General features: G+C 48.3%; 1 protein-coding gene across 1 annotated transcript; it reads right to left on the reverse strand.

The window, feature by feature from the left end:
- Nucleotides 1–29,373: 29,373 nt before the first annotated feature.
- LOC119432360 (kelch-like protein 17) lies at nucleotides 29,374–120,594 on the reverse strand. Its single transcript, XM_037699528.2, has 13 exons — nucleotides 120,310–120,594; nucleotides 110,982–111,170; nucleotides 102,764–102,916; nucleotides 98,762–98,967; nucleotides 85,121–85,321; nucleotides 82,776–82,872; nucleotides 71,879–72,106; nucleotides 52,503–52,725; nucleotides 40,216–40,332; nucleotides 34,454–34,637; nucleotides 31,769–31,969; nucleotides 30,984–31,300; nucleotides 29,374–29,978 (listed from the first exon to the last, which is right to left on the reverse strand). Exons 1-13 carry the CDS (start codon nucleotides 120,352–120,354, stop codon nucleotides 29,773–29,775), a joined length of 2,367 nt encoding a protein of 788 aa, XP_037555456.2. The 5' UTR covers nucleotides 120,355–120,594; the 3' UTR covers nucleotides 29,374–29,772.
- Between the last annotated feature and the right edge of the window lie 4,523 nt (nucleotides 120,595–125,117).

A 125,117-nucleotide genomic window follows, 5' to 3' on the forward strand; every position in this document is an offset into this window, starting at 1 on the left:
GGCTGACGAATCCTCGAGCTAGAGAATGGGCGGCCTCGTTTCCGGGGTGACCCGCGTGAGCAGGGACCCATAAATTTGGATCGGCCTCATAAGGGGGGGGGGGGATCCGAGCTAGAAGTCGTGAAGCCGCGCCCGATATGCGTCCGCGGGTGAAGTTGCGGACCGCGGTCTTGGAATCACTAAAGATGTGAGTGGCAGAGGTGGAGGAGATAGCCAGGGCAATGGCTGCCTCCTCGGCCTCCATAGAGGAGGTGGCGAAGACCGAGCCAATGACCTGCGGGATCAGGGAGTTGGAGACGACGCTTATGGCGAAGGCTGGGGATGAGGAGTAAGAGGCGGCGTCGACATAGACGGTATCTGTTCGCGTGCCGTAATGCTTGTGAAGAGCCTCCGCACGGGCCGCTCTGCGAGCCGTGTGGTGCTCCGGGTGCATGTTTTTGGGGAGGGGATGTACCGTGAGTAGACGGTGGATGTGGGGTGGAAGAGTGTTCTGCGAGAGGCAGTATCCAGGGGCGTTGAGGCCAATGCGGGTCAAAATGCGTCGGCCAGCAGCGGTGGAAGAGAGCCGCTCGAGTTGGGCCGAGCGGTGAGCTTCATTAAGTTCTGCGAGGGTGTTGTGGACCCCCATGTGGAGGAGCCTTTCGTTTGATGTGTATCGGGGCAGGTTGAGGGCCGCTTTGTAAGCCTGTCGAATAAGGGCGTTGACTTTATCTTCTTCTACCCGGGAGAGGAAAAGGTAGGGCAACGAGTACACTACCCTACTGAGAACGAAGGCTTGTACTAGCCGTCTGAGATCATGTTCGCGCATGCCTCGGTGTCGGTTAGCTATGCGGCGGATGAGTCGTACCGTCTGGTGAATGGTGGCCGTGAGTTTGGAAATAGTGGCAGTGTTCTTGCCATTGTTTTGAAGGAGGATACCAAGGATGCGAACCTTATCAACCTCGGGAATGGGATTGCCGTCAATGGTCACTGTCAATGTGGGTGGAGGTCCGATATCCAGTCGTCCCTTGGGGGGGCGGAGGACGAGGAGTTCAGATTTGGTGGGGGAACAGGCTAAACCGACTTGGGCTGCACAGGCTGCCACTATGTCAGCTCCTGCCTGCAGTGTCTCTTCCATAGCGCCAACACTGCCTGTGGTGGTCCACAGTGTGATGTCGTCCGCGTAGAAAGAGTGCGAGAGAGTGGGAATGGAGGCCAGGGCGCGTGCTATGGGGATTAGGGTGATGTTGAAAAGGAGAGGAGAAAGGACTGATCTGTGGGGGGTGCCTCGGCTGCCTAGGGGGAATGTAGGTGAGGAAAGAGATCCGAAGGTTATCTCAGCTGTGCGGTGGCGAAGAAAGGCCGCAATGTACTGATGAGTGCGTTTGCCGACCTGGAGTGAGGATAGCGCTTCCAGGATGGCCGCATGGTGTACATTGTCAAAGGCTTTGGTTAGGTCAAGAGCTAGGATGGCACGAGTGCGTTTAGCGTGTCGGGGGTGTAGGACATCTTCTGAAAGTTGTAGCATTACGTCTTGGGTGGAGAGGTGCGGGCGAAAGCCGATCATGGTGTCGGGGAAAAGGTTGTTGTCGTCCATATGGTTCTGGAGTCTACCAAGGACGACGTGTTCGAAGAGCTTGCCTAAGCATGAGGTGAGGGAGATAGGTCTGAGGTTCTTGATTTCGAGAAGTTTGCCTGGTTTGGGAATGAAAGTGATGCGGGCGTGTGTCCACTGCGCTGGGAGTGTGCCATTACGCCAGCATTGGTTGAAAAGGTCCTTAATTGCTTTGATTGATAGGTCATCTAGGTTACGGAGCATTTTGTTTGTAATTCGGTCAGCTCCCGGAGCCGATGTTGTTCGAAGACGGTGCATTGCCGCTCGGACCTCGGATGTGGAGATTTCCTCATCCAAGGCCGGGTTAGGAGCACCGGTGTAGGAGGGTAGGGGGATGGGCGTGCTGGTGGTAAGGTATTGGTCTTTGAGAGCCTGAAGGAGGGCGTCGTCCTCCAAAGGTAGCTGGTGTAGTATGCGGGTAACGTTCTTGCGTTGAGTGGCCTTTGTGTGACCTGGATCTAAGAGAAAACGCAGGAAGGACCAGGTGTCTTTGAGACCAAGATTGCCGCTCATGCGGTCACACACCTGCCCCCATTGCTGGTGAGCAAGATTGCTGGCATGGGCCTCAATCTCAGCAACGAGGCGGGCTATGCGCCGTTTCAGGGATCGGTTGTGTTTTTGAGCTAGCCAGCGCTTTTGAAGGCTGGCATGGGCTTCCCACATGTGAAGGAGTCGGCTATCCGCTGCCGCTACTTCTTCCGGCTCGGGAATGGTGGATGTTGCTTGTTCTACATGTTGCGTTAGCGAGGTTGCCCAAGCGTCGAGATCCGCGATTGTGTCCGGGGCCGTCTGCCGGAGTCGGCGAAACTTATCCCAGTCGACCACGCGGACTGCACGTCGCTTGGGCGGTGCGAGAGAGGAGATACTGAACTCGGTGCAGAGGATGTAGTGATCGCTTCCGAGGGAATGCATGGTGTTGGTCCAGCGACCATCTCTGATGTGTTTCGAGAGTGTGAGGTCGGGGCTGGTGTTGTGTTGTACGCTAGATCCAATGCGGGTGGGGAAGGAAATGTCATTGAGGAGTGAAAAGCCTTCATTTTGGACAAAAGTGCAAACGGCTGTGCCTTTACGACAGTTTTTGCGGTAGCCCCAACTGATGTGGTTTGCGTTGAAGTCACCCACAACCAGAAGGGGACTGCCTGAACTGAGGGCAAGGGCTTTGCGCATAGCCTCAATGAGGGGGGCTGGAGGGCTTTTAGGTGGGCTGTAGAGGTTGAGAATGTAGAGGCTGGTGGTCTTGCGTGTGCGGGGGAGGAGTTCGAGTAGGATACCGTCAATGTCGGCTACCTCTAGGGGGTGCTCAACGGCGGTAAATTACGGTGGATTAAGGTTGCTATTCTAGTTTGGGGTTCGTTGGTGGGTTCGTATACGGTGTAATTCCTGAGTTTGACAGAGACCAGAGTTTCCTGTAAGGCGATGATCGTTGGGATTTCTCCGGGGGGAAGGTTTTGAAGGTGGAGTTGCAGGTTGTCCCGTTTAGCACGGAAACCCCTGCAATTCCACTGCCACACTCTAATGCTGTGATGTTTCGCAGCCATGTTGAGCGATTACGGAGGGATCGGAGGGCGTGGGGCGCTGAATGCGACCTCTGGAGAAAAGCTCGTTTACCTGGGTTTGTACTTGAGAGTATGAAGCTTCTTGTGCGCATTGGCGCTTTTCAATGGCTTCGAAGCGGGTGGATATATTAGTCATCCAGCTAGCTGTGTCTGAGCGGAGAGAGTGTAGAGCACGTTCGAGCGTCTGTAGTGACGTCGTTATGAGTGCGAGCTGCTCGGCAACCGGCTGAGGCGCCAGTTCATTCTCAGTATTGGATTTCCTTTTGGCAGGAGGACTGCGTGTGGGTGACGTGGCGCGCGAGGGTGAGGCGGATGAGGATCCAGGAACGTCGGGACGTGTCCGGGGCTGCACCACTGGCGGCAACATTACCCGGGAGTGATCTCGCCTTAAAAGGGCCTGTAATTGCTGTTTTAGTTCGGAAATTTCGCGGCTTTGGTGAGTTAGCTGTGCTCTGAGCTCCGCGTTTTCTTTCTCGAGCGAAGAAAGTTGCGGACGCCAGCTCACCTGTTTCTCGATGTTCTGGTCTTTTTGCCCTGGGAGTGGCGGGAACGACACCGAACGGCTTCGATGGCGGCCTTGTCGGGAGCTTGTTCTCGAACGGCTTCTGGACCTTGAAGGGGATCGGTGGTGACTTCTTGAGTTTCTGGAACTCTCGGGTGGAGACACAGGGGGTGGACTCGCTGGTGGTGTTGTCCGGGTGGTGGATTTGGCAGTGTTGTTGCTTGAGTTGCCGGAGCGGTCGAAGCGGACCTTGCAGCGCCTGGTCCCCGTGAAGTGCGCTCCACCGCAAAGTATGCACTTGGGTGTGCAGTCCGGCGTTGGCTTTACTGGATGGGCTATGCCGCAGCGTGGACAAAGACCGGTGCGCTCTTTTGGGCAGACGTCGGCACGATGTCCTGGCTTGCGACAGTTGAAGCAAGCCGCAACTTTAGCCTTGAATGGGTGGCAGGAGTAGACGGCGCCGTAGAAGTTCAGCTGCCGTGGGACTTCAGTGGTGTTGATGAAAGTCACCAAGATGGACTTGGTGCGACCAAGCTGGCGTGCGTCGGCGATGGTGAAGGTGCGGCTTGGGTTAAGAGCCACTAGGTCTTCGAATATCTCCTCTTTAGACTGGTTGTACACGGCGTTGTACAGGATTCCCTTGATTGCGTTGTCGGGGGCAGCGACATATGCCTTCATCGGGTACTGTTGGTCGTTGAGCTGTAGGCCTTGGAGCTGAACGTATCGCTTCATTCGGGGTTCGGAGGGCGTACTCACAGTGAGAGAGTTGTTGTGTGGGTTAATCCGGAGCTTGTCTTGGCTCCTCGCTTGATTGTAGTCAATCTCTGCTCCAGCGCAGAGGATCGGGAGGAGAGCACCTCCGTTGATGGGTCGAAGATCGAGGCCCCCGCGCGGTCGGAAAACAATCTTGAAGTCCGTGGCCGGTAGCCGGGGTAGAGGAGGGTGTTTCTTCAACTTCGGCGAAGCAGACTTGCCTTGCGGCGGGGCGGCAGGCTTGCCTGGACCTGCCGGGGATCCGGATAGCGCTGACGTGTCACTCGCCGGCGCTTGCTTCAGCGCGGGGTAGATCTTGTTGCGGGCCCGAATAGCTCGGGACCAGCGTGGGTCATCCTCAAATTCTTGGGGCGAAAGCTCTTCTCCCTCGACGTGGTACGGCATCTTGCGACGCGTACCCGGAGGTGAGACGGGGCGATGAGCAGCCGGCGGCGTTCGTTAGGCCCGGCGGCCCGGGCCAGCCCGGCGTCGGAGGAAAATCGAGGAAAAATAGGTAAATCTGGACGGAAATGATCCAAACACGGAGCAGACCGGTGCCGGGCACCTTCACAGACCGATTCTGGTAGAATTCAGGCCATTCGCAGTCGATTATCCGCCACGAAGAGTGAAAAATAACGGAGCCTATGTGGAGCGCGTCCGTACCCTCCGGAGGCAAGCGGCGTCTCCCCTCCGCCTTGCGTTAACTCCCCGTGAAAGCGCGCGTCCCTCGCGCCCTTTCACTCGCACATACAGCGTTCGGCGGCGCGCGGCGACGATTTCATCTCCATTGACGTCATACGGAACCTCACGGCGACGGCGACGGCGACGCCGACGGCAGAAATCTGCTTTGGAGTGTCCATATAATTGCTATCGCAATAAAACGTTGTGAAGCGAGAAGGTGGTAAAGACTTCCAACGCTGCTAGACGACTGTCCCGTTCTGATCTCGTCGAAAACCTCCGAGCCGCCCCCAGAGGCACCGGCAACAGTCACAACGCCGCGCGCGTCGGTGCGAACGCGGGCAAAACGCCGATGGCGTATACGGAGTAAGGATAGTAGTTTTATCAGCTGTACAAACTTGGACATGCAGCAGCACCGGCAACACACGGAACTGTTGTCGACGCCGTCGGCGTGTTGCCCGCGTTCGCACGAAAGGCGCGCGGCGTTGGTGACTGTTGCCGGAGCCTCTGGGGGCGGCTCGAAGCTTTTCGACGAGATCAGAACGGGACACTCGTCGAGCAGCGTAGGAAGTCTTTCCCACCTTCTCGCCTCACAACGTTTTTATATAAATAGGCATTTTATGCCGCAGCTAAACGTCGCCTCCCTTCCCTCCCCCCCCCCCCCCCCACGGCCTTTCGCGTGTCTGAAGAAGACGCGCTTGCTCTACATATATGGTGATTGTAAAGGAGAAAAGAGACGCTTAATTCTGCAGCCCTTAAGGAAGCACGGCGCAGAACGCGCGTTTGTTCTCCGCCGTGCGTTCACTCCCCGTGAGAGCGCGCGTCCCTCGCGCCCTTTCACTCGCACATACAGCGTTCGGCGCGCGGCGACAATTTCATCGCCTTTGACGTCACACGGAACCTCACGGCGACGGCGACGGCAGAAATCTGCTTTGGAGTGTCCATATAATTGCTATCGCAATAAAACTGGCTCGTAACGTACGCTGGAAAGAATGGCTATGTGTTAACGTACGAACAATTTTCTCCCATAATTGTGGTTACTCAGTGCCATGATCCTCACTTCTGAGTTTTCTACTAAGCCCAACGCTTAATTGTTGCTGGGGCTTGGGAAAGGCGCTCCCAAATGGTCTGGTGAAACACCGAAAAATCGTATACATGTTAATGGTTTTCTAGCATCAACGTCCGAAGTGACCCTTGCTGTCAAGCCATGGAAGCACCGTCTCTATGTGTCGGCGAACGTCTGGTGGACCTCCTCTCAGTGCCATTCACTTCTTAGTCATTTAGACTTAAACGACTAACTATTGGTGGCCAAAAAAAGGTGGCCAAATTTCTAACGTAATTATTATAAAGCTGCATTTATTATAAAGCAGCCCTTAAAAGTACTGTTCATCTGTTATAATCACAAAAGAGTCACTGTTTAGTTCGAAAGGCGAAGCATCGATTGCGGTAGCAAATTAGTGGACAGCTATACGGAATAAGCGTGGTAGTTTTATCGGCCGTATAAAGTTGTAAACATTGGCTTACTATCTAAATTAACAAGCATGGTGCCACGCGCGCACAAGCAAACATGAACATAATTCACTCGATGTCCGCGGAAGCTCACTGACAAAACGCTGTAGTGAGGAAGCGTGGCTGCAACAGCGAGCAAATTGACCTGCGGGTTTTGTCTCGCATAAAGGCGAACTAAACCGAGGAAACAAAGCGCACTGCGGACTGTGTCCCAGTCGCAGATGGCTTTCAAGGTAGAGCGCGCAGCCGCCCGGGCTGCCCGGAGTAGAACGCGTGGAATGTTTTCATTCCTTTGAACTCTGTAGTACCCCTGAAATTTTAGTGCTTGAAACTGCGTTGCCTGTCAGAGCGTGTTTCGTCAGAAATGTATCTTGTTACTGAAAAAAAAAATATATTGTAAATCGTTACGTAGAAGGCTGCCCTGAGGTTACGTGGAACTGGAGCAAGGGTATGTGTGAACTATGGTGATGTTAATAATTCGGATGATGATCACGGCCATGATGATGACTGGGATAACTGATTACAAAGATGTGGAAGGAGATTCAACCTCAAGTTTACGTCGACCAAACGGTGGCGCTCCAGCGTGGCTCTCCTAATAAATCGTAGTGGTCATTAATTTCCTTCAAACCCGAACTCACCCTTGAAGTACTCATGAAAGTCATTGAAAGACATTGTCTTGCATCGACTTCAAATAGACATTGAATCGCCTTCCAACGTTTTTTCCTTGTTTGTGTGTTAGGTTAGGTCCGTGGGTGCATGGGCGTTTGCGAAAGAGAGATAAATCTGTAGCCGGAAGCAAATTCACAATACTGGCAGTGACTGACCAGTCGCACTATGTGTCGCTCTTCTGATGTTCCGGAATTTTAGAAGCTGACCGTACGTACAGGTTCTTTTCAGAGATGTGCACGCAGTTAGGTGAGCTATATAGGCTTAATTGCTGCTCAAACTGCAACATTTCTAGGTGCGTTCTCTGCCACAATAGCAGTGTCATCATACCGAAGAGTAAGGCGCTCTCAGTATTCCGTCAATCTTGAAAAAGTTCCAGACGACATTTTTAAATGCGTAAGCATTTCTATGCTTACCCAACTAGAAAAATCGTCCGTCCGCCTATCCGCCCCGTAAGACGTTCGCTTTCAAGAAACACCCCGCAGCAGCGACCGACCTTCGTGCTGCCTGTCGCCTCTACGCGAGCAAAGCAGTGAGAACACAGCGCTCACGAAGCTCACAGCTGCACCCTGGCCCTTTCACAGATTTCTTTCAAGATATTGGCCCACGCGTCACTCTTCAGCGCGAAGCGGGCAAGAACACAGCACGTGAAGCTATCATCAGTTGGCACTCTCTGTCCGCATCGCAGATCGCTTTCAAATTATGGTCGCGCAGCCGTGTCATACGCATCCTGCCAGCGGAGTATGGTTGATCACGGTTCATTATGCTTTGACGCGGATGGATAGGCGCTAAAGAGGGACGCCGACTTATAATCATCAGAATCTCGTTACTACACCTGGCGCCGCCTACTGCAGTAGTTTGCTTGCCTCATCAATTCACCTTGCGCTGCCGTCTGCAGCAGATCGTGTCGCCACAGCGCTGTTGGTTACCCTTGTCGGATCAAGTTTCATAACATTGATAACGAGACTAGGCCGCATGGAGATGAGCAAGTGTCACAATGTTTACACATACTTAGACAACTCCCACAGGGAGTTTCTGCGTGAATGTTTTTTGACTTTATCCTATTTTTTTCTGAAAAAGACAAAGGAATACTTCTGGAAATAAACGAACATTTTGACATATCCAAGGGGGCTGTGGCAAAAACAACGAAAATGTCGCTCGCTTCACTACCGAGCAAATTACTCTAAGGATCGTAGACTTGGGAAATGAGTTTGCTTGAGCGTGGCGCAGAATAACTGCGGCAAATGCTTTGTTACCTCTTAACGTACCGTTGCATTAAGAGGTAATACGTGTACAGAACAAACAAAATAGAGTAAACATATTGCCAGAGTAAACACGTTTCTTTTGGAGTGGGTGCTGCACGTGCACTTTTCCTACCATAAGTCATTCATTCTTTTTCGTTTGTGTTTAATAGAGCGCACGCCTTGCAATCGTCCTAAACATTATTTTGGGTGGTTCTATTGGATCACTCTCCTCCCGCGTCTAGTGCTCTAACGCGCTTCGAGCCCTGTCCCAAAACCACGTAGAGGTGGCTTTTCCTGCCATCGCAGCAGGCGTCGAGAGTGATAGCACGGCCGCTGTATAAAAAAAAAGAAAGTCGCAGTTTCACCTGAAAGGCGAAGCATCAATTGCGATAGCAAATTTGCACAGAGCTGTACGGAGTAATCATAGTAGCTTTATCAGCTGTATAAACTTGGACATGCAGCAGCACCGGCAACACGCAGAACTGCTGTCGACGCCGTCGGCGTTTTGCCCGCGTTCGCTCAAAATGCGTGCGGCGTTGGTGACTGTTGCCGGAGCCTCTGATATAAATAGGCACTTGGTGCCGCAGCTAAACGTCGCCTCCCGTCCCTCCCCCTCCCCCCCCTCCCCCACGGCCTCTCGCGCGTCGGAAGAAGGCGCGTTTGCTCTACATATATGGCGATTGTAAAGGAGGAAAGAGACGCCTACTTCTGCAGCCCTTAAGCGAGCACGGCGCAGAACGCGCTTTTGTTCTCCGCCGTGCGTTCACTCCCCGTGAAAGCGCGCGCCCCTCGCGCCCTTTCACTCGCACATACAGCGTTCGGCGCGCGGCGACGATTTCATCTCCATTGACGTCATACGGAACCTCACGGCGACGGTGACGGCGACGGCAGAAATCTGCTTTTGAGTGTCCATATAATTGCTATCGCAATAAAAAAAAAGTGCGGCCTGCCACGTGCATCGAAAACGGTGTGATCTGCCGCGGCGCCACAGGCCGGGGGCTGTTGTCTGGCATCGCGTAGCAAATGCGTCAGGAACGCGCTTGGAACGCTGTCACGCGTGCAAGCCGATGCATTCCATCCCCCTCAGCTAGCGCCGTTCGGCACAGCCAAGCGGCCGACAATGCAACTACGGCCGTCACGTTCGCTCCCATAGCAGCGCGCCCGACGCGGCAGGCCGCACCTTTTTTTTTATCCAGCGGCCGTGGTGCTATATAGGGTTTCTGGTGGTTTGGTCACTGCCCTTTTACGCGGCGTGCATGCTGTGGCGCTGGTGTACCGAAATATTACGCAGGCGACTATGTTCTGGCGTCCCACTAAAAGCTCCTAGTACTTGTGCGCCCACCGTTGGCCTGCAAACGTCGTGCTCTGTGATTAAGTTTCAGCACAGCTTCGACGAAGAATGAAATTTTTGCTGTGACCATGTGGATGTAAGTCTGCCATTTACTCTTCCTGGATCAAGTGACACGTTCGGCTGGTGTGGTTGTGCACTCTGCCACCGTGTTTCATTAACGCCTAATCGACATGACTCTGGGTCAGAGAATGGTGGTGACAGTTCGAAGATGCCACAGAGCTTGCGGCAACGCGCAATTGGTTCCATCCACATCGGGAAGCTACCTCAACATTTCAGATTGCGTAAAAACTACGTTGCGATAAGATGTACGCCACAGCTGTTGTATCCTGTCTGCAAGCACAGCGCTTACCCATTATGGACGAGGGCCATGAATGATCCACCGAGTCCTGACCATTGCGGAGAGGTGACACCCATGCACAGCAGCGTGGCCACAGCGACGTCGCCAATAGCGCCGCCTTTAAGGTAGATTTCCCTGAAAACGCATCAGTGTAGCTCAGTCCTGGATTGAGCTAACCGCAGGCCTCAACTGCCTATAATCCATTTCACACACCAACAAGGTGTCCCTATGTACTTCGTAGTTTCGGTTGTAATAATTTATTATTGATATAATTATTCCACATCCAGCAGATAGGCGAACTCTGTTTTACAACATATTTAAAGACATCAATTTCATTTGTTTGCGATGCACGAAAATACTTTTTACTCTTAATCTTTACTCTCTTTACTCTCTTTTCTACCCAGCGTGGCCGACTAGTGACTATAGCATCACTCCGCTGAGCAGAGGTTGCGGGTTGGATTCCGGCGACGGGAGTCGTATTTTGATGCAGGGGGGATGCAAAAAGACGCGTGTACCTAAATTTAGCTGCACGCTTACAAAATCTAAGGTCATCAAAAATAAGCCGAAGTTCCCCACTGCATGTTGCGTCCATATGTTGCAATCTACTGTCTGCTGAGTCCATCGGCGCGTCGGATCGGCGTGAAAAGCGGGTAGAGCAGTGTGGTTCGCGTGAGACCCAGAGAGAAGAAAAAAACAGGAAGGCCTGGTTTTTATGCAGCCAAACGCATGCAGGAGACTTATGCAGGAGACTTATGCGGGAGACTTAACGCTAATTAATTATTAATTATGGGGTTTTACGTGCCGAAACCACTTTCTGATTATGAGGCACGCCGCCGTAGTGGGAGGACTCCTGGAAATTTCGGACCACCTGGGGTTCTTTAACGTGCACCTAAATCTAAGTACACGGGTGTTTTCGCATTTCGCCCCCATCGAGAACACCCGTGTACTTAGATTTAAGTGCACGTTAAAGAACCCCATGCTATATAGGCGGTCGTTGATAATGTGAAACCAGGATGGCGCGAACGGGTTTAGAGTTCGCAAAAAGAATTCTTACTCGCTTTTCGGATAGTCTTGGCCCGCAGTGATAATCAACGATGGTGCCCCAAACCCTCACCGACAACCCTCCCTGCTCGAGACTACCGAACACATAATGTCATTAAAGATCTTTCTCACTGGGTCGTCGTTTCTGCAGTGGAGCGTAATCGCATTCTGCCGGAACGTCGGCTCGTTCACATTGCTCATCCTATTCACCGCCAATACTGCTGCCAGCTAGCTCTCAAAATACCGTTGTATTTTACTCCTAGCGCTATCTGCCGAGTGTGCACTAACTTACACACCTACACTTTCCTTCATTTTTGCTTTTCTTCGGTCCTGTCTACGGTGCACGCGCTTATTACGTGCAAGCGTAAGTAGCCCGACGGCTTATTCTGGCGGCTACGGCGTCTAGCATGACCGCGGATCCCTATCTTGAAAGCGAGCTGCGACGCGGACAGTCTAGGCATCTATACTCCGTTTCATACATCAGGTGCAATGCTGTGGAGGCTAGAGATACTTTTTGCAGTGGCTGCGTTCGCACTTGGAAATAGTTCGGTGTTTTCTGACTGATGCTCTTTATATAAGCTCAGTTCTGAATGAAATGAAAACGAATTTACCCTTAGAAAGAAAGAAACCATGTACTAATATGCCTGCCCACACGTTGTTTTAGTTCTATTTGCTTTTCATGTTTTAAAAAAAATTATTTGGAGCCCGTCGCGGCTGCCTCAAATACATGCTCGCGTGAGCAAATGCCACTGGCGTGCAGCGTAGCATAGAGTGAACGCGCGGAGTGATACATTTTGGTGACCGTACTTCTTGCGTAGGTTCCACATCGTTGCAACTAATGTATGAAATAGAGTATAGGCGCACTGAAGGCCGATAACTTCCTGCTCCCTAAAGCACCGATACTCTTGCGCGTCGCCCGCGCACACGAAGTGAAACGTGACAAACTTTTTTTTTTTCGCTTTAGTTCGTACTTGACGACATTTTCCTTGTGCTTGACATGGTGCCTGTGCTACAGAACCTCGTAACTTCTCGTCACAGCCACAACATGGTCGGCGGCATTTACGCAGTGCCGTTAGGGATGAGTCCTGGATGACTCACTTGCTGGCTCGTGTTCTTTGTGATTAGTCCACGGAAAGGAATTCCGGTGGCAGAAATTGGCCTGAAAGCAATCGGCGCGAAGAGGGCCTGGTTTTGCATGCCACTCTGCACGCCGAATGTTTTAGTGTGATTGAGCTTTCCTTAAAAGAATGCACTGGTGACTGATGACAATTCTCTTTGCGCGACAAGAAGCTGTAGAAATCGCAACTTTTCTTTAATTGTACGCTTGTTCACGGACTTGCCAACATCACGGACTTACTTGCCAACATCAGCGCAGAAGGGGGCTTCGGACATTATGACCCAGCCACTGAACTCAAACGACTCAGTGGGCCAGTTGTAGCTCGGTAAGAAGACCAAATAAGCGTAGGCAGACGCAACGACGCCGACTACAATTACGACAGTGCTGACGATCCCACAGATGATGTACCACTTGTTCATTCTCGAGGGACTTGTCTGGGCTCACTGCGAAATAGAAGAGAAAAAAAAAAAACAGGTAATCTTTACCAGAAAGCTTGAGGAAATAATTGTTTATCATGTGCACGTTTACTTTACGATAGCTTAAGCCTCCGCATGATGTGACTAGACCTCACGAATGCCTTCTTGAGCATTTCCTGTGCCCGCTTGCCAACATTCGTCCGCAAATTGCAGGCGGATGTCCTTTAGGTAGCTCGAGCCAAAGCGGCTGCAGCTTAGATACCAAAAATATTGCGCAATGAAAACTTGCGCGGCCCCATATCATCCTGCGAAAAAGTTATCTGGTGTCGAAATCCACGCCCCAGCGACGGTTCCGCCATCGGAGTAACAAGTTTATCTTTAAAACTATGCATATGCCGGAAATTGTTGACTACCAGAAAATGCGCCATGGCCGCTAGGGCTTTGGACACCACCTATGGCGCGGAGAAAGGAAATTGAAGAGAGACTTTAAAATTCCCTATGCCTTGCGTAAAGTATGGCGGAAGTTATGAACATTTTAAACTTAGCTGTTCATATTGAATGCATCAATGTTTGCTAAGGGTGCTGGTTGATAGACTTGCGTCTGTCCGTTGCTTGCGACGTGGTTGCCCGCCGGGTAACGGGAAGCATACGGCATGTGTATAAAATTTTACACGTTTCTTGTGAAACAAGAACATTCGTAACTGAAAGTACACTACGAGGGGGAGGAGGAGAGGGTATACCTGCCACTTAAGGGAGTAACATTGGCCATACCCTCGAGCTATGCAAGCAAACGCTTGGCATCGCGCTTCGTATGTCATGAATGAAAATGAATTCAATCGACACAATGCCATGACGGTGAATAATTAATTACGACCGCGGCACCACAGTGAGTCACAAAACTCTTTATTGGGCGAGCATCTGCGCACGAAAATTAAGTTGCACTAGAGCAGAACGATAGCAACGACCACTTGCGTCAATCCCTGAAAGATAATCAGCGTGTCAAACACGTCGTCAACAGTCGAACAACTACATAACTAAGCGCTTAAACCACCAATATCATTCGTTATACAGGTCACTTCGTTGTAAAGGTCACGCACCGAAAAGCTCACAGTAGAACCGGGACAAAACAATTCCTTCGTTATACAGGTCTTTTTGTTGTAGAGGTGTTCGCTGCAGAGGCACTGAACTGTATTTAAGCATGACTGTTCGTAGTTTCGAGCGTCATCGCTCATGCTCACGTGCATTCCACAATTAAGATACTATACGCGTCACGCATGCAATATGATTACGAAAGATATGGCGACAACCCGGAAAACAGATGGAATCGGCTACAACAATCGAGAATGTTCTGGAACAGGCGGGCGTGTTTTGCGCCAGGCAATAATTTAACATTTGTTAGCCGCTGAGATGAGAAAAGACGCGTGTCAATGCCTCCTCTTAAAAATCTCCATCCCTTCCCATGTCGAAAAAATGGGGGTAAGCAGATGACCACGCAGTTACAGTAAATGCGAGGGCGAGCATGCAACATTAGAGGCGGAGCTCTGTGAACAATACAACCCCTCTTATTGGCCGCACCAAGGCCATGAGATTGCCTAGTCGGGTGAACTAGGGAAGACGACTGCTTTATAAGCGCACACATTTGGTTCAGTGAGGAGCGCGACGTGTCCTGAGGCGAACTCAGACGTTTAATATGCTCCGGATGAAGTGGGCTTCCCTACCAGGGGCCAGTGTACATAATGTAAATAAACCATTTTCCTGATTCGTACCACTTCACGTACTCATCAATGGGCTTGGTGGATTTCTTGGCCCAAAGGCCACATCGAGCCGCAACAAACGGCGACCATTGTATGTTCCCGGCACGCAGAGAAGCAGTGTTTAGTTGGACGCCTGGAAACGGAACGCCCAGTGCGCGCTCATGAGAGGCACCTCTCCGTGCTCTTGCGACTAGGGGTGTCGCAAAAGAACACACAAAAACCACCCTAACGCTACTAAACGCAGAATTTGTCGCATTTGCGCGGCAATATTCTATGGAATATAGCATTCGGTAAGATATGCCCGCTCACGCATTTCCACTGATGGGTGACCATCATGTAAGTGTCTCGAATTTATTACCTCTCCTACGACAGTGGCGTCGATTATAATGTCAAACTTTGTGGGTTGCTGTCGCAACGTTCTTTTTTTCGTGATTTTTGAAGAGCGAAGCTGTTTAAGCCAGCCGTGATTTGTGGTGCGTAGCAACAAACTACCAAGAAAGAAAAGAAACTTTCTTGCCGAGGCGGGATTCGAGCCCGCGGACCCTAGTTCCCAAGGCGAGCGTCGTAACCACTAGGCTACACAGCCACACCTGCAGGGTATGCATTTATGCGAACCATATGATTGCGTTCGAGCGTCGTCGTCTTCGTGCACAGCTGGCGCGTTTGTACGCTCGTGCTCTGCGAGTTGAGATTTTGCGCGCTATGAGAGCGAAAAAAGAGAGACGCATTCACGGAGCGGGTCTCCTGGAACGCGGTGTCGGCATTGGAACGCGGTGTCGGTGTTGCAAGCTGCACTATGCAACGCGCAGTGACGACCGTCAGTCAGAGATGCGCGAAAAGAAATTATCATCATCATGAATAATAAGATGAAAAGTTCGCGCGCACTTCCAGAAAATGCTGGGCTACGATCGCCCAGCTTGTCTGTTTCAAGCGTTGCGCGGCCGAGTGCAAGGTTATTTTGTGACCGCATCTACACATTTGTGAAATTACCCGGCACCTGTCATTTAGTGCGTCACGGGGCATGTGGCTGACAATGGGAACGAGGTGATGCTTACAAACAAAAGACACTAACTCTCTCTGCGTGTGGGTCATTGACCCTTACCCCTGCTTAGGCCATTGAGCCATTCTTTTCATTAAAGTTCTCTCTCTCTCTCTCTCTCTCTGCGTGTGGGGCTGACAGCAGTTAGAACCCGCTGTTTCACCATTATCTCGTCATGCTGCGGGCAAACGAAAACATTTATCGTAGCATAGGAAACATAATCCTACAAGCGAATCCCTTATTTTCTGAAAGTTGTCCTAACTATGGTTTCCAAACATAATAATTCTTAATGGAGCACCGAATGTTTAACGACTAATCATCCTGCATTACCAAAGATGCTAATTGTAGAGTTTCGATTTCTAAACATGTGGGAGAGATAAAAGGCAGTATTTTTATTTTCAGGAGTTACAAACTCCTGAAAACTAAAATACTGCCTTTTATCTCTCCCACATATGTTTAGAAATCGAAACTCTTTTCATCTTATTATTCATGATGATGATAATTTCTTTTCGCGCGTCTCGGACTGACGGTCGTCCCTGCACGTTGCATAGCGCAGCTTGCAACACCGACACCGCGTTCCAATGCCGACAACGCGTTCCAGGAGACCCGCTCCGTGAATGCGTCTCTCTTTCGCTCTCATAGCGCGCAAAATCTCCTCTGTGCGAATCAGCTAGCACACAAAGTTGACATAGTGCCAGTAACAAAAGGAAAATCTGCTCAAAAATGCTACTGACACTTTCTATTCCCTTAAAGCCGCCAAGAGCCGGCAGCAGCTGCCGTTTTAATGGTTACGGCAAGTACGCGCGGCTTGTAGAACATACGCAATGAGCAAAACGCCCCTGGCAGGTGGTGCGAGACGACAAGGAACGCTAATTCCCCCATACCGGCGCATCGGCCCATAGCGTTTCGAACCCACGTGAGGCTATGGTACAAGAAGCGGTAGAAGCATACCAGATTCCGATATCTTAAAGGTTTTACGGATTGCAGACGGACAAAACGGACGACTTACCAAGCGGCCAAGGCGGTATTCAAATACTCCTGTGGTGATATTCGGCGTGTGGGCCACCAGAGTCGCGACAGAAGATCCGTAAATACCGTCTTCAATAACAGAGCAAGGACATAGAATGAAGCAGCTGCCCAAGGAAACGGCCGCCCGGTTGGAACGTCGACTTCTTCTCACGCGCCTCTTACGTCGCGAGCAGCAGCGCACGTGGTCACGCATCGCCTTTCATTTCGTTTCATTTTTTTTTATTTTTTTGACAGATGGCGCTTACTCATTCCGGTTGATTGGCCAAAGTGGACCACGCAAATACGGAAACTCCATTCCCTTTTTCAAGCGAAGCTTGTATTGCCTCACAAGTGTCACGCTAAAAATCCGGGCTGCTCCCAGAGTAGGTGTGTCGTTTGGTGTTTCGAGTATCTATCTATGGACCAACTTGGGTCACTGGTCATGAGCCGCCACTGGGTATATGGGCCGACATTCAACCATCACCTCTCACTAGGTATGTACCACTGCGTATGTGCCGCACTTTGATGACAATAAAAACAAAAAATACCATCAAAATTTATCCGGCGCCGGGCAGAAAGGAAGTGACATATATTCTGACAATCCTGTCTCTATATATATTGACCCACGCGCCACGCGTGCACATTGCGGTGGTGACGTTACGTGGCGCGACCTGTCGAGAGAGAAGAGTGATAGAGGAGCCTTGCTGTGTACACGCCTTATACATGACTCGTTTTGGCGGTGGAGGTACGGTGTGTCGCTACACTGTTTCATTGTTAATAGCATTAAAGCTCACGCTCACCATATGATGGGTGAGGATGACAAGAACTTTACTTGTTCCTGAGAAACTGTGGCCAGGGGGAGCCGTAGGCTCCCTCAGGTAATGTCGGTGGCTCCGCCTAGAGCACTGCACGGGCTCGGGCTTACCCGAAAGCCCGGGCCGGGCCGGGTAGGGCAGTTTTTTCACGGGCTCGGGTCGGGCTCGGGCACGGCATGTGTTTTTGACCCGGGCCCGGGCCGGCCGCGGGTATTTCGACGCGGGCCCGGGCCGGGCTCGGGCTTTCTGGTGGTGTACATGTAACGTGCAGCAGGTTATCTTCGCGCGTCTACTCTGAAAAACTTGTTGCCCCGGCGCAGCTGGAAGCTAGAAGTGCTACTCCTGTGTACTTCCCTTTAGTTCTTCCGTCGTATTTTGCGCTGTTTGAACAGAATGTAAAAGTCCAGAAAGACCAAAGTCGCCTAAAACCAAAGGATGCCATTGTATTCCTTACCTAAATCATTGTAATTAATGCTTTCAGCGCGGTGCAAGCGCGTTCGCGACTTCCTGATTCTTCAAAGGCGAATTGGTAAAACGATGACTGGTAAGATAAGATAATTCGTCACGCGGCCGAAATATGGCAGGCGTCCATCCATGATTGCGCGAATGTTCTCAACCGGCCGCCTAGCCGCAGCGCATTACGCTGCACCATGGATGAACGAGAAGCTTTCTTTCTCCATTTACTCCATCCATGCGCTGCGCTCACGACCGGTCGTGGCTGCGCTTCGACTAGAAATACGGTTGAGTGGGACGAGCGGCTAGGGCGGCGCATGCTTTGCAGTGAGGCGCCCGAAGTGGAAAAATACTGTGGTGGCGCGGCGATAGAAGTGGATTGGGCCGTATCAAGGTCGCGCCGTTCGAAACTGCTGGCGATACTGCTCGGCAGGGTCATTCGTACTACTTCGCGCGCTGGTATTTGCGTTGAGACCGCTGAAATGGTGTTCATAATTGCACATGACATGTATTTATGCCTTACGAATAAATTCATTTCATTCTCTTCTTTATTTCATTTTTTAATGCCGCTCGGTGATGCTGGGCGCCCAGCATCGGTCAACCCAACCGACCAGCGACGCCGAAGCCCCCCACCCCACCCCACCACCTATTTTGTCTGTCTAGAACAGGTGCCCTGCCAAGTGTCTCCGCACCTTACGCTCTCTCCCCCTTCCTCTCCTTTGTTACGACCCCGCAGGGGCGCCTGCGTAAGCAGGCGTTTGGTGGGTTGCGACACCACGGACCCGAGCACATGGGGGTCGGACCCTCCCACGCTTAACCGTGCGTGGCTTAGCCGTGTCCGGGGAAAAGGGGATCCTGGGGGTTGAGCCGAAGCCGGGTGTTTGGACCTTCATGGCCCCTCGGCGGAGGCAACACACCTCTTTGGCCTCCGCTTCACGTAGACGGCACCCCCGGACTGACCCACCCGGGGGAAATCGGCTGGTCGCCTTTTCCTATCCCCCTCTCTGCCCTTTTTTCTTTCCTATCTCTTTTCTTTACTGTCCTGTCTCCTCTTCTCTTCTGTTACTTCTACGTTTTCATAGGCGGCTCGGGTTAACCTTGTGTAGGTGCCCTCTCTTGGGTTTATATATAAGGTTATAGCGGCAATGTACGGCTGGCGCCTGTAGCCTTACACGTTAAGTGCTGCAGCGTCCCCTTGTTGGACTCCGTGGTGGGTGGCTGCCATTGCTGCCGAAGTACAAAATACTCCTATGGGAACACCCGCTTTTCCACGACTTCTTGATCGTCTCCCTCAGAAGAGGGGACGCACCGATGACTTTTTGAACTTGTTCACCCGACCAAAAGACATTTTCCCACGCTTTCAAGTAGTGCATAGCGAAAGAACAGAAAAACTGGCAAGAACAATATCCCCATTTGTAGTTGCGAAAAGCTTAACCAACACACTAGGTCCTGGCTACAAGGTCACCAAAATGCCAAGCGGAGACCTTCTGCTTGAGCTACGTGATAAAGACCAATACAACAGACTCGGCAAGCTTGTTACTTTTGGTGATGTCCCAGTTACTGTTTCACCGCATCGTTCCATGAACACAGTACGGGGGGTAGTATCCGAAGCAGACCTCATCGAACTATCTGAAACCGAATTGTTAGAAGGATGGAAGGAGCAGAACGTCACGAATGTGCAGCGCATTGTTATGAGGCGGGACAACAAAGACATTCCCACGAAACACCTCATACTCACCTTCGAATTGAGCACTTTACCACAAAGCATAGAAACAGGCTACACAAAGATAGCAGTAAGACCATATATACCCAATCCTAGGCGATGCTACCAATGTCAAAGATTCGGCCATGGCTCGCAGAGCTGCCGTGGTCGACTCACCTGTGCTAAGTGTGGAATACAAGGTCATGCCTCAGACAATTGTGAGGCCACACCTCACTGCGTTAATTGCGATGGTGACCATCCAGCATACTCCCGGTCCTGTCCAAGCTGGAAAAAAGAAAAAGAAATTCTAACACTGAAAGTCCGCGAAAACATATCGTTCAGGGAAGCACGCAAAAGGTGCTCACCATTCCACACTACCACTTATGCTGATGCGGCGCGTCAAGGGGCAGCGTCGCAGCGGCTACTGCCACCTGCCCAGCCCGCGCGCAGCGAGCCGTCGCTTGTGGCTCCTGCCCCCAGGGTGGAAGTAGCGAAGTCTACTCCACCCAACCAGCGAACAGGCCCGGTTACCCTAGGGTTGCCGGCACCACAACAGTCCTCGGTGGGAGCCTGCGCTTCGCGTAGCGAACCCGCAGGCCCGCCAGCAGCTCCCACGGTGGGTGCAGTCAAGGCTGCCTCACCCTCACCGGCCCCTGCTGGTGCTGGCAACAGCCGGCGCAGCTCAGGCCCAAAGGCAGCCCCATCGACATCCGGGCTGGTGGGCGCAAATGTCTCGTCCTTCGAGGCGAGACTTTCTCGTGAAACGTCTCGCTCGCAAGAGCGCGTGTCCGGCGCTTCACAAGAGGCAATGGACACCACACCCACCCCGACGGCGCACCAAGCGCCTAAGGAGCGGCGAGGTTCCCTCGACCGCTTCAGAAAAGACAAATCCCGCGTTACAGGGCCTGGAAAGGGCTCTGTAATCTAATGCAACACTTCCTTTTTGTTTTTAGTACACACAGCACCCATTTACTTTCAGTATGGCCACACAAATTATACAATGGAACATCAGAGGCCTTCTTAGGAACCTCGATGATGTGCAAGAACTTCTCCACAAACACAATCCAAAAGTACTGTGTGTACAGGAAACTCATTTAAAATCGACACATACAAACTTTCTTCGACAGTATGTTACGTTTCGTAAAGATCGCGATGATGGTCTCGCATCATCAGGCGGTGTTGCCATTGTGATTCACGAAAGCATAGCATGTCAACGTTTGCAGCTGCAAACGCCCCTTGAAGCAGTGGCAGTTCGACTGGTTCTCCTTAACAAACTCATCACCATTTGATCGGTATACATACCCCCACATTACCGCTTACACAAACACGAATTTCAGTCCTTGATAGACGAATTGCCAGAGCCCTATCTTCTTCTTGGCGATCTCAATGCACACAACAATCTGTGGGGCGACGCTCGCATCGATGCGCGAGGCCGTCTAATTCAAGATTTTCTTTTCTCATCCGGTGCTTGTCTGCTTAACAAAAAAGAACCTACATATTATTGTCTTTCAAACAAAACATTTTCCTCTATAGACCTCAGCATAGCTTCTCCATCCATATTGCCTGAACTTGAATGGGAAGTTATAAAAAACCCTTACGGGAGCGACCATTTCCCAATACTGCACCAAGACAATACGAATCACCACCACATGCTCCTCGGTGGAAGGTCAATGCAGCGGACTGGGATAAATTCCAAACACTTACCAGTAAGCTCTCGTGGGCTGACATTTCATCGCACGGAATTGACGGTGCCATCGAGTATTTGACTAATTTCATAATTGACGCAGCTTCTAAGTGTATTCCCCAAACAAGTGGACTTTCTAGCAAACGCCGTGTTCCTTGGTGGAATGAACAATGCCGGAACGCACGTAGGCAGCAGAACAAAGCATGGAGGCAGCTTCGCGAATATCCTACTGCTGAAAACCTTGCCAGTTTCAAGAAAATCAAGTCCCAAGGTAGGAGAACACGCAGACAAGCCAGGAGAGACAGCTGGCAAACATTTTTATCAAGTATCAACTCGTACACTGATGAGGCCAAGGTTTGGAACAGGGTGAATAGAGTAAGAGGACGACAAACACATCCGCCTCCCCTGGTACACACGCAGGGAGACAGCCTGGAGGACCAAGCGAACCATCTGGGTGCACATTTTGAACATGTGTCCAGTTCATCACACTATTCTCCAGCGTTTAAACAATACAAATCAGTAACAGAAAAACAAAAACTGGACCGAAAGAGCACCGGAAACGAGCCATATAACCTACCTTTCTCCCTAGCAGAGCTGCACTGCATCACTCACCTGTTGCAACCAATCTGCCCCAGGCCCTGACCGTATACTATATGACATGTTGAAAAACCTACCCTCTGAAACGAAGAAAACCCTTCTCTGTCTCTATAACTCTATATGGACCTCCGGCGAGATCCCCTCTGCCTGGAAAGAGGCCATAGTGATCCCTATCCTGAAGCAGGGCAAGGATCCATCGTCCGTATCGAGTTACCGGCCCATAGCTCTAACAAGCTGCCTCTGCAAAGCTTTCGAGAAAATGATAAACCGTCGTCTGATACATTTCCTAGAATCAAACAAGCTGCTTGACCCATACCAGTGCGGTTTTCGCGAAGGTCGATCCACCATTGACCATCTGATACGTATTGAGGCACAGATACGTGAAGCTTTTGTTCACAAACAATTCTTCCTTTCTGTTTTCCTCGATATGGAAAAAGCATACGACACCACGTGGCGGTTCGGAATACTGAGAGACCTCTCCCACTTTGGTATACGTGGTAATATGTTAAATGTGATTGAAAGTTATCTGCTGAATCGCACATTCCGTGTTCGAGTTGGCAATGCATTATCACGGCCTTTCGTGCAGGAAACCGGAGTGCCACAGGGTGGGGTGCTCAGTTGCACTCTCTTCATTATAAAAATGAATTCCTTGCGTCTATGCATCCCACGCAACATGTTTTATTCAACGTACGTCGATGATATACAGATTGGATTTAAATCATGCAACCTTGCAATCTGTGAGCGGCAGGTTCAACTTGGTCTGAACAAGGTGGCTAAATGGGCAGACGAGAATGGGTTCTGCCTAAATCCACAAAAGAGCGCCTGCGTCCTTTTTTCTAGAAAGAGAGGACTGTACCCCGACCCCGACATTGACCTACAAGGACAGCGTCTACCTGTAAAAACGGAACATAAATTCTTAGGCATAATTCTTGACACTAAGCTAACATTCATACCACACCTAAAACATCTAAGAAACAAGTGCATGAAAACAATGAATATTTAAAAGTGTTGTCACGCACTACATGGGGTAGTGACAGAAAGTGTCTGTTAAATTTGTATAAAAGCCTCATACGAACACGCCTAGACTACGGGGCCATAATTTACCAGTCAGCCACCCCAACCGCGTTGAAGATGCTGGACCCCATCCACCATCTAGGTATTCGCTTGTCTACAGGTGCCTTTAGGACAAGCCCTGTAGAAAGCCTTTACGTGGAATCCAATGAGTGGTCCCTCCACTTCCAGAGGACCTACACAGCTTTCATGTATTTTCTTAGAGTGAATGCAAACAGTGAACATCCCTCATATTCCACCGTAAATGATTTGTCCAGCTCCCACCTCTTTCATAACCGACCTGCAGTAAGAGAGCCCTTCTCGTTGCGTGTGAGAAGTCTGGCTGAGGAAATGGATGTCCCACTCTTTGAACATCGTCTAATGACACCCACTATACAGGTCTCACCGTGGCAGTGGCAGATTGTCGACTGTGATTTGTCCTTTTTACATGTTTCGAAGCACGCCCCGGTTGCACACATTCGAATGCATTTCCTCGAACTGCAGCATAAATACTCCTGTCCGGAATTTTACACCGATGCATCAAAGTCTCATGCTGGCGTCTCTTATGCAGCGGTTGGCCCATCATTTTCAGATGCCGACGCCCTGCACCCCCAAACGAGCATTTTCACAGCAGAGGCTTGTGCAATACTGTCGGCGCTTAAACATATCAAAGAATCGAAAATACCAAAAGCAATTATCTACACAGACTCGCTGAGCGTAGTAAAAGCTTTAAAATCTCTTAAAAGGCACAAAAATCCAGTAATAGTATCGCTTTATTCATTAATATGTAATATATATGAGACTGGGCAGCATGTTGTGGTGTGCTGGGTGCCAGGACACCGAGACATCGAGGGAAATGTACTGGCAGACCCGATTGCCACATCCATCGACGCAAAAGCTGGAAACACATCCATGCCCGTCCCTGTTCCCGATATGAAGCCATATCTACGCAAGAGACTTCGAGCCCACTGGCAACGTTTGTGGGACGCCCAGAGTCTAAACAAACTTCATTTAATTAAGCCTCGCTTAGGGAACTGGCAATCCACCACGAAATCTAGAAGAAATGATGTCCTATTCTGTAGGCTCAGAATAGGACACACTTACGGCACGCACAATTACTTGTTGTCTGGAGGCGAACCCCCGACCTGTACTAGATGTGGGGAGGTACTTACTGTACTTCACATCCTAGTGCAGTGTCCCCTAATAGAACCTGAAAGAAAGAAACACTTTGTTCAAGCCTATAGAGAGAACATACCCCTTCACCCAGCGATGTTTTTAGCTAATGACCCGGTATTTCAGCACGACTCAGTTTTAGCCTTTTTAAACGACATCGACATTTTGCAAGTTCTTCGCCCGAGAGATTCGTAGCAGGGTCCTCTTTCAGAGGACGCTGCTGCGACAGCATTTTGAAATGCACTCTCCTCCAGACTCTTGCTTCTAAGGGTCTCTGTGAGGCAGTAGTGCCTTGTATCGCTCACAGCTTTTTTATACCATATTCATTGCGCCCTATCACATCATTGTCATGATCTTATTAATTTTGTATTTTACGCACCTTTAGTGCGCAGGATTTTAGGCCCCTTTACAGCCACCCTACACCTACCCACTGTCATTGATCATACCATTGCTCACTCACTACACCACGTCTTGGCGCTCTTTGGCCATAGCTGGCCCTTGCGCCAGAAAACAACATATATCATCATCATCATCATCATCCTTTGTTACGACGGACCTTTTAAAAGCGGCACACCGCACCTCCGAAGAATACCCCCTGAAGAAGGAGCCGAATTGGTTCCGAAACGTCGGGCTAGTAAATTTCGTTATTTGGTTGGAGTCAATTTCTAAGTCTTAATCAATTGTCCCAACCAGACAGGTAATTCTGTCGAAATGTTTAGCTTCAAAGGTGAATATGTAGAGGCAACGCAAGAGAATCATCAAATTATGTGGGTAACCGAACTCCGGTAATGACACATATAGGGGCGGGCGAGGGCGGGGGGCTCAGCCCCCCCCCCCTCCCCGCCCCCTTCGTAGTCGGTGCCTATGGCAGCAAATACAATGAAGCCACTGCGTTATCGCGGTCCTCAGGGCCCTGACCTGCCCGCCGTCATCCGAGCGCTCACCAACCAGCCAACCCACCTAAATGCCCTGGCAAGCCCACCGTCCTCACCACCTTGCCTATATTCCTATCCTCAGGGTCCTGCCCAATCCACCGTCATCCACCTAGCTTCACCTGAGATCGCTATTCGTCATCATCATCATCGTCGTCATCAGCCTATATTTTGTGTCCACTGCAAGGCGAAGGCCTCTCTCCCTGCGATCTCCAATCACCCCTGTCTTTAGCTAGCGTATTCCAACTTGCGCCTGCCAAATTTCCTAACTTCATCACCCCATACGGTTTTCTGCCGACCTCGACTGCGCTTCCCTTCTCTTGTGCACTTGTTTGCAAATAAACTGTTTTAATACAACCCAGCGTCACCCATTTAGGTCGACGGACAAGGCTTGTTTGTGCTTATTTATTTGTGATGAAACTGTTTGTAGCGAAGGATACGAACGCCATAGTGGGTCATGCTCTCCAGCCCTTTCTAGTGGGTCGATCCCTCCTGCGCTCTCCTCGAGAAACGCCGCTCGTGCTGAGATCTTGGGCCTTGAACTAACGGTCGGTCCAAAAAGCTGGTGCCTAATAAACGCCTTTACAAGTGGTGGAGAGGGCTTCTGCCTACAGCGTGAATCCTGGAGCTTCGATCCCGTGCCCTTCGCTCAACCATGCCAGAAGACGCGTCCCAGCAAGCGCCTCCTCAGTCTGTCATGTGCTCTGGTGTGCCTCGCCACAGGGACCCTGCCATCTTCAGCGGCGAGAAACGCCGCTCGTGCTGAGATCTCGGGTCTTGAACTAACGGTCGGTCCAAAAGCTGGTGCCTAATAAACGCCTTTACATGTTATAAAATTGTCTTTCAGTATTCTATTATTATTTGCATGTGTAGAGGTCTTCTAATTCTTGACCTAATATATGTGTATCGCCTTTTCCTAGCGACAATTGATATAGCCAGTATGAGGACAATTGCTAGAAAAAATGCCACTAGCAAATTCCTCGCCGTAAAAATGGCTGCAATGTCTAGAGCCAGCATATTTACGATATTCGTCATGCAAGGGCGATTGGCCGAAAGCTGGCGTTAATAATGGCAACGAAATGGCTCATCGCTGGTACTACGCTAGCAAAACAATGACTGCTGCATTGGCATAATATTCGGCCTATCTTGGTTTCAACTCTGGGCCAGGCTTGGATTGGGTTGCACTTTGCAACTATGCTAGCATTTGTTAAGGACTGGTACCAATTTCTGCGAGAATTGACCCATGCTTGGACCATTGCTGCTGTGCTGCTGGGAGGTTATATGCTTACATCAGTGATCCCAAACTGCATTATAGGTCAGCATGCTGCTGCTCAGCCAAGCTAGCGCGCGATGCGCACTGTTCCAGCGGCTCCGGCGTGCGATAGGACATGGTCTATTCCCGCGCCATCCACACTAGACCGTAGAGCGTCCAATTTTCGCCGACGTAGCCTAAAGCTTCGCCACGCGTGGATCGGCGTGGACGGCGTCCGCGTTAAGCCGGGCTATATCCGCGCCTTCAGCTTGGTCACTCCAATGCGCGCTTCTACGAGCGAAGGCAGAACGCATCGATGCTCCGCTTGTTGAACGGAGACAACCAGATGGAGAAAAGCGGCTTGACTCGTCTTGACTCGGATAATACTTCGCATTAAAAGAACATCGCGTGCACGCAATGGCGTTGGCACAGCGCACGAAGCAGCTAGCAAAGTATACAAACTGTGAGGCTAGTAGACGTGCGGGACCTGTTCGCTGATGCACGAGAACGGTATACAAGCATGGGAAGCAGACGACCTGGGTGCTGGTTCTCTAGTCGCCAAAGTACGTCACTTCCTGCGACTGGTAATTGCGGCATTTTTTCCCCTTTCGGTATGAAAATCATGGATTTTGCGCACGTTTTGTGAAGTGCCCAATCGCATTTCAGGCGTAAATTTTTCACAGAGGCTACTGTATACGTCTAAATTATCGGACATGGGGCTTTTCACCCGGTCCAGAATTTCGTTGCAGTTGGCCTTTAAGATGGCGCCTAAAATAACTCGGAGATATTTCAACTCGAACACCATAAATAATGTAATTTAGCGCCTGAGGACGCTTCTCAAAAGCCTAATCAGTTTATTACGAAAGCTTTTTCTCGTTTTCAAGAACGACAACTGAACTTACCCAAATTTAGACTATACCGAGATATCCACTGGCAATATACCCAGGGAACTTGAGCTAACAGAATCGGGCGTACTCTCACTCTTTGCTTAACCTCGATAATAAATGATCCTGCGGCCCAGATGATATTCCAGATACTGCTCTTGGGAGATACCGCATTGGGTTTCGAAATACCAACTGCTTTTTAAAGAATGTCTAGAATTATCCGAGGTACCCAACGACTGGAAAGTGGCTAAATTTGTCCCCATTATCCAATCAGGTGACGAGACAAATCCATAAATTAACGGCCAATTTCGCTAAGATGCACATGTTGCAATGTCCTCAAACATGCATACTAAAAAACAACCTACGCTGAATGCCAACCTGCTCAATGAAAACCAACAAACTTTCTGAAAAAGGTCTGTCTACGGTGACGTAATTTATAGAATCTGTGCATTGTGTCGCTTGTTAACCATAGAACGATGGTAAGACTTCGATCTATCGAAGGCCTTCGACCGGGTATTCCATCTTATACTGAACAAACTACAATAAATTTTCCGATTTGGGAGTATAATAAATTGCATGAAAGGTTACTTTTCATAGGAGCAAAATTTTCTTTAAAATCAAGCGCCAACGCCTGGGTTGGATAGAGCTGTCGTCCGGAGTACCGCAAGGGACAGTCCTTTTTTATATGTCAATCACGTGACAGATAACATAAAACTTGAGTGTGCATGTTTGCAAACGATTACATTACATATAAGGATATTAAGAGTCATTATGTTCAAGTAACACTAAATTATGACTTTAAGCACATGGAAAATTAATGCGAGGCATGACAAATGAAACATTTAGACAAGAAGGCTATTTTTATACGAGCAACTTGAAAAAAAAAAGCCCACTAGAATTTACCTGTGCACGTGGCGGAAAGGAAAGAATGAAACATTCTTGATTATAAATACTTGGGCATTGTTTTATATCCTGACATGAAATGGGACAAACATGCTTTGCACATATCATCAAAGGAGCTATCAGTACTCTGGTTGCTTAAGCACCTCACTAATTTTTCCTGTACTATACCTTCGCAGTGTCTGTTGGTTCCCCAATATCCAACACAGCATAAAAATCCTAGAAGTTTCATAGAAAAACAATAAAGTTCCTTCATAATAACTACAACCATAATGTTTCTGCGACAGAAAAATTCAATCAAGCTCCATAACTTCCCGACAATTTGCAAGCGTGCTAAATTTTTGCGTTTCAAGTTTTATTGCGATAGCAATTATATGGACACTCCAAAGCAGATTTCTGCCGTCGGCGTCGCCGTCGTCATCGCCGTCGCCGTTGCCATCGCCGTCACCGTGAGTTTCCGTATGACGTCAATGGAGATGAAATTGTGGCCACGCGCCGCCGAACGCTGTATGTGCAAGTGAAAGGGCGCGAGGGACGCGCGCTTTCACGGGGAGTGAACCCACGGCGGAGAACAAACGCGCGTTCTGCGCCGTGCTCCCTTAAGGGCTGCAGAAGTAGGCGTCTCTTTCCTCTACAATCACCATATATGTAGAGCAAACGCGCCTTCTTCCGACGCGCGAAAGGCTGTCGGCGGGGGAGGGGGAGGGAAGGGAGGCGACGTTTAGCTGCGGCACCAAGTGCCTATTTATATCAGATGCTCCGGCAACAGTCACCAACGCCGCACGCATTTTGTGCGAACGCCGGCAAAACGCCGACGGCGTCGACAAGTTCTGCGTGTGGCCGGTGCTGCTGCATGTCCAAGTTTATACAGCTGATAAAGCTACTATCATTACTCCGTATAACTCTCTACAAATTTGCTATCGCAATTGATGCTTCGCTTTTCAGGTGAAACTGCGACAATTTTTTTAGTTCATCTAATTATTAGGTGTTTAAAGTTAAACTGCCTTTGGTTAAATTGATAGGTTTTCTCAACTGCGAAGCACTAGAATTAAACACAATCAGTTTCACGCAGGCTCATTTAAGTACTCTTAGTTTTTACAGACGATAAGGTATTGGGATTCATTGTGATTCATTGGCCTGGAATATTATACCTTGTTTTCACCTGATGATTGCCTTCCTACGCTTGAGACGTATTTCTTTAAGTATGTCTTGCGATGAATTATGACATCAAATATCAGTGCCTGTGCAGCGACCAATGTTTCGCAATATTTTATTTAAAGCGACGAGTCCTTTGTTGCTCGGAAACAAAACTTAGGCATATGTGAGGTTAAGCGCGTGCTACTCGGGTGCGTGTCGTACCAGAAAATTGTTTTATTATGCTGTGCAATACATGGTGCTATTGACAATTGTACAGACAATTTCAACAAAATGTGACAGCTTCATGAGACTTCGCTTACGACGTGTGTTGGCTCTGACTGCACGCACATAACACACAATACATTGTGCACTGCAGACTCTGGAAGCACGCTAGTAAATATTTAAGAACCATCGTATAAGCTTAATGATCATTGTTACTGAATAATACTTGGGTAACGGGAGTCACGATAAAAGCACCCCGCCCACTACAGCAACCCTAGGCTCAACCTGGATAACATGAACTTGGAAAGACATATGCGAGTGAGCGTCATGTTTCTTTTCATTATTTTTTCCCTCAAGAAAACGCCAACCGGCCGGACTTATGACGACGTGTGGATAGATGAGCGCATCAAGATGAGGAAGATCGCCGGCGGCTGACTGGTATGCTGGCGACGTCCGGCAGCGGCAGTACGAGTGACCCTGCGATGGGTCCCGGCAGTTGGCAGGCTTTGTAGAAGGAGCGGTCACTCGAGTCCGCCGTGGAAGCTGCCAGCACTTCCAGAGGAGCCCGCTCTAAGGAGGTAGAGAGGCCGCCTAGAACGTACAGGGTGTCCTCTGGAAAGTTCAGGCGCCCTGTCAGGAAAATTTGGCCTTTTTGCTACTCTTTACTAAACAGAAAAAGCCCGGTACGTGGCTATATAGTGTCAAATTAATGTATGTCAAAATCAGGCAGAGGAGCTCGACATTATCATTACCATTTAGTGCAGCTGATTCAATGAAAGTCTGCTCAACTGAATTCAACGTGCGAGTGTTGTATCAGTGAAAAAATTCACCGAGGTTTACGATACTCCCTAATGCGAATTTTGAGCGCAGCTGTCTAGGTGTTTGGAATTTGCTATATGTTGTGGTGTTTTATTCTGAAACACCGGGTCCTCTCGGCGCCGGTGCTGAGCTCGGGCAGCTCGTTTAGTAATAGAGGCAGACGAAGCCTTTCCACCGATTGCGTCACTCATTGTTCAGAAAGGAAGCGTGAACACGGGAATACGTGGTTCGCGCGGGGCGCATGCTCTAGTGGTGGCTTCGCAGGCGAAGTAGTGCATGCGCAGTGGGTGCGAAGCCCACGAAAGCGTTTTGTTTCCATATATGGTACCGGCAGACGCACTCGCCACATGCCTCCTCACCTCCGCCTCACCTTTCGCTGTGCTCTCCTCCTCCGCTTTCACCCTCACGCTCTCTTCGCTATCGCCGTCTTTGTTCCCGCGCTGCGCGTTCGCTTTTTCATCCTTCGCTGTGCTCGTTCGCTCCGTTACGCCGAGGGACGCCGACGCTCAACCAACACCACCTAGACTTTTAAAGTCTAGGTGGTGTTGGCTCAACGTAGGAGCGGGCGCCTAAGATATGCTCTCCAAAAATATTCCGGATTACCATTTCAAGGTATTTAATGAATCCACTGTTATAATAATGGCTACCTTCCAGTCTGATTTTTCAAAAAAGTTAATTGAAATGTTTTGATATTTGTCAGATGTTTTTTCGTTCGGTTGCAGCGATCTACAACCATGGAGATCAACCGTTCTGATCAGCTAGGTACTCCAGCCTGAGCGCTTCATAAAGTGAACTCACCATTGGCACAGACCGCAGCGCCCATGCCATGTCTAGGCTCAGGGAGCGGGCACAGCGACTTCCAGCGGCCATCTGCCGAAGACGGGTCCCAGAAGAGCACGTCCGAGCGGCTCCGGAAAGCGCGGGCGTCCACCGCTGCCCCGGCGTCTTGCTGGTGGATCGCGCCCCCGAGCATGGCGCCGGCCGGCACTTTCTCTACTGCGGCGCCACCTGCTGGGCAAAGCGAGAGGCCGCCCACGTGCACCAGCACACCCGAACCGGTGGACACCAGCGAGCCGAGGCAGACGGGCCACGGCAGCCGAGGGCCACGAAACCACCTGAGGAAGGAAATTGGTGGCGATACTGTTATTTTTCTGTGCGTTTCCTCCTTCTGGAAACACAACAGGGACGGCCGTGTACGTTGTTAACCCTCATTGCTAAAGTGTTTGCCACCGCTCAAGCACTAGCGGTCCTCCTTCGGTCCTCACCTTGCTTTATTTCAAACAAAGTATTTTACATGTTGTGGAGTTATAGGGAGGGGGGGGGGGGGGGGTGGCTACTTGGTTGGCCGTTATTGTTGTGAAGGCAGCACGCTTTTGGACACATGTGCGAATACCAAAAGGAGACAAGCACCCGCGTCGGGAGGAGACAAATACGAAACTCGTTTCTCTCTTTTTGATGTCCGTGCATGTGTCCACAAGTGCGCTGCCTTCACAGCAATACCTTTAACGGATTGCAAGGGACACTGCAGAAACTCGGTGAAGCCGGTGCATAAGCCGCGGTGGTGCCATAAGGTTCACACCTACCTTCCTGCCTGCAGATCGTAACAGTCGACGTCTGCGAGCAGCCACAGGCGGCCGTCGTCCGAGCGTGCCACGCCACCGGCCACGTAGACCTTCTTGCCCGACGCGCACACGGCAGCACCCATCCGACCAGGCCGCAACGGCTCGGCCGTCAGTCGCCACCGGTCAGAACTGGGCTCCCAGCACTCCATGCTGTCCAGCAGCCTAGCAGCGTAGAAAGCGGGTAGCTGCGGTTACTTCTTCCGATCGATGGGTTGCACGAATTCGCTCAATCTGCTGTCAGTTCAAAATATTTGATCAGCTGCTCGAAAGCTGTCCCGAGACTTACAGTACACAAAACGCTGCCTATCTCACTGAATAGAACAGTACTAAAGCCCAAGAAGAAAGCACGAATGCTGTGATAACAACGCATGCTTAACGCTCTTGTGATTTTTTCGCATGGTACGGAAAAGCAGGCGCGTAAACGCAGACACAAGTAGAACGAGAAGGAAGGCGCAAAACATAGCTGCACATGCTCGAGGGTAGGCCGAGCAAACCCGTCAATCATAAGCACGTGCGCGCTGGCTTTAGCATGACATTTTTTTTTTTCACGGAAGATAACAAGGTTCGATCACCTACGCACGTACTGCGGCTAGTAATAATATTCCGTTCCTCGGCCATAAGACGCACTTATTTCTCACGCTTGAGCAGATGTATCTAGACCAGGATATCTTACTCCCGCGCCCGGGTTTCCAGCAAACGCACTTAATCTTGAACGCCGTTGCTATCTTTCGGCACGGCCCGCGCAAGAGCCGCGGGCTTGATTACGGAGCAGCTGATGGCAACACTAACGTCAATCATGCGACATGAACAGACTGAGTGCTATCACCGCCAGTTTCCGCAGGCGCCTGCAAAAGATGGCTACCACCTGGAAGCGCCAAATTTTGGAGTACACTTGCAATCGCGACATTGGAACGAAAGGCTAGATGGTGTTCCACCGCGATCAAAGATTGTTTATGCTCAATTAATCTACGAATCACGCCCCAACCTGTCTGGCGCAAAAACGCGGCCGTAGCAAACAGGAACTTTACAAACTACGTCCATAAGGCATTCGGCGAATCTCTGGGTATGCTTTACATAACACCTCTGCGATTTTTTTTTCTTTTTTGTCGTTCAACTGCTCCTTCTTTCTCTATACGGTGGCGCATATCTCTTGTAACTTATTGCCGGCCGCAAAAACAACACTGGCTCCGTATCGACTTCCCACATTCCTAAGTCTATGTGGCAGAGAGTGAACGTATGGTATACCTCCGATGAGACTTCTAGGCAGGTTAGTTTGGTGCGCTAAACTTTGTTTTTAGGCACTCTGACCAGTCACTTGTTATGAAATCGCTGAAACGTGTTGTGAGCCCATTTTACGTTTTTGAAGTGTTAAAATTAGGGGTGTGTGAATAGCGGTTTTTGAGACCCAATCGAATACGAATCAAATAGTACCAGAAGCGATTTGAATCGAAAATCGAATACTTTTCGAATAGTTTTCGAATATTGAACATTCGTCATCACAATAATATAAAATGACGTTCGCATCCCAGTATTCTCAAGTTGGCAAGCTTCTGTCATTACATAGTATGTTATGGCGCGTTGTTTATTAAAAGCACAACTGGAGCATTAGAAGCAAACAAGTAGTTTCTTCGCGTGCAGATCACTCTTCAGAGAGTGCGAATGATCACTGTACAGCACGTAAAGTATGGCTGCCTAAGTGACGTAGCCTGCTCGACTACGCAAGTTCCTCCCAACCGAGATCCTGAAAAGTGCACATTGTGCAGAAAGCATGTGGTAAACAAGCCAGGTCGTTTCTTCCTTAGTACACTGTGTACATGGTGTAAAACGCGACAGCAGTACTCGCTTTTCACGGTCTATCACTGCAGAGGAAATCAACATAAATGATGCCGCATTCATACCGAAATCGTCGCCGTTAGTTTCGCTGTCGATGAAATATGCCTAGTCCAGCATCGTCTTTCACTGACATCCGGCCGTCTCGAAAGCATTTCCACCACTCAAACATTGTCTTGCGGCTTAGCATCACGTAACCATGCTGAGGTTAAAGTATATTGTGAATTTCATTCGGTTCTTAGCCTTCGTTGATGAGAAACGTGATTATAATGTGTTGTTCCTCAACTGCGTTCACAGGCTTGTCCGTCGTCTTGTTTAACGCGTCACTTGCACTTGTGAAGAGACATCAGCACACCATTGCGTGATAGCCGACAAATGTTTCGTCAAAGCACAGTGAAGAGGTAGCGCTATAGTGTGTTTGTGTACGTGCATACTACGCAAAACCCAGGTTTGGCTTAAACGACCCTTCTACGTTACCTATGTCTGTAAAGTCCCCAACTCCCATATTTTCCCTTCTCTTTTTTTTTTCACCAGTACTATAACGGTATCTTGCTTATCTCGACCGCTGACCAGGCAACACTCCCATCAGCTTCGAAACCCTGCGCTTCTGGAAAGTTAACGTTCCCTATGGTTCTGGCTGGGTGAATATCTCTACATGCCATTGCAAAGTACCAATGATCTGCGAATTTTTCATGCAGCAGATGCATGCCTCACCCTGCTGCGAATATTTGCTCTTGTACGTTTTCGCCCTCAGGCAGCCAGCTCGGGCCTCAGCTAGCCTTTGCGTAATCGTGCAAAGATTCTTTTCTCGCTCACCTTCCTCGCTTGTCGCGCCCTCCTACGGCGAACAGGGTACCCTCTACAGCTGCACATCCGTGGTAGGCCCTCGGTACCTGCAGGTCCGGCAGTTGCGTCCACTGACGCTCTCCCAGCTGGTAGCAAAGGCACGACGCCAGAGGACGGGGTCGGCCAGTCAGAGTGCGACGGCTATTCAGTCCACCTGCGGAAAGAAGTGTCATGCGCTAGGCCGGTTGGTGCATTCGAACTAAATCGAACAAGACGGGGGAGAGGTGTGCTGTGTCTATGGTGGACACTTCGTTCCGCCTTTTGCACTGTTGGATTCCTTCAACAAAAGAGTACGTTAACATACACTTCTTGACAAATCAAACCTCAATAAAGGGAATGCATGAGGAAGTTGCGCTGATCCATTATAGTGTTTGTGAGCTGAAACCTGGAGAAATGGGGGGAAAGGAAAGTCTACCGCCTAACAGCGAGCGCTGCGTGCTAGTTTGCCAACCTGACGTAAATAAAGCGACATGGCTTTGAACTAACAAGACGGACAACAGTCTTCTCTGTGGTGTGCATTCCGTGCACAACGTGTTTATTTCCGCCGTAAACCCATTACACGGTTATTACCAGACTTGGAATATAATGCGAGGCACGCAAAATTTATGGCTTCAGTCACACCTCTGGTAGAGTGGCTTTACTAACACTTTCGCCCCCCCAAAAAAAAAGACAAGCATCTTCACAAGAGCTACGTTATATCGCATTGGAGCAGGGGATACTATATAAGTCGTGGGTTATACGACTATTCGGGTTTTATTAACTTTTTGTATCAGATAACCACGCATTTACACGTATTTGTTGTGGTAGCTTTTCTCTATTTATTAGACGGCGGTAAATTGAGTCTCATTGAGGTTGGTGTTAGATAAGGAGCAAAGTGACGACCACGAAGTTAGGTACCAATGAAGAAAAATTATGCAGATCGCAGGCACTGTGGGAATCGATGTAGGTGAAACTTCGGGCTATTTGCGTTTATTGGCGATATTTGGATGTTGACGGCATGCCACAGTCGCGATGTGGTGTTAAGTGTTATCTTGTGTGCACCAATGGCGTTTGTTTACGTAGTACACAGAGCGCACATCGAGACACGTTTCCTCGAGGTATTATTGTGTACAACTGTTTGCAGCCTGCCAGAACGTTAGCACTGTCATGCCCCCCACACGATGCATCGCATCGTGGCTGAGAGAAAGAGAGACAAAACTTTTAATGCGTTAGCATTCTTAGGGTCCTTCACGTACTTTCCGAGGACTACTTCTTTCTGGGGTCTTACGTGCTAAAACGAGTTCTGATTATGAGGCACGCCGTAGTGGAGGGCTCCGGATTAGTTTTGACCACCTGGGGTTATCCGAGGACTACGTATCTATCTGCCTGTCTATGTTTGTATTCTATACGTGTATCTATGTATCTGCGTTTGTATGTTTTATTGCTACGGAGCAATTATTTCACTGACCAAGAGCAAGCCTGTCATGACTGAAGAGGGCGACGTTATAACCTGGCACGGGCTGTTCGTTCTGGGCAGAGCTACATTCATATGCGCTTGTATATAGTCATTATGTATATACATGCATATACCTGGATTCCCGTATATCTTTATATGTAACAATATCTATAACCGTTTTCCCGCCTACCTGGGTCAGTGCTCAAAAGGTAGCGCATCGGGCTGCTGTGCTGAGGTAACAGGGTTTGAAACCAACCGTGGTACCAACTTGGGTCGCTGAGTGTCGAGTGAAAATGCTACACTACAACTACTCAGCGTACAGATGAAAAATGAAAACTAGCCAGACAATTTAATTCTATGATTACGTCATGTGCTATCGCCCTAATAGTCACCCTCTCATCATCATCATCATCAGCCTATATTTATGTCCACTGCAGGACGGAGGCCTCTATCTGTGATCTCCAATTACCCCTGTCTTGCGCTAGCCGATTCCAACTTGCGCCTGCAAATTTCCTAACTTCATCACCCAACCTATTCCTCGACTGCGCTTCCCTTCTCTTGGTATCCATTCTTTAACCCTAATGGTCCACCGGTTATCCATCCTACGCATTACATGGCCTTCCCAGCTCCATTTCTTCCGCTTAATGTCAACTAGAATATCGGCTATCCCCGTTTGCTCTCAGATCCACACCGCCCTCTTTCTGTCTCTTAACGTTTGTCCTAAGATTTTTCGGTCCATCGCTCTTTGTGCGGTGCTTAGCTTGTTCTCGAGCTTCTTTGTGAACCTCCAAGTTTCTGCCCCATATGTTAGCACCGGTAGAGCGCAATGATTGTAAACTTTTCTTTTCAACGACAGTGGTAGGCTCCCAGTCATGATTTGGCAAAGCCTGCCGCATGCACTCCAACCCAATTTTATTCTTCTGTAAATTTCTTTCTCATGATCAGGGTCCCCAGTGATTCCATACAATTATATTTCCTTTGTTTGTGCCGATTATTGATAAGTGTATTTTCCTTGCGCCCATGTGTCTTTTTACCCAAAGCTGCGTAATTGCGCCCTTGCGTTGACGCCGTGCCTTCGGCCGTCGCTTGTGGTCGCCGATGACTTATTTTCTTCTTAGAGCGATATCTTTTCTTGCCTAATTACCCTGGCTTCCAGCATGTGTCCCGATTCACTTCTAACCGAAAGGGCACGCTCGGCGAAGTATCGCAAGGCGCACAGGAAAAAACATCAAGGCATACAGGAAAGCTCAGATTCATTGTGTGATGGTACCAAAAATGGCCGACGGCGCAAAGAGTAAAAACACGTCAGAAATGCTCTGATTGACGTCGAATTTCCAAGGGAGGTTCCTGTAAACAAATTAAATGAATGGCGTTGAAAAGAAAATTTCGTGCATTTAGATCTGGGTGGCAGTCGAACGCGGGCTTCCGGTGTGCAAGACGATGCACGCTTCCCCGACATCACAGCGTCTCCACGGTTCTGGCTGACTAAAGTCCGTCATTGCACACGTCACGTCGCAGCTACCTGGCTGACTAAAGGTTTCACCACAGGGGCTATAATGCTTTCGCATTCCCACACGTAAGCGGTCTTGAGTGTACCTGCCAATTTTTTTTTCAGGCTAGCACAATGGTTAACCTCGGCAAGAAACATCTATCCAAGCCTTTCTCTCATATACTCTTGCATGGTGACGAGCGCTTGCAGACGCGGGTTCATAACATTAACTAGAGGCACGAAAATACGCAGATTGGCACTTTTTTAGGGATATTAATATTGCATCGGTAACAGGCGGCTACTCTTTTACATGCTTCTGCAAACGCACGGACCCATTCAAGAATTTTACCGCAGTGTATAGACCTTTTCACAAAGCGATGTTTGAGCAGCGCCATTGGCCGACACGGGCGACGTCTAGCGTCAGAACATGTTATGCCGCCATTTTGGACTGTGCGCCTTGCGAGAGCAGGCCGGCCGCACTTCGGTTGTGTGATCTTCGCCGCGCATTATTTCGATTGTTTTCTTCCGCTTCGCTTGTCTTGTGCCGCTTGACTTGTTACATGTTTCACGTGCTCGCGTGAGCGCTCAGTGTAGTGTGCCATAGCAACAGCAAGCCCAGCCAGTGGATGTGGTGTTTCGTCGTCGGTAGCGGCGGCAGCCGCGTCCGCTTCGTCGAGACCTGGCGTGCTAATTAGCGGTATATTTCATTATTATTGCTGGGCACATGTGACCGTATCGTCGATTGAATCTGATCACCATTATGTTAGCGATTGAGGGTTGCCTCATTTAGCGAAAGCAGGTGCGTACGTAGCTGTCGGGCAAGGCTAGAACCAGGCGCCGGCAGCACGGCGATGCGTGTCAGTTGTTGGTAGATATGCGGTGGTTACTCCATACGCTTCCGACGCAACTGAACAGCTCAATCATGCAAAATTTATTGGATCTGGTGCGGTGCAGGGTGCTTATAACCAAATGTCAAAGCATAAGCGTGGCGATCGAGCAGCGTGGCACCTGCAGCGAACCGACGCGCGACAGTGATCACAGATGCCAGCGCAACTGATACAGCTCAGGTGCTAGATTTTTATTTTTAGTATTTATTTATTTATACATGCTGTCAATCCCAATAGGGATTAAAACAGGACTTGTTATAAAGATATATTTGTTTACCTATTTTTTACGTTTGTTTACCTGGAATGGCTTTTCTTTCGAATGTCTGAATTTGGAACAAGCTTTGCTCACGGTGAACCTTAACGTAGATCGTGCGCGAAGTTTGTATTGAAGATGTCGCGTACGGCAAGAATTGTTCGTGTACGCTATCTCTGAAGCGAAGTAAGCCAATAATATTGCAGCGTTAGGGCCATCTCTGCTCTTTCTCTTGTTTCCCTTACACCGTCTCACTGTGCTATGTTCATAATAAAGTAATGTTGAGTCTTAACAATTGTCGAATAAATACATATGCATATGACTGTAAACCACTACTGACCGTGAGTGAAAAGCGCTTAGTGGTCAGCGAAGCGGTCACTGCACGCACGTAAGTATTTCACTGGATCCACTGTGCGAATAATTCATTTTTTTCGTTACTGTTATTTTTGCTATTGTCCGCGTACCAATGCGAATACCGTTTTTTACGTTCTTACTTGTGCGGGCTCATTTAGCACGTTTCTACGCCACGCAGAGTTAGCACATTACGGTTCCCGAACTCTAGCACTGGCGCTAGGCCGTGCTGATGAGGTTGACACGTTCGTTTTTGAATTCTCTTGCTGCCCAAGCACATAGACAACGCTCAAAGATGGGTGAGCTCGAAACAGCACCACACTGTTGAAGTTAATTACATTTATGGGCAGGGCCGCGCAGGGTGCGTGTGAACGCAGAGACAATGTCTTGGTGGACACAGAGTCTGCATACATCTTCCATATAGGACACGATTTTTCCAGATCGTTGCGAAGTGTATTTACCGATTAGTTCTCTCGCAAAGTGCTCCAATTTCTCTTATACCGGTGTCACACGGCCACTTCTGATAGCGATCCAGACCGATCTGCATCGGAATGTTCGACCACGATTGGCTCCCTTCCGCAGATTGAGCAAAGAAGCCAATCGCGACTAAGAAATTCGACCCATATCGGACTCGATCACGATCAAAAGTGCGCCGTGTGACCCTCGTATTAGGCACTGGAATGAAGTCGTGTTTGAAAGAATAACAAATGTAGCCTCTGCCACTACGTACGAGAAAATATTGCATCGAATAGCTGACAATTCTCGCAACCTATTAGGAAATGCGCCGAAAAAAGTTTACCAAAACGCGTTATTTTACTGATGTGTGCATTGGTCCACATTAGACTGAAATGCCAAGTCCTCAGGTGATGCAGGAAACCGGCGAAGCGTGAACATACTACATCGCGGCAGTGGTCACGCGGAGTGCTGTGTTGTGGACACACTTTCCCCAAAATCGTTATTTTCCGCTGGTTGTTTGTGCACCCATAAACTGCACAGTGCTGGCCTATAGCCGTTTGATGAGTATATATGCCATTATTTACGAGCGTAAGTCATTCGTGACAAATATAAACGGAGACATCGAAGGAAAGCTACCACTCCGCAATGCAAGCGCAAGGCAAGCTCACAGTCCAGACCGAACAGGCAACACTGACGCATACTCTCCACGCCAGACCGTCGGAAGCGCCCTCGTGAAAACGTCTATACTACTGTGTCTCCGCGTTTTTGCTGCCACGTCCCCTGTTGGCTCTACAATGCGCTCAAGGATAGGCTTTCAGGGACTGATGATATTGAAGTTTGCTGTAATGATAGAACACTTACCGATGACGTACACATTGTCACCCACAATGGCGCCCGCGTGGTGATGGCGCGGTTCGGGCAACATGGCCACTCGGTGCCAACGGTCATCCGCTTCCTCGTAGGCCAGCACGGCACAGCCTGCAACGGGACGTTCCGAGCATAGCAGCACTTTATTCTTTCTGTCGCGTTTGCTAAATTTATGCCTGGATCTCGCTGTCGACGTTCTACCTCAAACAAATATAAAATTTTGATTCTTAGGGTGAAGACAAGGTCGGAAGAACGTATACTCATTATGCGTACATAATGTGCACATCATTCAAACACCTGACTATTTTAGCCATCCAAATAAAGCAGGCAAATGTAGGTAGGTTTACAATGTTTATGTCAGCATAAACGCGTAAAATAAATAACGATAACAGTCCAGTCCACATAAGCGATTTGGCTTGTGTGCGTAGATGCGCTATATCACCTAGAGGGTAATCTGGTGCCACCGTCCATGCGAGTTTCTTAAAGGGCGCTGTGCCGTCATGGGAATGACGGGATATGTGTCTGCGAGGCTTGCGTTGGCTGGTGTTGTACGAGGCTTCGTATAAAACGTGGATATGGCTACACAAATAATGCGTTCTTGAAATAAAATCTACATAAAAGGCTTGTGTTCACCCATATTACATCTCTCAATAAAGTTTACTCACCTACAATGCAGAATCAAGAGAAGGAAAGCAAGAACAGACGACACGTTGTTCCAAAGCGAGCGAGAATCTTGTCGTCTGTCTTCCAACTTTAGCGGCGAGCTAATACTTTCTTATGTTTCATATAATTCTACATCCCAGTGGAAGGGGGTTTATTAACGCCGGACGGCAGGCGGAAGTATTGTACGACGGGCACAAAGGCAGTCTCAGCCGGCGTCAGCAGCTCCCGATCTACGCTCGCACCTCCATCCAAGACAGAGTCCCACTGCTGCGTCCGTTGCTTCATCCCAACTACAGTACCCCGGCGGCGAAGGGAAGCCATCCTGGCGACTCAAGGCGACGTGAGAACAAGGGGGTCATGATATGGCTTTAGGCGGCTCACGTGAACCACCTGGCGTCCAAGACGGCGCTTGTCGGGGGTTGGGTTGAGCGGCTCAATAACGTAGGTGACGGAAGATAGGCACTCGATGACGCGAGAAGAGCCTTGGTACTTGGGGGCAAACTTAGGAGTCAGGCCAGGGTAATCAAACGGTATGCGGAGCCATACGAGGGAGCCGACGGCGAAAGCTTGTTCAGTCATATTGCGGTCATGGCGATCTTTCTGAACGGCTTGGTTGTCTGAAGTAAATGAACGGGCCAGCTGACGACACTCTTCAGCATATTGAGCCATTTCAGAAACTGGGCTGAATTCGGAGACGTCCGGACGATACGGCAAACTGGTGTCGAGAGAGGTGCATGGTTCTCGGCCATATAAAAGAAAGAATGGGGAAAAGCCGGTGGTCGACTGTGTCGCGGTATTATAGGCGTAAGTGACGAACGGAAGAACGACATCCCAGTTAGAGTGGTCAGAAGCAATGTACATGGGCAGCATGTCTCCCAGTGTTCGGGTGAAGCGCTCTGTTCGTCCGTTGGTCTGTGGGTGGTAGGCTGTAGACGTGCGGTGAACTGTACGGCATGAAAGAAGGAGCTTCTGTAGGACATCAGATAAAAACACATGCCTTCTGTCGCTCAGTAGCTCGCGTGGTGCACCATGGCGGAGGACGAAATGATGTAAGATGAAGTTCGCAACATCACGAGCACCAGCCGAAGGACGCGCGGCTTTTTCCGCATACCTCGTTAGGTGGTCCACTGCGGCGATGACCCATCTGTTTCCAGCGGCAGAGCACGGAAGTGGGCTATAAAGATCGATTCCGACACGGTCGAAGGGTCGTGCAGGACACGGTAAAGGCTGCAGGAGTCCGGGCGAATGGGGAAATGGTTTCCGTTGTTGATACAATTAGCAAGACCGAATGTATTTTCGGACATAGGTATACAGTCCACGCCAGTAATAACGTTGGCGGAGCCGCTCATACGTTTTCAGCGCACCAGCGTGAGCATGTTGGGGGTCAGCATGAAAGTATGCGCAGACATCGGACCGCATGTGGCTAGGGATGACAAGCAGCCATTTACGGCCATCCGGTCGATAGTTGCGATGATATAATAGTTCGTCCGGTATCGCGAGATGCGTGGCTTGGCGGCGAAGTGCACGTGGGTGTGCAGAAGTTGGCGGTGCGGAAAGAACATCCAGGAGAGAGGCGATCCAAGGGTCTTTTCGCTGTTCAGATGTCATGTCTGTGGCGGTCAGAGCAGCCAAGGGAAAGGCACCAGTTGAATGCGGCTCTTCAGCCGATTTCACGGGAGATCGGGAGATCGCATCAGCGTCAGAGTGCTTTCGCCCCGATCGGTACACCACGCGAATGTAAAATTCTTGGAGGCGAAGAGCCCAACGTCCGAGGCGACCAGAAGGGTCCTTCAGGGAAGCCAACCAACAGAAAGCATGACGGTCAGTCACCACGTCGAAAGTGTGGCCGTATAAGTATGGGCGAAACTTGCTCATTGCCCACACAATCGCCAGACACTCTTTTTCGGTTACTGAGTAGTTGGATTCCGCCTTGGTGAGAGCACGGCCAGCATAAGCTACAACATACTCGGAAAATCCTGGTTTGCGTTGCTCGAGTACTGCACCAAGACCGACACCGCTGGCGTCCGTGTGTACTTCAGTTGGCGTAGTCGGGTCGTAGTGGCGTAGAATAGGTGGTGAGGTAAGCAGATGCCGTAATATAGTGAAGGCGTCGTCGCAGGCTTGAGTCCAATTTGATAGGTCACCAGGGCGAGCAAGTAGCTTCGTAAGCGGTGCCATGATGGAGGCAAAGTTCCAGACAAAGCGACGAAAATACGAGCATAAGCCCACAAAGCTGCGCAGTTATTTTAGTGTAGTCGGCTTAGGAAACATCGCAACGACGCGAAGTTTGTCAAGATCAGGAAGAATACCGTGTTTTGACACTACATCACCCAGTATGGTAAGCTGGCGAGCCCCGAAGTGACACTTCTTCAGGTTGAGTTGAAGGCTTGCGTTGGTAAGGCATTGGAGAATCGTGCGCAGACGGGCGAGATGTGTAGCGAAATCGGGGGCGAACACGAGACGTCATCTAGATAGCAGAGATAGACCTGCCATTTTAGACCGCCTAAAATGCTGTCCATCACTCACTCGAATGTTGCAGGCGCATTGCAAAGTCCTAATGGCATGACTGTGAATTCGTACAGGCCATCTGGTGTGACGAATGCAGTCTTTGGGCGGTCACACCCGGCCATCGGGACTTGCCAATAACCAGAACGCAAGTCGAGCGATGAGAAGAATTCGGCGCCTTGTAGACAATCGAGGGCGTCGTCTATGCGAGGAAGAGGGTAAACATATTTTCTAGTAATTTTGTTGAGACGCCGGTAGTCCACACAAAACCTAATGGAACTGTCTGTCTTCTTGACCAGCACAACAGGGGATGACCAAGGACTACAGGAAGGCTTCATGACTCCATGCTGAAGCATGTCGTTAACTTGTTCCGTAATTATACGACGCTTCGCTGGTGATACTCGGTAAGGGCGCTGGCGCAAAGGGGTGTTGGCTCCAGTGTCAATTGTGTGAACAACGGTGGTCGTTCGACCTAATGATGCTTCAGGGAAGTCAAAAGAGTTTCTAAACTGGTTGAGAAGCGAAACAAGCTGGGCACGTTGATCCGGAGCGACGTTACTGTCGATGGCAAGGGAAAATACGTCAGAGGAGACGTCATCGGATGCAAGGTGAGGTGTCAGCGCGTTCAGCTCAGGGTTCGGATTGGGCTCGTAGGAATCAACAGGCACGATAATATCATCGTCGACTGACTGAACGTAGCCAAGTGTCTCATTACGGCGCAACGTGACAGCGCATGAGGTAGCGTTCGAAATAAGTATTCTGGAGGCATCCTGGTGAAGTGCTAGGATGGCAAATGGCAAGCGACGCATGGTGGCGGCGAGTGAATACGTCAGACGACGTGAACAGAACTGTAGTTTCAGTAAGTGCAGCACAGTAAACAGGAACAATGACGGCACTGAGAGGGGGCAGGTCAGTGTCAGAAGCCACGACAAGCTTGTCAACACCAGACACGGGCATATGGACAGAAGGTACATCGCCAAATACAGAAAGTTCAACCTGAGCTTGAGCGCAGTCTATAACGGCGGGATGGCGCGACAAGAAATACCACCCAAGGATCACATCATGAGAACACGAAGTCAGCACGATAAAGTCAATGTTGTACAGTACGTCGCCAATGACGACCTTAGCCGTGCATGCTGCAATCGGATGGATTCGCTGTGCGTTTGCAGTACTGAGGGAAAACGCTGTAGGTGGCGTTGTGACTTTACGAAGTGAGCGGCAAAGTTTCTGACTAATGACAGATATAGTGGCACCGGTATCAACGAGCGCAAGAGTTCGTATACCTTCAACAAAAACTTCGACAACGTTGGCTGGGGACAAGCCAGGACTTCCACAGGCCGACGACGACGCAGCTCGTGCCTCAGGAGCTCCGGCGGTCAGTTTTTGGTCTCGGCGGTGGGTCGGCGACGCATAGGTGACAAGGACCGGCGGCGTGGCGAGGGTGAGCGACGGGAAGCAAAGGGTTGAAAGTCGGAGTCAGGCTGGGGGTGTCGTGCATATACCTCAGGTGGCGCGTCTTGTGGAGTGTAGTACCGGGGGCGGAATGAACAGTCGCGGTATCTTGGTGCACCCGAGGCAGCCGCGAAGCGCCTACGACAGAAGCGTGCGACGTGACCGGGAATTCCGCAAAAGTAGCATATCGGTCGGTTGTCAGTAGTGCGCCACGGGTTGACGATGTGCTGCTGTGCATCAGGGAATGGCGCCGGTGGCTGTCGGAGAGGTTGAGGGGCCAACGCTGGCGGTCGACGCGGAGGCATTGCAGCCGCATAAGTGAGTGGTGCGGCAACAGGTGGCGGCTGACAGGCGGACGGCAGCACCTCGGAGACCTGCTCCTGTATGGCTAGTCTGAGAGACGGCGCGAGATTGTGCGTAGGCACTTCTGGGGTCGGCAGATACGATAAACACGAGATCTGCCGTGCCACTTCCTCACGCACATACTCTTTGATTTGCGAGAGTAGCGTCTCGTGATCACCTCCGATGGTTAAAGCGGCGAGGGAATCGTCTGGTGTTGTCGGCCGCCGCACTAAGACGCATTGCCTACGGAGCTCGTCAAAGCTGTGGCACAAGGTCGTAAGCTCAGCTACCGTACGTGGGTTCTTGGCCAGCAGCATTTGAAAGGCGTCGTCGTCAATGCCTTTCAAGACGTGCTTTATCTTCTCCTGCTCGGGCATAGACGGATTCAGGCGCTTGCACAGGTCGATGACGTCGTCTATGTAACTGGTGAAATTTTCGCCTTGCTGCTGCGCACGTCCGCGGAGGCGCTGTTCGGCGCGGAACTTGCGCATGGCGGGGCGGTCGAACACGTCTGCGAAGCGTTTCTTGAACTCACTCCATGTGGCCAAGTCGGACTCATGGTTGTGATACCACAGGATTGCGACGTCTTTGAGGTAGAACGACACATCAAGCAGTTTCGATGGGTCGTCCCACTTATTGTTGCCGCTCACCTTTTCGAATGTGGCCAGCCAATCTTCCACATCGTGGTCATCTGTTCCACTAAGGAAGGGAGGGTCACGCAGGCGCAGCGCGCAGGTTACGATGACCTGCGGAGATTAGGCGGTGGCTTGTTGGGTGATTTCGTCAGACATTGTCGGGGCAGGTGGTAGCGTCCGACTTCGGAGTTCCAGGTTTGCAGACCCAGCACCTCCACCACTTTGGAAGGGGGTTTATTAACGCCGGACGGCAGGCGGAAGTATTGCACGACGGGCACAAAGACAGTCTCAGCTGGCGTCAGCAGCTCGCGATCTACGCTCGCACCTCCATCAAAGATAGAGTCCCACTGCTGCGTCCGTTGCTTCATCCCCACTACACAATAATAAGTCCTCAAATTTAAACAAAACATGTTCTTGTGTAATAATAAAGCTAAAACAGCTTTTCGCGTGCTGTTTCAGCAGGAAGTGAATCATTGTGACAAACGGAACGGGGCTAGGCAGGCGTGTCGTCTTCAAGGCGTTCTGGCTCTACAAGAACGATGTCAATCCCAAGTCACAATATACTGGCATCCCCATGCATACCACAGCGCAGCAGCGCCAGATTTCCCTCTAGGTAATACAGGTAATATAGTGCGAAACTCTATGCGTAGATGGGCAGTCTCGGTTTAGACGCACGTCAGCATACATAAGCATAGGTTATCCAGCATCGGCGGCCGAATGTCGGTCAACGTTAGGCTATTGTGAATCTCCAAAGCTCAGGTATGTCATGGCAGTGGACTTTGGGCCGACTTTAGCAGGTTTGACTAAACCTATGAGCCCTGGCCGGTGCTGCATTGTGGTTTTCTGTGTTTTTCCAAAATCAAGTTGTAGATCAGTAGTTTTGAGACAAGTCGCCGGATTTTCTTTTGGGCTAATAAAGGCAAGATGTTTCTTCCGATTTCTTTGAGTAGTTACCAAGCAGGACGATTTCCAATTTCTCATGCATTTAGACAGGGACACCGAACGTACAGCAACAAGCTAGCTCGTAATAACTGTTACCTAAAAGCGTGCGTTTTGCATAGCGTAATCGCTGCTTCTCTACAACGCAGTCGTCATTTTTGCGTGATAGTAGCTGCTCAAGACAGAATTGGCTAGGTGAAAGCTTATGCCATGCGTGTGCATGTTTTCCTGTCCAGCATGTTGCGTGACATCTTGACTGACTGTTAAGTAGCCCTAAATGAGCATACAGTGCGGATGTTGAACACATGAGCAAAAATGGTGCCATTTGAGCGCTCCATGAATGCGACTTCCAACCGCCTGCGGTGGACCCCAACAGTGCGCTATGTGGCGCTTGTACCACAATGGCGGAAACACCTGCCGTGTCACCACCCTAATGGTGCATCCAGACGAAGGACCGAATCCGGATTTGCAGGGCCGGACGGCGCGTCACATGACCTCACATCAGAGATTTGCCTCGTCCGTGAGCCGCGCGGACGGATAATGCCAAGCCGTTTTTCACATCCGGATTCTGGCGGGGTAAAGCCGCAGCTTTGACTTATAAACACGCAGTGTCTGGCAACCAGTACACTTCTCTCCTGCTCAAAGACAGCCGTATTGCAGTCAGCATCAGTACTTTGTTTGCTGGCGCCTGGTTTCAGTGCTTCATAGCTCCTGGTTTCGTTCAATTCTATGAACAGTGAATTTGTGCGATGACGCCGCCTTTTATTTCATTCGCATCGTGGAAGAGTTTCCCACTTTGTGGCACGTCAGCCGTGCAGATTATGCGGACACCCTCACAATCAGGGAATAGTGACTCTCTCCTGCAATGCAAAAAAAAGAAATCTCAGTCAACTGCTCGCTAGCAGACTACAAAAAAAGTAGGACGTGTACAAATACATCTGATATCTGGTTGTTTCAGAGCAGTAAATCAATACAGTATCAGCGAAACCCAATCACACTCAGTCGTGCAGTTAAGTGTAAACAGATCAATATTATCTCATGCCTGTTTATGCAGAAAGTCGGTGCCGACAGCACGGCCATACAAAACTTGTGTGCACTCGTGATACCCCTTCCACGCGAACCCTCTGGATCTGCATTGGATATTTCGGGCGCGATTGAGCTTGTACGCTACCACACGAGCGCGCTTGAAGACACTTGTGTAGCGGCCTTCGATCAGCACCAAGCTCAGTTTTCAACCGATATACATTTACCACGGCGCTCTCCGTAATAACTTGGAAACGTGTGACACTTACCTGAAGCAAGGTACCGCAGTGTGAACTGCAAGCGTGTTTCCGCCGATATAGAACGGCGCACAACGGTATCCTCCCTTCGTATGCGCGCGGGGCCCCACGCGCGACAGCAGTTGCAGAAACTGCTCTCTGCTTACACGAAGCAGCCTCCGGTATTCGTCGAGGTCAATTTTCAGGAGCTCTTCGTAGAGCAGGTTTTGGACCCCCACTTCTTTTCTTCCCATCCACACTTTCCGCCAACAACGCCGTTTTCGTGGAAACAAATCAAAGTCCTCGTTAATCTGTGACAGAACAACAGCCATCGCGGCCACACGTCGCTTTTGCTGGCCTCCATTTTGTAGGAAGGAACTCTAAACCAGGGCCGCTATTTTGTAGCGATGCCTTTACAGTAATAATGCCTTTTCGCGCTTATCGCGCTTTGTCAGTGGTCAGAGCGATGGTCCGCTCACGATATCAACGTTGATAACGCGAGCGGACCATCGCTCTGACCACTGACAAAGCGCGATAAGCGCGAAGAGGCATTATTACTTTAAAGTCATCGCTACAAAATACCGGCCCAGTCTGCTGCTCGCCAGCGCAGAGGCTGCGGTCGAGAGTATTCCGGCTCGGTTGCGCTGTCGTCTGCAAGGGCCTCGTCCGCCGTGTGGATGCGCTTGCAGCCGGACGGTCCGTGGCATAGTCGTCCGCGTCCGCTAAACATCCGGATTCTGTCCTTCGTCTGGATGCACCATAAACGGATGGACGAGGTTATGGTGACGAGGTACTATCGAAGCACCCTAATGGATGGATGGACGGATGGATGGATGGATGGATGGATGGACGAACGGACGGACGGACGGACCGACTACCGGACGGACGGATGGATGGATGGATGGATGGATGCTGGTCCCCTTTGGAACGGGGGGGGGGGGGGGGGGGGGGGAGGGTTGCGTCACCAAGCTCTTGTAATTATATTGCTTATGTCCTACCTGTCGTCAAAAATTATTTAGCACCCTTCTCCTACCGGGAACAAGGGTGCACGCGAAGCTTGTCCAACCCAAGGGGAGGGGTTAGTTCTAATCTCAATTGTGGACTTCTTTACTTTCCCCCTGCTCTCGCTCAGCCTTAGGGCTTCAAGGAGGCCACAGGTACCTAAATCGACAGCTGGGCAGATAGCGTCACAGTCAATACAACATAATCCATCGTTTCCTATAGCTTTACCGCAGCAAGAACGTGTTTCGTCCTTCTTATTGTACCTCACTTTATAAGAGCGCGTTCTGCGGCGTTATGATCTCGCTTCGAAAAGTAAAGGGCTTCCCTTTGAGTTATCGTAAATTGTTTCTTTCCTGATTTCGTTTTTTCCTCTTAAGTAGTTACTCATAGAAGGTTTGTTTTCCATTGCTGCTACCCATGAGATTGTCTCAGCCTCTTTTACTTTGCGCTTGACGTTCTTTGTTGCCATGTTACTCAGTATGCCGATCGCGTACTTGCTGGTAAGCTTCCTAGTTTTTTTTATTGCGATAGCAATTATAGACACTCAAAGGCAGATTTCTGCCGTCGGCGTCGCCGTCGCCGTCGCCGTGAGGTTCCGTATGACGTCAATGGAGATGAAATCGTCGCCGCGCGCCGCCGAACGCTGTATGTGCGAGTGAAAGGGCGCGAGGGACGCGCGCTTTCACGGGGAGTGAACGCACGGCGGAGAACAAACGCGCGTTCTGCGCTGTGCTCCCTTAAGGATGATGATGATAAGTGGTTCTTGAGGGAAAGGGAAAGGTTGGCGCTATCTTCTGCAAGCTCCCTTAAGGGCTGCAGAAGTAGGCGTCTCTTTCCTCCTCTACAATCACCATATATGTAGAGTAAACGTACCTTCTTCCGACGCGCGAAAGGCTGTGGGGGAGGGGGGGGGGACGGGCAGGGAAGAGAGGCGACGCTTAGCTGCGGCACCAAGTGCCTATTTATATCAGAGGCTCCGGCAACAGTCACCAACGCCGCACGCATTTTGAGCGAACGAGGGCAAAACGCCGGCGGCGTCGACAACAGTTCTGCGTGTTTGCCGGTGCTGCTGCATGTCCAAGTTTATACAGCTGATAAAGCTGCTATCATTACTCCGTATAGCTCTCTTCATATTTGCTATCGCAATTGATGCTTCGCCTTTCAGGTGAAACTGCGACAACTTTTCTTTCTCCACTGTGAATCAATGTTTTTCATGTGCAAATATCTTAACACTCTCTTAGCCTATTTACATTCATCCATATTCCTCAGTCGTTCTTCATAATCTATTTTACTCTGAGCTTCCCTCACCTCAAAGCTTGTCCAGCCCATATCACCCTGCACAGCTTCATATGTAGTCTTCCCGTGAGCGCCCAATGCGAGGCACCCCTGACCTTTGGCTGCCATCCAGTCCTGATTGTACCCCTGACTTCAAGAAAACATTCGCATATATATATATATATATATATATATATATATATATATATATATATATATATATATATATATATATATTATCATGTGTTTCCAGCACTCTCGCAAAAAGACGCCATCTGTAGGCACCACCACTCAACATTATTTGCGTTGAGTATGATAACTCCAGCCCATCCTACTACACCGTTTTTCAGCGATTGATCCTGTGGCTAGGTGAAATTTGATCACATTTGTTCAATCTAATTTAGATACGAAATCGGGTGAGTTGGTATAGCTTCATGGTTGCGACATCGTGACTAGACTCGGACTTAGTGTAAGCTTGGAACACCAACACGGCGCTATCAACTGAAGCTTATTTCAACCAAGCATCTAATATATAAAGCATAACAATCACATGATCTTTACCCAGCCCGTCGGCACAATCAAAGATAACTATCCAAAACACAATCTTCATGTTAAATATCCGCAACTTACGAAGGTTCCACGTACATAAAAGAAGGCAAGATGAAAAAAAAAAAGTTTGGAAAACCAAAAATGAAAAGCAATATTGCTAAGCACCAGGCACATTGGTTACCACACTCATTATCTTATAAGGAAACTTCGCTTTTTTGCAGCGATATGGATGACTGACTAACACAAACCCGTCTCTCTTACATGGTAAGCCTCCATTATTTCACGGGACAGCTTTTCGCGGAGTTTGAACAGCAGAAAAGCGCTATCGAAGACAGCATGAAACCTGCAATCATGACAATGCGTGGAAAGGCGCGAATGCGCAGAGCCCTGCCGTAAACTATGACAAGACTTCACTGACGTATTTCCGTCACGGAAATACGTCATAGAACATAATACAAAGAAAGAAACCAGAAGAAAAAGTTCCACAAACATGCAAAATTTGAGAGTCGAACCCACGACCTCTCGGTCCGCGACGATAGATCGCCGAGCGTTTAACCCATTGCGCCACAAACGCATTTGCAGAGAGCTACACAGACGCGCCTTATATATCTAACACTCCTCCGTGTACCCGCGCTCTTGTTCGGGGCGGTGCCGCCGCCTACGAGCAGAAAAGAGAAGTACTGCATTATGACACTAACGCGCACCGACAGTGAACGCTTCGGTGGTCTCACCACTACGACGCCTCGATGCCAGCATTCGAAGGGACGCTGGCATCAAGAAGCACTACCAACGCCACCTAGGTGGCGTTGCTAGGTGGCGTTGGTAGTGGCGTTCACCGTACTCAGCACAGCGGAGCATGGCCTCCGCAATTAGCTCTGAAAATGTTTCTGAAGTTGATCGCGGAGGCTGCAATTACGACGCGCTGTACGCGCTGATTTGACTCGGTGACGATTCAGTTACGTGCTTTGTCTTGCGCGTTGTATTAGTGTGTCAGTTACGTGCTTCGTCTTTCGCGTTGTGCTAGCGTGTGCAGCGTCTTTTAGCCTTATATTCAAGCGTCGTCTATTCTGGCCGTATGTATTGAAAGCCGCCGGAAAACGGAATAGAATACACAACATTTTGTTCGCACGGCACAAACTGAATGCCATGTTTGACGTTGCATTCCCGCGTATTCTGGCAACTCTTGTTAAGCATGTGCTTATTTACTGGTTCATCTTACTATTAGGCGGTACAATGTCGCAGTTTCTACACAGCGTTAGCTGCGTAGACGGTGTAGTCCAACAGCCTTTCACAGCGCTAGCGGTACGTCATCACGAAAGAACACGAGACATCGCCATTTGACGCACGCGAAAAACGTCTCAAACAGCTAGTCGGCTTGCGAGAGGAGTATGCGTGCGATCGTGGCCTAGTCACAGTGAAAGACATGTTAGCCGCCCTCCTCCCCCCCTCCAAAACAAACCCTTCGTGGCCTAGTGGTTAGAACATTGGGTTACTGTGCTCGAAGGCAGAGATCGTTGGCTTTTGTTTGCTTACTGCCCCAGATTTATTGTCGTTAAGAAAGGTAGCGTACGTTCGCTGTTGTTTGGTTTTGCTACTTCCTCATTTTTGTAATGCCCCAGCACACGCCCTTGAAGTAAATGGTGGCATGCGTGTCGCGTACCCGTGGAGACCTGGTGGGGCAGGCACGGGTCAATGCCCCCGACGAGGAGCAGGCCCGGGCTTCCGCGGCGTATGCGCGAGTCCTCGGGCAGTGCCTTGGCCGCGTACTCGTCCCACTCGAGGACCCGCGTGCGCTCGGTCAGCGCGCGGCTGTGCAGCACCTCGTGCAGCAGGGGGTCTCCCAGCCACGCCTCGGCGGCCTCTTTGTCGCCCGCGGTCGGGATCTGGCGCGGTAAATGAATGCGCGCGAGTGAATTGCGGCTAGTACCCTCAGCCGTCGACACGGCTACCACGTTCGCATAACACCTGCCGCCTTACGCTTGCGTTACACATTACGTTGAAGAAACAAATGTTTGCTCTTTTCCAGAAAACAGCCCATAACAGCTTGTTGTATGATACAGTAATTAATTAATACTTGCGTCACAGTATAACCTACCGAAATGTATTTTGCGATGAAAACTTCACAGTAGGCAGATAAGCAGTAAACAAGACCCCTGCTATTTGTGTGCGCTGATTTGGCGTGTAGAAATTGTGAAAATAACTTGTTAACTTTTATCACCTCGTGTGACGAGCTGCCGCCATGTATTTTTAAAGCAAAAATAAATATAGAAATATTTCCAATTCTAAAGTCGTTATGCATTTGAATGCTAGGGAGGACGTATATTCGGGGTAAATATATAGGCTTATCTTTTCGATTCCATTAGGAGAAGTTTTATGTGTATCCACCATGCATGTGGTAAGGGATTCATTCCACACATGCCTATTGCTTTTACTGTGATGGCCATTGAACTGGTCAAGCAGAAAGCATCGTTTCTCATTTTTCAACAAATGTGTTTTCTTTGCTTCTGTAGCTCTGGTCCAATGGTCCAATGATCTGGCTTTAAGAAACCTTTTAAACAATCTTGCTATATTTCTTATTCTTAAGCATTCGCCACTCATCCATGATTTCTGACTTTTGTTTCAGCTGTGTAAAACTTGTAAAAGCGACTTCCGTGAAATGCATGCAATCAGCTTCGATCGGCTTGACTTGAACCGGTTCTTTACCTACGTCAACAATGCCCAAATATTAAATAAAAATGACAAGGACCCGAGAACCCATTCTTCATTGACGCTTGACTGGGTTAGAAGCAAAACCGTCAATAATGACAAACTCCGTGCGGTTAGTTATTGTGAAAAAACAAATTAATATGAATGTGCGAATACCTATATATTGAAGTTTGTGAATAAGCTTAGCATCTGAAAAAAAAAAAAGGTCGAACGCTCTGCTGGAATCCAGGCAGTTGGAATCAACATGTCCTCGTTTATCCCGGTAACTTGCATAACAATGCACAACCGTTACTAACACCGTGACTGTGCAACACACTTTTCTAAAACCGTGCTGCATAAAGAAAAGTATGGTTCTATGCTCAGAAAAGATCACTTCGGAGAGTCTAGCGCCTTTGCTTTTGGCGTATGTTAGCGGCATGGAATCAAGCGCTTCGCATGTAAGGCGTATTGTTCGGCACCGAATTCTCAAACTAATATCGAGGACATAAAGAATATAAATAAAAAGAGTAAGTTTTCTTTCGAATTAATAATGGACGCCACATTCAACAAACGGCCCTGATGGAAAATGCGATTAGAGAAAAACTAGGAACTATGCGACAACACAACATGAGAGCGCTATTTTAATACTGCCCCGATAAATCAGACTCACAGAGCTAAAAACGTTCGACCAAGTGATCGACGCTAATTACAATAGTGGCGCTCTAGAATACATAGCAGTCCCCGTTTACTATCGTGATGTATTCTTTTTCTCGACAGCTAAAAATTCAAACATCTTGTAGGCTTAGAATTTGGAAAGCTCAAATGTGTCTTCATTATTTCATGCCTTCACCGACATGAACGGTAAGCCATTAAAGTCTTGAATTCAGGGTTAGTACATATATTTTCTTGCTAGCACTATTTCTTGCATGCTCTGAAAGTTAAAATTCTCGCCTCGGCGAAAAAGTTAAAAAGTGAAAGTTAAAATTCTCGCCCGAGAAAATGGTTTCTCGCTTGACAGTTTGTGATGAAGTTAGGAAATTTGCAGGCGCAAGTTGGAATCAGCTAGCGCAAAACAAGGGTAAGTGGAGATCGCAAGGAGAGGCCTTCGTCATGCAGTAGACATAAAATATAGGCTGATGATGATACTATATGTCATGCCATGCTATCTGACATGCTTTCATCATCATCAGACTATTTTTATGCCCACCGCAGAACCAAGGCCTCTCGCTGGGATCTATACAATTACCCCTGTATTGCGCTAGCGGATTCCAACTTGCGCCTGCCAATTACTCAATTTCCTCACCCCTACTAGTTTCGGGCCTGGTACGACATGCAGTATATGCGGGTTATATTGCCACACTATTATATCACTAAAGTTGCTCATACCAGGTCTTACATCCTTGACAAAATTATACCTCAGAATTTTGTAAATGGCAGCCACAAACAGATGTCATGAAACATAACACAGACAGCGCATACTTTTCATCTTAAATCTTCTGAGGCTAATAAATATTGTTATGAGCCAGTGGTCCTGCGGGCATGTAGAAAAAGACGCTGAAGTGTAGAGCGGGCAAGAAGAGGAAGCAGTGAGATCTATGGTCCGCCATCTGTTGTTGCTACCCTAATTTTAGTCTCCTTGTATATACAGTGTAAATAAACCCCCTTTTCCGTAAAGCTCCCCGTAACATCTTGATGAAGGTGCGGGGTACATCACGAGCACATCACGGAATTTCGCAAGGGACATCCAAACATCTACTGAACCGTACGTTGCGTACATTCAAGATGTATTAGCACTCTGTCGGCGGGTCGACGAGAAGATGCCTGAAGCTGATAAAGTCAGGCACATTCTTAAAGGCATCACCGACACCGCCTTTATTCTACTCATATATTTATTTTGTAATGAAGAAGAAGAGCACAAGGACAAGGGCAGCCAGATCGACTGTTTAATGCCTCCAGTGCAGCCAGTGGGCCAGCCGGATCGCCAGTGCTTAGCACGAGTGTGAGCCGTTCGGGCAACCAGCTGTTCCTGCTCTGCGTCACCAGCCTTCTCGGTTACGAACAGACGCTACCACCTGAATTGTTCAGTACACCCCTTTACAAGTTATTTATTTATTTATTTATTTATTTATTTATTTATTTATTTATTTATTTATTTATTTATTTATTTATTTATTTATTTATTTATTTATTTATTTATTTATTTGAGAATACTGCAGGCCCTCCGCCGCGTAGCAGGGGGGGGGAGGGGGGAGGGGGCTGCTGCGGCGGAGGGTGCTAAGAATCTCTGCGTCCGGACAGGCGCCAACGGAAACTGAACCTGGCAACGTTGAACACGCGCACCCTATCGAGTGAGGCTAGTTCAGCAGGGCTATTTGAAGAATTATCAGGTATTGCCTGGGATATTATTGGCCTTCGTGAGGTGAGAAGAACTGGTGAGGCTTATACAGTGCTCACTAAAGGCCACGTCCTCTGCTACAGAGGTCTTCCAGATAGGAGAGAATTCGGAGTAAGATTTATAGTCCATAAGGACATAGCGGGCAACATTGATGAATTCTACAGCATTATTGAGAGGGTAGCCGTCGTCGTAATAAAGCTGAATAGGAGGTATAGAATGAAGGTTGTACAAGCCTACGCCCCAACCTCCAGTCACGATGATGAAGAAATAGAACAGTTTTATGAAGATGTTGAATTAGCAATGAGAAAGGTGCAAACTCAGTATACTGTAGTCATGGACGACTTCAATGCAAAAGTGGGGAAAAAGGAGGCTGGCGAGCAGGCAATTGGTAACTACGGCATTGATTCTAGGAACACTACAGGAGAGATGTTGGTAGAATTTGGGGAAAGGAATAGGCTGCGAATAATGAATACCTTCTCCAGGAAGCGCAGCAGCAGGAAGTCGTCCTGGAAAAGCCCGAATGGAAAAACAAGGAATGAAATGGATTTCATACACTCTGCTGATCCCAGCATAGTGCAGGATGTAGAAGTGTTAGGTAGTGTAAAGTGCAGTGACCATAGGTTAGAGAGGTCTAGAATTTCTCTCAATTTGAAGAGAGAACGAATAAAGTTAGTCATGAAAAAGCAGGCCAACCTAGACGCAGTAAGCGTAAAAGCAGACCAATTCACACTGGTGCTCGCAAACAAATATGCAGCTTTAGAACAGGAAGATAAAGATAACATAGAGGTAATGAATGAAACCGTAACTAGGTTGATCTGAGAAGCAGCAATTGAAGTGGGGGTTAAGGCACAAAGGCAACCAGTAGGTAAGCGCTCCCAAGGAACATAGGACCGAATAAAGAAATGGCCAGACGTGAAAGTGTGAAACTCGAGAGGTCAGATATCATTCGCTGAACTGTCGAAACTCATCAACAAGAAGAAAGTAAGGGATATTCGAAATTACAACGTGGGAAAGATTGAGGAAGCCGTAAAATATGGACGCAGCTATAAATCAGTAAGAAGAAAGCTTGGCATAGGACAAGGAAAGATGTATGCACTGAAAGATAAGCATGGTAATATCATAAGCAATTTCGATGACATAGTAAAAGCAGCGGAAGAATTCTATACTGAGCTGTACAGTGCCCAAAACAGCCAAGCTACTTTAACTCGAAATAATAATGAACCGGATAAAGAGGCTCCTTCTACAACTAGCGATGAAGTTAGAAGGGCCTTGAAAGACATGACCAGGGGAAAAGCTGCTGGAGAAGATGGAATAACAGTCGATTTAGTCAAAGATGGAGGACACATGCTTGAAAAGCTTGCGGCCCTTTATACGCAATGCCTCACGACTTCAAGTGCACCAAAAAGCTGGAAGAACACCAAACATTATACTCATCCATATGAAGGGAGACGTTAAAGAATTGAAGAATTATAGACCCATTAGCTTGCACTCAGTATTCTATAAAATATTCACCAAGGTTATTTCAAATAGAATCAGGGCAATACTTGACTTCAGCCAACCAAGTGAACAGGCTGGCTTCAGGAAGGGATATTCTACGATGGATGATATCCATGTCATCAATCAGGTAATCGAGAAATCTGCGGAGTACAATCAACCTTTCTATATGGCTTTCATAGATTATAAAAAAGCATTTGATTCAGTAGAGATACCAGCAGTCTTAGAGGCCTTACGTAACCAAGGAGTACAGGATGCATACGTAAATATATTGGCAAATAGCTACAAGGATTCCACAGCAGCCTTGGTTCTCCACAAGAAAAGTAGAAAGTTACCTATCAAGAAAGGGGTCAGGCAAGGAGACACAATCTCTCCAATACCATTCACTTCATGCTTAGAAGAAGTATTCAAGCTCTTAAACTGGGAAGGCTTAGGAGTTAGAATCAACGGCGAATATCTCAGCAACCTTCGGTTTGCAGATGACATTGTCCTATTCAGCAACAATGGAGACGAATTACAACAAATGATTGAGGACCTTAATCGAGAAAGTTTAAGAATTGGGTTGAAGATGAATATGCAAAAGACAAAGATAATGTTCAATAGCCTGGCAAGTGAACAAGAATTCTGGATCGCCAGTCAGCCTCTAGAGTCTGCAAAGGAGTACGTTTATCTAGGCCAATTACTCACAGGGGACCCTGGTCATGAGACAAATTTACAGAAAAGTAAAATTGGGCTGGAGAGCATACTGCAGGCATTACCAAAAGCCTGACTGGGAGATTACCACTGTCGTTGAAAAAAAAAGTGTACAATCATTGCATTCTACCGGTGCTATCATATGGGGCAGAAGCTTAGAGGTTAACACAGAAGCTCGAGAACAAGTTAAGGAGCGCACAAAGAGCGATGGAACGAAAAATGTTAGGCCTAACGTTAAGAGAGCGGTGTGGATCACAGGAAAAACAGGGATAGCCGATATTCTAGTTGACATGATGCGGAAAAAGTGGAGCTGGGCAGGCCATGTAATGCATAGGATGGATAACCGGTGGACCATTAGAGTTACAGAATGGATACCAAGAGAAGGGAAGCGCAGTCGAGGACGGCAGAAAACTAGGTGGAGTGATGAAGTTAGGAAATTTGCAGGCGCATGTTGGAATCACCTAGTGCAAGACAGGGGTAATTGGAGATCGCAGGTAGAGGTCTTCGTTCTGCAGTACACATAAATATAGGCTGATGATGATGATGATGACTGCAGGCCAACAGTTTTGGCCCATGTAGGAGAGGCTATACAAGGCATGAAAATGCACTGTGACACACACACAAAAAAAGAAACGGCAGTTTAAGAGATTGCCGCTAATAAACAAGCAGAAAAATATGTATACACGTACACATATACACATATATTTATACATATATACACATATACGCACATATATACAGCAATCATTCACTCAAACAAATGCTCTCCTAGAGCTTTAACAAAATTAGGGGACTAGAAAATGGTCCCCGGGAGACAGTTCCAGTCGGAAACGGTCCTCGGGAAAAAAACTGTGTTTGAATGTTTCAGTTCTTGCAAAAATTGGTTCCAGTAAATGTCTTCCTGTGTGGTGTGTTCGTCTAGACGATAACTGTTTCAGTACTGTGGGATGCGAAATGATTAGTTTATGTGCTGAAAGGTTATGAATGAGCAACAAATGGGACATTTTCCTACGTACTTGAAGTAGTGGGATGTGATTTGTTTTCATTAGTGTCGTAGGTTAATCAAGGCTTCTGCATTTGTTATAAATAAACCTAATCGTTACCTTTGCACCATCTCAAGCTGGTAAATGTCATTATTTATGAACGGGTAAGACCAACGCATAGTCTAATTTTGATCTAATAAATGTCATGTATGCAAGACGTTTAAGCTTACTTGGACCGTCTCTAAGCTTCCGCCTCAGAAAAAACAGCTTGTAAAATGATGAGGAACCAATGTTTGCAATATGCGCAGACCATGTTAAATCGTTTGTTATTGTAACCCCCTAAGTATTTATGATGTGTGACCTCCATAATAGAATGATTTAGAAGGCTGTAAGAGAAAGGAGAAACCTGCTTCTTGCGCGAAATTGGCGAGATGACAGTTTTATCTAGGTTAAGTTTAAGGCATCATTGCATTGAATGGCTAATAGAGAGTTTTGTAAGAGGTAATAATCATTAAGCTCGTTTATGCTCTTAAAGAGAATGCAGTCGTCTGCAAAAAGACTGACAGAGACATTTTCGGAAATAGCAGCCGGGAAATCATTGCTATAAATTAGAAAGAGCAGCGCACCTAATACGCTTCCTTTGGGTACACCTGACGTAACTCGAAGCACTTCAGATTTACAACCTATATCCTCTACGTACTGTGTCCTGTGTTTTAGATAAGCATTAATCCAATTAACGAGGTAATTAAGTAGGGACGCCAATACTTTCCAGTTTATAAATAAGCTTACTGTGGGGAACCATGTCAAATTCCTTGCGGAAATCTAAAATAAGTACATCAATCTGCCCCGATTTATCAAGCACAACATAAAAATCATGAATTGTTGTAACTAACTGTGTCACAGTGGACATTTATTTCCGGAAGCCATGTTGCACAGGTGATAAAATGTTATTTTCAGCAAGATAGGAGTTAAGATAACCAGAAACTATGTGTTCAACCAACTTGCAACAAGAGGAAGTGATTGAAATTGCTCGATAATTAGAAATAGTTAGCTTGTCCCCTTTTTTAAGAATTGGCACAACGTGGGCTACCCTCCAGTCCTCCGGCACATCAACCGAAAGTAACGAAACTTGAAAGATCCTCGTTAGGAAAAGAGATACCTGTACTGTAAAACGCTTCAGAAAGGCAATTGGAAGCCTATCGGGGCCCTCAGATTTTTTATCTTCAAATTTACGCTGCATAGACACAACATCATTCACAGAGATAGTTGGTACATCACCATGATCTTCAACTGGAATTCTAGCTATGGTTGCCCGTTCCATAAGGAACACGCTTTCAAATACGAGTTAAAACCTGGCGCTATGATCGTGGAGTCGGTTACAACGCATTAACTCGAATTTTGGTCAAGTGGTCAGTCCTGCGACCTAGAAAATTGCATTTTTGGGGAGAACTTCTGATAAATTCGGGGAGCATCGTGTCAAAATAACGGGACTTTGCTAATTTTAACTTAGGTGCAAGTTCTTTTAGAACCTGGAGCTATTGCGTACAAGCTCTTTTTTTTCTTCCTACAGCGCTTCACTTTGCGTTTCATTTGAATAATTTCGCGACTTATCCAAGGATTGCGGCGATTAATACGAGCCTTTCTAAGGGGAACAAAATGTTCAATATTGTACTGTACTGCATTCTTAAAGTGCTGCCACAAACAATGAAGGTCATCGCTGCAAGGGTTATTTAACTGTGATTGTAAAGAGTCGATGATTGCGTTATCGTCAGCACGTGTGTAGTCCTTGATCATTTTGAGGCATCCCGGAAACAACTGGCGAAACACAACAGAAGAATAACATACGATGGTCCGAGATTCCAGCTTCAACACTAAGCACTCCATCAAAAAAGGTTTGACTAACAAAGAAGAGGTCTAGGACAGATGTGTCTCTGGTGTATGCATGAACGGTTTGCTTCAGGTTTAAAGAAAACATAAGATCTAGTATAGTATCACATGAGGTAGACAGGCCATAATACGGTTTATCCCAATCGATAGCTGGAAAATTAAAATCACCGGTAAAAATATAAGTTCTGGTTTTGGTAAGGTAGTAGGCGGTCAAATAGACTATACATGAAAGAATCCGCTGCATCAGGTGCACGATACACAGCACGGGAAAAAAAAGTGAAACCATGCGCAGTTACGTGCAACAACAAACTTTCATGCTGATCAATTTGTTCAAGCAGCGTTACGTTTACTACTCGCTTCGCAATCACAGCAACGCCTCCACCACGTGAGCCGCGATCTCGTCTTTATATGACGTAGTCCAGTGGCACAATTTTCTCTCCAAAGCTGCATTTGCATACTAAAGATGTTTATTCTCTCGCTCTCTTCGTCAAAAATACCACTATGTAACCATGTCTCGGAAATCACCAGTAGTTGGGGATCGTAAGAAAAGAGCAGAACTTCAAGGCTATCTATTTTGTTTACAATGCTTCTAGCGTTCAAGGATATCACACGTAACTGGCACATATCTGGCGATGGGGTCGTCTTATCAAAAGAACTGCGAGCGTTAATATTATCCGATGGCGGTTTATGCTTAGTATGATTCGGAGAACCGTGGGCGTAAAAAAAAAAAGACCTCAGTGATTCTGAACATGTGGCTTGTCAAGTACTAGAAGTATTGGCGCATTTCTTTCGCGCACGACCTGCATTTTCCCCCTCTTGTGAGGCTTTCGCTAAACCACTCTCATAGCTGTGATACCAATACCACGTGAAGCGGCATAAGGTACTTTAAACCTTTGATTTTTCCTTTCGTCCCACGCGTAGACCTCTCTGTTAATGACTAATTTCCCATGCTTAAGGTACACTTTATCCTCAGGCTCCTATCTTTAGCAGTAGCCCAGAGCAGCTTTCTAATTTTTCTTAGCCTAGGTGAAAAGTCTTCCGAAATGTACGTTTGAGTTCCCTTAAGCTTCGAAGCATTTCTGAGAAGTTCCGCCTTTTCAGTGAAGTAAAAAAAAAAAAAAACCTTATAATCACCGGACGCGCTTTGCCTACCGCTTTTCTTCCTAGGCGGTGTAAACTCTCTATGCTCTCTACTTTTATTTCAAGTTTGCGTAAAAAAATTTCTGTTAAAATATGTTCCTTAAGACGATTTAGCGTCTCTGCTTCAGACTCCTGAATTCCGTACACGAGCAGATTGTTTCGTCGAGAATAATTTTCAATGTAGTCCACATTTCTCCGTAGTGAAACAATCTCTTCGTTTAGTTCCGCAAGCGATTTCTCCTATGTGTCCATCCTTTTAGCTGTCTGTGAAAGCACTTCCAGTTTACCTTCAATGGAAGCCAGTCTCACGTTTGTCGCGGTAATGTGCGAGTCTAGCTTAACTCCGATAGACATTATTTCACACGTAGCCTTATGATTTTGGAGAATTTTTTCGAGCTGCTCTGATATTCCTGGGTCTGGATTAAGCTCAACGTCCCCGCTTAGCAACAGTGCAAGTAGTTATCAAGATAGCTCGACCGCCGACGACATTGTAAGAGAGTGCCGACGCTTTGAAGAAGCAAAAACCACCGTGTTTCACAATTCATTCGGTTCCCTAATACCGCCGCTACATCAACGTGTGAGGACGTCCAGCCGCCTGGTGCCGAAAACTTGCTGCGTCTTGTCCGGTGCGAGATTGAGGCAGCGTCTCCATCTATTATTCGTGCCCGTTCTTACGACGAGTCCCGCTGTATCTGATTCAAGATGTCGTACGCAAAGAGTTGCCGAACGCAAGCATGCATCCCATCTGTGCTGTAAGTAGCGCTATGGTCGGCAATTTCTTTGAAAAGAAAGAAATTGCTGCACTACAATGTTCCTGTTCCGATGCCACGTTAAGACTGCTGCTCGCCGTCCCCACAGAACCGGCGTTCGAGCTCACTGATTGTCCGTCGCTCACCGTCGCCATACCCTCGCCGTCCCTCTACGGAAAACTGACCAGTGCAGCTCCCGGAGGCCATGCTGCATTGGCCAACCGACACCGAAATCCTCTGTTGACCGTGGCCACCCGACAGTCTTTTAGACAAATAAGTGGACGGCGGCCTGTTTCCGCGCTCATATACACGGGGGCGCAATTATCGGTTATGAGCGCTCGCCTTTCTCGTTGTCTCCACAAGGTTCTGACGAGTCATTGGGCGTCCCCTGTAGCGCTTGTCAGAAAAAAAAAAGACAACACCTGGCGGTTCTGCTTCGCTGTCGGCATCTAAACAACATTACTAAGAAGGACGTGTACCTTTTGCCGCGAATTGACGCACCCTCGGCTCTCTGCATGATGCACAGTACTTTTCTTCTATAGACCTTCGGTCCGGGTATTGGCAAATCGCCGTTAACCAAAAAAAATCAGAGCCCTTCCACTACTGTGAAGATGGAAGTCAGCGAAGCTGTGACTATGGTGGATCTGCTATAGTGAATATTGCTATAGTGAATTTATATATTATCATAATTGACTATATTGAGCGTCTTTTGGCATGTTCGTCAAATAGCAAGGACGCTGGCGTCTTGTTTTCGCCCGGCGCGATGGCCAAGTAGTGCGTTTTGCTGCGCCATGTCTGCACCATCGTCATAGCAAGCCTATGAGCCACAGCCTTCATAGCCGCGGCACACTGCACGGTATCATCAGGATCCTGACATCATGATCCTGGAAGATATGGTTAAACTGGCGTCCGTTCCACAGCGAGTCCAAAGGGCAACTGCTGATAACAGCAATAGGGCGATCTCTACGTCACGAGACAAAGGGACACAACGATTGGTGGGACGTGCCGCCACCGAGTATCGCGACACTTCTGAAAGAGGCATCGGCGGTAGCGAGGGGTACATAATCATGTGTTTGGCACCTGTCCTAAGACACAACTGGCGGGAAACCGCCACGCACATGGAGTCAAAGTAATGGTTGATAGTTTTGTCTACACGCAGTCACGATCCTGGGGAACCTAGCCCTTAACAGATTTGCTGTAAAAGCCAGGGAGAAGACCGCTTTTATAACTCCCGAAGGGATCTACATGTTAAACGTTATGCCATTTGGCTTGTGCAATGCCCGTGCAAGATTCGAACGAATGATGGACTCCCTTCTTGGTGGTTTCAAGTGGTCCACTTGCCTGTGCTATCTCGATGGCGTCGTCATTTTCTCGCCTACGTTCTCCAGTTATCAACGTAGGGTCTCGGCTATTCTGAGGGTCCTTTGCAATGCAGGTCTTCAACTTAACTTTGCCAAATGCCGCTTTGGCCGCCGAGAGATCACTGCACTTCGCCATCTTTTCGATGCAACAGGTATACGGCCTGACCATGCCAAAGTTCGCGCCATTACCAACTTTCCGACGTCTCGTTGTACTGAGGACGTCCGTTCCTTTTTTTCCGTTCTTATTTTAGGCGGTTTATGAAAAAATTTGCAGAAATAGCAAGGCCCCTAACCTTCCTTTTAGGACGCGACTTTTTCCTGGGATCCTGAACAAGCGTCCGCCTTCTCACTGCTGATTGCAATGCTGACATTACCACCAGTGTTGGCTGATTGCAATACTGACAACCACCAGTGTTGGCTCACTTCGACGAACCTGCCGCCACAGAAATCCGTACCGACGCCAGTGGCCACGGAATCGGTGCAGTTCTAGCCCAGCGACAACTTGGTCAGGACTGCGTTATTGCTTATGCCAGCCGCCTTCTTTCCTCTGCTGAGCGAAGCTATTCGATCACAGAGAGAGAGCGTCTCGCTCTTGCTTGGGCCATCGCCAAATTTCGCTCTTGCCTCTACGGCCGACCCTTCACCGTCATTACTCACCACCATGCTCTCTGCTGGCTGTCTTCTCTCAAAGATCCCACTTGTCGCCTTGGTCGTTGGGCATTACCACTTCAAGACTACTCATATACCGTCGTTTATAAGTCTGGCCACTTGCACCATGACGCCGACTGCCTCTCCAGATACCCTGTGGATCCACCGGAAACTGGCCTGAGTAACTCCGGCCCTTGTATGCTCTCCATCTCTCAACTCTTTAGCATCGCTGCCGAACAACGCCTTGACGCGTCTTTACGCAATATCATCGAAAATTTGCACTCCCACGCTCCTGATCCTTCCCTCCGCCTTTTTTGCTCCAAAATGACACGTTATATCATCGCAGTTTACTCCCTGACGGTCCTGACCTGTTGCTTGTGTCCGGCTCTCCTCGGTTCCAATGCATGCCCTGGCCCAGCTTCACGACGCGCCAACGGCGGGACATATAGGCATGTCACGCACATACGACTGCGCACGTCGCAGTTTCTATTGGCCTGGGATGCCCCGCTCAGTTCGCCATTACGTGGGCTCCATGCGACCTTTGTCAGCGCCGCAAAACGTCGACATTGCCAGCTGCAGACCAGCTTCAGCCCCTGGACATTCCGGACGAGCCATTTCACCACGTCGGCCTCGCTTTACTTGGTCCGTTTCCCCTATCCGCCTCTAGAAACAAGTGGGTCGCCGTTGCCACAGATTATGCGACGCGGTTTGCCATTACGCGTGCACTTCCCACTAGCTGTGCCACCGACGTTGCACACTTCTTGATGTATAACGTCATACTCCAGCATGGGGCTCCTCGGCAACTGCTAACTGACCGGGGCAGACAATTTCTATCGAGGGGGATCGATCACATTATAAAATCCTGCGCGACACAACATAAGTTAACTACGGCCTACCGTCCACAGAGGAACGACTTAACAGAACGCCTGAACCAAACACTTACCAGCAGGATTGAGACGCTGCATTGCCCTTTGTGACATTCGCGTACGACACTTCCAGGCATGAGACCACTGTTTTCTCTTATACGGTCGCAACCCTACATTACCCATGGACACCCCGGTGCCCTCTTCTGGGTGTCCGCCCACTGAATATGACCGAGAGACTATTGCCTGCGCCGACCATGCACGTCAAGTTGCTCGCATTCGATTTTCTGAGTCCCAGGTCCACCAGCAGTCCCGCTACAACAGCCACCACAGGGCACCAACTTTGTCCCTGGATCGCTCGTCCTCCTGTGGTACCCAGCACGACGTGTCGGACTATCTGAAAAACTGCTCTTTCAGTACACCATTCTATATCGCCTGTGCCATCAAGTGACTGATGTCACTTTGGAAATCGGTCCTCTGCTGCCTTCGTCATCATCTGTTCATCCCCGCACGGACATTGTAGACGTTGTCCGTCTCAAGCCGTATCGTGCCCCGGACACCCCTTAATGCCTTGAGTGCTAGTTTTAAGCAAAGTTTTATAGGCTCACAAGTGTCGGCAGTGGTGGTGTCACGCTGAAAAGTGGGCCGATCCAGGTGATAGTGCAGAAAGGGTCCAAGCTCACTGGCACATACATACCCCTCTGGGCTCGGGGACCTGTAACGTGCCCTTGAACTACGCTTGTCACACGTGGGACCCAAGGAGACAAGATCACCAGCCCTTCCCCTGTCGAGAAAATGGGGGTAAACAAAGCTTGTCGTTCGATTCTAGCGTAAGGGCTTCCCAAGTCCAGGCGAAACGTCAGCGAAGAGCCGCCGACTCTGAGTTTAGGGCAATCGAAGCGGAACGCCTGCGACAGTCTTGTCTTGCCACAAGCTTCGCCTACCCCCATTTTCTCGACAGGGGAAGGGCTCTGAATTTTTTTTCGTGTAGTCTTTGTTCACCTGCACCGAATCGGTGTTTTCGCCGTGAGAGGGTAGTGTTATGAGCCAGTGGTCCTGCGGGTATAGAAAAGGACGCTGAAGTGTAGAGTGCACAAGAGGAGGTAGAAGTGAGGTCTGTGGTCCGCTATCTTTGTTGTTGATACCCTACTTTTAGTCTCCTTGTACATATTGTAAATAAACCCTCTTTTCTGTAAATATCCCCGTCGCAATAATAAAAGTGCAAAGCAATATCAAGGCTCAAACCTGAAAACAATATAATTTTACTGGTGCGGCAGGCAGCACAATCTGTGGGATCGGCCCAAGAAAGGAGTTTGAGACATACCCGATACGGAAAAGTGGTGGTAAGATCACTAAGAAAGACGATGCCTTTAGTTAATAAACATAAAAGAAATTGTCTGAGGGCAGTATTCAAACAGAGGACCCTTAGCCCAACCGCTCGATCCTCTATTAGACCACAGCCGCGTTCATCAGTAAGCGGAATATAAGATTCTTAAGTACGAGGTGTACGTATTTCCCGCGTGCAAGCGAGCGCGAAAAGGCGCTTGGCGCGTTTTATGAACACTACGGCGCGGTTTTTCAATCAACATTTACTCACGAAAATACTGCTTCCTTTAGTATTAGTACATTTCCCAAAGAACGTTACTCGCATTCACTGTATGATTTCCCTTTGCGTCAGAATTTCAACACTAGGCGGCGAAAGACGTGTAGGCGTGTTCACGTGTCAATCGCTGAGACTGGTACGCAGAAGCAACTGTATTGCTAACACCTCGGGTTAGGAAACTTTGCTTGGTGGAACGAATTGTAAAAAAGCCTGCGCAGACTACGCAGACAGTGCAGATCCTGTCGGCTTGGGACACGCTTTTCCCACACGTAGTAGCCAACCTAAGGCAGCTAGAATAGTACCTGACGGTGCGTGGTTTCCGCAGGTAAGCACCGCGTCCCCCACATGGCGCAAACATGGCCCCGCGTGTTGTCAGAATGCCGGTCGAGAAGATCCCGCGAAACGCTAATCGCAATGAAGCACGGTGGGCCCACACATGCGCAAAGACTAATCAGTTAGTTCAGATGCAGGATCCGTGTTCTGTTGCGAGTGTGGCGCAAACCTCAGCCTCCTGTGGCTAAGCCACAGGAGGCTGAGGGTAGGCGACAGCGTCGACAAAACTCCGCCGTTTAAGAGTGCGAAGCGGACGCACACATCGTGCCCGCCGTGAGCATGCAGCACGGTAATGCAAGGTCAACACATGGCGGCAACGCCGACAAGACCCTGTAGTTCTAATGAATGCTGCCCGCGGTCATCGGGTTTTTTCTGTTCATGAGTCGACATACGCCCCACCCCGCGCGTTTACTTAGTCACCTTACGTTTACTGCAATTTATAATGTCACAACAACTACGAGCCTTACACGTCGTGTAATATTCTAACATGTTATTATCGCAGCTATTGATTCGCCCTTATAGAGAAACTGTCAGCTTACATGTACTGCAATTCATACTGTCACTACAGCTAGGAGCCTCAGACTTCGTGTAATATTCTAACATGTTGAGATTGTAGTCATTGCTTCGACCTTATGGCGACGCTGTGATGTTTATTGCGATAGCAATTATATGGACACTTCAACCGGATTTCTGCCGTCGGCGTCACCGTCGCCGTCACCGTCGCCGTCACTGTCGTCGTCGCCGTCGCCGTGAGGTTCCGTATAGACAAAATCTTCGCCGCGCGCCGTATGCCCGAGCGGAAGCGTGCGGAGACGCGCACTATCACGGAGAGCGAACGCGCTCAATCTCCCACGCGCAAGCAAGGAAGCGGGAAGCCAGCGCCGGAGGGAGCGGGGGGAGGGGGGGGGGTGCACTTCTACTCTGCCAACAACCGCGCTCGTCGCTCGCCCGCACGTTCTCTTATCTCCACACGGCTCTGACCTTTGTATGCGCTGTGCATTCGCCGCTCAGTTTCCGTTGAAGCGATAGACCGCACGTACCTTCGCCCGCTGCGGCGTATGCGCTTGCTGCCAGCGTTTTGACAGTCGTTGTCTGCAGTCATTCAGTGTGATCTATTCATGTTTGTTTGTGCGCGCTGACACCACGCTTGTTCATTCAGTTAGTAATAGTCGGGCCACATTTTCCAACGCACGCTACACATGCAATGCTGCCCGGATCGGCAGTGCAACGCTACAGGTGTGTCCCTTCACACGCGCTGCTCACGGGAAGCGCTTCTCATCAACACCACCGTTTCACACGCGTCTCCTCGTGGTCATCGAGTCTCTGTTCATGTCGGTCTACTTACGCCGCAGCACACCTGCTTACTTAATCAGCTCATGTTTACTACAATTCATATTGCTACCAAAGCCGCTCACCTTACTTCGTATGACATTGCGGTGTTGCTATCGCATTCATTGCTTCGCCCTTAGGGTGAAACTGTGACATTTTTTACCTAGTTTTATTATGCTTTAGTCGTTAGTTTCGCCCACCAAAGCATAATGCCTAGCCCACACAATGGCAGTATCGTGAAATAGATAGATAAATGTTAGGAGATTAAATTAAGCAAATGGTGCACGACAGTTACATGCCGCTTGTTATAGAACACCCATGACCAATCTGGAATTCGTTTTTTCATTCGAATATTATTGTTTTCGAAAAAGTTCTGCCTATCATGGCAAACTCTGTCCTTAGGTGGTATGACCGTTCAGGCCCCTCAGTTTTCCACCAATGTTTCCACCTCCTCAAGGTGACACTAGAAAATCTGCCTTAAGCACTTATTCCACTTATTTACAAGGTGACGCTAGAAAATCTGCCTTAAGCACTTCTTCCACTTATTCACAGTCAGCCTAGATCAATAAGCTCATGCCGTATTACTTTCGGAGCACTCATTTCAAACTCTAATCTTTTCTTCTAACAAAAAAATATAATGACATCCTTTTTGTGCGTGGCTTGTACATTATATATGCGCAGATTATTTTACAATTGCTTCTTTCCCGTAATAGTTCCTGAGCAAAAGTGCACGCCTCTGCTGAATAATGAACTGCGGGAAATTATTGAGCCTGATGGTACTTGTACATCAAGGTATATGTAATGCAAGGCGACGTACTTGTGCGGGATTGCCATGCACACCAAGCAACTGACGCATGTGGTCTTGCATTTCCATCGCTTGTTCCGACGCACTTTCAAAAAAATGTCGCAGTTTCGCCCGAAAGGCGAAGCATCGATTGCGATAGCAAATTAGTGGAGAGCTATTCGGAGTAGGGATAGTAGTTTTATCGGCTGCATAAACTTGGATACATTGGCTTACTAACTGAATTAACAATCGTGGTGTGAGCGCGCACAAGCAAACATGAATAGACCACACTGAATGACCGCAGCCACCGACTGTCAAAACGCTGGCAGCAAGCGCAGGTTCGCGCGGTCTATCGCTTCAACGGAAACTGAGCGGCGAATGCACCGCGCATCGAAAGGTCAGAGCCGTGTGGAGATAAGAGACGGTGCGGACGACCGGCATCCCCGGGCAAAGCGCAAAGGAGAAGTTGTTGGCAGAGGAGAAGCTGCTTCCCCGCCTCCCCCCCTCTTCCCGCTTTGTTGCTTTCGCGTGGGAGATTGAGTGGCAAGATACGCCTTTGGTGCCGGAGCACAGTGCCGCCCCGCCTCCCTCCCTCCCTCCCATACCCCCACGGTCTTTCGCGCGACGGTCACGTTTGCTTTCCGCTCAGCGTTCGCTCTTCGTGATAGCGCGCGGGGGGGTTTCGCCCTCCGTGATAGCGCGCGTCCCCCGCGCGCTTTCGCTCGCGCATACGGCGCGCGGCGACGATATTATCGCCCTTGAAGTCTATACGGAACCTCACGGCGACGGCGACGGTGACGACGACGGCGATGGTGACGCCGACGGCAAAATCCGGTAGAACTGTCCATATACTTGCTATCGCAATAAAATTATTGCACTAGATGGCGTAAATGCTACGGCCCCTGTACAGACACCGAGGATCGCCGTCGCTACACCGCCTTCAGTTCCTTTTCTGCGACAGTCGTCGCAACAGCACGCTGCGGGCTGCCATTACGCGAACCTACAAGGTACGCCAAGCTGTGAAGTGACGTCAGCGCCCTTCCTACCAACCAGAGAGGTCTGGAGACACCAGCGCCTCTTGCCTCTCCCCCAGTGACCTTTCTGTCCGTTGGCTCCGCCACAGTGGCGGCCCTCCCCTCCTTTCTACGGCGCTACCATCTTCGCATTCTATCAGCGGAGAAAGTCCGGCCGCCGACCACGACAAAGGGGGAAAAATTCACCGACGATTACGATAATTCCTAATGCGAATTTTGAACGCAGCTGTCGGTGTTTTAAATTCGCGATATTTGTGGCAAATAAATTTGATTCCGAACGACAGGGTCCCCTCGGCGGCGGCGCTAGGCCTCTGCTCGGGCAGCTCGCTTAGGAGCAGCGGCAGACGAAGTGAGGCTTATAGCGCGTGAAAAGACGAACGAAGGAAGACGTGACACACAGGCGCGATGTGTGTGTCACGTCTTTCTTCGTCCTTGTCTTCTCACGTGCTATAACCCTCACGATGTCATACCAACAAGCCTAAATCACTGCATGGCAGACGAAGCATTTCCACCGGTTGCGCCGCTCATTGTTCAGAAAGAAAGCATGAACACGGGAACGCGTGGCTCACACGAAGTGCATTCTCTAGTGGCAGCGGTGCAGGCGAAGTTGCGCTTGCGCAGTGGGCCCGAAGCCCACGCCAGTGCTTTGTTTCCATATATGGTATCGATGGACGCGTTCACCGCATCCTTGGCCGCCACCGTGAAGCACTCTGCTTTCCTCCTCAACCTTTCGCCATACTCTTCTCCTCCGCGCTTACCTCATCATGCTTTCGTTACACCCTCCTCCTCCACTTTCCACCTCACGCTCTCTTCACTATCACCGCCTTTCATCCCCTGCTGCGCAACGTGTTCGCTCTTTCATCCTTCGCTGTGCTCGTTCTCGTCGGTTAGGCTGAGAGATGCCGATGCTCAGCGCATAAACGCGCGCCTAGGAGCTGCGCTCTAAAAGCCAAAGATAGCTTTAATAAATGTGCGCTGTCCGCACTTATGAAAGAGAATGAATAGGACAGGAAACTCTGAAATTTATTTCCCTGCGTATCCTGTCCGCCAATCACCTCGAGAGCACGAGGAGGCACTGCATTCCCGCCAGGAGGCGACACCGGTGAGCCGTCCTCTTCGGCCGAACCGGGCGAGCTTGCCTGCTGGGCGGCGGCCCGGGCCTTGTCCCCCCGGCGTCGCCGCGGTCTACGGTGGCGCCCCACAGCGGTGGTTGGCGGGGGGGACAGCGACGAGGCCCGGCTGCTGCTGGCCATGGTGCTCGCGTCGCCCATGCCTTTCTCGGGCTGAGAAGGAGCCACGTTCGGTTAGGAACGAAACATAATTTGACTTTACGATATGATATTACGATATAGGAGATAGTATACTATTACGATATGCATCGCTACAAAAGACAAAGTGCAACGGCGATAACATCGTCGCCGCCCGCCGTATGCTGTATGTGCGAGCGAAAGCGTGCGAGGATGAGCCGACGATGGTGGCTCAATCTCGCGCGCGCAAAGGAGAAAAGCGGGGACGAAGTGCGCCGCCTTCCATCGCGCGCAACGCGCCGGAGGGAGGGGGGATCGCTCTACTCGGGCGGCGGCTGCGTATGATGCAGCCGCGCGCGGCCGCCCGGGTGCTATTTTGAAAGTGATCTGCGATAGGGACAGAATGCGCCGAGTGCTGATAGCTTCGTGTGCGCTCTGTTCTCGCCATTCAATTCGCGCTGAAGCGAGAGGCAGCACGAAGGTCAATTCGCTGGCTGCTGCCAGCGCGCTTTCTCACTCCAGCGTTTTGATAGCGAGTCTGCGCAGTCATCGAGTGAGATGTGTTCGCGTTTGCTTGTGCGGGCGTGACACCGTGCTTGTTAATTTAGTTAGTACGCGAATGTTTACAAGTTTATACGGCTGATAATACTACTATCCTTACTTCGTTTAGCTGTGTACTAATTTGCTATCGTAATCGATGCTTCGCCTTGCTCGCGAATGTGCGACTTTTTTGCCATAGTGTCCTTATTCGATTATTTGCTATGCCATGAAAGAAAATAATTATCATGCACCAGAGTACAAGGCATTCTAAGAAAGCCTCCAAGTTGAAGAAAAATACCTCTTGGCCTGGGGATTGAACACCGTACTAATGCCCTTCTGTAGTGGTCGCTTTACCATCTCAAGCTAAGACGGGGCTAGCAGATCGCAGAGCGACGCTGAATTAATCGACAACTCGTACTGTAAGGACACTGAGCATGTCAATTCTGCGGAAGCGCGCAAGGCAGAGGCAGTTTCATGAAGGGAAAATATTTTCTCACATCTACCCTCACTCGCTGGGTAAAGCACCGATTTTAACAGCCGGAGCACAGATGCGCCGGTGCGATATAGAAGAATGAGCAGCTTGTGTGATTTGGTTTTAATTGTTCTCCCTTTTATCTTCATTATCGTCCTTTCGATCGATCAGCACTATTTCTCAGCTATCATTTTGTTTTTGTGCCACTACTCACTATTTTTATTGGGTAGTTATCCAGCGGTACTTTACTATAGCGCAGTGAAGGCTGACTTTTTTAAGTGCTGCTCGTGCACACAGTTACCGTCCAAGGCATTTTTGCTGGTCTAGGAAAATCTAGTAGTACATTTAGGCCAATGTGAATATCTGATGAATAAAGATGAATATCTCTGGTTGCATGGCACGCTAAGTTCTCGTATACGTTTAAACTTATATGTAATCTGTCTACCAATACACCGGAACCACCTAGTAGAAAAGTGGCCTAGGCTATTGCTCTTTCTTGGCAGTAACTTCACGTTTCTAGGACCCTACAGTATACACAGGAAAAGCTGACAACAACGTCTGAATGTAGGCCCCACATGCTAACTGCAATGGAAGCTCAAAGAAGACCTTGAATTAGAGCACTGCACGGGTTTGGGCTTACCCGAAAGCCCGGGCCCGGCCCAGCCCGGGCTCGGGTATTTTGACGCCAGGCACAGGCCGGGCTCGGACTTTCTGGTGGTGTACATGGAACGGGCAGTGAGTTATCCTCACGCGTCTCGACTCTGAAAAACCTGTTGCCCCGGCGCAACTGGAATCTAGCAGCGCTTACTCCCTGTGTACTTCCCTTTTTTTCTTCCGTCGTATTTTGCGCTGTTTGAACAGAATGTAAAAGTCCAGAAAGACCGAAGTCGCCTCAAACCAAAGGATGCCATTGTGTTCCTTACCTAAATCAATGTTAATGCTTTCAGTGTGGTGCAAACGCGTTCGCGACTTGCTGATTCTTCAAAGGCGAATAGGTGACCCGTATAAAATGAGCCATCGCAGGGAATTGTGGGGCGCGCCGTCTGCTAGCAGCTTCCGGTTCAACGGACGACGCGGCGGCATCGGCGGCATGCCCGGCGCGCATGTTTTTCTACACGGTTTCAACTGTCAGTCGTGCGAAGCTTTCCGTCCACTTTGTCGACCAGCAATGTCGTAGAATTCATGCAGCTGATTTCTAGGTTTCAGTTCACTCTGGGCGCGACGTTGACGAGCCAAGAAAGGCAAGGATGCGCTTTTATTCATAAAGGAACTCTTGTTTTCGTTTCGGCGGCCTTTTTTGTGTCTGCCAGGTTTAGCTCTACGACATTTGCCGTTGCTTGGACGCACCGTCACTGACTGCTCTGCTTGCGGGTCAGTCAGACAGGTGAAAAAGTTATCGTTATCCGATAATTTATCGAGCGTATAGAAGCATTACTTAGAAAATCGGCTACTGAGGCGATGGCTACAGCGGTGCATGCTGTTCTGTGATCGTAGCTAGAAACCGATATCGTCGGTATAACGGCGTAGCTAGCGCTGAAAATGATGACTTTGCGCGCTGTCAACGGCATTTCTCGGTCGAAACTCTAGGTTCATTTGAAGTGGTACGTACATAGAGTAACATACGGATTACAAGAGTGGCCACTCCAGTCTAAAAGCGGCCGAGCTACGCAGCTTCATGCCGCCCGATAGAGGGCAATACAACACTCCCTGTCTCCAAGGGAACGCGCGTACTAGTTATCTACTCTAGTAACTTTTCTAGTGCACTATACGTCTACTTGTCGATGTGGCTGTAGACGTAGACGTTATCAACGGGATCAGGCGGCCGTGAGCGGTGGATGATAAGGCTAGTATATAGAATAAAGCATAACGCATCGCTACAAAATATCGGCCATGGTGTCATCAGCAAGGCGGCGCTACAAAAGATGTGCGATAATGCCTGCGTGCTTTTTGCTGGGTTCGTCTGCCAGAACGTCTGTCTGCTTGGCTGCTGCTTGGTAAGAAGGCCTTCATTACGTTCTTTTTTCCCTTCATTACTTTGCAAATGGCTTATGTATTTGTCACTTCAGCCGTAAGTTGACATTTGTCGCATTGTGCTGTTCGGAGCAGAGAGCTTTTTTTTTTTTTTTTTTTGTTCTTCACTTCGCGCATGATGTTCCTGGATTGCTTCACATTAAGTAAGAAACAGCAATTTGGAATGCTGCGCAGCACGTTTGTGAGAAAAACGTTTCTTGGCGCGAGAAAGTGAGTCGGCACAGGCCGGTATACGTAGTCTGAATTGAATGCATGTGTGTGCGATTGTTAAAGAATGCAGTTATGCTTAGGATCGTTATTCGTGGCGTGCGCAGATTGCTTGAAGCCTTTGTTACGAGCGCAATTAGAACTTGGGAATTGAGAAGAATGTTTGTAAGCTGTGGCTACGACGTATTCTGAATAAACACTCCTGCCTCAGTAGCACATGCATGGCACCAAAGGTAGCTTTTTTTTTAGCTGCGACAATTGCACGTGACGCTTTTCGCGAAAGGGCGATGTGAAGTGCGTAGGAGAAAATTAGTGCGAAGGCGGGAGAGAAGACATAACCAATACTTTTTTTTTTCAGGTCATGCCTTCCGTATCAAGTACTACGGGAATTACGGCTATGTTGCGTGGTGCTGTAACAACGGCAGGACAGGGAGAGAGCGTGGTTGGCTGACAACTGCAGTGAGCAGCTTTCATTCCTTGTTTGCTATGCAGCCCAAAACTACCACTTAATAAGAAAGGTTAGGCTTCAAAGGACGAGCGTTGTTTTCCTCTTCAATGCTAATGCTGTCATCTGCAGTTTTACTGTTCTGTGGGGTTTTTCATAATATCGCCTGTTTATTCCTTGTGTGAAATTTATTCTCACCATATGGTATCTGTATTGGCATGTCTTGCACTTTGCAGTGCAACCATCTTTCTGCGCTTGCGTTCATCGAACGTTGCGAAAAAAAAAGTGTGCATGTGCTTACTGAGAATATGACTTAAAAATAAAATGTTTCGTCTCTTCCAACACTTGTCATGTTTATTTAAAATGTCTGCATAAACACACAGTGGCTTGCTACACTGGCGGTACAGCTTACACGAAGCCACTCGATGCATGCAAGCAACGCGTTAAAAAAATCGAAATATAGCCCCTGGGACGAGTACTCGCACGGCCGACGATGGTTTTGCTAGGCACCTGCAACCGGGTAATGTTCGAGTGGGACAAAGCCGGACTGCAAGCGCAAGTGGCTCAGTCAGCTAAGGCGTTGCGCTGCTGAGCACGAGCTCGCGGGATCGAATCCCGGCCGCGGGGGCCGCATTTCGATGGAGGCGAAATGTGAAAACACCCGTGTGCTTGCGTTGTAGTGCGTGTTAAAGAACCCCAGGTGGTCAAAATTAATCCGGAGCCCTCCACTACGGCTTGCCTCATAATGAGAACAGGTTTGGGCACGTAAAACCCCAGAAAGAAGAACGGACTGCAAGCGCATCAATGGAATTCAACGGCGAAGCGGTGGCGGCGGCTGCGCTGACTCGAACCGGAAGCAGCTAGCAGACGGCGCATCCCTCAATCCCTCGCTATTTTACGGGTCACCTATTGGTGAAACGATGACTGGTAATATAATTCGTCACGCGGTTGAAATATGGCACTGCGTCCATCCATGATTGCACGCATGTTCTCAACCGGCCGCCTATAGCAGCAGCGCATTACGCTGCACCATGGAGGAACGAGAAGCTTTCTTTCTCAATTTACTTCATCCATGCGCTGCGCTCACAACCGGTCGTGGCTGCGCTTCGACTATTGACCCTTTTCGCGGCGATCCCGTGGGCGCTGCTATGTTTGATCACGTGGTGACGCGTCCATTGCTGGCCTCAACTGCCTCCATTGCCTCCTTATTTACAATGGAAGTGTATGACGCCGGCGCGGCTTAAAAAACCTCTGTTTTCGGAGATATCGTAGACGGTGACTAGGTGGACGACACGAAGCTTTGATCACAGGTTCAGAGAAGATGCAAAAGTGATTTCGGAGCTGATTAAGCTATGTCAAAACGGCGCAAGCAGCGTATATGGTGCTTGTTCTAAAAGCGGGGCGAAATATGTATTCCAAGCTACCCAAGCTTTCCGATTATGAATTCAGTCAGGATTAGTGTGTTTTGCTCTTTGTTCTTTATTCGACAATATTTTGAAGCAGTGGCTTCTCAGTTTCTGACTCAGTGAAGTTCCTCGGTGCGGCCACTATCTGATTATTTTCTGCCTAATCGCTCGCGGGTGGACTCAGTTCCTATAGATTTGTTCTTGCTGCGTACAAGGCTTGAAACGTAGCTGTTTTGTACATTGTGTACCTTGTAGCAATTATACATTACAGCTAGTAACTCGCTTACTCTTGTGGACCGTCACGGAACATTCAGCTTCGACCATTCGTGCGCTATAGGTGTAGTCCCGTCATTTATTGTGTGTATACATTGCGCATATATTCAAGTGTGCGCCCATTCACTTATTCTTGAGACGTCGGCGATAGAGTGGGCGTAAGTTTTCCTGCCATTTGGGACAGATAACGTGCGCGAAACTTACTATGACAGGAAGCGCGCTACTCCCTTTGTCATTGTTTAACGAGTGGTAATCACTCTTGCCGACGTTCTGGGGATGAAGCCCTTTCTTTGAAGGCTGGCGATACAAGGCTGGCGGATGAGGAAATTTCTGTATCCTCGGGGAAAGCCGTACATCACGAAGTGCCGGTAACACGTTCGGACAGTTGCAGCAGCGGTCCGCGAACTTGGCCACACGGATTCATTCTATTCCTTAACATGTCAATCGCTATTTTTGAGCCAACTATTGCACACCTCTTCAATCCACATGATTCAATCTAGCATGATTGGAGCACAGTGTGTTAGCGAAAACTCAGTTGCATTTCCGACAGCTGATCGCACAGAAGCAAGGTAGAGCGGTAATGGCTTTGTATTCGAGCGCGGTCGTTGAAGAGAGGTATGGCGCGCCGCCGTGAGCGCCATCTCGTTTCTCTAAAACAAACAGCTCCGCGAAAAGGGTCAGTAGTGTACTAGAATACGGTTGAGTGGGACGAGCGGCTGGGGCGGTGCATGCTTTGCAGTGAGGCGCCCGACGTGGAAAAATACTGTGGCGGCGCTGCGATGGAAGTGGATTGGGCCGCATCAAGATCGCGCCTTTGGAAACTGCTGGCGATACTGCTCAGCAAGGTGATTCGTACTACTTCGCGCGCTGGTATTTGCGTTCAGACCGCTCAAATGGTGTTCATAATGGTATATATGACATGTATTTATTTCTTAAGAATAAATTCCTTTCATTCTCTTCTTTATTATTATTTTTTTAATGCGGCTCGGTAATATTTTTCGGTCTCGGGCCGGGCTCGGACCGGATTCGGGCCTAAGGTAAAGGGGTGGCGGGCCGGGCCGGGCGGTTAACGTAGATTAATTCCGGGCCCTGGACGGGTCCGGGTCTCGCCATGAAACTTTTGGTCGGGCTCGGACGGGCGGCCCAACGTAAAAACGAGCCCGGGCTGGGTTCGGGATGTAAAAATCGGCCCGTACAGTGCTCTACCTTGAATATTGACGAGTGACGTTAGTACCAGCAGAAATGCTACTGACATATATGCTGAATAAGCGACAAGGTAGAAAGTAACTAGTTTATTGCACAAAACAGCTTGCTGACTCTGTAGAAAAAAAATGAAGAACAGCATTTGAGGCTGCATTTTAAATATTGATGAAGTCCACATTGGCAATGGCAGGATGTTTGAGCTGTGGGGCAGAAAATATATAAGGAGTATAAATTCTTGAACATAAAAATTTTTGCGCAGTGCACTATCATTACGATTCACTTTCATTTTCGCACTGAAAGAAAGCTTATAGAGGTAGAAAAATTGTATCATAAGAAAGGTCACCAAAATGATCATTTGGTCACACACATTTGAACATTTGTGTTCTCCGCTGGTTCGGCCATTTGTTTTGTGCCGTGACTTGGTATGATCCCAACGAGTGCTTTGAAAAGATTAAAGCCAAATGGGAAAGGAACTCATTCCTAAGTTTTTTAAATCTTTGAAATAGCTGCAATGTGGCAAAATTTCAGCTCTCGCATAGCAAGCCCAATGATAGAGAACAATTTCCATGAAGGGCACCAGGTTCCATTGGTAAAAGACGGACAACTGCTGCTATGAAGACTGCACTAACCTCTTTCTTTATAAACGCTGTTGCACCAAACTTTAGATTGAGCTAGAGTGAGGGGCCAAGTTTTCTTCACTCTAACAGTGAAGTTGGGGCCTCAGATAAAGCGAACAAAATGCCAAGTTCTCTTCAGGTACATAAATTTTCAAAGTATGTATGAATTGCTGGGCGTAGCTCCTTTATCATTATTCCACAAACTATATCGCACATGTTCTAGTCTAAGCTGCGTTTGTGAAGTTAGGTTTTGTGAATGCGAAAAATATTACGCGACAATACGGGCATAAGCGACAATTTCGCAAGAGCCAGAAGCCGAAGTACAAAATATTTTTCTACCCACCGCGGTGGCTTAGTGCTGTTGCGGTGCTAAATACGAGATAGCGGGATTAAATCCCGGCCACGGTGCCCTCATTTATTCTTCTTTCTGAGGTTTCACGTGCCGGCATCATTTAGATGGGGGCGAAATTCAATAACGCCCGTGTCATCGCGCGCATTGAGGGCACGTTAAGTATCCCCTGGTGGTGAAAATGAATCCGGAGTTCCCCACTACAGCGTGCCTCATAATCAAATCGTGCTTTTGGTAACTAAAACCCCAGAATTCAATTATTATTCAAGATATTCTTGTAGAACTGCTCTCGTTAGAAATGACGACCATATCCCACAAGTGCGTCCGCCTGAAGCTAGGAAGTCTCGTGATGTTGCTCCACGGGACACGGACGACGAACGCAAGAGTTCACGCAAGCGCGTCTCGAGTTAAACACAGCGGTACACAAATAAAAGGAACGGGAGCGAGCGCACGTGCCAACATAAATATTCAGTGAGCGCTCCACGTAGTTGAACACAACGGGGAAATAAATACCCGTTGTAAAATACTTGCGCTCTACACGAACAATAAATGACAAAGCATAGCTGTCACAGAACGCCTTCTTTACCGCCAACATTGTCCTATAGAGACCCGCATCACCAACGCCCAGTTCGGCGAGCATGTGTAGAATACTGAAAATGCAAAGTATTGCGTTTAAATTCAATAGCACTCATTTTTTTAGTAAGCGTAGCTCTCAAAATTCTATTAAACTAAAAGTGAACTGGCCCAACTGTAGCTGTTCGGCACACATAAAAGACACAATCTAAGCCAATTGCTAAAACAATGGAACTCTCTTGCCACCACCGCTTGCACACTCGGTGAGCTACTGCAGAGTGCTCCGCGCATCCACGGTGACTGCAGCGAAGCCCAGGCTTGTCTCAGCAGGCAGCGGATAACTGCGCGTTGTGCGAGCCACCGAAATTTTTGCTTCAGGCATTGCCATGTCACCCTTCTGGCTGCGTCCTTTCTTTCTCTCTCTTCAGAGAGCGCGCATGCGCGCGACTTGATAAACGGAACGTCTCCATTTTCTTTCAGTACGGTCGCAGTGCCGTAATTTTTACAGCAGAAAATAGACCCTTTTGGCGGAGCAGTTTCCTCTACAGGAACTAGGTGGCGCTTTCGGCGGTGCGCCGCATGTTGCCTCAGCGAAAGCGCCGGAATGCGAAGCTATATTATCGCTTCTGCCTTATTACTACGCGCTCAGCTGTCGGAAAGCATCGCGGTGTTCGCTAACGCACTGGGCCTCATTTCGTGTTGCAAAATGTAGAATCGTAGAGGGAAGACATCTGCAGTAGCTGGCTGAAAAAAATTGAGTGGCTTATTAACCAAAGGAAGAATATGTGTGGTCAAGTTCATGGACCGCTGCTACATTAAGAGCTGGACTGCGTGGCTTGCCGGCCCTTCGCAATGCACAGCCTTCCTCGAGGTTAAAAAAATTCCGCCATCCGTTAGCGCCCATCGCTAACCTAAAGGACTTCAACCCCAGAACGAGCACTGCTCTTCACACAGTGACAGAGAGAGTAGCGCTGCTTCCTGGCTTAGTAAATGTCTCGCACGTTATCTACACACATCCACCCTAATTCACAAGCAATCTTACTCCCACTCTATCGCCAACGTACAAGGAATAAGTGAATCGCCGTACTCTTGAATCAGTGCGTCGAACCACGGGTGACGGCGACTAGCTACACAGACAGCACACGCATATTAGAAGCTGAACATTTCGTTACGGCTCGCAGAGTAAGCGAGTGACTAGCGATAATACGTGTTTGCTACAAGCTATTAGATAATTACAGAACACCTACGTTCCAAGCTTTGTGGGCAACAAGAACAGATCTATCGCAACTGAGCGCACCCGCAAGCGATTCGGCAGAAAATAAACCCGCAAGCGATTAGAAGGAAAATGAACACTCAGAGAGGAAGGCTAACTCCCAATTCATGAGTTAGAAACATGACAAGGCGCTGCTTCAAAATGTTTGCCAAATAACGAACGATAAGAAAAAGTTCATGAGCCATTCCACTTTCTGAAGGTGGATCTAAAGTCCAAAGGTTGTTTCTGTATCACTTAAGCTATAGTGATAGACGTACTTAAAAACAAGAAAGCGATGCCGCCTTACTTGAACTGTACCGTACTGAAGCGGTATATGATGATGTGTAGTGTTTAACGGCGCAAGGGCCAGCTATGACCAAAGAGCGCCATTCTGAAGCGGTATACGTATTCTACTCGTAGTTTAGTACGTACAAAGGTTTTGTACGCAAGCTTACAAATGGAGGGCGGCGACAGATAGAGGGATCGCCTGATAAATCCAAGTGATTCAGAAGCGTCATTTACTAGCTTTATTACATGATTAGACCAGTTCCATGCACTTGTCATGATACCGCCAAAGTACTTGTATTTCTGCTTGGCTTTTACGTGCCAAAACCACGTTTTTATTGTGAGACACGCCGTAGTGGGGGACTCCGGATTAATTTTGACCCCCTGGGGTTCTTTAACGTGCACCGAATGCATGGTACACGGGTGTTGCTTTTCGCCGCCATGGAAATGCGGTCGCCACGGCCGGGATTTGATCCCGCGACCTCGGACTTAGGAGCGCAACACGAAAGCCACTACGCCACCACGGCGGGTCATATACAGCCCAACACATGCGCACAGCATCGAAATAGGGCTACGGTGTTTTCTAGTAAACACGCTTTCTTTGCATAAAAATGGTAGATTAAGACCACAGACGCATATAAATATGGCACATTGTATGTACTATACGTAATGAGTTATAACTTAACAAGCACCATATCTGAGAAAGTAGACTGTGACATAATGCGAGTGTTCATAACATCGAAAGAAAGTACGCCTGCATCTCTTTAGCTGGTGCACCCCGATCGTTCTCACTTCAATTGTAAACTATTCACTATTTGAACTCAAATTATAACACTGCGCTCCACTGTTGACATTATTGTGCTCGGGAAAATAGCACTGACACGGCTATTAGCACTGAGGTGGCGCTCCGTCACTGTGCTAATAGCACTGAAGTGGGGGTGCATTTCGCTTTGTGCCAAGCAGCCAAGCTCCTGAAAATAGCAGTGCGGTTGCGCGATGTTCCTGCCAAAGATGGCTAAGTAGATGTATATATAGAGACGAGGACCACTCACAGATCGCTGTTGCTTTCCTTTGAGCAAGAAGCAGCGCTGGGGATGCGTGTACTGCTTGAACTTGCTTTCCTGGCCGACCTGCTTGGCGGAGATGTAGCTGCACGGGACAGACGCCAAATACTTTTATGGGGTTTAGCCACTCGAGAAATATTAGCCGCGGCCAAGGCGCAATATAAAACAGACCGGATCTACGTACCACCAACTGTTGCCCCGGCATGTCTAAGCTGCATCTGGTATATAGTATGTTGCGACATCGGCGCCACACTCATGAAGTACACTTTTAGCCAAGGTGTACTGGCTACGCTGCCTGCGACCGTCAGGCTGATTACAGACTGTGTAGAGCAGCTGTATGCCGGAAGCATAAGTTTGCGGTCTGCCGTAAGCTCTAACACCAAAGGGCGGCAGATTGGGCTAATTGGTGTTGCATTACATTGCAAGGGCTTTATGATACCAAGCACTAACAACAATAGGATGACGTCTATAGAAGCGCTCTTCCTTGTCTGATGTCTTGTTGTGTTACTGGTTCGCGCTGTACGCCTTTGCAACATAGCCTTGAACACCCTGAGAAACGAAAAAAAAAGAAAGCGCACCACACAGCCAAATGACATCCATGGTGAAGGCACGGAATAGCCAGTATACTTTAGAGAAAGTTTGTACATATTGCCACGCTAGTTCCTAGATGACACTAAGCAACTAGCTTTTAGCGCGAAACGTAGGGTCCCAAAAGGACTACACAAACAGACGAGAAAGGCGCTGGCTACCAAACAACTATAGATTCCTAGATTTGTAATGAACAATCGTTCGTCAGAACTTGGCCCGTCTATTTGTCCATTTCGTGGCTGTCTGTTTCGCACTAAAATCTAGTTACTACGTGTCACGTCTATTTTACGAAGGCCTTCGAGTTTATGGTCCATCAACTGCGCTGAGATATGAGCGCTGCGGCACGAAGGGCTTCAGTGGTCATTGCGTCTACGGATTCACGCGTTTAACTCAATCCGAGTGTGGATGGCCTTTGAGCCGCACCTGCCTGCACACCAGAGTCAACATAAAAACAAGAGGCCGAATTCACAAAGTTTTTTTGTTCACAGATGATATTACCCATTGGCCGATAGCATTCGCTAGTATGTCCCCGCATCATGATTGGCTGCAATCTGCTCTTACGACTAATTCTAGGGTTAGAGGCGTTTGTGAATAGAGGGCTAAGTTTCATATAGTATCGCATTCGTTCTCTCACGCTCCTCCTGGCTCGGTATCCTATTGCACCGAATCTCACCCACATCTGCAAGTACTGTGATCTCCCAGACAGCCTGTGCCATGAGGTACGGGGATGCGTACGAAAACACCCAGACACCCAAACACTAACCGAAGAGCACTGGGAGGACAGGCTATTAGATCCGGACGCGAATAAACAGCGCAGCCTGATCGAATGGGCACAGCAGATGGTCATGGCCCGTGGCTACCAGGAATGAGGAGGCCTCCCACTTAGGCCGCACACTGCGCTTACTCCGAATAAATGTTTATTATTTCTCTCTCTCTTTCTCTCTGTCCCTGTGGCGTTTTACGGTGTCAATACCAGGATCTGTTTATGAAGCCTGCCGTATTGGGGACACCGGATTACTTTGATTACCTGGGACTCTTTGACGTGCACCGAATAGATAGTGCACGGGCGTTTTTGCATTTGGCGCTCATCGATATGCGGCCGCCACGGACGGGATTTGATCTCGTGAGTTCATGCTTAGCGGTGCAATGCCACAGCCGCTAAGCCACCAAGGCGAGTCAAGCAAAACAGTGGTACGTTGAAGCTGATTGTACATAGAAACACAGACGGTGGACACCACCGTGAACAGCGCAGAAGGCATTGTCCTCTTTCTTGACCTCTCGTAAGCAGTGAGCGGCAGCGAAACATCATGGGGTGGTATTCTCAGGCGATCGCTTCTAGCGAAATTTTCGTTTTCCCGAGATTTCGCATGACTAGCACCCGACACGACTACATCTACGGGTGGTCGCGTTCTTGGCACTGTGACATCTTCGTTGTCACTGTGCTAGGAATGCAGTCGATCGCAGACACCGATGCGTCGCGAGCAATAAACGCGATATGTCGCTAAAATGAAAGCATAACACTAATGCAATTGTCCGTCCAAGAATACCGCCCCTGTTCATTCATTCATTAATTCATTCAATAATTTTGTGATTTAAGTGAATAGCGTCGTGACCAATTGGGATGGAGAGAACCGTTCCGATGTTTACCGTGTGCTCATGAATTAAAACACCGAAAACATCGCAGTTGCTCTCTTTCTGCGCTCAGCAACAAGAAGAGAAACGCTGGTTCATCCACACACACCCACCAGACGGCGTTGTTGAGCATCTCTCGCACTTCCGGCTTGGCGGTCACTTCCGGCAGCAGTGGCGGGTGGAAGCAGGCCACGGCCTCTTCCATTGGCATGCTCGAGAAACGGATGCACTTGAGCAGCTCCACGATGTGCTGTTCCCGCGCTGGCCACTTGGCGCTCAGCCACGACAGTGCAGCCAAGAACAGCTCCGTCTCACTGCGACATTACCGGAACACCGCTTTCTTTCGTGGTCTGTGCTAACATCTTTTAAGCTCTTTGCAAATTCACAATGACAGCTTGACAGCGCAACAAAAGCCTCACAGCTCTGATGCGTAACTAATTCAAAGTAAACGTTTAGTGCACCGAGGCGTCTTCTGCAGACAGAAATGGCGACGCACTGTCTCGCCGCTTGACCTAGTGAAAAATGTTTGGTGATACACAAGAATTAGTTTCTAAACCAGGCGCACATGAAGTGTGACCGCAACTGCCTTCCAGTGAGCCACATGCTGGGCGCAAGTGTTAGTGAGCCTAATTTTTGCCTCAATTCCCTCAGTTTCGTTGGGTAGGTAAGATGACTGGTACCATTCTTAAAATGTCGATAAGCCACTTCAAAGTGAATAAGAATGCGTCTGTCATGGGAAAGAAGAGGAAGCAGAAAGCTGGGGAAAAGGAAATATGAGGACGGAGAATATGATTAAGCGGACAACATTCGTCATACAGAAATTATGTCTTGTAGCTATATAGTAGTTCTACAGCCCGGACCGTTACACAAAACATCCAAACAAATGTTTTCTTTTACGAATATTCCTTTGTTAAACAATTTACTTTGAACCCTCGTAAAGTATGGAAAATGTTTAAAATGTTTAACAATGAGTAATACACAATAATATGAAATAGCCTATTGCACAGAGCAAAATTTTAATCATTGAGATTAGCTGTTCAGGTGGGCAGCCATCATGATGATGATGATTTATTGGTATCTCTTTGAAAGCGAGCGTTCACAAATGTCACCGAGCTTGCTTGAGTTAATCAGGCATGCTATATATGCTTTTCATTCTAGCATTTTTGTATACATCTCCCTAATCGTTTTTTTTTTCTTCCTCGAAGCTTCTCTATGAATACCGTTTACCACGCTACCTATGCCTCTAACGGATCCGGTGGTATCGATCTCTTCGCTGCTTATTTTCCACGAATACCCTAAACGTCTCTTGTTTATTTCGACTGCTGACCGGTTGATGGTTCCGTCCACTTTAAATCCAAGCGCTTCTGGAAGGTGTAAATTACCTACGGGTCTCACTGGGTGGATCGCTTCGCAGCCCATTAGGATGTGCTGAGTGGTCTCCGGATTTTTTCTGCAGCACGCATTTGCCTCATCGTGTTGCGAGCTTTTGCTCCGGTACGCTTTCGTCCTTAGGCAACCGGCTCGACCGTCAAATAGCAAGATGCACTGCCTTTTGTGTCATCGTACAGATTTTCAATTCTAATTTCTTTCTTCCAATTCTTGTAAGTCACCACAGTCTTTTTTGATTCCATTCTTTGCATCTAATTCACTGTCTCTGTTTCTCTCACTTCCATTTTGATGACTCCTGGTTATCTATTTATGCTTTCAAATACCCTGTACTTGGTTGCTAACTTTCTTGATCTGTTAGTTATTCTGTGCCCACGCTTTTCAGGTACAGATATGTGTGCGCTTTAGCCGCCGATTTACTTTGATCCATGTTCCTGAGTCTTTCTTCAAAACTAATTTTGCTCTCTCCGAATTCTTTCACATAAAAAGAGGCCCAACGACTCTCACCCTGTGGTGCCTCATTTGTGGCTTTACCGTAAGCTCCCTGCCTACCAATTTTTGGTTAATTTCCAACCCTGACAAGATATCCGCTTTCAAGCACAGAATGGCATTTGCGAATGTTATTGCTAGCACTCGATCCCAGATTCCACGTAGCACCTCATATTTATTGTAGCCCCGAAGTGTTATGTTTCATTATTTGATGCATTCCCGTTCTCTTTCATTTTTAGATTATCTCGGTAGATGCTTGAGTAGGTATTTCCTTCGTTTATGTATACATCCAGGTATTTACTCTGTTTGCCAATGGATATGACTGCATGTGAATTGATACTACGTCCTTACTCGTCTCTTCATTAATTATCACAATTCCTGATGTCTCTGTGATAATTGTGCGCACCACGTCATACTTATTGTGGCCCAAGAGTGATTTGTGTTTCATTATTGCTGCATTCCGCTTCGGCTTCATTTCAGATTTTTTCAGAAAAATTTGCAGAAAAAATGGGTGGTTGCTTGAGTAATTCTTTCCTTCGTTTATGCGTACGCCGAGGTACTTATATTGCTTAACTATGGGTATTACTTGCTGTTGAATTGACACCACGAAGTTACTCGTCTCTTTGTTAAAGATCATCATTTACCGATTTCTCTGTGCTAAACTAAAGGTCGAGATTTGTCGCTGCGTTGCCACAGATATTCGCAAGTATCTGTAAATATTCTTTGTTGTCCGCTAGTAACACAATGTCGTCTGCGTACGTATCTCCAGGGACCTTCTGTTGCATCATTTATCCATTGCACATGTAGGATAAATCAAACCCTAATTCGCTGTTTTCCAGTCGTCTTTCTGTGCCCTTAATATAAATAGTGAACAACAATAGAGACAGAGGAAAGACGTTTCAGTCGATGGTGAATTCCCACCACTTCATTACTTTTTCGACCTTCCCATACAACTTCTAGTCGGTTGTCTCTATATATCTCCCTCAGCAGCTCCACGAAATCTTCATCTATGCCTTCGTGCTTAAGAATATCCCATAACGATTCCCTGTCTACGTTATCATAGGCTCTTTAATATCTAGAAATGTTAACGATAAAGGTCTATTTTGAGCTACTGAAATCTCTATGCACTGAGTTAGTCCAAACATATTATCCTCTAAGCGTCTGCCTCGCCTGAACCCATTCTGTAGTTCCCTAAATACATCGTTTTTCTCCACCCACTTCGACAGTTGTAATTTTATGGCTTGCATTGTCATTCTATATATCACCGACGTTACCGTAACTGGCCTGTACGAGCTCGTCTTATCCTTATCTCCTTTGCCTTTGTAGATGAGATTCATCTTGCTTTCACGCCATCCAACGGAATATTCTTTGTTCTAATCACTTGCTCTATGGCATTAGTCAGCAGTGCCTTGCTCTTTGGACCGAGGTTTTTGATTAGCTGTATTGGGATTTCATCGGGTCCTGCTGCCGTGTTATTCGGGGCATTTTCTGCAGCCTTTTGTCAATAAAAGCACTCTATGCTAAATTTTATTTTCTCAGGCTTCTCTGTTGTTGCTGGATCTGTTGTCTGAACTACTCTTTCTTTCGTGCCGAAGTTATCCCTAATAACGTCTGCGATGTACCGCAGCGCATCGTCTCCTTCGTAGATGTTACCGCCTTCATCCCTTGTAGCCGTTTGCGGGTTTTTAGTTGGAATTTCAAGTGCTTTTATATGGTTCTAGAATATTTTTGGAGCGCCTTTGTCTCCTTTGGAAATGTTATGCACCCAACTTTCACTTGCGCATTTAATTTTCTCTTGCACTCGCTCACTCGCCAGCCTTTTCTTTTTTTTTTTGGTATGTGTTCCATCTAAGGAGCACCTCTTCTTCGTGTAATCCCCACTTTTTGGCTTCTCGATGAGCCCAAGGTGCCTCTTTACGGTCTTCTATAGCTTGCTTTATTTCCTCTTCCAATACTTACGTGGTTTCCTCCTTCCAATCTAACAATTGTTTTGCCCAGTCTGCCTTATTTCCTGCTGCGTAACGTCTACCAGTTCCTTATATTCTCAGACTGCTGTCAGTTATTTGTTTTTTATTCATTTAAAAGAAGCTGATGTATTACTTCGTACGGTACGTTATATTAGTATATCTTTGCCAAATTTTAAGGTTAACCGTTTATGATCACTACCCAGGCTATCTTTTCCATGTTAATCTATCATCATTTGGCCTAATCGTTCCTAGACCGTTCCTGAGACTAAGGCGTAGTCGATACATGACTGCCTGTTTCCGCATTGCCACGTTGCCTGTCCATGACACTTATTCTCCCTGTTAACTACTATAAGGTTCTCTTCATCACACAGATCCAGAACTAGAGAGCCGTTGTAATCAGTATATCTATCTAAATCCTCCATGTGCGCATTCATATGCCCTAATAATGCCACTTGACCCAACTTCATGAACTAATTAATCATCTCTGCTATCTCTACCTGTCCATAGGTAAGCTACTCCAATCCATGTCTCCTTGCCTTTAAGCACTTTATTAGAGTCGTTAACATGCCCATTGCGCAAAATAACCTAAACAATCTTGCCTATATTACAAGCGCAATTTTTTACCACCCGTAAATTAAATTGAAGTAAATGATAAAATTAATAACCTGAATAGATGAAAAGACATAAATGCATTCTTGATTAAAGCTATTAAATATATTGCTGATCCTTTAGCTCCCTGTGCTGCTTATATATTGAACCTCGGTCTTAACCAGGCTGTTTTCGATCCCTCGTGAAAAGCAAGTAGCTCGTGTAATAGTATTGCACAAACAAGGTAAGAAGAATGACATCGGCAACTATTGCCCCATATCAATCCTTCCGAAAATTCTGGAAAATGTAATTTGAGATCGCTTTTTTGAATTCGAACACAAACATAACCTTATATCTCCGTTTAAGTTTGGTTTCCGTAAGAGTCTTAGCACTGAGCTTGTGTTATCAGCTCAGAAAGAAATAATCTTAACCGCAGTTAACGTAGGAAAATTGGTCTTGGGAATTTTTGTTAACTTTACCAAAGCCTTCAACCCTATAACCCATTCTCTTTCAACTGAGAAAATTTTACACTATGGCTGCCGCGACAAAGCTGCACACCTGATTAAATTTCATCTACAGTTCCGTGTCCAGGCAGCGGACATAAACCACGATCTTTCTAGGCTGTGTACCGTATCTTGCTGTGTGCCACAAGGTAGCATCTTGGGCCTCCTTTCATATTTAGGTTATGAGATTTTCAATATAATCTCTGCGGCAAAATATTCAATTTATGGTGATGATACCAGCATCTTTCTAATAGGAAATTTGGTCGATGAATTGATGAAGCCTATTCAACCCTACATAAATTAGACGAATCGACATGCCAAAATAATTTTAAGCTAAATGCAAACAAAACAAAAGCTATGATATTTCGCAGTAAAAATAAAGACGTTGTCGTTATTAAAACCGTACTATTATATTCTTCGCCCATCGCTATCGTACCCAGCTTTAAAACATTGGGTGTCGGCTTTCAAGAAACCTTATCCTGGGATACACATATCGACCGTTTAGCAGTAAAACTGTCACAGGTAATGGATAGTGTATCGAAATCGCTATATACTGCCACAAAAAGTCCTCATGAATATTTTAAACAATTTGTTTCAATCTCGCCTTAATTATTGTCATTGAGTTTAGGACTACCACTAAAAAAAACTGCACAACATTCATGTCTTGCTAAAAAAGTTCTTACATATAATTGAAAATGTCCCTAGTTACTTTCATACACATGAATGTTTGTAAAATATACCGTTATTCCAATTGTAACAATATACCATTACCGACTATACAGGACATAAAGAAGAGTTAAAAAATGGATCGGGTTTCCTTAAGCAAATTGCGAAATTAGAAAACAATACCACTGTTATGCAACACGCAAAAAGGAATGCTGGGAAGTACCACCAGTAAGGACAACAAATGCACAAACGACGCTTCGAAATAACCTACCACGATTAGTAAATAGATTAAACAGAGAAAAGAATAAATTGGAGAACATTACCTTTAAAGCTATTCGGAATTATTTCAATAAACGAAGTTCTTTCAATTTTTTTGACAGCCGAGCTGTTTAAGCTTTTGGTTCGGCCGTGGAGTGTTAGCAGAAAACTCGGCCCAGCTGTACGTCGCTTCGCCTGGCACCTAGCGATGACGTAAACACGCGTTGCTTAGCAACCACCGCGCGGAGCGGCGTGTGCTTCGCCTCCTCTCTGAGCCGTGCACATGTTGCCTTGACATGGGACGTTAAGGAAAGAGAAGAAGAGCATGCGCGCGGCGCGCGCCATGCTCGGGAGTGAGGAGAAAATGAGCGAGAGAGAGAGAAAGAAATTGCAGCAGCACGAACCAGGCAACGCGCAGAGCTGCTCAGGGCCCGCACACTCTCAAGTTCAACAAATGGCCACAGAGGGCGAAAAAATCGACCGCGCCGGGCGCGGCTAATAAACTAAGCGTAGTACGTCGTCAAAAAGGTGCCCCGGTGAGTGCCGTCGTCTCCCGCTAGAGGAGCCGTAGTAAGCGCAATTTCAACCTACAAACTTACTCCCACACTTATCGAAGTGTTTTTATTTTCTGATAAAGAGTACAAAATTATCATTCCTAATTATACATTGTAATGTTGAGTAGTACATCTATTGTTTGTTTTTTTGCCATTATAAACGCAAAATAACGTTCATCATCATCGACCTCCCACGTGACCTCTTGCCTGGATTTAAAATTTATACCGGTATTTTCGGGTACACGGCAAGCACGGATTCATTGATTGGTACAGTTGTGCTGGTTGCTTATTTGTGCTAAAACAACTTTATTGCGCTTCGACATCTCGCGTTATTTCACTTGGAGTGAAGTGACGTGTTTGCGAGCCCGAAAGCTAGGTTTTGGTCGTGAGCCATGCGGAACAAGTATACATCGAAACAGGAGCCCGATTCTGCTGCGACTGAGGATGGCAATACCGGTGAGTCATTTAACATTGATGCTGGAATCGTTATTTAATATTTCCTCTTGTTCACTCACAGGCGGAGACAAGTTAACGAACTAGATCCTGCATTTCATAATGGTAGTCAGGACCCTCCGTTGCCGTTTCCGAAATAAACCTTTAGTTGCGAGGCCGTCGTACACACAGTCACGAATAGGAGAGAGAGCGATATCGGAACGCGCGTCACATTTTTATCTTGTTGTAGCCGTGGCTATGGTCGACTGAGTAGCCTGGTTAGCCTGGTCAATATATTTTCTTCTTTTTTTTTCGAGTCCGCCGAAAACTTATTTCGACCCCAAAACCGAATAACCCTATGGCAAATTGAAGTGAAAGTACTCAATTGAATGTATTAAGTAGTTGAACGCATGATAATTCACCCATATTTCGTACTTGTTGGTTCCGATGTTCTTGCTCTTCAGTTTGGTTCACCTTAGGGCATTTATTTTGCAGTAGTGAAGCGGTGCATCACGTTCGTGCACAAAAAGAATGCATCAGTTCTAATAGCTTTATGTCTTTCATACCTTTGCTTGTTGAACCAGCGGTGTGATCTCTTCTAGTGTATAAATGGGCGCAAAAATGTTCTCATTTGTGATCCTAACAATAATTAGGCTGTTGACACGCATTCAGTTTTCATCAGTAGTTAGGCAGAGATAAATTTTATGGAGAGTACCAATATTTAATTAACATGCTGATGAAGCACCCTAGAAGAAACAGTGTGACTGCAGAACATGTGTTCTGCAGTCACAAACCATTACAATATATATGTACGTCACAGATTTGTGCATTTCATATTGCCAAATTGTGTTTTTCAATTTCTGATGCAGTCAAAATTTCTGTTCCAGACATCCAGTACAGAAGACGGCATCAGTGTAAAGCAACACACTACACACATTAAAGAGAAGCTACTGCCTGTTACAAGGCCATCTTGTGGACTTTTGCTGCTACTACAAGGTAAACAACACCGGTTTCAGAAATAAATATGCTTGATATACACTGTATTTGCTTGCTAGTCTTTAGATACATTGTCATTTGTTTGTAGCAGATGATATGAATAATTGCAGCATAAGTGGCTCAAACATAGAAAGTACTACACGAGTTTGGCTAATCTCTGCTGTATCTCATGTGTCACAGGGTCTGCACCAAGCACATCTTGGCCCTCATCACAGGAGCGCTCATATATCTACACCAACAGGAAGGGCTGGAGCCGAACTCGCAAGGCTTTTACATCACGAACAAAGAAGCAGATCCAGAAGTATTTGGATGAGATACCAAGTCTACGTAGGACTGTAATCAAGACTGAAAAGAGCCTCTGCCATCATTCCACCAGCACGGATATTGGCAGAGTCATCCAGGTACCACAACAAAAGAAATTCTTCGTGTTCAGATGCACCTGCAACCTCTGAACAAGCATAGACGACGCTGGCAAAAATAGTTGCATCAGTTTGCCCTTCCTTAAACAGCTTCCTGGCCTTGTCAAATTCAATTTGTGCCAAGTATAAATTTTTTCTATGAATGCAAGCTTTTTCATTTCCAATTCTTGCTAGATATCATTGTTTTTCCTTACCCAAAACACAAAGGTGAACAGATTCTTTGCTCATACTTAATATCCGTCATTGTCTATTAGCATAACATCTTTGTAGAAGTATTCTCTACTGTACGTTGCCATGTTAAATTCTCTCCTGAAATGGCAGATGCGGCATTGGCATGTGTCTTGCATTAACCTTTGCACCGTGTGCTATGTAACATTTCACTTTTCTTTTATTGGCCTTCACTGCTTGCAGAGCTAAGTGGCTTTCTTGAATGCAAGCTTTCCCATTCCCATATTTAATTCCTGGTCTCGTTCAGGATTGCTCTTCTTGCTCAATAGCCTCGGTTTTCGCGCAAACTACACTGAAGTGGTTGATTGCAGAATCTGGTTGCAGAAACTTGGTCGTGGTCGCTGTGTGACCTTTCTCGGATTTGGGGGGCCTGATAAGTTACATTGGGAAGCAGTCTCTCGAGGTAAGCACCTTCTCCTGCAGTCTGTACAGCGATAGAGACTCCCAATTCGCACGCACCGTGATTGGCGCTCCCCATTCCGTCCTTTCCTGCTGCAGCCGTATGCAAATTTTGCTTCTGGTCTTCGTTGGCCGCGACTTGGCGTCAACAGAGAGCAGCATACATGCTTACATGGTCCGAAGTGTATGAAGTTGATAGCCACATGGGTGGAAAGGCACACAAAAGTGGCTGCCGAAAGTGATGCCCAAGAAACCGACTTGTCCATATTGAGACAAAGTGGGGCACCAAGTGTGAGCCACATATTAGCGGCCCCCGAAAGAAAAGAAACGTGCAGGCTAGAAAGGAGTTAACGCTAAAATGCTGGGTAGTCGATGTCGCTGTGTTCGCTGCAGCAGCAGATGCCTGCATCAGCCGAATGCTTCGCAATGCAAGTCTTCAATGATGGCTGTCGGTGCAAACAGGCGAGATATGCTGCCCAATCGGTTTGCGTTTCTTGTTGTCGCTTGTTACCAGACCAGCACGCGCAACGAAGGCAAGCACTGTGCCTGTAGTTGGACTGCTGAATGCGCCTAAGCGACCCGTGTACGTCATTCCTCACTGTTGCCATGTGGATCTTCGCCAATGTATAGTGTCTGACCCTTATGCGGTGATTGAATGCGGAATCTCATTTTGCTGTTATCTCACTTGTTTACAGTCGCTGTGTTACGTTTCTTGGAGGTGGCGGCCTGGTCATTTGCATTGGAAAGCAGTCTCTCGAGTTAAGCACCTGCTTCTGCAGTCCGCGCAGCGACATAGACTCCCAATTTACACGCACCGTGATTGATGCTCCTCGTTCCGTGCAGCCTTGGGCAAATTGTGTTTGTGGGCTTCCTGAGTGGGCGATTTGGCATACGTGCTTACATGGTCGGAAGTGTATGAAGTTGATAGCCACCTGGGTGGAAAGGCCCGCAAAAGTGGCTGCCGAAGGTGATGCCCACGAAACCGACTTGTGCATATTGATAGAAAGTGGGGCACCGAGTGTCAGTGACACATTAGCGGCCCGGATAGACAAAAATAAACGTGCAGGTTGGAAAGGAGGCAATGCAAAAACGCACGGTAGTCCATGTTGCTGTGTTGGGTGCGGCAGCAGATGCCTGCGTCACCCGATTGCTTCGGTATGAAAGTTGCTAATCTTCAACGGTGACTGTCGGATGCAAAAAGCTGGGACACTATCTGCTTGCGCTGCTGGTTGTCGCCCGTTACCGGACCGCCATGTGTGATGATGAAAGTGACCAGTTTACGAGCTCACGTTTATTGTTTCAGCGTATCTCAACATGCAAGTTTTATTGCTGCTCTTGTACGAGAAGGTGCACTGTCTTCCCCTAATAAAGTCGCACGTCCTGTTCACTCACTTGTGGCTTGTTTGTATGGGCGTCAGTAGGGAGGCCCTTTGGTCACCTGGCAATAATAACGCACCAGCTAAGCGGCAGCCAAGGCACTGAGGCATGCCGCAAAGCCAGCAGTGCGGGAGCGGCGCGTACCAGCGTACGCGACTGGTAAAAAGCGGCCATATTGGATTTCGCACTAAAAAAATAGATTTCCGCTTCCTGTTTGAGCAGCGCCATCTGTCGGGTACCCCAGTCCATAGAGTTTCACACTATAAAACTTAGAGGGAAATGTGGCGCTGCTGCGCAGTGGTATGCAAAGAAATGCCGGTATATTGTGGATTCGGATTGGCATCGTTCTTGGAGAGCCAGAACGCCTTGAAGACGCGCCTGGCTAGCACCGTTCCGTCTGTCAATGATTCATTTCCTGCTAAAAAAGGACGTAAAAAACTGCTTAAGCTTTATTATTACACAAAAACATGCTTTGTTTAAGTCTGAGGACTTACTATTGGGTGCACAATTATATGAAAAGTAAAAAGTATCAGCTTGCCGCTAAAGTTTCTGGGCAGACGACAAGATTCTCGCTCGCTTTGGAACAGCTTGTCGTCTGTTCTTACTTTTGTTCGCTTGATGCTGCATTGTAGGTGAGTAAATTTTATTCAGAGATGTAATATGGGTGATTGAAAGCCTTTTATGTAGATTTTGTTTTAAGAAAGCGTTATTTGTGTAGCCATATCCACGTTTTAGACGAAGCCTCGTACAACACCAGCCAACACAAGCCTCGCAGACACATATCCAATCATTCCCATGAGGGCACGGCAGCCCTTTAAGAAACTCGCATAGACGGTGGCGCCAGTTTACCCTCTAGGTGTTATAGTGAGAAACTCTATGCCCCAGTTAGTTCCATGCGCTGCCGCTTCTTATTTTCGTACCACTACAGTGCCTAGAATATCTTATATTCTAGGCACTGTAGTACCACTGTGGAAGGTACAGTTCCCCTTCTCTAAAGTTGGCTGTTTATTCCACGAGCTGCTGCCGACGCCGTCCGCCTTTCCCCATGTCCCCGCGTTCGCACCGAACGCGCGCGGTGTCCGTGACTACCGTGACTGCCGGCGGCTCGGCAGGTTTCGACCAGCCTCGCCCCGGCAAGTGTGGAGGCGCAGCTTGGCCGTGACATCATCGAGGAGATAAAGATCGGAGCCACAGCGACGGCGGTAAAACTCTCGTTGACTCTGTGGCGAGTACATGTAGCCTTGACATGGGACGACCAGAGAAGATTCGGACATCCAAAGAAGAAGTCGCTCATATTCCCAAGCGAGAATCTGCGCGTCGGCGACGAGCCGATGCGGAATACCGTGCTAACCGCACTTTGTATTTTCTAGCAAAACTTACCTAATTCCTAGTAAAGGCTGGAAGAAGCTAGGTCGGTCACCAGCTCCGCTGTTTACTGCAGCCTGGCACCACTAATGCAAGCTGCCCTTTTTTTTTCTGAGCAAAATTTGTTTTGTCTGGTGCTTTATTGTTTTTTATAAGAAATGTATGTCTGCTTTGTTTTTGTTCTTGCTCTACGTCGAGCAGAAATATGTCTGTATAATAATGTACACCTTGTGCTGTTTTCTTTTGCGTCTCTGTGCAAGCTTGCTGCCTGTGTAGAAATGTATGATTGTATTTTATATATTCCTGTAAGAAGGTATAAGTTTTTTGCCTTCCCAAGTGCCGCTAATCCATAAATTCTCTTTACATGTCGCTGCCTCTCTTCGCCACTTCACACCTCGCCTAATTAGCATGCCTGCGCCTCCGCATTTCCCTGGCTCTGTTGCACCTTGCCCATACAATATTTCCAATAACAGGCGGCTGCTACAAATCTCGTAGATACGTTTAGGTCAAGGCGTACGGGCTAATTGCTTTGTCATTCAGCTACATTTGAATTTCCAGCCATTTTACTGCTTGCGACTACCCCGCATGATTACATGACAAATTTTACCGTCTCTATACTTTGTGCGTCTTTACTCCTGGTGGTCTAATTCTGCTCCTAGCTGGTGTGTCGCATTAAATTACTTGCATATGTAGCGCCCTCTTCCGACAGCTTTATAGAGGCTTGTAGAAATGGGCAAGTATAAGAAGAAGAAGATGCGCGGTTCGTGGCGTGCACACGAGCACGACACGGCTGGCAGTTACGTTTCGGTGTTAGTCGTGTTGTCCTTGTGGGCCGTCCCTGCAATGACCACTCCGGACAGACATGAACTTAGCCGACCCGCGCAAGCCAGGTGGACGGGGCGACGGTCCAGCTCCGCGTGCAGCCGTTTTACCAAAACACCGCGGAAGCAGGTGGAGCAGTTCCATGCAACCGCATCAACTCGGAGACCACATGTTACTACTATTTCATCTCGTCTCTCAAGCAGAAGATTCTGGAACAGACAATGCCAACCATGCACGTGTACGTCCAGCAGCTCCTCACCGGTGAACAGCTCGGCGACCGACGGCCTTCACAACTGCACAGCAGCATGCGTAGGTTTTTGGGTGAGAGCGAAATCAGCTGGCACACCTTGCTCAAGGAGTTGTTCCTACAGAGTATGCCCCAGTTCGTCTGCCTTGTTCTGGCTGCTGCGGATGAGCTATTCCTCGATCGTTTTCCTTCGTTGGCTGAGAACGTCTATGATGTCTCTCCAACTGTAGCCACTATCTCCGAGACCCCAGAAACTTCTTCTATTTGAAGCTTAGGCGAGCGCATCGACCAACTCGCTGCTTCCATAACTGCTCTACAGACGCCGTAACGTTACCAGCACTCTCCACACCCAAAACGTCATGCTTGTCCGCGCAACGTCTTCGCGCGTCATTAGAGTACCTCTCTGATCTGCTGGTAGCACAAGATGTTCCAGCACAATGCCAGAAAATGCACTTTGTTTTACAGCTGGTCGGGAAACTGCTGACGGGATAAGTGACGGTGGCCTCTGACCTCGCTCTTCCAATCTGGGCACCTCTTCATAATTATAGATCGAATCTCCTGGATAAGATTCCTCGTGGACATTGGAGCAGAACTAAGCGTTCTAACACGTACCAAAGGGGATCACTGGTTCAAGTAACCCTCTCCTGCGTCCTCTTCCGACAGCTTAAGGAGGCTGGCAGAATGAGCAAGCCCAAGAGGAAGAAGAGAAAAACGATGAGCGGTTCGTGGCGTGCGCACGAGCACGAAACGGCTGGCAGTTAGGTTTCGGAGTTAGAAGTTTTGTCCTGGTGTGCCATTCTTACACACACGCGCAGTTGAAATGCATAATTAAGTTCAAATGCATGAATGAGAGCCGCTGGCCAATTATGCGTTTGTCCATTACGCAATCGTGTATTGTCTCTAGATCTTTTGAAGACGGTAAAACAAGCACCTGCAGCCTTTTAATTGCGAACGAAACGTTCCGTAATGCTAGAAAAAAAAACTATTCCCAGGCATGAAAAGGGTGACGTGTAATTTGCAGCAATAGCGCGTTTCCCGCTTTAAGGACGACCACTCACCTGCGGGCTGCGATGGAGTCTGCGGCGAGTATCTCGCAGACTTGGTCGACGCTGAGCTCCGTAAACTCTGGGCAGTCCACCACCAAGTGGAACTTGGCCAGGATGGTTTTGTAGGCGCGCTGCCAAGCAGGCTTGGTGCCAAGCTTTTTGGCCGACACGTAGACGAAAAGTGCGTGTACGGGGTCTTCCGGAGAGCTCGTCAGCACCTGCGTCACAGAAGCACTCAACGACAGTGCCAAAACACGCGGGTGCACTGCGGTTAAGGAGCGCAGCATTTCTGCCGGGAAATTAAACAGTTTTACGTGTGCGTCACTTGCGGTCCACTAGGCTCACGTTTCACACGACGAGGAAGTTTATACTGCTAGAAAACTGCGTTTACAGGGAATGTTGTTTGTCCCCTGCATAGACGTGTCCCAGGCCATGACGTTCCACAAATACTTTGTAACAGTGTTCCAGCACGTATCCAAGCAGAAAAAAAACAAAAGAAAAAATCAAGAAGGCATAGGACAGCGTGCTTACCATACCTTATACAAGTTCTCAGTTCTGGTCCGCACTGTCTTGTCCCTTGTTTTTACCTGCATGTGATGTAACACTGCTACGAAGATTGCCTCACCAACAACCCCACCAGAAAACATAATTAATGTTCATGTCTAGTTCTGCGGGCTGTCCGTCAATCTTTCTGTCTGATCCACACCGCTTAGTAGATGTCCTCACCATCGCAAACGGCCAGACCAGAACGCTTGCATGTTGTCTCCGAGAAAAAGCGTTGCCTCCTGATGTAGAAGCCTTAATCGGAGGCTTTTCACTGTCTCCCAGTCATATTACTAGAGTGTGTAGGTTACTTTGATCTGAAAAGCAACGGCAAAGTACAAGGACTACCTGCCACTTTGCCTTCAGCCAATGGCACGAAACGAGACGAATCAGTGGCACCTGTTGACAAGAACCGTCGAGCACTCTGGAATTCATGCGGCAGCAAACTCTCCCAATGCTTCCACAGCGCGTCCTGTGAAAGGTCGCCACACAAGGAAGCCGCGTCTACAGGCTATAGGTGCAGTGTCGCCTTCCTGAGGACATCAAACAAGTTCCGAATGGTGGTAAGCCTTCTGTCCGGTCCCATCTCTATTTTATTGCTTGTATATGTGTATTAACCCTGCTACGATTAATGCGCCGCGGGCTAGCCCGCCAGCAAGCATTACTGAAGGTCACAGAGCCTACCGTTGCCTATCCTACGGGATCTGCCTTAATTGCGCATACATATTCTATTGGTATTGAGCTTTTTATCGCCAATCTCGAAAACAAGCTAAGCCGAAGATCATTGCGGCCATGAATTGAAGTGGCCTGGCGAGAAATAGCGAAAGGTGTTTTTCTTTTATTCTGCTACTGCGCTTGTGCTCTAGTGCTGTCATAGATTTCTTGCTTGCAAATGAGCTTATAAACAAGGCTTGTCTTTTCGGCTCACTGACTATGACCTGCATCGGCGTAGCGACCAGTTGTTGCAGCGCATACGCACAAGTGTGCGGAGAGCGAGCACTTTTTCGTTTGGCGATGGTCACGAAGATGCAAACTAGCACGCAATCTGGATTGCTCCCGAACTGTAGCCAGTATTTCTAATGTTTCTCGCTGCTGCTGCTGTCATCAGGCCAAGTAAGCGCATGATGCACTTCAGTCTTGGCGTTTCGCCGTGAGATGACATGGGCTATTCCCGCGCCAGCGTCGTCATAACGTGCCCGTCACGCTGGCTGTTCCGTATAGCATCCACAGACTGCATAGCATCCGCAACTCCCGGGAAGCAACTGTTAGTTTCGTTTTTGAATTCCGCCCTGGTAGCAGACGGCTCTTATTGGGATAGCAATTATATGGACACTCCAGGCACATTTCTGCCGCCATCGTCGACGTCGCCGTGAGGTTCCGTATCAAGTCCGCGGGCGATAAAATCGTCGCTCGCCGCGTGCCGTGTGCTGTACGTGCGAGTGAAAGCGTGCGAGGTTGAGCAGGAGATCGCGGCTCAATCTCACGCACGCAAGGGAGAAAAGCGGGAAGGAAGAGTGCCGTCTTCCAGTCGTGCGCCGCGCTCAGGAGGGAGGGTAGGGGGGGGGGGGGGGCGTTCTACTCCGGACGGCCAGAGCGGCCACGCGTGCCCGCCGGGACCGCAAGGCTCCGGGGGGAAGGGAGGGAGGGGGGAGGCACGTTGTTCACTGCACGCGCCCCCCCGGGCCACTTTATTTTGAAAGACATGTGCGGCGGGGACAGAGTTCGCCCGGTGCGGTGTTATCGCGGCTTAGTTTGCGTTGATGCGAGCAGCAGCACGTAGGTCAATTCGCTCGTTGCTGCTGCCGCGCTGACTCACTACACCGTTTTGACAGCGAGTTTCTGCGGTCATCGAGTGAGATACGTTCATTGCTTGTGCGCGCGTGCAACACTATGCTTGTTAATTTAGTTAGTATGCCTATCTTTACAAGTTAATATGGCTGATAAAACTACTACCCTTACTTCGTATAGCTGTCCACTAGTTTGCTATCACAATCGATGCTTCGCCTTTCGGGCGAAACTGCGACTTCTTTGACTCAGTGATCTGTTGCTGCACGATGCTTCACTTAGGCTAACAGACGTTCTACGCGACATCACCTTCAAAAACACACTGTCACAATTCTACGCAGTTTGTTTGATGTGGCCGGGAGAAAGAATGCTCTTTACATTGAAAATTGTATCCGCGCTACAACGAGAAGGTGTACCAACGCACAGCGTTGCATGCAGCAATTTGTTTAATATAGCGTGACACTGCATATAACGATAAAACGTATTATCATTCCAAAGCTGCCGCATGTATTCGAGAAGTAAGAAGCCCAGAATGTTGTTCAGTCAGCGAACACGCAGTATTTAGGACAAAACTGGTTGAGTGCTGTTGCCTTGCAAGAAAATGACGTTTTTTATGTATAAAACTAACGTGTTCCGCCAATGGCATGTTGTTTCGCTTGCCATGACAAGAAAAAGTGAAACGTAATTTACTTTTTGGTATAAAAGTGCCAACATAAATCTTCGTTAAGTTCTTGTCGTGTGCCAGTGCGTGCGTGCGTGCGTGCGTGAGTGAGTGAGTGAGTGAGTGTGTCTGTGCGGGGGCCCTTTTATTGCGATAGCAATTATACGGACACCTCAAGCGGATTTCTGCCGTCAGCGTCGCCGTCGCCGTGAGGTTCCGTATAAACAGTCCAAGGGCGATAAAATCGTCGCCGCTCGCCGCATGTGCGAGTGAAAAAGCGCGGGGGACGCGCGCTATCACGGAGAGCGAACGCACGGCCGAGAGCAAACGCGACTTCCGTCGCGCGAAATGCCGTGGTGGTATGGGAGGGAGGGAGGGGAGGCGACGCTGTGCTGCGGCACCAAATGCGTATGTTGCAACCGGGCGCAAGGGGAAGTGGCCACGCAATCTCCAACGCGAAAGGAGGAAAGCGGGAAGGCAACGCGGGAGGGAGGGGGGGCAGCTTCTACTCTGCCAACCACTGCGCTTGTATATGTGTATTAACCCTGCTACGATTAATGCGCCGCGGGCTAGCCCGGTGCGGGCTGTCGCGCGCGCCGTATCTGAAAGCCATCTCCACACGGCTCTGACCTTTGTATGCGCTGTGCATTCGCCGCTCAGTTTTCGATGAAGCGATAGACCGCGCGAACCTTCGCTCGCTGCGGCGGCTGCGCTTAATGCCAGCGTTTTCACAGTGGTTGCCTGCGGTCATCGAGTTTGATATATTCATGTTTGCTTGTGCGCGCTGACACCACGCTTGTTAATTCAGTTAGTAAGCGAATTTGTCCAATTTTGTCCAGCCCATAAAACTACTATCCCTACTCCGAATGCTCTCTACTAATTTGCTATGGCAATTCATGCTTCGCCTTTCGGGCGAAACTGCGACGGCTGTGTATAGAGACACTCTATGAGATGCAGTAAGAGGTTATACCCCTAGATGGGGACCATAGAATGTAAAATAGTGAGTTGCACCGACGACGGCATACCTGAGCGCATCGCTCCTTGATGCATTTCATGTCAAGGTGCTTGGCCGCCTGGAAGACGTCGACAATGTTTTGACAGGTAAGTTGCAGCCGGCCCGTGTACATGTACGCCAGCAGGACGCTGAACGACTCGTGCGTGATCCCATTCAGCTGCACCTGCACAGCATCGGCAGGAGTTCAGGGGGATCTTTTTCAAACGCACCGTGCGAGCCGAACTGAACCACGCTGTTGCGAGACGCTGGTTGTTTCCTTAACCAGGTGTCGGACAGCGCGTAGACAGGATCGAGAAATGGCCCACGCGACACTTGCTTCTCTTTCTTTTTTCATCGGAAGAAACCGTTCGACACCGTATATAGCGAACAGTTGCATTATTTACCTCTCACCTTTAGCGCCTCGCACCAGGCTACATGCCTCGCTCTGATGCCAGAGATGTACACTACAACATTCACCTTGCTATATGATCCACTAACCGGACGTACAATTAGGTACAGTTTAAATACTCCGGCGAGTGTGGCAGTTCTTTGCTACCCGTTATATATAGCTCCTGGAAGGTATTGAAATCTTCCCAATAATTTATGTTATATTCGTATTCACTAATCATGTTCGCTGACGTGACGTGTTCAAAGACCCAAGGGCACTGATTGATTGTCTTTCGGAAATTTATTTGATGGTGTAATAACCAGTAAATGGTCTTCAATGCCCGGACATGCGCACACATGACAGTAACTCGCAAGCCGCAGCCGCCAAAATATGCTTATTGCATAAGGCATGTGTTATCTCGAAACCGTTGACGAACACAAATAATAAGGATTCACGTTAAACTCTAACATTCCCTGATATACACGCTTAAATGTTCCAGTCAAAAGGGCGTCGGAAAAGATGTCATTTCTGTGAAGAAATTTGAGACGTTGCATGGTATCCGCAAAACACCATCTACAATCATCTAATTAAAACCATGCTGCAGTATACACTAGTTAACAATAAGATTATATTTTGCATTTGGGCCCTGCAAGTTAAACTGCTCGGGACGTTGCTGCTACGTTTTGCCAGACCGCTAGCCTAAGGCAACAATCGCTTGAACATGCACTTCCATGTTGCGTTATTCATACCATGTAGCCACCCACCGTGCACACAAATGGCATATTGCAAGACTGTATCACAAGGAAAACGCGTACATCAACTAATACGCCAAAGTATAATACGGGCGCTCGGGGAGAGAAATTTCAATCATAATTAGAAAGGTCATTGAAGCAAAAGGCTTGGCATGCTGGTACAGGTTTTAACGCGATAGCGTTAAGGGCCGTGTCGCAGAAAATCCGGCGTCGGCGTGCGATGTCGGCGTCCGTGGCGTAGAAAATCATCCGGAAACACCCCAACCGTGCAGGCCCTCCACAAGATGCAAGGTTTTGGTGAACAAATATTGAATTTCTCACAGTGAAATCCGTCAGAAAAACAGTAAAGCACGACTTGACCACAACGTACTAACATGGTGGCGCCGGATTGTAATTTGAATGTACGAGAAAACACAATTCTGTTACGAGGAAACTCACAACAAAACCCCCTTTCCAGCATTTCTACCAGAGCTACAGCTGAGCGCTCGGGTAGTTAACTTGCTAAAATGATATTCAGATGGCGCTCGCATCCTCGGTAGGTCAAATAGGTGACCCGTAAAAGAGCGAGGGATTCTGGGATGCGCCGTCTGCTCGTTGTTTCCAGTTCGAGGAAGCGCAGCCGCCACCACCGCTTCGCAGTTGAAGCCTATTGATGCGCTTGCAGTCCGGCTTTGTAACACACGAAGATTACCCGGTTGCAGGCGCCTATCGAAACCATGATTGGCTGTTCAGCCGTTGGCTGCTCAAATTCAAGCGTTAAAGGTAAACTCATGGAACCCTTGCAGCATCCCTTGCTAAGTCAGTTGTGCACAAGCATCGGAGACATGACTGCCACTTCCAAAACTGAAGCATCAGTGAACCAAAAGAAAATGGACAGACAGTGCCAACTATCAGGCGGCGATGAGCTGTGTAAGGGCCGCCATGGAATGATTCCCCAGGATATTTGTTTCTCGAGCAACAATAACTATTTCAGTACTCGCATGCACATATAGAGGTATTATGAAACATGGTTTTACGGTGCAAATCTAAACGGGACACAGCGAGATACATACATAATACTCGAAACCAACTAGCCCACCTTAGTTCCTTGAACACAGATAGAGGCAATGCGCAGCCGTAATACGTCGGCGATACGGCCATTTCCCCATCTTGTTGACAAAAAAAAAAAAAAAAAATGAAACCTTCTAACTACGTACCACTTCAAATGAACCTCGAGTTTCAACCAAGAGATGCCGTTGACAGCGCGCAGTTTTCAAACATTTTCAGCACTTCATTTTCTAATTACGCTAGCTGCGGCGTTACTGACGATATCGGTTGCAGCGATGATTATTTACTAGGCTGCTAAAGCCATCGCCTCAGAACCCGATTTTCTAAGTAATGCTTCTATACGCTTGATAAATTATATCGGATAAAGATAGCTTTTTCATCTGTCTGACTGACCCGCAGGCAGAGCAGTCATGGCGCTGCGTCCGAGCATCGGCAAATGTCGTAGAGCTAAACCTGGCAAAAACAAAAAACGCTGCTGAAACAAAAACCAGAGTTCGTTAATAAATAACGCGTATCCTTGCCTTTCATGGCTCGTCATCGTCGCGCCCAGAGTGAATTAAGCCTAGAAATCAGCTGCGTGAATGGTACAACATTGCTGGTCGACAAAGCGGACGGAAAGCTTCGCAAACTGAGAGTGGAAACCGCGTAGAAAAACACGTGCGCCGATGCCGCCGCGTCGTCCGTCGAACCGGAAGCTGCTAGCAGACGGCGCGCCCCACAATTCCCTGCGATTGCTCGTTTTACGGGTCACGTATTGTTACTTCGCCTGCATAATACGTTTTGGACACGTGCGCGCGTCGGGGCAATAGCAAACAATGTATAAAACAATAAAAAAAAGGTGCTAGGGCGTTCCCATTTTATTATAGCACGACTTATAATGCCCCTGAAAAAAAGTCTTCCCGGCAATGCATTTCTCTTTAAAAGAGAGGCCGACTTTAAGGGTATCGCTGTAAGCTTGGTCTTGGTAAGCTGGCTTTCCCATGTTCTGGGTTGCAGTGGGAAAGCCAGCTTACAACGGGGCCCGATAACGGGGCTCGAACGGGGCCCGATAACGCTATGGCGTTCCACTCTTAAAGGCGAGGCTTAAGCGTCCTCCAATTTTTTTAAACGCCACTAATGAAGAGGATATTAAGTATTGTTTACATACTTTACATAATCATACCGCAGCAGGAGGACTGGACGAGATTATAGTAGGACCACTTAAGGTAGTAGAATCTAACGTTGCATTATAAGTTGCACAAATTAGCAAACTCTGGTGACTGCAAAGGCTGGTGAATTTTGTGAAACAAAGGGGACTTTCCTGAAGAAATAAAAATTGTCCGTGTAACGGCAATTCATAAAGCTGGCATTAAAGACGATCTAAATTGTTACCGACCAATATCCGCCTTACACCTAATGGCAAAAGTTCTTGAACGCAAGCTGTACACACGTTTAGTAATATATTTAGAAAAAACGAATGTCATTACTGAGGTTGAAGACTAGGCGTGTTGGTATAGCATACTAGAACATTGTTATGGGACACACAAAATGTTGTGCCTTCACGATGTTGCGCAATCCAACTTAGAGCATGCCACATTACGTTGAACCTATTCGGGTTTCAGAAAAACAATTAAATGAAATCAGAATTATTAGATAATTAGGAGAAGCTTATAGACAACCTTGAAAAGAAGTTGTACATAATAGGAATATCTTAGACAATAAAAATGCGTAAATATACCTTATACAATATGCATTGTAGAAGTAATTTGCATCCAGTAGACACCAGTGGCGTAGCCAGAAATTTTGTTCGGGGGGGCGGCGGGGGGGGGGGGGGCTCAGGTTGCAGTGCGGCCTCCTCCTTACAGAATTGGTCGAGGGATCAAATGCATGAATAATAACTGCATTGCCAATGCTATTGTATATTAGATGCTGCAAACGCATTATTGAACGCTATGCACTGTCAAGTAAAATAAGTATTTTTTTCATAAAGGAATATATTCGTATGCCCCAAAAATTGTGGCAGAAATAACTGATATCAATGTTTCCGCGTTTTGTTAATCTATTTAATAAGTAAAAAAATATCACACGAACTTAAGAACTATATCAGTTCGAAACCAGCAAAGCAGTGCATTCAGCTGATTTGAAAAACGTAAAGGCCATGAAAAGAAGAAGTTGAGGAAGAATATTTTGATGAATCTTTGTCATTCAAGAACCTTGTTTACATTTTTGTACATAAGCAACGGCCAGGAAAAAACCTTAATGACGCTGTCCCTCGTTGCAATAGATTGCGCAGGAGCAGCTGTAACCGGTCGTGTATTGTAATTACACCGAGATTATACTCGTAACAGTGAGTACATATAAAAAACAGTTCTGCAAAATACACATTAGAAATGCGAAGATATAATGGAATATACAAATGTGAAGATACAACTTGATAAAGGGCAAAAAAGTGTCGCTGGAAACAAAGTTCACTGCTTGTATACACAAAACCTCGCAACAAGATATTTAAATGTACGTATAAGTCTCCAATAAATCTACGTATCTAAGCAAACGTCACTGTGTATAATGCATCAAACAAGACAAATAAACACGTTGCTCAGTCACAGATAGTAAACTATACGCATAGAAAGACAGACGATCCAGGCAAGAACAATACTATGATCGCAGAAATCGTGATATGTACTTGGGCCATGCTGCGGTCGCGACAGCATCATATGGCTAGAATAATAGAGGAAGGTGCAGAAATCAGTATAAAAATGTGCATTTTAGCTGCCTGCACAGCGGCAACAATTATTCTGCACCCAAAATCAAAGAAGGCTATTGCTTTGTTTAAAAAAAAAGAAGTAAAAGCAGGTAGCCAAAAAGGAAAGGACAAATGATAGCCACAGATGATGCGGCAAGTTTAACTACCCAATATCCGAGTGTGTTTTTGGCAAACACCGCGTGGGCCGGGCTTTCAATGAGCAAGGTCGGTTAAAATTGGTTATTGATGTCCTCGTAATTTTCGTATTCGCATGATAATTTTGATCATGATGCTAACTGCTAGAATAAACGGCTAAAATTTCTGCCGTTTTAAATGCTAATGAACAGTCAGACGTTTTCACAATTAAAGCTTATGGACCTGAAGGAACAGGAGCTTTTTACTTGCAACAATTTTTGCTGCTTCACTATCTAAAGGACAACCTTCTCTCGGCGGGGAAGTTCAGCAAAGCGGTCAATGACTTCGGAAGCGTTCATGCCGACGTCTCTGTGGGTGTATAGAAGCGCCCGCCTAACCATGCGTTCCACAGACAATGTAGAGCGCAAGTAGTTTTTTAGTAAACTTTTGTTACAAAAATATTCTCTCTGTGCTGGCTGTGGTCACTGGAAGGGTGACTAGAATCTGCAGCAGCATTTACACATTTACATAGAACATGCAGTGACAATGAGAGATGGGCATCTATTCAGGTGATAAAACCTGAAACACTCCCTCGATGTCATTGGCATACTTGTTTAGGCACCTTGCACAAACAGTAGGCTGTTCCAGCGACGTCCGTCGTTTCGTTAGGAAGTATGGAGAAGCAGCCTGCTTTTGCATCTAGGCTTTCTTTGATAATTTCACCACAAATTTCTATAATTTGGTTTTGTGCATCTGGGCTTAAATACGAGGCATTACTGGGGAAACCTTCCAAATGGTTCTTCAGATATGTATTTCCACAATCAGCTCACATGCGAAGAAGCGCTCTGAAAATACCTGTATTTTCAGCGGCGGCTATGCTCAAATCCTTAGAGCCACTGTCCCTGTAGCCACGGAGAGCCAGACCTTGTCGCCCGCAAAAAAAAAAAAAAAAAAAAAAAAACATCCTCAATAATAGGCCGTTTCATTTCTTCTGTTTTCTCATATTTTACATTGCCTGCCCTGGTCGATCACTTGGGCACGCTTCCTGAAAATGTTTGGAGAGAATTATCAGCTGCTAGCTGACAGTACGGTGATATTTAGTATTATCGTGTGTGTGGAAGATTGCGAGCGCGTGCTTCCATTTCTGGAACGACTTGGACACGAGGGCCCCAGTGCGCGCATGTTGGCCCAAGTTAATAAGAACATTAACCCCACAAAGTTCCAGAATTGAAAATCTTTTAAAGCACGTCTTTGGAAATGTCAGTGCACCTTTCGCATCAAAAGTTTATGAGAACTGTATACCCATAAAGTTTCGTAATTGAAATCCATGCGCTCCGTAGATTCCGCGGCCGCTGCAAGATGCCGCAACGCGCCCGCTCGCTATCGAAAATCCCTTGAAAGTTTGTGCTCGAATGGGGCTCCTTGCGTTACGTGACTCCAGGTGCAAGGGCGTTGCCACGAAATCCAGCCCGAGTTCGCAATGTTCGTGCCGAAATGTCTTTTCGAGCGTGAAAAAGACATTGTAGAGAGAATCCAGAATGATTCCCGGCGTCGGTGGTAGTTTTGGTCGGCGGTGTATGCCGGCACGAAAACACTTCGGGAGGGGCTGAAGCCCCATCAGCCCCCCCCCCCCCCCCCTGGCTACGCCCCTGGTAGGGGTGTGCCTCAAGGCACCATATAAAGACCAATACTGTTTTAGAGTACATGAATGATATATGTAATCTTCCTTGTACTGAAAAAATAATTTACGCCAATGAGACAGTTTCTTTTTTCTACAGGAACAACCTAACTAACTGGCAGCAGGAGCAAGCAATGGGCTCTCCGATCTATCGAAATGGTTAGACATAAATAAACTCGCACTGAATAATAAAACGGCACGATACATAATTTAAAAAGCAAGAAGGTTAAAAAAATTGCAAATTTAAGTCTTTACTTTCGTACTCAAAAATGTCCACATTTCCACAAACTAATGGTCTGGTCGAACGTACAAACCGAACGCTTGCCAACATGCGGTCGGTGTATGTCGATTCCGCACATAAGAACGCCCTACGAAAATACTGCGGTCGCAACAAAGAGCGAGCCGCTTCTGACACCAAGTATCGACATGGGTTTAAGCCAACTAGAGATCGCTTATTCCAACAGGCATATTGTACTTATAGTTCTGCACATGTTGCGAAGATAGCCACGTGTGATTGCAATTGCTTGTACAGTCACTTATACGTATTGGAGCAGGCGCGCATTGAGCAGACTTGACACGTACGACATATTGTCTATGGCGTTCCACTCTAACCACGAGGTCGCGGGATCAAAACCCGGCTGCGGCGGCCGCATTTCGACGGGGAAGAAAAGCAAAAACGTCGGTGTATGGGGTGCATGTTAATGAACCCCAGGTGGTCAAAACTATTCCGGAGTACCACGCTACGGTGTACCTCATATCGAATCGTGGTGTCGGCACGTAATAGCCCAGAATTTAATTGATGAATTCTATAATTTACGAGACCACTCGAGTCGCACGCACATTCACGAGACAGATATCTTACTATAACATCGGCGTCAACATTCGAGAAGTTTAGGATATACACAGTCTTGAGCCGAAGGATAACTGAACAACAATGACATTCCGGTGAAAAACAGTCATCGGTAAAAAAGCAATTCTCATGTACTAAGCAGAACAAGATTTACCTACGAAAATGTTACTGATATTCCTGATGCTCGAAGTACTAAAGTACAGTAAAACACGGCAGTGCGCTAACAGAGGCAACATTGTTACGATGTCATGGTTCAACTATAACCAATGGTTTCAATGCCTTGGTAGGCAAAGGCTAAGAACATGCAATTGTCAGAGAAATTTTATGTGGGATAGATCGCATATAATAAAAGCAGACTTTCTTGTTTCTTCTGGTTAAACAGCAATCAGTTCAGTTGAAAGAGCCAAGGTATGACAGTGGTCGCCCACTCCAGGCCTTGGCTGTATCTCGTACTGTAGCACACATAGCGAGTTGCGTTGTCATTGACTAGTGAGTGATGCGATTAGGAATTGCCCTTTCAACTATTACCACATGGCGCAAGAGGCCTGAAATTGAGAAATAAGCAAACTAAGACTCTCCAGACTGGACGTTTGACCACTCACGGTTGAACAATCAACATGAACTAAAGATCAGCTTTCGCTAGTGAACACCGGCAGTGTGTGTACCGCGCCACTCGCCTTGAGCATCTCGGGCTTTGTGTTGATGAGCAGCTTGTGAAAGTAGGGTGAGTGGCAGGTGAGGATGAGCTTGTGGGCCTGGAACACTTCAGCATCGACTTGCACCTCGACGTCCGTCATCTGGCGCTTGAGCCACAGGGCTTCGCAGAAACTCGAGAGTTGCGCCATTTGTTGCTCACGGCTCTTGCTCTGCGCCCAAACAACGTTGCGAGAAAAGCTCAAGGACAGCGCTGCAATGACAAGGCTTTGTTCACGCTCTCAGATTACAGTTAACAAAATAGCATTTTGGCCATCTGCCCCCATTACAACGCAAAAAAAAACACAGTTTCATTTGTTTGCCACGCAATGCGCCACACATGTTGCCCTTCGGATTTAATAATCTATGCAATCCGCTGGTCCAGTGCATACGTCCAATGACGACGAGCAGTAGACTTGTTACGGACGGGGATAAATGACGTGACAGAACACACTTGGGCGCTAGCTCATAACTCATTTCGAAGCTCGTGGCCATATTTATATCGGGCAAGGGGTTTCAGTACTCATGTAAAACAAGAACCACAATAAACACACACAGAGACACACAGAAAAGAAAGAAAAAACTATTAGCGTAGCTTGCAGTGGAGGCGCAATGCTAAAGAGACAGCGGAGCTGATGGGCACCTAGCTAGTCCTGGCTTTTGGGCTAGGTAAGCGCTACCAAGTCATACCCAGCATATTCCGGAATTTATTGATTATTGATTAATTATCGATCAGCTATTGATTGGCTATCGATTGGATATCGATGACTGACTAAGCTTAAGTAGTCCCAACCATCCAGGCTCAGCTTCGCTAGTTCACAGGGGTATGTGCCATTGCGCTTGGACCCTTTCTGCACACCGCCAGGATCGGTCCACATTTTGTCTTCGCACGTTACGGACTAACGCTCGGCTTAAACAGCTCCGCTGTTAAAAAAATGTCACAGTTTCGCCCTAAGGGCGAAGCAATGAATGCGATAGCAACACACCAATGTCATACGAAGTAAGGTGAGCGGCTTTGGTAGCAATGTGAATTGTAGTAAACATGAGCTGATTAAGTAAGCAGGTGTGCTGCGCCGTAAGTAGACCGACATGAAGAGAGACTCGATGACCACGAGAAGGCGCGTGTGAAACGGTGGTGTTGATGAGAAGCGCTTCCCGTGGGCAGCGCGCGTGCGAAGGGACACACCTGTAGTGCTGCACTGCCGATCCGGGCAGCATTACATGTGTAGCGTGCGTTGGAAAATGTCGCCCGACTAGTACTAACTGAATGAACAAGCGTGGTGTGAGCGCGCACAAACAAACACGAATAGATCACACTGAATGACTGCAGACAACGACTGTCAAAACGCTGGCAGCAAGCATACGCCGCAGCGGGCGAAACGTACGTGCGGTCTATCGCTTCAATGGAAACTCAGCGGCGAATGCACGGCGCATAAAGGTCAGAGCCGTGTGGAGATAAGAGACGGTGCGGACGAGCGACGAGCGCGGTTGTTGGCAGAGTAGAAGTGCGCCACCCCCCCCCCCCCCTCCGGCGCTGGCTTCCTGCTTCCTTGCTTGCGCGTGGGAGATGAGTGCGTTCGCTCTCCGTGATAGCGCGCGTCCCCGCACGCTTCCGCTCGGGCGTACGGCGCGCGGTGAAGATTTTATCTATAGGGAACCTGACGGCGACGGCGATGGCGACGGGGACTACGACGGCGACGCCGACGGCAGAAATCCGGTTGAAGTGTCCATATAATTGCTATCGCAATAAAATTCAGAGCCCTTCCACTACGGTGAAGATGGAAGCCAGTGAAGCTTTGATTATGGTGGGTCTGCTGTAGTAAATATTGCTGTAGTGAATTTATATATTGTCACGTACGAATTTGTACCGCTGTGGACAAAATGACGTTGGTTGGGAAGAATACGCTGAAGTGTCTCGGAGCTCGGTAGATGGTGTCACCCTGGACACAGAGCTACAACCCTCTAACTGTATATATTGTAAATACATATATTTTCTCCCCGTAACATTTTGGTGGAGGTGCGGGGTAATCTCGCCACAAGCCGCCCGCTGCGAAGATCCAGGGCCGGCTTGCCACGGCCGTAGTAGCCGCTGGTACTCCTCGCCTGGACCATACGCGGATCGCCGCTTCGACCGAGACCCTCGGTCTCTGTCGCCCCTTTCTGAATCATACCATGCCGGCCTTTCCTCTCGGGGAAACGCCACAAGCAGCTCGCCCTCGCCGCAACGCCGTCAGTCCCATACACCTCGACGTCCCTCGTCCCCGTCCTACGCGGGCCGCTTCTCGGGAAACTAAGCAATGCAGCCCCCGGAGGTGAGGCTGCGTTGACGACTCGGACTGCAAAACCTCTGCTGACCCCTGCTGCTCGACCGAACCTTGTTGAAATTTTTGTTGATGATGTACCCGTTCAAGCCCTCATCGATACTGGCGCTCAGGTGTCGGTTATGCGATCAGATCTTCGTAGCCGTCTCCGTAAAGTCCTGACACCTGCCGAGTCGCCTGCCGTCCGAGTGGGTAATGGCAGTACAACAGCCGTGATGGGAATGTGCGCCGCCCATGATACCATTGCCGGTCGTCCAGTGTTAGTCCTGTTCACTGTACTGACCGAGTGTCCCCACGAAGTCATTCTTGGAATGGACTTCCTGACTGCTCATTCAGCACTTATTGACTGTGCAACCGGCACTCTTCGCCTTGAACTGCCCCATTACTTTGCCGACCCGACCGAAGACCACAAGTCCCGACTTCGTTCTGCTGAATTTGTTCGCCTTCAACCTGATGCTGCGACCTACGTCCTCATGTCGCCTTCTCCTCCACTTCGAGGTGGTCCTTACGTGGTGTCCCCACTTTGCGACGTTCTCCTGGCACGCCAAATAGCACTACCACGCTCAATTGTCACTCTTGTTAACAATCGAGCGTGGCTTCCCCTTCTGAACTTTGGTTCGTGTCTGCAAGTGCTTCCTGAGGGTGTATCTCTCGCTTTGCTGTCCCCTTTGGAAGAGTGTGGAGTAGCTGCTCTTACGCCCGAACCACGATTCGACACTGCTGCAGCTTCCGACCGTCCTACTTCAAGCAACGACAAGTTTACGCCCATGATAGCTACTGACCTACGGCCTGCTTACGCCGACGCCCTTCGCCGTATTCTGATGTCCTATGAAGACATCTTTGATTTTGGAAATCGCCCGCTAGGTCGCACCCGTGTCGTCACCCATCCCATCCTCACTGGCGACGCTCCTCCTATACACCGGAGGCCCTGCCGTGTGTCAGCGGCTGAACGCCAGGGGATCCAAAGGAAGGTGGACAAAATGCTCTCCAAAGATATTATCGAGCCTTCCTGCAGTCCGTGGGCGTCACCTGTCGTTTTGGTTAAAAAGAAGGACAATACCTGGAGATTTTGTATCGATTACCGTCACCTGAATAAGATTACGAAAAAGGACGTGTATCCGCTTCCGCGTATTGATGACGCGCTGGACTGCTTACACGGTGCCAGTTATTTTTCATCGATTGATTTGCGCTCCGGCTACTGGCAAATCGCAGTGGATGAACGAGATCGCGAAAAGACCGCCTTCGTCACCCCAGATGGTCTCTACCAATTTAAAGTGATGCCTTTCGGACTGTGTAATGCCCCTGCTACCTTCGAGCGCATGATGGACTCTCTTCTGCGCGGATTCAAATGGACCACATGCCTCTGCTACCTTGATGACGTCATAGTTTTTTCATCGACGTTTGAGAGCCACCTCCACCGACTCTCAGCTATCCTTGATGTTTTTCGACGTGCCGGCCTACAACTCAATTCTGCAAAATGCCATTTCGGCCGCCGCCAAATACGAGTACTTGGTCACTTGGTTGACGCTTCTGGCGTCCAGCCTGATCCTGACAAAGTTCGTGCCATTGGGGAGTTTTCCCTTCCGCGTTCTCCTACCGATGTCCGCAGTTTTCTAGGGCTGTGTTCCTATTTTCGGCGATTTATCCAGAACTTTGCCGAAATCGCTCGTCCTCTCACAGACCTTCTGAAAAACACCACTTTTCGTTGGGGACCCGACCAGGCTGAAGCATTTTCAAAGCTTATCAGTCGCCTTACCAATCCACCCGTGTTGGGTCATTTTGATCCGCATGCCTACACAGAAGTTCGCACTGATGCAAGCGGCCATGGCATTGGCGCTATCTTGTCCCAACGACAGCGGGAAACCAATCGCGTGATCGCGTATGCTAGCCGTCTTCTTTCTGCACCAGAGCGAAACTACTCGATAACAGAACGTGAATGCTTGGCCCTTGTTTGGTCCATTGCTAAGTTCCGCCCTTACCTGTTCGGTCGACATTTCACCGTCGTGACAGATCATCATGCCTTATGCTGGCTATCCTCACTCAGAGACCCGACAGGCCGTCTTGGCCGCTGGGCTTTACGCCTGCAAGAGTACACGTTTTCCGTGTCCTACAAATCTGGGCGGTTACATAAGGACGCCGACTGCCTCTCCCGCTACCCTGTCGACCGACCCGATGGCGCTGAAACAGATACAGATACCTGCGTTTTGTCGATCTCCGACTTCTCACCCATCGCTGACGAGCAGCGTCGTGACCCATATTCGCGATCCATCATCGAACGCATTACCTCGGAGCAACAGGACGCTTCTCTACGTATGTTTGTTCTCCAGGACGGGACCTTATATCGACGCAATATGAATCCACATGGTGCTGAACTGCTCCTCGTCGTTCCCCAGCATCTGCGCTCGACAATTCTCTCGCAGTTACACGATGCGCCTACCGCTGGTCATTTGGGTGTCTCCCGTACATACGACCGTGTGGGCAGACGATTTTTCTGGCCTGGGCTATATTGCTCTGTTCGAAGCTACGTCGCTGCCTGCGAACTTTGCCAACGCCACAAGAAGCCTCCATTGTCTCCCGCTGGCCACCTTCAGCCTGTAGATATCCCCAGTGAGCCATTTTTCCTCGTCGGCCTGGACCTCCTAGACCCATTTCCTACCTCATCCTCAGGCAACAAGTGGGTGGCTGTTGCGACGGACTACACCACGCGTTATGCCATAACGTGGGCCCTCCCTACAAGCTGCGCAACTGATGTGGCTGATTTTCTCCTCCATGAAGTGATCCTACATCATGGTACCCCACGTCAGCTACTCACCGATAGAGGCCCCTGTTTTCTTTCTAAGGTTGTCGACGGCCTTCTTCGCTCTTGCTCAACGTCCCGCAAGTTCACGACGGCTTACCACCCACAGACAAACGGACTTACCGAGCGTCTCAACCGTACACTTACGGACATGCTCTACATGTACGTGTGTGATGATCACCGGGATTGGGACTGCACCTTACCTTTCGTGACGTTTGCATACAATTCGTCGCGTCACGATATTACTTGTTATTCCCCGTTCTATCTACTATATGGCCATCACCCTCTCCTGCCTCTTGACTCACTGCTCCCCTCTGACGCCACCACTACCACGTTCTATGCTCACGACGCCATTGTTCGCGCGGCCGCAGCACGTCGTATTGCCCGTGACCGTCTTCTGGCATCTCAGACTATCCAGAAGCACTGTTACGACAGTCGTCGTCGGGACGCTCATTTCAGCCCTGGGTCCCTTGTTCTGCTTTGGGTACCCTCCCGTCGCGTCGGCCTTTGCGAAAAACTGCCGCCACGATACGTCGGGCCATACCGACTTCTTCGCCAAGTCACCAGCCTCACATATGAGATCTCACCTGTGAATTCGAAGTCTTCTACCACCCCAGGAACTGATATCGTGCACGTTTCGCGACTAAAGCCCTATAACTCGCACGCTGATTCGACACCCTAAGAAGCATCGAGACGATGCTTCTGCCGCTTGGGGGTTAATGTCACGTACGAGTTTGTACCGCTGTGGACAAAATGACGTTGGTTGGGGAAGAATACGCTGAAGTGTCTCGGAGCTCGGTAGATGGTGTCACCCTGGCCACAGAGCTACAACCCTCTAACTGTATATATTGTAAATACATATATTTCTCCCCGTAACAATATTATCATTATTGGCTATATTGAGCGTCTTCGGCACGTTCGTCAAAAAGCAAGGACACCGGCGTCTTGTTTTCGCCCGGCGCTATGGCCTAGTAGTGCGTTTGCTGCGCCAACTGCGCCCAATCGTCATAGACTAGCGTATGAGCCACAGCGTTCATAGCCGCGGCACACTGCACGGCATCGTCAGGATCCTCACGTCAGGATCCTGGAAGATGTGTTTAAACGAGCGCCCGTCCCATAGCGAGCCCGAAGGGTAACTGCTGATAACAGCGCTAGGGCTATCTCTACGTTAAGAGACAAAGGGGCACAACAATTCGTGGGACGTTCTGCCGCCGAGTATCGCGATACTTGTGAAGAGGCATCGGCAGTGGCGAGGGGCATAACAATAGGCGAGCCATCATCCGTTTTGACACCTGTGCTAAGGCACAGCGGCGAGAAACCGCCACGCACATGAAGCCGAAATTGTCGTTCTACGCGTTGTTTTGTTGTTGTAGGTGTCGCTGGATGGCGTGCCGAGCACGAGCGCATTAAAGTGCCTGGAAAAAAAAGCTTTAGAGCGCATGCTCGGCACGCGTTGTTTTGTTGTTTCAGGTGTCATTGGATGGCGTGCCGAGCACGAACGCATTAAAGTGCCTGGGGAAAAAAAAACTTTAGAGCGCATGCTCGGCACGCGTTGTTTTGTTGTTTTAGGTGTCGTTGGATGGCGTGCCAAGCACGAGCGCATTAAAGTGCCTGAAAAAAAAAACTTTAGAGCGCATGCTCGGCACGCGTTGTTTTGTTGTTTCAGGTGTCATTGGATGGCGTGCCGAGCACGAGCGCATTAAAGTGCCTGGGAAAAAAACTTTAGAGCGCATGCTCGGCACGCGTTGTTTTGTTGTTTTAGGTGTCGTTGGATGGCGTGCCGAGCACGAGCGCAATAAAGTGCCTGGAAAAAATTAACTTTAGAGCGCATGCTCGGCACGCGTTGTTTTGTTGTTTTAGGTGTCGTTGGATGGCGTGCCGAGCACGAGCGCATTAAAGTGCCTGGAAAAAAACTTTAGAGCGCATGCTCGGCACGCGTTGTTTTGTTGTTTTAGGTGTCGTTGGATCGCGTGCCGAGCACGAGCGCATTAAAGTGCCTGGACAAAAAACTTTAGAGCGCATGCTCGGCACGCGTTGTTTTGTTGTTTTAGGTGTGGTTGGATGGCGTGCCGAGCACGAGCGCATTAAAGTGCCTGGAAAAAAAACTTTAGAGCGCATGCTCGGCACGCGTTGTTTTGTTGTTTTAGGTGACGTTGGATGGCGTGCCGAGCACGAGCGCATTAAAGTGCCTGGAAAAAAAAACTTTAGAGTGCATGCTCCGCACGCGTTGTTTTGTTGTTTTAGTGTCGTTGGATGGCGTGCCGAGCACGAGCGCATTAAAGTGCCTGGAAAAAAACTTTAGAGCGCATGCTCGGCACGCGTTGTTTTGTTGTTTTAGGTGTCGTTGGATGGCGTGCCGAGCACGAGCGCATTAAAGTGCCTGGAAAAAAAACTTTACAGCGCATGCTCGGCACGCGTTGTTTTGTTGTTTTAGGTGTCGTTGGATAGCGTGCCGAGCACGAGCGCATTAAAGTGCCTGAAAAAAAACTTTAGAGCGCATGCTCGGCACGCGTTGTTTTGTTGTTTTAGGTGTCGTTGGATGGCGTGCTGAGCACGAGCGCATTAAAGTGCCCGGAGAAAAAACTTTAGAGCGCATGCTCGGCACGCGTTGTTTTGTTGTTTTAGGTGTCGTTGGATGGCGTGTCGAGCACGAGCGCATTAAAGTGCCTGGAAAAAATTTTTTTTACTTTAGAGCGCATGCTCGGCACGCGTTGTTTTGTTGTTTTAGGTGTCGTTGGATGGCGTGCCGAGCACGAGCGCATTAAAGTGCCTGGAAAAAAAACTTTAAAGCGCATGCTCGGCACGCGTTGTTTTGTTGTTTTAGGTGTCGTTGGATGGCGTGCCGAGCACGAGCGCATTAAGTGCCTGGAAAAAAAACTTTAGAGCGCATGCTCGGCACGCGCTCGTGCTGGGCACGACATACAATGGCACGAGCCCAAACGGAGGGGCGCCAACGAGCCAGCTGCGGGAGAAGATGATGATGCTCGAGCCAATTCTGATGATGATAGTTTCTTTCTACACGCGGACATGATCCTGGGGAACCTAGCCCTGAACAGCTTAGCTGTAAAAGTGAACAGAATTCGTGGAGCCGCAGCATTCATTGGAGACGGATGACTGTTGAAGCTGATTAGGCTGTATACATGGGCTGAAATCATTTTTTTCATATGGCACCACACTACGCCGACGCAAGCACCGCCGCGGTCACCGCACCTCCTATGTAACTGGTACAACCGCTGCTGCAGCCGCGCCGGCACCTCCGCCGCGCGGGACGCTATAACCACAGAAGCGCAGGTCGGCCCGCCGAGGTTGCTTAGTGGTTATGGTGCTGGGCTGCTAAGCACGAGGTCGCGGGATAGAATCCCGGCCACCGCGGCCACATTTATATGGGGGCGAAATCCGAAAACACACGTGTACATACATTTAGGTGCACGTTAAGGAACCCCAGGTGGTCCAAGTTATTCCAGAGTCCCCCACTACGGCGTGCCTCATAATTAGATCGTGGTTTTCGCACGTCACACCCCATAATTTAAATTTTAGAAGCGCCGGCCTCGTGGACAGGCGCCGTAGTCACACTCTATCCCGGTCTCCCCCTACCCGTATCCATTCCTGTCCCCGCGCCATGATACGGACGTAAGCCGCCCAGGATATCACCCTCCCCTCGGGAATGCTAGAGGTTAGCTGCATTGCTGTAAAAATGCATTCGAGTAATATTTTCGCTTGTTGACAGCGTAAGCTGAACAATGCGAGAGTCTCACCAGGCGTCTATGAAATTTTAAGGCCACGGGTGCCCTATGTGGTGCGTTCGAGAAAGGCATCAAAGGTTTCCTCAAGGTTAACGCGCTCAAACTTTCGGTGATATGTCTTGTTACTGCAAGATAACTTTTTTTGCATGCTAAACACTTGCGAAACTGCATGCAGTGCAGGAACGCTAGCGCACTATGGTGAGTGTGAGGATCAAGATGTGCGCACAGTTTTGTCGCACAGTTTTGTCGCACCGCATGCACCACCTGTTCCTGGGAATTTCAAACAGATGCACGCGAAAGACAGATATGGTAGGGCATGCTGGCCGGCCGTTAAGACGACATGTTGATACGGCTTAGCGGTAAGTCGAGTTAATTTTCTGATCAAGTTAAACAAGAATAAGCGCCTCCTGTCACGAACACCGTACGCATTGTTCGTAAATGTCATACTCACATCGTCAAGCAGCGGGTCCATTCGGCCGGGCGGTGCGGTTTGCATGTTCGAGCGAAGTTTGAACGCTGCTTTGCTCCCTCGACGGCCACCCAGCAGGCAGTTGTTGATGATGGTGCACGTGGCCGGTACATGCGGGCCGTTCACCTTTACTGTTTGCAGCGGTGGCTGGCCAGCAGAGCAGCAGATCGTCGTCCTGGTCCGGCAAGCGGCAACGTTCTTATTTCAAGCTCGCGCCTCGCCGATCGTCCTCTTTGTTGGCGGCCATCACGAGCGTCCGCTTATGATGCCGCTTCTTCTTTATCTTCCGATATTCAGGGTTGGAAAACAGTCACGTAGCAGGATGGTGCTGGCTGACTCAATTTCAGTGAAGAAGACAATTTACGTGACAATAAAAATGTAAAGAAGCACTGATGATGATGATGGCCTTGTACTTTGTCTCGTACCCACACTGGGGATTGATGATGAATATGACGATGTCCTTACACTATGATTGGGATTGACAAACGAGGCTCACACTATGGGATTGATGATGATGATGATGATGTCCTCAGCACATGGCTCCTACCCACTTCGGGGGATTGGCCAAGAATTGGGCACCTGAACTTTTATCTGTGCAATTTAGTAATCAGAACAGATTAATTTTCCTAAACTGCATAATTTATAATATTAATGTAATGCATTAAAACTGAAATATCTCTCAGGGAATTGTAAAAGTAAGGATTTAAAATTTTATTCGTTTTGTTGACTGAATGAAACCACAAACGCCATCAAATACGTCCCTGTGGCTAAAGCCAAATACCGAGGCACCGGAAGTGAGTACTGTTGCTGATGTTAAATTTGCCCCTAATTTAGCAAGCGGTATTTCAACAAGTCTTTTTCTTTGTAATTTATACCAACGACATTTTAAAAGATAGTGTTCTATGGTTTCTATTTCAAGGCAGAATTGACACAGCGGCGATATTGCCAGAGCAGCCCTGTGTAAACATAGGTGTAATGGTGGGACACGGCAGCGTAATTTTGTAATTATTACTTCCGATTGTCTTGATGGACACCAATGTACTTTACACGGAAATTTTAGGTGCTCACATTCAGTGCATGATGTTATTGTTTCCATGATGTCTCTGCGAATTGTAAATTTCCGATATCTGATCACTGTAATTTGTGCCACCACTGGAAGGCCCGATATTATCGGTCCATTCAGGGGTGCTCGCGCTAATGAATCGGCCGTTTCATTGAAATGTAATCCGCAGTGTCCTGGTACCCATAATAATTTTACAAGATTCAAATGGGGGGGGGGGGGATAACGGAGAATAATTTCTCCATTATCAATCAGATAATGGAGAAATCTGCGGAGTACAATCAAACTCTCTATATGGCTTTCATAGATTATGAAAAGGCATTCGATTCAGTAGAGATACCAGCAGTCATAGAGGCATTGCGTAATCAAGGAGTAGAGGAGGCATACGTGAATATCTTAGCAAATATCTACAAGGATTCCACAGCTACCTTGGTTCTTCACAAGAAAAGTAGAAAGATACCTATCAAGAAAGGGGTCAGGCAAGGAGACACAATCTCTCCAATGTTATTCACTGCATACTTAGAAGAAGTATTCAAGCTCTTAGACTGGGAAGGATTAGGAGTGAAGATCAACGGCGAATACCTCAGCAACCTTCGGTTTGCAGATGACATTGTCCTATTGAGCAACAATGGAGACGAAATACAACAAATGATTGAGGACCTTAATCGAGAAAGTGTAAGAATTGGGTTAAAGATGAATATGCAGAAGACAAAGATAATGTTCAATAGCCTGGCAAGGGAACAAGAATTCAGGATCGCCAGTCAGCCTCTAGAGTCTGTAAAGGAGTATGTTTATCTAGGTCAATTACTCACAAGGGACCCTGATCATGAGAAAGAAATTTACAGAAGAATAAAATTGGGTTGGAGTGCATACGGCCGGCATTGCCAAATCCTTACTGGGAGCTTACCACTGTCGCTGAAAAGAAGAGTGTACAATCATTGCATTCTACCGGTGCTAACATATGGGGCAGAAACTTGGAGGTTAACAAAGAAGCTCGAGAACAAGTTAAGGACCGCACAAAGAGCGATGGAACGAAAAATCTTAGGAGTAACGTTAAGAGACAGGAAGAGAGCGGTGTGGATCAGAGAACAAACAGGGGTAGACGATATTCTAGTTGACATTAAGCGGAAGAAATGGGGCTGGGCAGGCCATGTAATGCGTAGGATGGATAACCGGTGGACCATTAGGGTTACAGAATGGATACCAAGAGAAGGGAAGCGCAGTCGAGGACGGCAGAAAGTCAGGTGGGATGATGAAGTTAGAGAGAGAGAGGTTTATTTGAAGAAAGGCAGAGAGGTCGGCTTGAGCGTTAGTTTGCTCTGGCCTGCTACTCTACGCTGGGGAAGGGGGGGAGGGGATAAAAAGAGCGATGAATGATGATGATAAGATTAGGAGGTGCGTATGTACATGTCCATCCCGTTGAGGTCATACTATAGCCGTGCATGGAGTCCAGTGGCTTGAAGGAAGGCTATAGTCGCTTCGATGACCACAGCTGCGCTGCTGGCGTCAGGCCAAGGACCTAAGACAATCTCGTCAGACATTGGTCTTTTAGTCACTCGCTGAATAGTTGAAATGAGGCTCTGCCGTTCTCGCGCGTACGCTGGGCATGAGCAAAATATGTGCTCAAGTGTTTCTGGCACTGGGCAGTGATCGCAGTTGAGACCAGTGTCACTGCAGCCGATGATATGCGTATAACGCCTCGTGAGTGCAACACCAAGACGAATCCGGTGTAGCAGACTTGTTATGCTCCTCTTGAGTTTATGAGGCATGCGGAACTTCATTTCTGGGTCCCATTTGTGCAGCCTCTTGTGTCGTCGATCAGGATTGGTCCAGTACTCAAGTGTAGAGTTCCGCATGACGCACCAAAGCAGGGCATTCGTGTCTGTTCGTGAGAACGCGATCTTACTTCTGGCGCATTATTTACAGCTATTTTAGCTTCAGCGTCTGCTTGTTCATTTCCTATCAAGCCACAGTGTGCAGGTATCCACTGAAAGGTGACGTGGTGACCGCATTTGGTCGCAATGTCGAGAAGCTCTGCGATTTCTAGAGCTAAAATATAATAAGAGCCTTGTCTCATAACGCACTCAATGGCTTGAAGAGCGGGTTTGGCGTCGCAAAATAAAGTCCATATGCGAGGAGGCTCTCTTGCAAGGAATCGTATTGCCTCGCGGATAGCAACAAGTTCTGCAGCAGTTGAAGTGGACTTGTGGTCTAATTTAAACCATCGAGCGATGGACATTTGCGGGATGGCAAGGGCTGCGGCGGAGGCACATGGGGTAACAGAGCCATCAGTATACACGTGAGAAGTACCACTGTATGCTGTAAAAATGTGCGATAGGGTAAGTTGCTTAAGGCCAATGGACGAAACACAGGACTTCTTCGTAATCCCAGGGATTTGAAGTTTAACAAGCGGTGTAGGTAGGACCCACGGAGGTGCACTAGGAATGCATAGGGGAGAGAATCGTAATGGCAGAATATTCTCATGACGCAATATAGTTCTTGAAAAACTGCAGTTTGGGTGTGTGGCAGGGAGTGCTGATAGGGGATGTTGCCTATGTCGGGTCAACAAGCGTAGGTGCACTCGAAGAGGTTCGCAGAGCATATATACGTTGATGGGACAAGCCCGGGCTTCCGCAATGGTTCCATTCGTTGAGGTGCAGCGTGGTAGGCCCAAGCACGTGCGCAAACCTTGAGCTTGTATGCTCTCTAACGTCCGCACACAGCTGGGTCTCATGTTCGAGAGCACCGGCATGCTGTATCTTATATAGCCTACGAACAGGGCTTGGTACAATTGAAGAAGAGATGATTCTGACGGGCCCCATCTCGCTCCTGCCACCACCCGAAGCACATGGACAAAACTCTTCAGTTTTGACTTCAGTGCAGTGACGTGCCTTGACCAGGATAGTTCACGGTCGATGGTTACACCAAGGAACTTGTGGTGTGTTACGTAAGGTATCGATGTTCCTTTAACGACTATCGGATATTTAGTCATTTGTTTGCGCGTGAAGGCAAGCACTGCACATTTTTCAGTTGAAAGTGTGAGGCCTTGACGTCGTAAGTACGTGGCTGTAATAGTCACTGCACGTTGCAAACGCGCACGCAGTTGCGGACGCGTAGCTCCAGATGTCCATATGCATATGTCGTCGGCATACGCGCTAATCTTTACTGTGTTGGGAAGCTCAGACGCAAGTCCAATCAATGTCACATTGAAGAGAGTCGGACTGAGAACTCCTCCTTGGGGAACACCGCGGTGAACATTATAGTGACCGGTGTCTCCATCGCTTGTCGACATATATACGGTACGGTCATTGAGATAACTAACGATCCAATTATATAGTCGGCCACCAATGCCTAAATTGTCAAGCGCATCAAGGATCGCGTAATGCAGAACATTGTCATAGGCGCCCTTAATGTCAAGGAATACTGCCCCGACTAATCTGCGTCGACTTCCTTCTTGTTCAACATCGGAGATCAAGTTGACCACACCGTCAATGGCAGATCGGCCTCTTCTGAATCCACGCATAAATTGGGGAAAGCAGTTATTGCTTTCTAAGAACCACTCTAATCTAGACAGTACCATCCTTTCCATTACTTTGCCGACGCAGCTGGCTAAGGCGATCGGCCTGTAGGATGAAAGTTCATTAGGGCACTTCCCTGGTTTGAGTAGAGCAATAATGCGGCTGCATTTCCAATTGGCAGAAACATTTCCTGATTCCCACGAGTGTTATAA

This window comes from Dermacentor silvarum, chromosome 11 (assembly GCF_013339745.2).
Source record: "Dermacentor silvarum isolate Dsil-2018 chromosome 11, BIME_Dsil_1.4, whole genome shotgun sequence".
NCBI classification, from domain to species: Eukaryota; Metazoa; Arthropoda; class Arachnida; order Ixodida; family Ixodidae; genus Dermacentor; species Dermacentor silvarum.

Bases quoted from the DNA above. Each gene is read 5' to 3' on its own strand.
- LOC119432360 (XM_037699528.2), bottom strand. From the start codon at position 120,354: ATGCAAACCGCACCGCCCGGCCGAATGGACCCGCTGCTTGACGAT. The intron at 102,917-110,981 runs GCGAGTGGCGCG...GATGCTGTGCAG, and splicing joins CAAAGCCCGAGATGCTCAAG to GTGCAGCTGAATGGGATCAC. The intron at 52,726-71,878 runs GTGATTGGCGGA...TTACCGCGCCAG, and splicing joins TGCCTCCTCGTGCTCTCGAG to ATCCCGACCGCGGGCGACAA.